This window comes from Mytilus galloprovincialis, chromosome 13 (assembly GCF_965363235.1).
Source record: "Mytilus galloprovincialis chromosome 13, xbMytGall1.hap1.1, whole genome shotgun sequence".
NCBI lineage: Eukaryota > Metazoa > Mollusca > Bivalvia > Mytilida > Mytilidae > Mytilus > Mytilus galloprovincialis.
In genome coordinates this window covers 55,175,211-55,293,689 of record NC_134850.1, presented here as the reverse complement: position 1 = coordinate 55,293,689, position 118,479 = coordinate 55,175,211, and the positions used below count along the sequence as shown (strand labels likewise).

General features: G+C 32.2%; 7 protein-coding genes and 1 long non-coding RNA gene across 12 annotated transcripts; 6 read left to right on the top strand and 2 right to left on the bottom strand.

Annotated features, from left to right (window-relative positions):
- Positions 1-12,314: 12,314 nt before the first annotated feature.
- Positions 12,315-13,352, bottom strand: LOC143056153 (integrase/recombinase xerD homolog). The gene has a single exon (XM_076229236.1). It carries the CDS (start codon positions 13,350-13,352, stop codon positions 12,315-12,317), a length of 1,038 nt encoding a protein of 345 aa, XP_076085351.1.
- A 174-nt stretch (positions 13,353-13,526) lies between these two features.
- LOC143056597 (uncharacterized) lies at positions 13,527-15,134 on the top strand. 2 transcript variants are annotated; one of them, XR_012972417.1, is made up of 3 exons: positions 13,527-13,861; positions 14,242-14,364; positions 15,019-15,134. It is a non-coding gene; the product is annotated as an uncharacterized LOC143056597 (long non-coding RNA). The 2 variants fall into 2 exon arrangements; XR_012972416.1 differs by having other exon boundaries at positions 13,527-14,364.
- Positions 15,135-19,887: 4,753 nt separating this feature from the next.
- Positions 19,888-23,355, top strand: LOC143056596 (uncharacterized). Its single transcript, XM_076229697.1, has 4 exons — positions 19,888-20,008; positions 21,009-21,216; positions 21,993-22,080; positions 22,573-23,355. The coding sequence occupies exons 1-4, from the start codon at positions 20,001-20,003 to the stop codon at positions 23,220-23,222; spliced, it is 954 nt and encodes a 317-aa protein (XP_076085812.1). The 5' UTR covers positions 19,888-20,000; the 3' UTR covers positions 23,223-23,355.
- Positions 23,356-29,763: 6,408 nt separating this feature from the next.
- Positions 29,764-33,348, top strand: LOC143056595 (uncharacterized). Its single transcript, XM_076229696.1, has 4 exons — positions 29,764-29,903; positions 30,735-30,942; positions 31,900-31,987; positions 32,539-33,348. Exons 1-4 carry the CDS (start codon positions 29,896-29,898, stop codon positions 33,204-33,206), a joined length of 972 nt encoding a protein of 323 aa, XP_076085811.1. The 5' UTR covers positions 29,764-29,895; the 3' UTR covers positions 33,207-33,348.
- Positions 33,349-35,017: 1,669 nt separating this feature from the next.
- LOC143056594 (uncharacterized) lies at positions 35,018-37,951 on the top strand. Its single transcript, XM_076229694.1, has 3 exons — positions 35,018-35,144; positions 35,857-36,152; positions 37,039-37,951. Exons 1-3 carry the CDS (start codon positions 35,131-35,133, stop codon positions 37,689-37,691), a joined length of 963 nt encoding a protein of 320 aa, XP_076085809.1. The 5' UTR covers positions 35,018-35,130; the 3' UTR covers positions 37,692-37,951.
- Positions 37,952-40,899: 2,948 nt separating this feature from the next.
- Positions 40,900-47,968, bottom strand: LOC143056591 (uncharacterized). Of its 4 annotated transcripts, none has more exons than XM_076229691.1 (4): positions 47,909-47,968; positions 43,518-43,569; positions 42,560-42,855; positions 40,900-42,162 (listed from the first exon to the last, which is right to left on the bottom strand). In XM_076229691.1, exons 2-4 carry the CDS (start codon positions 43,523-43,525, stop codon positions 41,486-41,488), a joined length of 981 nt encoding a protein of 326 aa, XP_076085806.1. In that variant the 5' UTR covers positions 43,526-43,569; positions 47,909-47,968; the 3' UTR covers positions 40,900-41,485. The 4 variants fall into 4 exon arrangements, with proteins under 4 accessions (XP_076085806.1, XP_076085804.1, XP_076085807.1 ...); XM_076229689.1 differs by having other exon boundaries at positions 43,518-43,596; positions 47,909-47,926; XM_076229692.1 differs by having other exon boundaries at positions 40,900-42,159; positions 43,518-43,596; positions 47,909-47,926.
- Positions 47,969-47,979: 11 nt separating this feature from the next.
- On the top strand, positions 47,980-83,881 carry LOC143056593 (uncharacterized). The gene is made up of 3 exons (XM_076229693.1): positions 47,980-48,168; positions 81,851-82,146; positions 83,170-83,881. Exons 1-3 carry the CDS (start codon positions 48,134-48,136, stop codon positions 83,817-83,819), a joined length of 981 nt encoding a protein of 326 aa, XP_076085808.1. The 5' UTR covers positions 47,980-48,133; the 3' UTR covers positions 83,820-83,881.
- A 19,921-nt stretch (positions 83,882-103,802) lies between these two features.
- Positions 103,803-109,827, top strand: LOC143056002 (uncharacterized). Its single transcript, XM_076229070.1, has 4 exons — positions 103,803-103,912; positions 106,127-106,334; positions 108,327-108,414; positions 109,124-109,827. Exons 1-4 carry the CDS (start codon positions 103,905-103,907, stop codon positions 109,771-109,773), a joined length of 954 nt encoding a protein of 317 aa, XP_076085185.1. The 5' UTR covers positions 103,803-103,904; the 3' UTR covers positions 109,774-109,827.
- The last annotated feature ends 8,652 nt before the right edge of the window (positions 109,828-118,479 follow it).

The following is a 118,479-nucleotide window of genomic DNA, read 5'->3' as shown; positions in this document are numbered from 1 at the left end:
AAGATGTTATTTCTTTATACACTTGAGTAATTAATGTAGCAGTTATATTCTTTTTTTTATCATGTTTATGTCTAAGAAAAAATAGCATACTATCTATATATCGCTTGATTATCTTTAAGTCAAATAAAAAACAAACCTAGAAGATATATCCTGATAGAGGTTTAAATTGTCAATAAAAAGGTTTTGAATGTCTCCCCTCGACTTAGTGCTACATCCTAACTTGATATATTATATAGTTATTCAACCAAACAAACAAAGTGTGTGAAAGTTAACAACAATTTAAGTGGTATCCTTGGTAGGAAACCACAAGGTTCCATAATTGGATCCATTCCATAATAAGATATACAATTGAGAATGGAAATGGGGAATGTGCCAAAGAGACAACAACCCGACCATAGAAAAAAAAAACAACAGCAGAAGGTCACAAATAAAATTTGAATGAAAAACAAATGTTTATTTTTTTCAATGTAGCGAGAAATTCCCGCACCCGGAGGCGTCCTTCAGCTGGCCCCTAAACAAATATATACTAGTTCAGTGATAATGAACGCATGTTTATATATAATAACTTACAAGATGTAGTTTCTGTTGCATGAGAATGACAACATTTATCTAATGCAGTGGTTTTCTTCAACTTAAGGAGGCTCGAGGGTATAAAACGGCATTTCAGAAAAAAAATAAACATTTGTTTTTCATTCAAATTTTATTTGTTACCTTTTGTAGTTGTTACTTATTATATGGTACAAAAATAATTCAAAACAAACAATTCGTTTTGGCCCCAGATGACTTTTAAAATGTATACATCATTGAAAAAGCTAAAAATTATCTCCCTTTGGTGGAAAAATGCCATTTTTTGGCTTTAAAATTGAAATATCTTTTTTAACTCATCGGTGACCTATATTTTTTAATATAATTTCCATATAAGCTATACTTAAACTAAATTATTGTAAAATTTGAGCGATTTCTGTAATAAATTTCTTTCCTTTTTTTTTTCGATATTATTACCTTTATTTCTCCTATTACTTCAACAGAAAAAAAACACCTTTACAAAAATGTATGCTTCTTTCGAAGTCAGATTGTGAGCGCAAATGAAGTTGAACGGTGACCCCACTTTTTTATTTTATTTTTCTATTAACTATAAGATAAAGTTCATTTATAGAAACATATAGAGAAATTCTATATAAATGATTTAGACCAGCGAACCCCCTTAAGGTGCAGTCCAACCAAGAGAAGTGTCAAGCTATTTCTCTTGGCAAAAAAACCCCGCATACTAACTAAAAAGATTGTGTTTGATGTAGATTTTATATCATTTAAAACTACTTGGAGTTATCATGACAATTGACTTTAAATTAAAATACATTTTAAATATATGTAAAAGTCGGCAAGGCAGTTGAATGTTTTTGGGAAAAAATAGGGAAACACTTATAAACATATTGCATGAGTAAACTTTACAATTAATCATTACTCATTTGTTATGTAGTACTTTAGTTACTGTCCTTGTACTCGACATTTATTTGGGGAATGTTCAACATACAAAAAAAAAAAAAAACAACAATCAAACACGATCGCCTCGCTTTATTTATGAAGGAACAAGAAAACAAAATACCAAACTCCGAGGATAATTAAAACAGGCAAACTCGAAAGACCACCAGAACTCTTAAGAAACACTCCTGTGGATTTCAAACCTTCCATAACTCAAAACTAGTAGAATGCGCTCAATTGACTTCGAGACCTTTAAAATAATTAATAAAAATCACCTCAAGATACAAACGTTGCGCACGGTGTTCCTACAACACGACCCGGCGAAGTTGTTTTAAAAGAACACTCATATGATTTCAGGTATGTGAACACTGCTGAAGTACCCATAAGGCACCTCAAGTTATGGTAAAACATCTTTTGAATTTGAAGGCAGTACAAGCAGAGAATCAGTCCCTAAATTCATAATAGACCAGAACTATTTTTGTTACCAATGTTGGAATCTTAGAAGGGGGGAGGGGGAATGCAATTACTTTTCGTGCCGTTTCCATCCAGTGCTTCCTCATAGCTAAAACTTCCCACCCTTTGCTCTCCCTTTTTATGCATTTTTATAGATAGCTGCTATTAATGCCAGTGCTTGATTAATTTATTTATTCATTACTTTTTAGTTTGTTAGTATTTTATAATTTCTCAGTGACTTCTGGTTCCCCTATTCAATGCAGAGAGGCCTTCGCGGTGTTAGCCACATAAGCATTGACCCGGAGGACTATTAGTCAAAATGAATTTGCCTTCAATTAATATGAACAAAACACGCCGTTTCTTCTACAGAATATTCATCACTATCGAGAATAACAAAAGTTAAAGGGCATTAAGGATCCAAAATGTTTAAAGGTTTTGCCAAAGACAATTAACTAAAGTTATCTATTTATTTGGTAAAACAGTCCTTACTATTATGAAAACAAATTGTAAACAGTTAACTCATACATGTAATCATGAGCATATTGCTGATATTGCATGTCAACACAGAAGTTGTGATACTCTCGGGATGGAAACCTGACCTAGCAGTGACATTAACCCAGCGTAAAAAAAAGTGCGATTCTTCAATGAACCAAGGAAAAACAAAGTTCTATTCTATTTCCTTATATAAACCCATTAACATAGCTCGTTGTATGGAGTGCAAAATATCAAAAAGAATTAATTGTTCTGAACAGATTCAACAGCTTTAAAAGAAGGATGCAAAAAATTGAGAAACAAGAAGCCCTGGAAAAAACATTCCTGTTGGTGTAAGACCACCAATTACTCCCTCAGATTTAGTAAAAGAAGCCCTACTCTGACACAAAATAGTGCGTTTGATGTCCTTGTTTACTTAAACTAACCATCATTAAGAATGAACACAAATGCGACCACCTTCATTTTAAACGGAAATCGCCGGTATAAAATTTAAATAAAACCTTAAAATTGTGAAGATTTCAGTAGTTTAGCCTTACTTAATGATGCTAGTACCCGATATGTGCATTGTATTTTAAAAAAACAGCTCATATTTCAACAATTTTGTAAAACTGCTATATTTTGGTGCCTAAAACGGATCTTACTGGACCTACTCCTTTCAAGAAATGAAACTTTTGGTAAGAGAAATATAATTACATTTTGAGTCAAAATTTACTTGTCTATGAGTTTTCATTAAACTTTTAAGATTAATGCGCTCCACAGGACACTAATTTAAGATTTCTAGAAAACCAGTGGTTATTTTTGGAGTAACTCTTTTTGAAAGTCAGTTTTTTTCTTAGAAGGCTTAAAATGTATGTTGAAAATTGGCATGCAGAAAGCTGATACATGTACAATTCAGGATGTACCTGTTTTCTATGAGTTAAACTTAAATAAGGTAAAATATTAAGAAAGCTGTGAAAATTGCAAAATTTGGTTGAACAGATAGGGATATCTAATTCGTGGTTTGACACCTTTTGACTGTTAGATGATATTTTATCAAAATACAATAGAAACACATAAATAAGGCAAAATATTGTATTGGGCTTACGTATAGACTTTCATAGATATACGTTATAAAACAAAACAGGTAAATAGATAAAATATTTCCTGAACATGAATTGTCCATTTGCGGTTTCAATTGGTCTTATTGGCTGAGAATTTGAATCAAACAGGGGGATACCACAAACCTCACATGTAATGTCAAAGTGCTAGCACCTACACTTTGATTACAAGATCTACATACTTGTTAATATAAGTTGTATGTTTATTTGGAAAACCGAATAACTCTGACATATTTACGATTGAGGTTCTGGTAAAATTAAAAATAAAAAAAACGGCTAGTCTAGTTCAATTTTCCAAACAATGTCGGACAAAAAATACGACAGTATAGTTATATGCAAAAAATATCATCGATAATTCGTTATATAGAAATAAAAGTAAATGGTGTGATTCCAAATGAGACATCTCTACACCAAATTCCAAATTATGTACTACTAGACGTTAACCACTGCCATAGGTCACCGTAAGGCCTTCTATCGTGTGCAAACCAATAGCCCATATCAAGCTAAAATAGGCCCGAAATGGAAATGTAGAACAATTAACACACGAAAACTATATAAATGAAAACGTAAAGTCAGAATTATATTTACAGTTTAACTTCGCAAGTATGCAATTTATTCTGTTTAATTGTTAAAATGTTAAAAATGACTTACATTTGCATGATCAATAGAACTTAACTTAGTTTTGCACCAATTAACAAGTGACTTTATTGATATAGTACTTCCTGCAATAGAATAGTATTACCTTTAACTCATCGATCTGTATAAACAATCAAGTCACACATGACTCTCTAGGCTGTTTAGTCATGTTAGTGGTAGTAAATGCACATGGGACTGAAACATATAAACATATAAGTCCAATAGTATGCTGACCTATTACACTGCTATTAAGCAGCAAGATAACTTGAACGTACACTAAATATTATGTATTGCAAACTCTTTATTAGTTAAAGCACTTTAAAACCTCTATAGGTTTACCTAAAATTCACCATAATTTGCATTTAAACACATTTATACAAAATTATATCATTGTTCGATTTATTGACACTTCAGTTCAAACGGTATAAATGCATCTAGAGAATTACTATCTACATTTTTGCTTTTGTTCCAAGATAAAGATCGTTCGTGGCTTTTTCATGTGTTTACCATTTCAAGTTTAATTTTGATAGTTTTAATGACGGACATAAACTAAACGTTAAATTACTATAATAACATTGGATAGTTATATTGTTTATCTATTATTTTTTCAAGATACGAGCTGACTTTTTTGTGCCTATTATTTTCTTTCAGTCGTCTTCTACCGCATGAAAAAAGCGAAGTAACATATCAGAAATGAAAACATAATACAAATTTGTCACCAAATCTATATGAAAGGTATTTTTATATGGACATTTATATTTGTATAACCTGACGAAGAACAATGATTTTTCAGTTTATACATCATGTCTTTTTTTCTATAAAATACTGTGCAAGAACGATGTTTCCGTCTTTGAGTTTAAAAGACTCGTCAACATAGCCACTGCTTCCCTTAGAAATGCTTGCAATAAATGAAATGTAAAAATTTAAACGAAGTGAAATTGTCAACATTTATATATCAAGGGTTTCCATGTTGATGTCACTAGCAAGTGTTTCATTTTTTCTAATTTTATATTATCTCATCCCGTTGTTGAATGTTATTAAATAATAATACCATCAAACAGGAAATTGTCATCCATCTAGGTGTAAGATTATTAAGGAAGTAATTCATTTGAGTTAAAGATTTCCGTCATTACAAAATTTTCCATTTTTTACAAAATTTTTGTTTTTTTAAACCACTGGCTTTCTTATGTTTATGTCTGATCATTCCCGATGCAGGTTGATCCCAAAAATGAGATTCGAATGCAAGAAATTTATGATGCTCGATATTTGATCGTTTTTGCTTAAGTTTTTTTAACCAGCTTTAATTTGTAAATGAGACTCTCCTTGTCCATTGCTATTATGGACCCCAAGTTACCCTTTGTGTCTTTATGCCTTTTTTTGTGTTATGCGAGTGTATATAGTGACACTGTGTCTTGGGTGGTAAATACACTCATCATAGATACCCGGTTTGAACTTTTATGTTTGCACTATACGCGCGTTTCGTCTACAAAAGACTCATCAATGACGCTCAAATAAAAAAAAGTTCAAAAAGCCAAAGAAAGTACGAAGTTGTATATGATAGGATCAAAACATTCTTAAAAAGTTTTGGCAACCCATAGTATTTCGTCTCGATAGTAAAATAAAGTTTGAATGTTTTTTAAATGTAAGTATATAATTTAAAGTCTTACTTTTATCACCACACTGTCTGTTATAACGGTACTTACCAAACGCAATTAACATAATTATTAAAGAGGGAAAAACATATCTCAGTTGATATATTGAAAAGCTTTGTACTGGAATCACTTACCAAGATAAAACAATATACTTATGTTCTAATTCATAACTTCAAGCGAACATAAATTATTTACAAAATAAACTCAACACCTTTGTATGGGATCAGCTCGCCTGACAGTGTGCAGCAAAGCTTTAATTTTATTAAAGACAAATGCAACGTAAAAAATGTTCATCAGTTATTCTGTTAAACCTTTCCTCAATTTGTGTATTTCCTTCGATTATATTCTTAATCTGTTTATGTGTTCCAGTCTAGGAGGATTATTCATCTTTAACCTTATAAGAACATTAAAACATCGTATCATCGCTACCTTTCCCCTTCTCACACGTATCTCAAACTGAACATTGCAAGGTCATACCAGTTCTGGAGAACTTTTCAAAGGACAAACGTCATCTAGGACACAATTCGTGGCTAACCACAGAGTGAGTTAACTTTACAACATTGTTTTTGAAGCCTTCAAATTACTCTATACAGATTTGAACATTCTATCTGTGAAACACTGGAAATTTAACTGCTCTTGAAAGTACAACATTTTCTCGGATTCAACGGACTGTGCTATCTATTACTTTTGACATTTCGTTTTAATAACATTAATTGAACACATTGTAAAATTGTATTTTATTTGTTTTTCAGCTTTTTACCATTTATAGATTGGTTTAAGAATAAATTGTCAGCACCTGATATTCAGAGATTCAGCCCCAAGAAGGAGATGTCCTTGAACTATTAGAAAATCGTCTAATACATCACAGTCAGATGAAACTCCCGAGGCTAGGTGACCTCACGGAAAAAGGACAAGGAGCTTTCACTAAAAAACGTGACAAGTTCTGTCAGGAACTAGAGGTTCTCTGGGCAGACATTGAGTCCCAGTTATTGGAAGTAACAACGCCTCCTAACGATATCCAGCAACTCCTAACAGTCCAGGACAAACTTGTTAAAGCCTGTAATAATTATCGTAGGCTCACAGATGAATACCTAGACTTTCTGAAAAGGACCCGAACATTGGAGAGTCAAAAAGAAATTGATGCATGTAAACTCTCTTTGGATTTACGTCTGTCCAAAGTGGAGCTAGTTATGGAAAAACTACACGAGCATCGCCTCGCTCTAACAAAGGCCAAATCCGCTAAAACAAAGACCTCAAGGGGTAAGAAAACCTCGCACAGCGGTAGCTCTAACGTGTCAGACATGTCAAGCCTGGCACGGAGAAAGCGAGCCAAGGCAGAGGCTGCAAAGTCTAAGATAGCATTTGTCGAAAAACATGACCTTATCCTAAAACAGGATGCAATGTTAGAAGAACAAGCCCTGTTCAGACAAATGAAATGGAACAGGAAGCAGCACACAAAAAGGCTGAAATGGAACAGGAAGCCAGTCGTAAACAGGCAGAAATGGAGCAAGAAGTCGCTCAACGTAAACATGAGGCCGCACAGAGAACAGTTCAGTTAGAACAAGAGGCCGCTCACAGAAAAACGCAATAAGAACAAGAGGCTATGCACAGGAAGGCTCAAATGCAACAAGAAGCCGCACGAGTAAGCCGGGAAAAGGCCGAGCTTAAAGCCAAATTTAACCTTCTTGAAGCACAGAGAGAAGCTGCAGCCGCAGAAGCCGAGGCTCGTATCCTGGAATACGATGATAGCCAAGCGTATAGCGATCTCCCTGACGAAAAGGAAGACCCGCTCCAGCGTGTGCAAGATTTCGTTAATAAACTTCCTGTATCAACTGTTGTTAATGAAGAAACAGGACCTCAAAAGAAAAAACAAATTCCTGTTAAGATCGAGCTGAGTCACGAAGCACCAACGTTCGTGCCATCCGTGGCATCGAACTTGCTGTCACAGACATCTGCCGTCTTGCCTTCCGATAATAAGTCACCGGAAGTTACCTTTATCCCAGATCTGGGATTAGTAACCGGCATACAAAAACTAGGTCTTTCAGATGAGAGCCCTACTGAACACCAAAAACAGGGTGTTAAAGAAGCGATCCCTGTCTTACGCACAAAACAAGACGTTATAGAAGAGAACCCTGTTGCATACCAGCAACAAATCAATCCTACGTCGGAAATAACCAGATTTCTCCTACGTAAGGACCTGCTTTTCTCCCGGTTAACAAGCTTTAACGATCGGGCTGAATCCTTCCATACATGGAAATCCAGCTTTAAAAACGTCATAGACGAATTACAAGTTTCTGACTCGGAACAAATAGACCTACTGATTAAGTGGCTAGGGCCAGAGTCTGGTAAACATGCCATGAGTATTAGGGCATCAAATGCCAACAACCCTACTAGAGGCCTGCAGAGGTTATGGCAAAGACTGGATGAGCGATATGGTGCCCCAGTAAGCCTCTATCACGAGTAAACTCGTCAATTTTCCTACCTTGACGAACAAAGATAACGGACGTCTTTATGACTTGTCTGATATTCTATCAGAAATCGAATATCACAAGGAAAATCCCAAGCTGGGATGTTTGCTTGCTTATTTCGATTCTTCGTCCGGTATAAATCCTATTGTGGAAAAACTACCATACGGACTCCAAGAAAAGTGGATAACAAGGGCTTCAAGATACAAGTCCAAATATGAAGTTGCCTTTCCGCCATTCACAGAATTCTCTGCCTTCATCAGGGAAATGAGCAAAATAAAGAACGATCCAGGGTTCATCTTTGGATCAAAAGTAACACCAAATACAAAAGACTCTACGCCAAGGTTCACACCTCAGACGTACTCTAAAGTCAACGTCCATAAGACGGCTGTTGAACAGCAAACTGAAGACAGCAGTCAACAACAAAATCTGTGTATCCTACACAAGACAAAGCATACCTTGAATGAATGCCGAGCATTCCGAGCCAAACCAATCGAGGAACGCAAGGAACTATTAAGACAAAACAATGTGTGCTACAAGTTTTGTGAGTCAACCACACACAGAAGTTGGGACTGCAACGCAAGTATCAGTTGTAATGAGTGTGGAAGTGAACGACATACCACAGCACTTCACATCACTAGACCACAACAATCTGAAAGTTCCCAGTTTAGCTCACCCAGACAAGCCTACGGCGGGGAGCTAACACAAGTCTACGGCGGGGAGCAGACAGAGTCAGCTGAAACAAAGTTAACCTCTGTACGTTCGATCTGCACAGAGATCTACAAAGATCATAAGAGCGAGAAATCTTATGCCAAGATATTACCTGTGGACGTGTACCACAAGGACAAGACAGACAAAATGATCAGGATGTACGCCATTATTGACGACCAAAGCAACCGGTCTCTTGTCTCGCCTGAATTCTTCAGTCTGTTCAACGTTCGGGAAAAACCAGAAAACTACTCTCTTACAACATGCTCCGGCAGATTATCTACTTCCGGGAAAAAGAGGAAAATATTTTGTCATAAAATCTGTACATAGTGACGTACAATTTGATCTGCCTACATTAATTGAATGTGTAATAATATTCCCAATAATTGAGACGAAATTCCTACTCCTGAAGCCGCAATGCATCATCCTCATCTGAAAGAACTCAGAGGAAGCATTCCACCAATAGAAGAACGTTGTCAAATTCTACTCCTAATTGGAAGGGACCTTATAGAGGCACACCACGTCATTGAACAACGCCTAGGACCATCCCGAACTCCATTTGCCCAAAAGTTGAGACTTGGTTGGGTCATAATTGGAAATACATACATTGGCAAGCAAACTGTTCCTATTGAAGTCAACACAAAGATAACTAACGTTTCAATCACAGAATCAGAACAACGTCTTGCCTCAAGACCGGAAATAGCCGTCAAGGACAAGAATCCAATTGTTGTTCAGTCTAACGACAAAAACTTTAATTCGAATGCCAAGGTCGCAAAATCGCATTCAATACGATCCCTTGAATGTACAGGACCTAGTACTAAGCCTCGTAAACACACGAATTCCTCTAAAGGGACATCACTCGCATCACTTAAAGCAAAATCTTTGACTTCTATAGAAAAATCTATAGATAAAGAAAATTTCATTCCGAAATTAACAGGACCTGAAGATCGTGGTGAGGAAATCAGTAGCATTCACAAACCTATTCCGATAGAAAGACCTATTGCCTATATCAATCTGCCTTTGAGCAAGCAACCTCTACTCCGAGGAGGAAACGGTATTGCCAAATCTGGCTTGAATTTTAGCGAAAAGGAACCAGTAGTCTTATCTGCACATTACTACAACAATATCAAACATAGAGGACCCCACTTCACAGATAGAACAACTGGATCAGCAGGATGGAACGTTAGGACGAAACGCTTATTTTCGTCTGATACTCAACAGAATGTGTTAATTCGCCAAAACGGACAAGTACCAACTACTTACACTTGTCATGATTATTGGAGGACCATCTTCGATCGTCATCGCCGTCTAACAACGTTGGAGAAAACAGTTCATATTATTGATACTGCAGAAGTGGAACATTCTACAGAACACAACAATGTCGTCCGAGACACCCTTTATCTAAAGGACAAGAAACTGTGCCAACCCAGTTTCCCGTGGAATGTATACATTCAGGAATCTTTATAGTGAAAAGTCGTTCAGACCTGATATTTCTCACACGACAAATAGTGGACAATTCACCTGTATATATTTAATTTATATTTGGATTTAATCATTTATCTAGATCTTATGTTCATATGCGATTAATTTATGGAATAGTGATATCAGATAGACATCAGACGGGGAGTATTCTGTTACACCTTACCTCAATTTGTGTATTTCCTTCGATCATATTCTTAATCTGTTTATGTGTTCCAGTCTAGGAGGATTATTCATCTTTAACCTTATAAGAACATTAAAACATCGTATCATCGCTACCTTTCCCCTTCTCACACGTATCCCAAACTGAACATTGCAAGGTCATACCAGTTCTGGAGAACTTTTCAAGAGACAAAAGTCATCTAGGACACAATTCGTGGCTAACCACAGAGTGAGTTAACTTTACAACATTGTTTTTGAAGCCTTCAAATTACTCTATACAGATTTGAACATTCCCTCTGTGAAACACTGGAAATTTAACTGCTCTTGAAAGTACAACATTTTCTCGGATTCAACTGACTGTGCTATCTATTACTTTTGACATTTCGTTTTAATAACATTAATTAAACACATTGTAAAATTGTATTTTATTTGTTTTTCAGCTTTTTACCATTTATAGATTGGTTTAAGAATAAATTGTCAGCACCTGATATTCTTATTGCTTGAGTTCAATCGTGGTTATACTTAATGGTCAGGCCATTACATCAGTGTTACCATGGTTACTGTCTGCCTAGGCCGCTGCAGGTAACAATCACAAAAACCAATCTACAAAAATAAAAACAATTTTCATTATGTACGAAAATACAATTATGAATCAAATAAAGATTCTGTTCTTACACACATTATTTTTCACATTAATAAAAAATAACACAAATAAAATACATTAAGTCGTGTGAGAGGGTGGGAAACTTTACTGCACCAAAAGCGAACCTCAAATGACAATATCTTTAATTTACAAAACCGCCAAAAGTATAGCACGAAATATTTGAAATGACCTTATTCAAATATTATGGTCAGTTCTACCTCGACCAATGAAAAACATTTAACCTATTAAATGTAACGGGATATTTTCTAGGCAAATACAACATTAACGATGTTCTAGTGTTCTTTTCTTTATTACACAATATTTAGACCCTACAACATATAATAACAGATAATAAATATTCACATGACAAGACAGTACATGTTACATATGGGCAAAGGAGAATAACTACAATTCATACTTATTCCTAAATATCTATATACTACAATAAGTCCTTTAAGCACACAAATCTAACTCTTTAGTTTAAATAACTTTCCAATACAATATAATTAATATGTATCTCATAATAATACATCTCAAATCTCTTAATGAGTTGTCCATTTTATAAATAGATTTGTATACAAAGTATACAAATTCTGACCAACATAAATATATCACATAAACTACACTTCACATAAACAGATAATTACTCAAATAATTCCCTCCAAAATGATATGACAGAAAAGAGGTTCACCAAAGGGACAAGAGAATGATACTAGAACAATAGTGCTAGAAATAGAAACAATGAGTAACTAAACTATCAAACACTGCAATAAAATTAATAATCAACAATTATATCATATTTTAATATATCAATCAAATATGACTCTGCCACATATATACTTTCAAACACGTTTAATTTCATAAACAAATACACGTGGTAATGTTTACATACCGGTGTACATAACTTTAATAAATATATTTATGTTCTAATTCATAACTTCAAGCGAACATAAATTATTTACAAAATAAACTCAACACCTTTGTTTGGGATCAGCAAAGCTTCGAAAAATAAAGAAAGGGTAAAGAAAAAATAAAAGAAAAAACATAATTAAATCCCAATATTATTTGTTACAGAAAGTCTATCCTTCAAAGACTCTTTAACATAACCGTCTTTTGCCGTGTCACTTTTCCACCGACCATGCTTTTTGAACAATCTGTCCTCTACACCAGCCGCTGCAGCAGCCGATGCCCCTCCTGAACGGAGACTATGCAGTCTAAATTTTTTACTATCTAAGCCTATACTCTGTAAACTTGAAAGTAGTATTTCCCGAGCTCTCGTGTATGACAACGGACCTGTACTTCTAAGTTTATAAGAATTATCAGACTTACAAAAATTAACGGATCTAAAAGTAAATTCATCAGAATTTGATGAAATACTAGCTAATTTGAGATATCGTTCTAGCATACAGACAGGACAAGTTACAAGATTAGTTCTAGAAATAACCACATCCCTCCCTTCTCTGTAAATATCAGTTTTACTCTTCGCCAAATATAAATTTGCATGTGTAGAATAAATCTTTATATCGATACCTCTAAAATTAACTAGTTCTGAAAACATTAAAAAACCTGCATAGCTTAATAAACACATACAAACAGTTCTTAAGTCTTTAAGATTACTATTAAGATGACCATAAGTATGAACAATCTTTTGCAAAATGTCTGGTGTAATAGGATCTTTCTTAGTGATAAAATGTCCCAATTTTCTCTGTGCTCCTTCGTTTACAAACGTTACTAATTCAGATGTACAAGGATTATTAAATCCAGCCAGTTTATGTGCCCAGCTAATGGCGTATATTACTTCATTTATCTTGCTTGCCGATTTTGCATTCTGTGAAATGTGAATCAAATATAGAGAAACTGTATAATCAGATGAAGGTAATGGAGTAATATTATGTATTTTAGTCCACTTACAGAAAGCATTAAAGGCATACTGGTACTTTTTACGAGTGTTCAGAGAACGTGAGCTCAAGCAGTACTCTGGTAGTCTAGCTTTCAATGTAGAAAGTTCATCCGAAATATCTGAATTCACTTTCCATCTACCAACTCGAAAAATATCTGAAAAAATGTGCAATCGTGAAACAAACATTATAAAATGTCAAAGTATTAAAAACTTATATACAAGTGAACCATGCCACTGTAAACATAACAGGACCTTGTCCAATATTTATTTGACCATTACCAGCTACAATGCTATATACATTAGTGCCGTGTTGAATACAACCATGCTTTCTAGAATGTATATACACACTAGTGTGGTAGAGTGGATTTTCTGCCATTCACCCTGGATGCATTGATTATATTATATGTACTAATTCTAAATATCTCTTGCAGATGATTTATTGAAGTAGGTGATTCGTTTGCAATCTACTTGTGATTAGGTCTTATTTTATTGGTCATTGGTGGTCTTGTGATATATTATATAGAGGGAATTCAAATTAAATGGCTGGTCAATTTTGGTCTTTGTTTACAAAAGTTTAAATAGTTTAATTATTTAGTATCCAGACTTTGTAGTTACTTTTCATAGAAGGATTGAATCATTCAGTGATATTGGATACATTTATATTCAGTCAGGAACCACAAATATAGCATAATTTGGTAAGTTACATTTATTTACATTGAGAGCCTTTGTTCTGACAGATGGATGAAGTATGAATCCTGATTATGATATTTCATTAACATGCAAGGTAAAAGTAAGTTTCCCCAATGTCCAAGTGAGTGTGAGATTTTAGTTTGAGAGATGATTATGTGATTTGCTTGTTTTGAGAGCTTTTGTGTATTCGCTGTACGGGTGAGTTTGATTTATTTTAACAGTGACCTTGACCTATGTTATGGTATGGTATTGTCAATAATGACGTAGACATTTAAATGTAAACAAGTCAGATGATATTATGTTTGTTTATAATTGAAAGTACCTTTTTGTAAAGATTTATTTGTTTAATAGAATCTTGTACTTATAATTATATTATTGATTTCAGATAATGATATTATGTATTGACCATAGATCCATGATATATTGATCTGTATAAGGACACTAGGATAGAAGTTAAATAGTGTAGCTGTTGATGTTTAATATTGTACAAACTCAGTTCCACAAATTGGTGAGTTTACTTAACTGTGTAAATCGATAGCATTTGTATTTTATTGTTTACCTGTATAATTTGACTATGACAGATATTTCATTGTCACTTTGGAAATATTACACTGGGATTATCTTCCCTGATTATGAACATTCAAGCTAGATTCACATGAAGTTAAATATGTACATGTGTATTGATGATAAATGATTATTCATTTATATTATATTATAAAGACATTATATACGAAGCTCAAATTATCTGTAATGATAATTTGCATGAAGTTGTTGTTTATTGTTTGTAAATTTACATTTTGATATTTTCAAACCGTATACCGTTTGTATAGAATATATGATGTTTGTATGTATTCAGTCGGATCGTTTTGAGTAACGGTTTCCGACCGTGCAAGGGCTGTATAGCCAGTCAAGGTCGTTAAAAACTTCCATTTGTTCGAGTAACGGTTCCGACCGTGCAAGGGCTGTATAGCCAGTCAAGGTCGTTAAAAACTTCCATTTGTTGAGTAACGGTTAAAAGTTCAAAGGTTAAAATATAGGATGTTTTAACTATATAAGAACATGTGAACTGAAATGATAATAAAAGTGTAATCGACTAGTATTTAAAGCTATTGAATTGTATCGGTTATTATATTATTTTACCATTGTTTATTTGTTATTCCAGGGTTAGTGTATGTAATTGTAAGATGAATGCATGTGATGTACAATTGATGAATAAAGAACCCTATGACTCAGATGACTTAGTTATATTTGATGAAGCAGAAAATTAGACTTTTACACTAGGGCCTTATCAACAACAACCGTGCCTGCTACAATACACATTCATGTACTAGGGCCTCGTTACTTTAACCTCGCCAGCTACAATACACATCCGTGTACTAGGACCTCGTCACTTTAACCTCGCCAGCTACAATACACATTCGTGTACTAGGGCCTCGGAACTTTAACCTCGCCAGCTACAATACACATTAGTGCACTAGGGCCTTGTTATCCTTGTCGCATCTAAACTTCACTGCCAATACTGGAGCAATAAAAGGCTCAGTGCCAAAAATGGATTTTCTATTAGAACTACTGACAAAAATACCACTTGTATTTTTAAATTCAATAACATCAGATATGTAATCTTTGTCATTCATATTTTTATCAAAAATGAAAGGCCAATAGGTCGCAGATATCCATTTTGGTACAATTAAAGTACCTCTAGCTTTACAAGCAATTACATGTTTTATAGCTCTCAATACTAGTCAGTAAATAGGTGGTACAATCCAATTGTTTTCACCAGACCAATTCTGAGTAAAATAGTCTACAGCTTCTGTATTTACATTCCAGAATAAAGAGTTAAATCTTTCTAATTTTGTGTTACGTGAACTAGCAAAACGATCGACTGTATAAGGACCCCAAAGGTCGTTAATAAAAGTATAGAAAAATTTTGAAACTCCCAAGTCTTCATAATCAATGATTTTACTGATATAATCAGCTTTCGAATTTTCACCTCTCGGAATCCATTGTATGTTAATGGATATTCCCTTTTGTAATCAAATAGAAAAAATGGAAATTGCTATATCTTGTAGTTTTTCTTTCATGCTTCCTGCTTGAACAATTCTGACACAATTTTGATTATCAGTTAGCCATTTTAAGGATTTTCCAGCAAATGCATGTTGATAAGACTTCAACGCCAATTCTATGGCCTTTAGTTCCTTCCACGTGGAACTCTATAACATTTCAGTGGATTTCCACATAGTGTGAAAATTTTTACTTTCCTACTCTACTGTACATGCTCCGGCAGCTATGCTGCTAGCATCAGAATATACCATTACATGTGACTGACTATATTGATTTAATGTTTTAAAATTTACATTTGCAATGTTATCAAGCCAGAACTTTAATTCTGATATCACAAAACTTTTACTTTCTAAAACTAGATAACTATCCCATGACATTCTACTTTCAATAGACATATAGCAATATCTAGTCATTATTCTAGTAATATTTCCGATCACAGGAGACATACTTATAATTTTACCCGTTACCTGGGCTAAATTTCTGGCAGAAATATATGGAATTTCTCTGAAAACATTATGAATAGATTGTAATAATTCGTCAATTCTCCTTTGAGGAATGCATAAAGTGAAATTACATGAATCCCAAATGATTCCCAACCACTCTAACTTCTGTACAGGAGTAAAAACTGATTTTTCTTCGTTCAGAAGAAAACCCGCACTCAAAAGTGATTGTTTCACAAATTCAGCATCTTTGATGCATTCATTATTTTCGTTATTCATACCAAATCCATCATCAAGATATAAAACTATTTTTATACCATTTTTTCTCCAATACCTGACCAATGGTCTGCTGCTGTGGACATATATCCAAATGAAAATAACCAGATTTTAAATCAAATTTATACAGATAATCATTTTTCTAAAAATATTGCACAGCTATTTTCCAATCTTCAAATTTAATCTTTTCCTTTTTCACCGATAAATTCAAAGTGCTCAAATCTAAAATTAGACGCCTTTTCCCAGACTTTTGAGTAGCTACACTGAGCGGATTGACAATGTAAGGTTGAAATGGGACCTCAATGACGCAACCTGAAAGAACAAGTTCCTTTACAGATTTGCTAACAAAATTATCATTCTTAAGAGCAGATTTGTTATTTTTCATGTACATGCTCGAAGGAGTATCAATAAATGGAATAAGATAATCATTTGTCAATGTGTCTAAAATAAATGAATTAGCACCAATATGCTCCCAGTACTGAATACTTTTAGCTAACCTTCCCTTTACACCAGAGAAAATACCCGTGTTAGATTTGATATTTTCAAAAAATCTTACTTGTCTAAGCAAAATCTCAATATCATGATTTAAACAATAATCACTATCAAATTCAGAAAATAAATATAAATACTTATCATTAACTAACTGTTCATTGTTAATTGTTCTGTTGTGTATTGTTGAAGTTGAACTGGTTGTGTTTGACAAGTGGACAGTTCTTCCTCCAGTGGCCAAATTGTTTACAGGCATGGCACATATCGTGCTGGGACGGCTCACGCCGCCCGCTGCCAGCTCGAAAGTGCGGCGGGTTCTTACGCTGATACTGATTAGAATAATAAGGATTAGGAGCAGTTTCAACGGGAGCCGGTCTAGAAGTTGTCTTGTATGGATTTGGGCGTCGGGATTTGTCTTTAGTCGAACGCATGGCTCTGGACTCCGCCTGGCGGATTTTCTTTTCATCTTCAGAGTCTGAAGCGATAACATTTGCTTCATACTCTCTGACAGTAGCCCAACCACCGGCTGAAGTATCTTCTATGCGTATCAGTTTGTTTCTGCCCTTAACCTTATCTATGAGGTCTATGATTATACGTGACACCTTGGTTTCTGAACGGGGAACAAAGCTATAAACCTTGTTTAACTCGGTAATAGTTTCCTCGTTAAATTTTTATTGTATTTTGTTGCCCAGGTGCTTGAATTTAAGGGAAACCGCTTCTTTTGACTTTTTGGAAATTACGTCCTGTTCACGGACCAAATCTGATTTAAGATCTACTAGCTTATTGTCAAAATACACTTTAAAAAGTTCAAAAGTATCAGCTAAATCACGGCACTCTTCTACTACCGGTTGAAATGTGTGAATGCTTAGTCTCACCTTCGGACATTGGACTTCCTTCTCTATTCTCAGACATACTCAGGTTAAGCACAAGCTTACAACTTTACTGCACCAAAAGCGAACCTCGAATGACAATATCTTTAATTTACAAAACCGCCAAAAGTATAGCACGAAATATTTGAAATGACCTTATTATATACTTTCAAACACGTGAAATTTCATAAACAAATACACGTGGTAATGTTTACAAACCGGTGTACATAACTTTAATAAATATATTTATTGAATGGTTAACAAAGTAACTTTGGAGAGAACTATTATGCATAATTATATACATCTAAAAACGGTTTGTTCTTCTAACTATCCATATTTTCGTCGTTTTATGAAAAGTTGAGCGACGAGAAGAAAGACAAAAATTACCCTTGTATTCCTTATGAACAATATAACGAATCAAGATCTTGTTGGATTTTTTGTTGTTGTGTAACCATTGTAACTATCGAAAGAAACTATTCGTATATACCAGTATTGAAATTTTGTGTTTGCGTCGGACGCGCGTTTCGTCTACAAAAGACACACCAGTGCCGCTCGAATAAAGTTATTAAGCCTAAATAAAGTACAAAGTTGTAGAGCATTGAGGGCCAAATTTCCTGAAAGTTTTACCAATTACAGCATTTTGTACAGCTAAAGTAATCTAGCTATTCCTGAGTATTATAAAAATTCAAAGTTTTGTAAATTTATCTTCTTCATACCCTATATGGAATACTTTTATATATATGTTCCAGACCATATGAGTATTTGAACCGTACGCGTACGGTCCGGACCGTATACGTATACTCGTACGGTCCGACCATACGCGTACGGTCGGACCGTGTGAGTATACGCGTACGGTCCAGTACGAACTGACCATACATGTTATTTGATCATATGGGTTAAATTAAAACAAGCGTTTATCACAATCTTATTTATTTTAGTTTTACAAATTGTTATTGATCATTTATTATAATTAGATAGATAAAATGAACAAACGAACAATTGAAATAAGTATTTGTTTAATTGTATATCTGAATCCTATTATGGTACTCTCGCCCAAGGTGACACAATTCAAGTAACGTACTATTTTTCACATTTTCATGTATGCAGTTATGCATGTTCCTTTGCATGTGCATGTTTTGGTAAAGTTGCTAAATATTCTAAAACAAATGTCCTCCAACAGTATGTTTACTTTCGATATCTTCAATTTCAGTGATCATAGTTCAATTAATGTACTACTGATCGACATGCTTAATACAAGAGATTAACAGATTTAATTAACGTGAAGTTTAAAAAAAAAGTTAAAATATAAAGTTTTTGTTTCAATTACAATTGAACTTTTTTATATTAATTTGTTAGTTAAGTTATGTTGATCTACTATATGCATTTGTTTCTAATAAACTTGACCAACTTTTTAATATTAGTCAGACCGTACGCGTATGGTCCGACCGTATGAGTATTTTGAAAAAGTACGCATACGGTCCAGACCGTACGCGTACGGTCCAAATACTCATACGGTCTGAAACATATACAATGTATTTAAGATATATATCTTATAAACGTAATAAGAGATCTTACAAGCTAAATAAGATATCTTATACATGTTATAAAGTAATTGATATATGTTATAAATTATAAAGTAAGATATGTAAAAAGTTTATAACATATATTTTATTCGTTATGAATTATTTCAATTAACCTGTAAACCGTATGTGTCAATATAGCCGGTGTGGAGAGTCGAACGTTTTTATATGGTAGATGCATACAATAACACTGCAACTCTTTTTTACCAACGCAAGCTAATTCGAGTTATCTGCCTATTTTTCAATAGGTGGCAGTATTGATTTTAAAATGGATATTGGACTTACCTGTTGTGTACTTATACTAGATATAGATATTATTACTACATACTTAAAATTACCAATTGTTGTGCAATTTACATCCCGTAAATAAAAACAAATAACATGAACAATAAGGATTGATTTTACAACGTTAAAACATATGATTTCAAAATGAACAGGTAAAGTTGTGTGAATTTTTATAAAAGCAAAGTTAACCTATTTCAACAGTATATTCAATAATTTTAAAAACGATTATTTTCCTTGTAAAAATTATGTACATTGCTTGATTATTTGTTAAACATTATAATGCTTCACAAAGTTCGCCATTAAGTTTAACTAGATTTCATTTGAGGTATCTTGGAATTACAAAATAGTGATTGAAGTTGAGAATTTGAAAAGTTCTGTACTAAGATTCAGACACTTGATATTATATTTTTGAAAAGAATTGCGGTGCGGACAGTTTTTTAAACTTAAATGTATGTAGAAACAGAGCTGTTTTGTTTTTATTTTCGTCGTTTAGAAAATATGTATACAACGTGAACATGGTGAAGAAAGACCAAAAGGAGCCTTTATATTTATATAAAATAATATTTACAAAAAACTACTATATTCATAATGAATGATACAAGAAATTACTAAATTTAGAATAGATATTACAAGAAATTACTAAATTTAGAATAAATATTACAAGAAATTACTATATTTGTAATGAATAATACAAGCAATTACTATATTTATAATAATTAATACAAGTATAATAACTATGTTTATAATGAACAATGCAAGACATTCCGATATCTATTAAAAAATGCTATATCTATAATGAATAATACAAAAAATTACTATATTTATAATGAATAATGCAAGAAATTAATATATTTGTTATAAATAATACATTTCTGAGATTATGACATGTTTTGTTATATTTCGTTTTATTCCTTTGGATGATCGTCTGTCTCCTCTCCTTGACCTTTTCCATCATATTACCTCAGCTGTATTTTGCAAAACTTTAAGGAATTTTGGTCCTCAATGCTCTTCAACTTCGTACTTTATTTTGGCCTTTTTAACTTTTTTGAATTCGAGCGTCACTGATGAGTCTTTTGTAGACGAAACGCGCGTCTGGCGTAAATATTAAATTTAATTCTGGTATCTATGATGAGTTTATTTACATCTATACAGAGACGAAATTCTAGAGAAGTTAAAGACTAATGGCTATGTGGTAATTCCAAATGTTTTGTCAGAGGAGGAATGTAATGAGCATGCTGGAAGTTATAAACGATGGTATTCCATTTTAAAGGATAATACAGCGAAAATGAAACAGCGAAGGTCCGTCATACAATCATACAGAGTCGGTCATTTCAACACAACATGGAAAATAAGAGTCCAGGTAAATGAATTTTTTAAATAATAATATAAAGTATTCTCTACTTGGAGTACAGTAAAAAAAAAATGAAATTAAAATACATATTAGCGACCCTTAATTGCCACTTATACTGTTTATCAGACAAGAGGAACTAAAGGGATGACTAAATAAAGCCAACTGTAGTATACCGCTGTTCAAAAGTCATACATCGATCAATATAAAAAAAAAGATTTCCAAACTGAAACCAAGATAAACAAATTAATTTTTATAATAAGAGGAAAACAACCGAGAAAAGAAACAATGAACTGCATCAAAAACAAACATAAAAAATACATAGTAACAAACTTTTTGATAACAACTGCTATATGCCCAAATTCGAACAGCAAATTTTAGTATTTGAACACTGCGATTAGTTATAAATTTCATGTGTTCGAATACTTTTTTTGTATTTACCTTCATCAGGAACGCTCAAAATCGAATATTTGAAAGCCAAGAATGTGTAGTATCCTAAACAGTTGAAGAGCTATATCACCGACATAGACATAAAAACCATCCATCTCAGGTCAACTTTGCCTCAAAGTTTTAGAAAAAAATGTTATAATCATGTCAGTACTGACTACTGAGATGAGGATTGAAATCAATGCATGACTTTTCACATATCTTTATTTTGTACTGCACATTTGGCTACATCTTGAAGGACTTTGTATCGTTGACTTATGTTGCAAGTCTTATGTGTTTTTACCTATTTTAATCTATGATATTCTTTGTCTTAATATGTATTGAAATTTTCTTTAATTTAGATCAAACCTGTGTTTGAAATGGTATGGGGGACACATAAACTTCTAACAAGCGTAGACGGAATTGCAATTTCTATGCCTTCAGAAACAGGTAATTCAGAGTCGACAGACTTTATAATTATACTAACTTCAACAAATTCGTTCCTTCCTGTAGAGCTACGCTAGTAAAATAAACCAATTTTATTACACGATTCTTAAAAGAAATTTTTCAGGATATTTGCCTTGTTAATGATAAAAACCCACTTACTAATTAGTTTTGCACAATAAACTATAAACTCACAGAAATTTTAGCACTTTTTGTGTGCATGAACTTACTTTTGCTATAAACATTCTATAGGTTCGTCAACACCAACATTTTTCAACAAGAATTCGTAATGGGATTACATCCAAAAAGTCAAAGACATAGATTTCAGTCTGAAGTTAAATTCAAAATAGTAATTTGTAACCTTAGTTTTAGTAATGTGGAGATCTTTATTACAGTCTATTAGGCAATAATTCTATTGATCACATTGGTTTGTTTCATCAGAAATGTTACAAACGTGCTCATACCAAAACTGAAATGACTAAATTTATAATTTGAAAGGTGAAGCCGATTTCCGCTCAAATGGTGATTGTTGGATGCATTTGGACCAAGGTGTGAAACGTAGGGGTCTCCATGCATACCAAGGAGCTGTCTATCTGGAGGAATCAACCGATAAAGACTATTGTTTCCGAGTAATGGATGGATCCCATGAATTCCATTCGGAATTTTTCAAGGCTTTTCCTTATGCCGGTGAAAAATCAAAGCGTTGTGAATTTTTTAAGTTCAACGAGGAAGAGAGAACATGGTATGAAAACAATGGTTGTCAGTTGGTATCTGTTCCAGTTCCAAAAGGTGGAATAGTTTTATGGGATTCTAGGACTGCTCATGATAATATAGCTCCACTAAGTGGACGTCCAGATACTGATAGATGGCGCTGTGTCTGTTTTGTTAGCATGACACCTGCAATATGGGCAGGAAAAGACGATATTGAATTTAAGAACAAGGCTTATGCTGATCTTGCCATGACAACTCACTGGTCATCTCAAGGTCAGCAGCGTCACAAATCAGAAGAAAAATGTGATGATGTGCTATCAATAAAAAAACTTCCTGCAGCCTCAAGAACGAAGGAAGCCAAATTGATAATGGGCGTCGATAGATACGATTTTAATGATGGCGAACCAAATGGTCCACCAGCTCCTTACTGGATGTAACCTTTAACTTTTTTGATTGATTGTAAAAACTATAATACTCGTTTTAAACGTGACTTACTATGACCTTGAGGATCAATTAGCTGATAGTGACAGGTTCGATGCAGATAAGAATAAAACAGATCGCCTACATTTAGGATTGTTTTGTTCTTTTGTTTGTGACGGTGTACGTTATTTCCAGATTTTTATGCCCACGCCGTGGCGGAGGGGGCATTAAGTTTTACCCTTGTCCGTCTAGATGTACGTACGTGTACGTCTCATACTTTTTTCCGTTCTCAAACTTCAGTTTTCCTCAACCAAATGTTATAAAACGTATATACAATGCTAATTACCACAAAACACAGATCAAGTTTCAATTTTGGTATCGTTATTTTAACTGTTCTCGAGTTATGCCCATTTACAAATGTAATAATTGCTTAATGTTTTGTTTCTGTTCTATCACTGAAGTTTGACTCAACCAAATTTTATTAAACTTATACATCATATGTATTACTACAAAACTCAGATCAAGTACAAATTTGGGTAGCGTTTCTTTAACTGTTCTTCAGTTATGTGCCTTACTAATTTTATATGATATGCAAGCGGGGTCATCATATGTGGGCACATTCCGCATTGTATGTTTTGTTACTGTGTTGGATGCGTGTATACCATCTTTTCAATTCAGTTCTAGAAGATGTAATGATTACTTTAAGGATACATTTCTGTAGTTGTAATGAGTCATATAAAAGCTTAAGTTACTCAAAAAGACAGACTGGAATTGAAAGTAAAATGCACAAAAATCAGCTTTCAAAACGTCGTTGATCAATTTTGTCTGTTGAAGTTTACAAACACAAGGCGATCGTAGTGCGCATGCTTTAAACCGATTTGTTTAATCACTGATACTAGGATATTCATAAAACACCTGATTTCGACTACAGATTTCACAAAAATTTTTAGACAATTGAGTGCTTATAAAAAATCATTGGCTGAATTCAATAATAAAGAAATGAATAATCATTATGTAAATTTCGTGCGTCGAAAATGACCATCCCCGCTAAAACCTGAACATTTGAATACCAGCTATGTATATACTCTTCAACATAAGGAGTTTTAATGTACATGACAATAAGAATTAACAGAACCACCAATTTGTCTAAGGTCAAATTTGCCAGAAGGAGTTAATGAACCTTACTTTCTTAATAATTTATAAATTTATGGAATAAAACAGGGAATATTAAATAAGAAAATGTTATAAATAACGTTTATAACGAAACATTTCTACATTTGAAAAGGCTTTTTCTAAGTCAGGGATAAGACAGTTGTCCATTCGTTTAATTTGATATGTTTTATTCTTTGATTTTGCCATTTGATTAGGGACTTTCCGTTTTGAATTTTCCTCGGAGTTCAGTAATTTTGTGATTTTAATTTTTACTACATAGAATGGACAGGTCATCAACTTCCTCCTTCAATTGGCCTTATCACTTCTTTGATGTCAGCTTTACTGACGAGTCTTTTGTAGTCGAAACGCGGTGTCTAACTTTAAAAAATCCTATAAGCTTGTATTTTGAATGTGATTTTTTATTTGGTTTGCTCTATTTTGAAGTTGCGTAAAAATCATAATTACTTAAAATAATCTTCACGTATGATTAAAAAATACAAAATTCCTTCGGGTGGGTTGCATTTGATTCATAATGCTTTTTCAAGCAGTTAACCCATTCGCCATTTGTGATATACAAGATTTCTCATGTGTACTGCAAGGTCATTTTATTCCTATAATCGACGTTTAAAAAAGGAAATTGTAATGTCTAGATCAACCAAGTTATCTATTAATATATTGGAAAGAATACTTTTAAATACATTCTTGACATTCATATGATTAAACATCGACTTGAGGATTTTAAATATCGTCAGCAACAATGTTTTTATATAAAACTAATTTCCATTTCACGGATTTTGCAAAATAACTTTAACATCTAGAGATTTTAGAATTATCTGAAAATGTCAGAGATTTAAAAAAAAATCCCTGATTTAAAACAAACTAGAACAGCACAGTCAAACTGTGGGTAAACAAACGCATAGATAGGGCATGCAATTCAATGTCATATACATGGATCTACGATCAAACTGCCACGTCTAAGAAAAACACGCTGATATGCAGAGATGATGTATAAGAAAGGTGGATATAAGACCAAAAAAATTAACAAAAGTTCTTAACTGAAAGTAAAATTCAAAACAGAAGGTCATTTATCTAATGGCAAACTACAAACACATCAAACGAAAAGTAAACAACAGTCAAATTCTTGACTTTGTACAGACATTTCCTTACAAACATGGCGGATTAGACTTAGTCTAGGTTTTAAGTAAAAAAAATCAATTAAAGACAACAATGTGTGAGCAAAACAAATAGATATAATAGAAACAAATAACTATTTCAAATAACAAAGAAACACACAGAAAAACAAAATGGCATATGGTACCTATGGACAAAGTACTACATAGCAAAAATAAAAACAATAACAATAGCACACTAAAAAAAATGCGGGATGTATAAATACGTATACATAGCCACGCTAAAAGTATATTTCCATAAAGGGACTAAACAGTAAAGATTGAAAATATAAAAAAGACAAATAAAAATAACACTTTAACACGTAATGAACGCCAGTACCTAGAATCTATACTTCAGGACCATTGTGCATTATTTGTGAACTTGATACGGAATATTCATCAACTAGCTCTTGTTTTCTTCCGATGATTTTCTTTTAGAAAAATATTTTTGGCAACTATATTATTATAAATATTTTTATCCGCTGTTCAACTTCGAGGTAATAAATTGATTGAGAGAAACAAAAAAATCCGGGTTACAAACTAAAAGCGAGGGGAACACATCAAACATAAGAGGAAAACAACGAAACAACAATAACACTGAAGTGCAACAAAAAAACAAACGACCATGCAACTTACATAGAAACAAACTTTTAGATGACAATTAGTCAAGTAGTCAGCACTATGGTGATGACATACATAACAATTATATGGTCATTTTTATAAATTTCCTGTTACAAAACTTTTTTGAAAAACTAAGATTTTTATTATCCTAGAAATAGATTACCTCAGCCGTATTTAGTACAATTTTTTGGAATTTAGGGTCCTCAATGCTCTTCAACTTTGTACTTGTTTGACTTTATAACTTCTTTTTGTCAAATAGCTTCTATATACTTGGTCTGAGCGTCACTGATGAGTCTTATGTAGACTAAACGCGCGTTTCAAAGTATAATACTGGTACCTTTGATAACTATTGTTACAGGGCATTTTTAGAAAAAAATAATTGATTGAACCTCGCGTTTATGGACGCTGGTGACGTTTTATAACGTTTTTTCTGCTTTTGTTACATCTACATGTGGGTTTTTCTAACCTTCAAGATAACATCAAATCAAATTTAAGTACTATGTATGCAGGTTTAACTCCGCCTTTTTATATAATGAATTAATGTTTGCAGATGTTAATTTTTATTACAATGCTTGAGCAAACATCATACCAACAAAGCAAGCAAGCCAACCCAAGTATTCTTATCCAAGCATTTGGAAATTAGCTTTAAATGTTAAAACTATATTCCCCTTGTGTCCAATATATTGGATTGAAAGTTAGAGTACCTATATCTAGTTTATCTAAGCTTGTTTCAATTTGTTCTTTAGATCTAAATTTGTAATTTTTAACAGCGCAACTGTCTATTGATAAATTAAAAGTGCAAATGTTTATTAAAAAAACGCAAAAAAAAAAGGTCCAGGAAGGGCTAATTTCGGACTAAAATTTGAGGTACATCTGATGAAAGATTTTTGACATTTTTTTTAAACACTTAAGTATCTAATTCATTCGATTCAATAGTTATTGTAAAGGATTGTGACTGGCATGGTCATTAAAAACGCTCAAATTCAAGCTTATATATAAAAAAAATATATCAAATATGCCATTTAACGTACATTTTCAGATGATTTCTATCAAAAATAAGTGGTCGCATTCGTGTTCGCGCTCAACATTTATATGAAATGTTTTATCATTGAATACAGCTTATAATTAAATATTAAGAATGAACACTTTCATTTTAGACAGAAATCGTCTAACAAATGGCAAAAATGTTTAAATTGTGAAGATATCAGTGTTTTGCATGAAATAATGATGCTAGTATCTGATGTATGTTCATTGTATTATAAAAAACAGACCATATTTATATAACAAAAGCATGTTACTTTTTTTAATAAATAACTAAGAGTTAACATTTTAACAATTTTGTGAAAACGCAATACTTTGGGGCTAAAGGGGATATTACCGGACCTACTCCCTTCATATCAAAGAGTGCATACTTTTGGCGGGGACTGAAAGCTAATATTGTTTCTAATCACTTTAAAATGTAAAACGCTTCTGACTAACGTTTTTAGTCTAATAGCGTATTCGAATTATCGACACTTTTTTCAATAGGTGGCTACTACGGGGCGCCGAATGGGACTCTTGTGGTTTTGTAAAAAAATCAATTCTGTCATAACAAAATCATTTTTGTCTTACAAAACTATGTGCTACAGACTTGTTTTGTGAGAACTTCAATTTTGTGATGACAAAATTCATTTGTGTAGACAAAATTCATTTTTGTCATGACAAAATTCATTTTTGTAGACAAAATTCATATTTGTCATGACAAAAGTCAATTTTGTCTTAAAGGTATGCAAATATAAACATATTTGCATACAAAATTGACTTTTGTTACCTGATATGGAAATTAAATCACAAAAGTCAATTGTGTACGGTAAGATTCAATTTTGTGAGACAAAATTGACTTTTGTGAAACAAAATTAACTTTTGTGAGACAAAATTGACTTTTGTGAGACAAAATTGACTTTTGTGAGACAAAATTGACTTTTGTGAGACAAAATTCAATTTTGTCATTTTTGTTGAGACAAAAGTCAATTTTGTTAATTTTGTTGAGACAAAAGTCAATTTTGTAAATTTTGTTGAGACAAAAGTCAATTTTGTTAATTTTGTTGAGACAAAAGTCAATTTTGTCAATTTTGTTGAGACAAAAGTCAATTTTGTGACGACAAAATTCATTTTTGTGATGACAAAATTCAATTTTGTAACAACAAAATTGACTTTTATGAGACAAAATTGACTTTCGTGAGACAAAATTGACTTTCGTGAGACAAAAATCAATTTTGTTGAGACAAAATTCAATTTTGTTAATTTTGTTGAGACAAAATTCAATTTTGTTAATTTTGTTGAGAAAAAATTAAATTTTGTCAATTTTGTTGAGACAAAATTCAATTTTGTTAATTTTGTTGAGACAAAATTCAATTTTGTCAATTTTGTTGAGACAAAATTCAATTTTGTCAATTTTGTTGAGACAAAAGTCAATTTTGTCTCACAAAAGTCAATTTTGGGGTCAATGAGGGTCGGTTGAAGACAAAACTTTACGACAAAAGAGATGATTTCAGCTTTCCAATTGTGAACTTTCCATTTCTAAGTAGCAACATTCCAGCAGCACCTGCATACGGGGTATATATCTCTCAATTGATACGATATTCCCGTGCTTGCATTTCCTATCATGATTTTCTTGATAGAGGGTTACTGCTCACAAGGAAGCTATTAAATCAAGAGTTCCAAATGGTGAAGTTGAAATCATCCCTTCGTAAATTTTACGGACGCCATCACGAGTTGGTTGACCGTTATGGAATAACCATTTCACAAATGATATCGGATATGTTCCTCACGTCGTAACTACAATCCCCTTCCCTTTCATGAATTTGACCTACCGAATTAGACTATTTACCGGATTTGTAATCACATAAGCAACCCGACGGGTGCCGCATGTGGAGCAGGATCTGCTTACCCTTCCGGAGCACCTGAGATCACCCCTAGTTTTTGGTGGGGTTCGTGTTGTTTATTCTTTAGTTTTCTATGTTGTGTCATGTGTACTATTGTTTTTCTGTTTGTCTTTTTCATTTTTAGCCATGGCGTTGTCAGTTTGTTTTAGATTTATGAGTTTGACTGTCCCTTTGGTATCTTTCGTCCCTCTTTTGTGTAACAAAAGTCAATTTTGTGTAACAAAAGTCGATTTTGTATGCAAATTAGTTCACAGAAACCAAACTAAACTAATTTAAATACAAAATTGACTTTTGTCGCTCAATTTTCAAATTAGGTAACAAAAGTCAAGTCTGTGTAACAAAAATGAATTTTTGTCATGACAAAAGTGACTTTTGTCCGCTGATAGATAATTTTGTATGACAAAATTTCAAATTTGTAGTATGATACAAATTTTGTTAAACTGAACTCATTTTTGTTGAACAAAAGTCACTTTTTGTCCGTACAAAATTGAATTTTGAGTACAAAACCACAAGAGTCCCATTCGGCGCCCCGTAGCTACATATTAAAATAAATATTGGACTTACCTGTTAGTAGTGTATTTCAACACGTTAAACTAAAAATAGATATCATTATATTGCATACTTTAAATAACTACTTGTTGTGAAACTAAATTATTAGTGTAATTATACACAATATAGATTAGATATCATTACTTTGACTTACCAATTGTTGTGAAATGTATCCTCTTTAAATAAAAACAAATAACATGGACAGTTAGGATTGATTTTAAAACATATATTGAACCGATACAGAGGGGATTGATTTTAAAATATTTTGTTTCAAAATGAATAGGTAACGTTTATATGTATTCAGTTATGTGATTTTGTGATTTGTGATTCTTTTAACGATCTTGATTTACAGGACAAATTAATTTTTTAATGTCAAATGATGCTATTCAACCATTTTTAGCTAAAACTTTGTATCAAATGTTTTATCGAAGAAGATATTGTGTACAGTAATATTTTAGTACATTATTTTTAATTGTTTTATAATATGTGTAATATTTTTAAAGTGTCTCATAAGGCAGTAATTTGGCTGGGTACCAATATTTTAATTGTAATATTTAATTTTTAATTGCATATTATGTAATTATGTACTCATTGTGTTTATATTGGTATGTGACACTTGTTTACTGTCATTATTGTAATTGTATATTATGTTATTTTGCTATAGCATTCTGTTTGCTTCTGCAATAAAATATATTCATTCATTCATATAATAAATTATTCTGATTCTGATTCTGTGAAAACTTTAACTAAACAATGTATACATAACTGAATTTGATTCGCATTAACTAGTTCAAATGAGTTTGCTTTACTGTCTTAACGTCGTTTACTTTTTAATAGCATCATCAGTTAATTAATTATTATTTATTTCGAATTACAATTAAGTGGGTATCCACATTACAGTATAATTCGAATGTAAAACGAATAAAACAAATTTGCATAAACAAAAACGTATTTAGAATGCGAATTGAATGATAAGGGGGAGGGGTGTAAGTATTTCTTTGATTTATACTACAAACTGTACCTTCGTTGATATATTTTGTTGTAATACCTTGGATACTGTCTTGTTGGTCTGTTTTGCTCTTATCTCATTTATTCATATTCCATCTTTTCACAGAGACGAAATTCTAGAGAAGTTAAAGACTAATGGTTATGTAGTAATTCCAAATGTTTTATCAGAGGAAGAATGTGACGAACATGCTGGAAGTTATAAAAGATGGTATTCAAAATTAAAGGATACTGGAGCAAGAATGATGCAGCAAAGGTCCGTCATACAATCATACAAAGTTGGTCATTTTGATACAACATGGAAAATTAGACTAAAGGTATATGTTTTTTTTTAAACAATAATGTGAATAACAAAGTAGTTAAAATACCCACAAGTGACTTATCACTCATGTCTTATCATAGAACTTAGGACATCGGTTCCTAAAGGGGTTACTAATCTTATGGGTACATGCAAATAACAGGCTTCCGTCTGTTCGTCCGTAATTGTTAGTGATTTCATGTGTACTCTTCTAGCCAAATTTTAATGAATCTTATATCATAGGTTTTTGTCGGGAATCATGTTTTGGACAAGTTCGAAAATCAGTGCTGATCAATTATCTTTAAAAGTAATGTTCCCTGAAAACATTAATTATATGGAAAATCACATCGTTAGAAGTGCACTCATATGATCATTTCTTGCCAGATTTTTATGAAACTTATATCATAGCTTTGTATTAGCTATGTCTTGGACATGTTGGACGAGTAGAACAATTAGTGCTGATCAATCATTTTTGAAAGAATTATGCGGGTGTATTGTAAACGCTTTCAAGTTTACAAATCTTGCCAGAATTTTTATGAAACGTAAAGCAAAGGTTTGAATATAAATGTTTTTGGCACTTTTGACAATAAGTTCTAATCATAAATATTTTTAACGAGTTATGCCCCTTGTAAATATTAATCATAATGGAATTCACATTGCATTTGCTCTGAAGCCATATTTTTTCTGAAATAATGACAAAACGTTTTTAAGAACAAAAACGAGTTTTTAGTTATTGCCCTTGTACCTTGGAAAGATAAAATATGTGCAACGCCAGGGACATTGGAACTATGTTCTTTTATTTTAATATGATTAATTGCATGCATATTGAGTTTTCAAGTATTGTCCTTACATTTCTACTAAGCATTTGGCTACCTAGTATAGGACTTTGAATCAATTTCGTGCTGTACAATGAATTATAAAGTATTTATTATATTCTAGAATATTTTCCATATCAATAGATTTTTTTCATTTATAGGTGAAACCGGTTTTCGAAATGGTATGGGGGACAAAGAAACTTCTGACAAGCGTAGATGGCATTGCTATTGCTATGCCTTCAGAAACAGGTAATTGACTAATTAAATCATGATATAATCGTACTTCAGTCATCATGTATCCTTATTTTTACCTGGTTAGCTTTGCATGTAAACCGTCGCTTTATAAGAATATTCGCCTGTTTAATACCGGGTATAAATAGATGTCAGCTACTAACGTGTTATAAATTCTGGAAAAAAAATTAAGAAACATACAGAGATATAAGCATAAGCTTTATAATAAAATACATATGATACCGATTTTCGTTTAAACGAAATATTTTTTAGATATACACTTTCGATCAAAGAACTCACACATGAACGATTCATTATAAGCAAGATTGCATTCAGAATGGGTTCTAAATACTAAGTAATGCTTCCAAAAAGTCATATTCAAATAAGTGCGTTGCAACCTTCGTGTTAGTACTAATACGATCTTTTTGCAGTGCATTCAGTAAAAGTTTTATTTGTCCCCTTTGTTGTAACATTTAAAATAGAAAAAAATAGAAAAGGTAATGTAACAAAAGTGATCATATAAAAAATCAGTGTGTTGAAAATATAATACGCAACATATTTTTTTAAAGGTGAAGCTGATTTCCGCTCAAATGGTGATTGTTGGATGCATTTGGACCAAGGTGTAAAACGTACGGGTCTCCATGCATACCAAGGAGCTGTTTACATGGAAGAAGCAACCGATAAAGACTATTGCTTTCGGGTAATGGTCGGATCTCATCAATTCCATTCGGAATTTTTCAGGGCTTTTCCTAATGCCGGTGAAAAATCTAAGCGCTGTGAATTTTACAAGTTCAACGAGGAAGAGAGAACATGGTATGAAAACAATGGTTGTCAGTTGATATCTGTTCCTGTTCCAAAAGGTGGAATAGTTTTATGGGATTCGAGGACTGCGCATGATACTATAGCTACACTCAGTGGAAGACCAGATACTGACAGGTGGCGCTGTGTCTGTTTTGTAAGCATGACACCTGCAATATGGGCAGGAAAAGACGATATCGAATTTAAAAACCAGGCTTACGAGGATATTGCCATGACAACTCATTGGTCATCTCAAGGACAAAAGCGTCACAGAACACGCAAATCAGAAAAGTCAAAAGACAAATGTGATGATGTTCTCTCAATAAAGAAACTTCCTGCAATTTCACAAACAAATGAGGCCAAATTATTAATGGGCGTCGATAGTTACGATTTTGAAGATGGCGAGGCTAATGGTCCACCCGCCCCTAATTGGATGTAATTCATATCAGCTAAATATAACATTTCAAATTGGACACTAGATGTCACGTTTTGGAACGTAACATATAAAGAAATTTTGAACTAATTCACTGACGAAATTAAATAGAATAAGCCAACAAATCTAATAAAACAGTTTACCGATATTTTGTATTGCTTTTATATTTCATTAGTTTTTAGTAGGTCTCGGTGTAGTCGGTCATTTTCCAACATTTGAATATTTCGTTAATATAAATAAACAACAGCTGTATAGAGAATGGCGAAGGAGCATCTGAGACAATTGAACAATTGAACAAAGGGAATGTTAAAAAATGTGTGAAACGCCAAACACTTTTATTCAGTCCCATCTATTGAATGAAACGATGATAAGAACATACGCCTTTATTATTGTTGAGCTTTTTAAAGGCAACAGTAGTATACCGGTGTTCAAAAGTCATAGAAAAACCAAATCCGGGTTATAAACTTAAACCGAGGGAAACACATTACCTATCAGAGAGAACCATAGGATCATCAGGAACACTTTAAAAACGTACGGTGACCTTTTGTTGTTAATTTCTGTGGCATTTTGGTCTCTCTTGGAGAGTTGTCTCATTGGCAATCATACCACATATATTTTTTTATATAGAAACAGAAAAAGCTTCGAATTTAAATAATAGAACAAAATGAAATCACAGACAGAATGAACAGAAACCATCTTTCAAAATTCCGTTGATCCTTTTTGTTCTTTGAGGTTTAGAACACCATAACGGTTTTAAAAATCAGACACTTATTTAAAAAAATGTGCAATATACGCGGATAATTACTGAATTTTTTAGATAATAAAACAAATCTGGGATTTTAACTTTCGATTTACAAATTTAATGAATTTATTTTAAAGTACTTTCTTACAGATAAATTGGTTTATTCTCAGAATGTAGAAAATGATATAACACTTAATAAAAGTTGAGCGTTCTATCTATTTATTATAATCTCCTTATTATCGTTTTCTCTCGAACATCTTAATGTATCAAGCTTTTGATTTAACAGAGAATGGAAAATATGTCAAATAGATCACAACCCGACCAAGGAGCAAACAATAGCCCGGTCAAGAGTCCACCAATGGTACTTCAACGCTGCGAGAAAATCCTCCATTCGAATGCGGGCCTTTACATATCTGTTCAGCGAAATGAAAACAACCAATGTTACCAGAAATACAATCTTTAACTTTATTCATTATTTAAATATGATATACAAAACATGATATTATATGAAATAGTTATCACTAGCTATTCTAGATGTGGCTGTTTTTCATGTACATTCTAAATGCTAAACGAATGCTTTCGTGAAAGTATTAATTCCTGGTTCTCTAACGTGTTAAGACCCCAGATTCTTCATTATCCCTTTGTACCACGTGTATCGCATGTATCGTTAACGAACAGATTTCAGTGGAGGAAATTTGGCCAATTACTTTATCCTGTGGTTTTATAGTGGGATATGAACTCTAACGATCGCTTAGGGTATAGAAATAGCATCAGGCCAGTAGCTAGGAATTCCCAGGGGGGGGGGGGGTTCGTCCGAACCCCCTCTGGCTACGGGTATGAATTCATGGTGTCAACAAGATCCTTGCTTAACTGGGTTGCCTGTTTGTCGGTATAAATACATCGCCATGCCCAGAGGTAAAGCAAGGACACTAACTCCGATGCTTCATAAAACCATAGCATCAATAGAAAACTTAAGGATCCCAAAGAGATTTTAATTGAAATTATGATACACGGTACTCGTGGACAATAACAAACCTTTTTTGGTGTTTGCACTATGTGATCTCGTGTTTTTCCTAGTATATATAGTATATAATTTCTATTTTTAGCATGATGATAAATATAGGTAGTGTGTTTACCTTGTTGTGAAATTATTATTTGTATTACGTACAGCAGGTGAAAGGAAGCCCAATGCAGTTCAACAGGTATGCTATTGTTTTTTAATTTATATTTTTAAATATTCAAATGAACACAAATAAAGACTAATAACTTCCAGGAATATCCATAAACGAGATAATACGGATATTAATTTCACTTTAAAATAATGTTTTTGACAGGATGTACTTCTCCCTGGACAAAACGATACCCAAAAGTCAAAAGGGGTTAATCTTTTGACAGAACTATTTGTAAGAGTCACCGATCTTCTCAATTTATAGGACAGACACTGTTTGATATCTGTTGGTATATACCAATGTGTAGATTTATAAACAAGGAAATGTAACTCTTGAACAAATTATCGTATTTTTAGCACAGTAAATAACTTCAGTAAACATGGTAAAATATCATATGAATCATAACTATAAGATTAAACTGTTTTGATATTATCTATTATTATAATATGCTAAAAGTTCCAGTACTTCGATGTTTAATTCAATTGAAACCCAATCCGTAACACACGAGTTATTAACAAAGAAAAGCATGGAGAAGTCAGAACCTACTCTTTAGTACAAGAAATTTCAGTTATGTGCTTTCTTGTCACTGACAATGTACCTATATATTGTATGAACGTAAAAATTATAGTATGTTATGTCATATAAATATTTTTAATTCTTAACTTGAACGATTCTAACATTAACTAACCATGCTAACATGGTTAAACCAAACTAACAGTTTTTGATACGTATTGTTTTTATTTAGAGACGCCGTTATTAAGAGTTTAGAGGATAATGGTTATGCCGTGATACCAAATGTATTAAGTTTACAAGAATGTGACACGTATATAAAAGAATATAAAGATTGGGCTAAGCAGGTAGAGGATACTGGTATTCCATTCACAAGCTTTGAATCACTCATTCAAGGATATCGTATTGGGCACTTTAATGCTAGCTGGAGGGTGCGGCTTAAGGCGAAGGAAGTGTTTTCTCAGATATGGAACACAGATAAGTTGTTGTCAAGTATAGATGCTGTGGCTCTGTCATATCCCCCCGAAGAAGGTATGTGACAAAAGTATAAGTTATGGTACGATTTTATTTTTCACCAGACTCGCACTTCGACAATGCATGTCTCTTCAGTTATGCTTCACATAATATCATATCGTTTGGATACAATTTTTCATTATAGTTGCTATCTAAAGTTGTCAATGTCTACGTTATTTGGTCCCTGGTTAAGGGTTGACTGTTTTTGTAAACATTCCAAATCTTCTTATTTTTATGTATGAAAATACCAAGCTACTGGTACACAAATTGAGCATATTGAATCATATTTAACCAAATATTGAAACTACAACTGCCTGTAAAGCATTGATCAATATACAGGTTACATAAAGTTATATTTTTTTTTATCAAAGGTTACTATGATAATAACTTGTTTTTTCCTCGGAGTCAAGTATTAATGTGATTTCACTCTTCAAATGATAAAAAAAAGTAAAAATGTAGTTAAACTGAAAATTGGTTATGTAAAGATATAATTGCAGCTGCCGAAAGTGGAATCAAATTTCATTTGAAGAAGGTTTGATTGATGAATGGAATGTTTGCGTTTCTGTGTTTGGTTTGTTGTTGTAAAGATGCCAAGTGACTTTTATTGTCACTTCATATAGAATATTTAGTGAGTGATCTGGTGTCTATTGTTTATCTTTTTCTTTATGGAAGTTTGATTAGGTACAGGGGAGCGGAAATATAAACAGTATGCACTTGTCCAAGGATTACAAGAAATGTTCTTGACTTATTTTTTGTTTTTGTCCTTATTATGACTGTGACTTTCCAGGACAAGAAGTTGGAACATAATTGACCTGCACGAGAAATGTGTGGACAAGTCGGTCGTGTTAATACTACATCCTATAGGTATTACAAAACTTAATATAAACCGACATTTATTTTTTAGGTAATAAGTTATATGCAAAACCAAATCAAGAATGGCTTCACATTGACCAAGGCGGGCACAGAATAGGTCTACACGCTTTTCAAGGAGCGGTTTATCTAGAAGAAGCTTGCGAAACTGATCACTGCTTTCGTGTATTAGCTAAATCACATAAAGAACATGAAATTTTTATGAAAAAGTTTCCTCATGTAGGTCCTGAAACTAAGGAAATCGAGTTTTACAAATTAGACGAAAAAGAAATAAAATGGTACATTGAGGAACGAGGATGTACATTAACAAAGTTTCCCGCGCCAAAAGGGGGAATGATCTTGTGGGATTCTCGGACAGTCCATGATAATTCCAAGCCAGAGTTTGGACGTCCGAACAATGACCGGTGGCGACATATCGTGTTTGTTTGTATGACCCCAGCTACATGGGCAACACCAGGAGATATAGCTAAGAAGCATGAATCTTATAAAAAATTATTAATGACATCACATTGGCCATCCGTTGGTGTAGGACTGTTCCCCGAATCACCATCACAGACGACTCCTACAATAACAGAGCTACCAGAAATAGCAAAAACAAAGGAGGCAAAATTGTTAATGGGAATGGAGTCATATGATTTTGAAGACGGCACCACAAATGGTCCACCAAATCCTGAAATGAAACTGTAAATTGATGTTATAAGGTTTTTTTTAAAGGAATATCGTAATGTGTTAATTCGGCTAGAATAACGGGGATGGAAAATCTATAGAGATTTAACGATATAATATTATAGAGATAGATAATTTGATTTCGTTGAAACGGCAAACATTACTCTGTGTTGAATGTTGAAGTCCCGTGTGCAGTTAATACACATATTGCTCATACAGTGTACAGGTTATTATTCTTCACAAACATTTGAAGTTCTTATCTCATAAAGTATTGAAACGTGTTTTGTGTACTGTTGTTCGTCTTTTGGTTGTTATTCGTTTATAATGCCTCTTCAGTACAGGAGGGAGCATTAAGTTTTAGCCATGTCCGTCCATACGTCCGTTCGTTTGTCCGTCCGTCAAAAAATTGGTTTTCTTTCTCTAACTTAAGTTTGCCTCAATATTATAAAAGTTTTATACAATGCTTATTACCCCAAAATACAGATCAAGTTAAAATTTTGGTGTCGTCACTATTACCATTCTAGAGTTATGTCCTTAAGAAATGGAAAAAATGCTGAATGTTTTGTTTACGTTTTCTAACTTAATAAGTTTGCCTCAACCAAATGTTATGACACTTATACACCATGCTTATTACCACAAAACACAGATCAAGTGTAAATTTTGATGCTGTCACTTTTACCATTCTAGAATTATGCCCTTTACAAATATAAACGATGCTGATATTTTGTTTCCGTTCTCTAACTTTAGTTTGCCTAAACTCAACGCATAGCATCTTTTACACTAATAATCTATCATGCGTTTTACTACAATTCACAAATCAAGTTTGAATTGTGGAAAACATAACTTTTACGGTTCTAGGCTCTTTTACATATAAAAAACTAGAGGCTCTGAAGAGCATGTGTCGCTCACCTTGGTCTATGTGCACATTAAACAAAGGACACAGATGGATTTATGAAAAAATGTGTTTTGGTGTTGGTGATTTGTTTGAAGATCTTAATTTACCGAACAATCTTGCTACTTACAATTATCTTTTATCTATAATGAACTTGGCCCAGAGGTGACAGTGGAAAAATATATGTAAAATTTTACAAAAATTTACAAAATTTATGAAAATTGTTAAAATTTAACTATAAAGGGCAATAACTCCTTAAGGGCTCCATTGACCACTTTGTTCATGTTGACTTATTTGTAGCTCTTTCTTTGCTGTATATCATTGCGGTTTACAGTTTATCTCTATCTATAATATTCAAGATAATAACCAAAAGCTGCAATTCTTTTTTAAAATTACAATTCAGCAACCCAACAAAAAGTTGCCCGATTAGTCTGAAAATTTCAGGGCAGATAGATCTTGACCTAATGAACAAATTTATCCACTGCAGATTTGCTCTAAATAGAATTTGGTTTCAAAGATATAAGCCAAAAACTGCATTTTACCCTATATACTATTTTAGCCATGTCGACGTTTACGGTTCATGGGAGGGGTCATCGGACACATTTTTTTTTTAGACTAGATACCCTAATGATAATTGTGGACAAGATTGGTTAAATTTTTCTTAGTAGTTTCAGAAGAAGATTTTAGTAAATTTAAAGATTACAAAAATTTACAAAAAATTGACTATAAAGGGCAATTACTCCTTTAGGAGTCAGTTGACCATTTTGGTCATGCTGATTTATTTGTAGATCTTACTTTGCTGAACCTTGCTGTTTACAGTTTATCTCTATCAATAATAATATTCAAGAAAATAACCAAAAACGGCAAAATTTCCTTAAAATTACTAATTTAGGGGGAGCAACCCAACAACGGTTACTCCGATTCATCTGAAAATATTAGGGCAGATAGATCTTAACCTGATAAACTATTTCACTCCTGTCAGATTTACTCTAAATGCTTTGGTTACAGAGATATAAGCCAAAATCTACATTTTACCCCTATGTTCTATTTTTAGCCATGGCGGCCATCTTGGTTGGTTGGCCAGGTCACCGGACACACTTTTTTTTAACTAGTAATGAGTGTGGCCAAGTTTGGTTTAATTTGGCCCAGTAGTTTCAGAGGAGAAGATTTTTGTAAAAGTTAACGACAACGGATGATGACGACGACGGACGACGGACGCCAAGTGATGAGAAAAGCTCACTTGGCCCTTCAGTCCAGGTGAGCTAAAAAGTGGCTGAATGTTTCGTTCCCGCTCTCTAACTTACCTTTTTTGTCAATCAAATGTTATGAAACTTATACATAATGCTTAATTATACCCCCGCTTTAAAAAAGGGGGGGTATACTGTTTTACCTCTGTCTGTCAGTCCGTCCGTCCATCAGTCCGTCAGTCAGTCCGTCAGTCAGTCCGTCCCATGAAACTTTCGTCACATTTTTCTCAGGAACTACACATCCACCCTTTCTGTAATTTGGTATCAACATTTATATATGTCAACCACACCGTGTGATGCGTTTTCAGATTCATCACTTGACAACTTCCTGTTTACCGAACACTTGTCTGATTTTACACATGATAGCCAAGTTGAAAATTTTCGTCACATTTTTCTCAGGAACTACAATACAAGGATTTCTGAAATTTGGTTTCAGGATTTATATAAGTCAGCTATACCGTGTGATGCGTTTTCAGATTCATCACTCGACAACTTCCTGTTTACCGAACACTTGTATGATTTTACACATGATAGCCAAGTTGAAAATTTTCGTCACATTTTTCTCAGGAACTACAATACAAGGATTTCTGAAATTTGGTTTCAGGATTTATATAAGTCAGCTATACCGTGTGATGCGTTTTCAGATTCATCACTCGACAACTTCCTGTTTACCGAACACTTGTATGATTCTACACATGATAACCAAGTTAAAAATTTTCGTCACATTTTTCTCAGGAACTACAATACAAGGATTTCTGAAATTTGGTTTCAGGATTTATATAAGTCAGCTATACCGTGTGATGCGTTTTCAGATTCATCACTCGACAACTTCCTGTTTACCGAACACTTGCATATTTTTACACTATTAATATTATCCACTTGCGGCGGGGGTATCATCAGTGAGCAGTAGCTCGCAGTTTCACTTGTTATTACCACAAAACTAAGTACGAATATGGGTAGAGTCATCTTTACCGTTCTTGAGTTATGTCCCTTTATAACGTTGTTTGTTAGCGGAAGCATCAATTGTGACCGAAACACACATTCCCATTTATTTATTGTTCTTATGTTAAAGATACAAACACAACGCAGATAAAGGAATACATTGTATTAATCTCAAACTCAATGCATACATTAAAAAGTACCAAGATAATGATTGTCAGCATAATATTCACAATTATATATATATATGTATCAATAATTTAATTTTTACATATCATTTTTAATAGATTTAAATTAATAAATGTATGTGCGGTGCATTAGAAATGAGCTTAAACGATTGCGCAATGTTTTTTTACAATAGTAAAATTAGGGCGGGGGCCTATATAAATTGTGTATGAATAAACTTTATTTTTGTTTCCTCTTGAAGGACTTTGATGCAGATGAAAAAACGTGATTTTAATAATGAATTGTGAGGTTGTAACATTAAAATACAGTACTCAAACAAGTTGTGTTTCATTGCATTTAGGTAGATAAGTATAACAATGAAGAGTTCATAAATGTGAACACATGGCTACAAAATAAGTGTATCATTTTAGCATATAAATATTTTATGCTTGTTTTAAACAAAATTCTTTAAACATGACATATTAATTTTATAAACAATATTCAGCTGTATATGACACAAAAAAATAGTATATGGTAGCCAAGCTGAAATGGCACAACATATAGTCCGTAGTCTATGGTATCCAAGTTGGAGCAGGTGGTCCATTTGGTTTACCGTCACCAAAATCATACTTTTCAACGCCCATCAATAATTTTACTTGCTTTGTTTTGGCTACCGGAGGGAGCTCTTCGATTGACTGTTCGTCAATAAAAGCACCATCACTTTTGCGTTTCTTTGGTTTATAATCCATAAAAGCTTTCTGTCCCTGAGATGACCAATGGGTGGTAAGTTGCATTTTTTTATAAACGCCTTGCTTGAATTCATGACAAGATTCGTCAGCCCAAAAGGCAGGCGTCATACTGACAAACACGACACATCTCCATTTATCTGCGTTTGGGCGTCCGACTTCCGGTGGATCTGTGTCATGTATTGTACGAGAATCCCAAAGAACCATGCCTCCTTTCGGAACAGGAACATACGTCAACGGACATCCTTGGTCTTCGTACCATTTGCGCTGAGTTTTGTTCAGTTTGAAAAATTCATAATCTCTTGTTTTGTCAGCAACTTTTGGGAACTTCTTGAAGAATTCCGAATGGTAAGCATGCGAGTTTTTCAAGACACGGAAACAGTAGTCTTTCTTCGTTGTCTCCTCTACATACACAGCTCCTTGGTAAGCATGGTTTCCCAGTCTTTTTACGCCCTGATCAAGATGTAACCAACACCCACCAGGTTCTCTGAACTGTCCATCTCCTATTGTTTAAAAAAATAAAAATACTTTTTTTTATCTTGTTATGTTAATATGAGCATGCATATTAAGTCAGTTTAACAGTTGCATACTTTTTGAGTGAAAAAAAGTTTACATTTTTTATTTGTATGTTCGTTAAAAATACAACAGAAGAGGGGTTAAATTCATTTGGTATGACAACATAGTTTTGCTTTAGAGGTTGTCATTAATGGTACCTTTTTACTTGTATCAAATATGAACTACCTTTCTGTAGAGTATGCTTACAAAATGTAAGTGCAATATCTAAGCTACTCAGTAGTTTCTCGGTTTCCCATACCAATTGACTGCCCCTATTACTATGTGTCTTGATACGGTCATAGGGGTGCGATTAATTGATTTTGATTTTTATCAAATCTTAATTACCTTTCTCAGCAGGTGGTGTGAGTGCAACGGCATCTACACTGGTCAGTAGTTTCTCCGTTCCCCATATCTTTTCAAATACAGGTTTGCTATGCAGGCGACATTTCCATGCTGCTTCAAAGTGCCCAATCCTATGTGTCTTTATAATAGACTTCCAAGTACGCATGCGTTGTCCATCATCTTTGACACTTGCATACCATTTTTGGAAGGTTTCCAAATATTCGTCACACTTGGCCTCCGGTACCACTTCTGTAACTACACAGAATCCATTTTCTTTTAGCTCCTTTTGAATAGCTTTGCTAAAACGTAAAAAATAGGATTTTAAAAATGGAATTGCCGGAAATATTTGTAGATTTGACTTTATTCTTGAGACTTTCTTGATTGTGTTTTTGCTGCATTGTCATTCGGCGTTTTCGGTTCGATATGTATTGAATTTGTTTGTATGTTGTTCGCTTAAGAACATACATTATTGTTATGACATAAAATGAAATTAAATGAGAGAAGAAAATTTAGTTCTAGGGAACAGGACTAATGGCCGATTGTATTTTTTTTTTCTTTTCAAAACTATATTAATACTGAATTTTGACAGTCAGTAGCTTTATATTGTGGTGCGCACCTCCCCTTTTTTGAAAATCGTGGATCCAACAATGTTAAATAATAAGTAATCGCAACATTAACCGAATTGTATTTAGAAAATGCTGGAATTACTGACCGTTGATATCAAAATCAACACTAAAAATATACTACTAAAGTTAAATAAAACCTACATGTCACTGTGTGACTGATAAATTAAATATTGCTGACAAATCAGATTCTTATTCTACATATATTTGGTTAAATAAAACCATCAAATACTTCATATATGTATTTGTCTGTCTCATTATAAAATAATATATAGAAGTAAAGAATGTTTAATTTACTTTTATTAATGGAACAGATACACTTTTTTAAATAATTTTACCTGTCCATTTTGGTACAGGCTAGAGAGGTCTGTTCTGTTCTATGCTTCCTCTCTGAATACAGTGGGATTTCCAGTGACACTAGAACAATAGAAAAGTCACTCTTCTTATGAAAGAGATAGAAAAGGTCTAAGAACAGGAGAGACAATTTACGCATAAAACCCGATATGCATAGGGATGAATATCTCTTAAAACACAAAACCATTATATAACTTTTATACAACCACTATAAATAAAGTATATGTTAAAGCTAAATGTGTTAATATATGATTTTTTAATTGCCAAACATGCTGTTAATTGAACAACCTATTGTTCAACATAGGGTGTGTAAAAAAACTGCCAGATTTGACTGCATATTTTTCTTTTTTTTTGAAAAAAAATATATATCAAACCTTAATAATGTAGCTTTCTGGGTATCCAATTTTTAACGTGTTCCGAAATGTAGTTTCGTCACAAGAATTTTTCAAAGTTGTGTCATTTTGTCTATAATTATGAATGTCGGTACATTCGTATGATCGAGCACACCGACAAGTATATCGTTGGGACAACTCGATATAATGTAATCAATATACGTGAAAGATTACCTAATGTGAAGTTTATCAAAATCATCATAACATAATTGATCAACACATTATGTTTGAACAACATGAGTCCTACAATATAAGATTTAAAGGTGCATATCATTTACATTCAACGTTTTTATTGGATTTTTTTTTACTACAATGTAACCTCGAGGTTCAACGTTGATAGTAAAAAAAAATCCCAGAAATTTTTTGAATGATATTGTAAATGATATGAACCTTCGAATTCTTATAACATCGGAATAGAAAATATGTGATCCGAATTAACCATGCACGTGTGCTACAGAAGATTATGAACTTTTATGAGGTTTTTCTTAAACAATATTATGATCCCAAATTTGATGAATTTTGTTGGCAATACTTTAATATACACACTACATATAGCAAAGTATATATTAAATCTCAATGTATTATAATTAGGAAAAATGTTTGACTCAGTAAAAAAAAATCTTCCCCCTCCCCCGTATTGCATGTAATGGTTTAAACCTAAAGGATTCGCACTAACTGCCTAAAAGGGGTCCGCTCCAGTCTTGAATCAGTGATTTTGTTTATCATAAACAAAATATTGTCTCACACTGAAAGGGTCAGTCGGGCAACATGCACAGCCCGGATTGTCAAAACAACTAAGATTTACAAAAACGATAACAAACAAAAACCATCAGTTGGACAATCTTACTGGAATCTGATTATCTCTACTGATAAATAATGCAACACTAATGACACATTTAAGTTTTGGAATGATTTTATTCACAAAGAATGTTTCTCGTTGGTATACATTTCTATGCTCTTGTCTTTTCAGAGTTTATATTGGAAATTAAAAATTGCTGTATGAAAGACACTACATGTAGCTCCACATTCCTATGCATATGATTTTATATGTACGAGAATCATTCCATAAAATATCCGTTTGATATCCTTTCAATGCATGACACTGTCTAGTGGTTTTTCTGCCACAATTACAAGGAAAACCTGGCTAAACTTGTGCTAAATCAAACACTTGAATCTTACATCGCTATTGATGTTAAGCAATTATTTAAAGGGCCATCCGGAACTGTTGGGTTTTATGACAGTCTTCCTTCCATACACACCATCGCTGCAAAATAATTTGAACATTCAATTAGATGATTATATAATATTATTTGGCAATCCAAAGAGAACCTGAAAACATCAGACCACAATAAACAGAGACCCCAAAAAAAGCCAATTTTACTTTACAATGAAATTGAAAAAGTAGTTAGTTACATGTCAAATCATCTTTTGGCTGTCGACAAAAAATAAATAAAATCTAAATTTCGTACGTAGCATTTTACCCCCCCCCCCCTTTTTTTAACTGAATTTGTTCAAGGTATGGTGGTTTTACCCCTTTTCAGATTTCAGTATGTCATGTTGTATATCTTTTATAAATTAGATGAATTTCTAGCAAGTTTCTACGATATTCTTTATCATTTGACAAAATACTATGCATCTGAATTAAATTGTTTACTATTTGAAAAAGCGCGCCTTCTTTTACTTTAATTTACTTCCCTTTATTTCACATAGCAACAAATATTAAAAACTGCCACATTTGACTGCATATCAATTTTTTTCCCCAAAAAAAATATATGTCAAGCAGCATAATTAACTTTACAAATTGGGAGAAAATCAAGATGTTCCGACTATAGGTTAGTATTAAAAAAAAATAATGAAAGGTTGGCATGATTCCATGTTTGAACCCTGACGACACTTAAAATCGAAAATTCACTTATTTACCTATCATATGAAGATACGATGATGTGATAAACTTATAGTGCCTAACAAGATTTTGTGAGGTAGACGAAATTGACTTTAAAACGATCGTATTGACTATTAATGTGCAGAAATAGGCAGATCGGACATATTTTGACTTTAGTTACTTACTTCTTAAGTTTGGGATTAATTGTAATTAACATATTCCAATGAGACTGAAAAATGCTTTTTTTTATTATGATAAATAATAATTTTACCTGCCGTAGTCGTGCGTAAAATATATTTCGGTATTTCTCTTACGAAAATGACTTGTTTAATGGAACAAAACGTATTATTTGTAAACTTTCTCTTTACTCTTCACAATAGGCTTTTAAAAAATAACCTTTCAACTGAATATTCCGAAAATTTTGTGAAAATCGAATAAGTGGCAATTCTTACCTTTCATACCTTAACTTTCATTGATAAAACATAATATTGACTCGTCCAGTGTCCAGTTTGAAGGTCATTTTAGTTACCGTACACATTCATGCACGTTCTAATTAATCAATAGTCATGTATGAAAAGCATAAACAAGTTTGAAGGTAAACTAATAACAACTTAATCCAATCAAATTGCCTACGATTCAATAACACTGACCAGTCCACATCATAAAAATGTATAGGGGTAACTTGGGTAGGGAGAAAATGTCAGATATATTAAGTTCATTATTTTGCAATAACGAGTAAAAATTTGTTAACCAATAGATTTGTTATAATTTCATAAACATGTCGTTATGTATTGGTATAGTTTTTGGATCTTTCATTAGCGTATTTAAGGCTGTAGAAAGTTTGGCCTTCAAAAGTCAACATAATCATTGACTTTATAAAGAAAATTCGCATTTTTAAAACATTGAATGTTTCACAAATAATACGCGACAACAAAGCAAAATCATTTCTTAAAACACTGCAAAAAAAATAATTCTGATTGATGCAGTGGTATTGTCATAAATTGCACTGGAGTGAACAGTGGTACATCAAACGTCGAATTCCCTCACACAATGTTATCACACACTATAACAATTAATAATTTACCTGGTGCATTATCATATTCACATTACGTTGACACGTCTCAGTTCGTCTGTGTTAGCTCATTTCAAGCTCGTAAACAATGTACACCATTTTCCGCTGTTCTTTACCGATTACCTCTAGTCAGAAGAGCCCACTGTTTACAGGGGCGATAATATTTTGTCACCGGTTCACGCACTGATTGAATATATACGAATTTGTTGTGAAACGTCTATAAATAGGTACGATATTATTACCTACGTAGATCAACGATTTTGGTATTGCACAACTATTTATTTCATGCTTATTTTAAAGTTTTCCTGCAATCTCTTTGAAAATATACAATGTATGCTTTTGACAATGTTTGAAAGATTGAATTAATAAGAGTATTCATATTTATATTGACTGAATACTCTTGGTAACGATTAGATGCAAAATAAACAATAGGATACCCAATATTAATATTCTACCCGTGTCACGTGACATTTAATGACGTGTGTTACAAATCTTCGATATTAAAAAAAAAGGATTGAAGCTTCATCATAAAATATTAGTTCTAAACGATTAAGTCATAAATAAAAATGACGATAAATCCAATATTTTTATCATTAAAATGAAATATTGTAATAGTACTTATCAGGAGAAATTGGTACTACTATCAGAGAAATATAATCTCTGCTTCTATTCAATTAACATATGTTTGAAAATGTGAAAAATATATGCTGTCATCTGCACTTTCCCTTATTTGAGACTTCTTGTGAAATGATACATGTATGGTACTAGTGTGCCTGTTGAAAGCCTCCTCAATGAGAGTTAAATTATGATTTTTTTTCTAAATAGTTCCGCTGTACACCCAACGATTTGTATAGACTACAGCAATACAAATCATCGTTACACTGTAGTCGAAAACGTAGTCTCGCAAATAAACTCAGAGTTAAGTGTGACAAATTAATGGTGTTTACAAATATTACACAAGATTGAAATGTCAGCCATAACGTTTATAAATAGAGCAATATTTTGAAAAGAAATATAGCCATACTTTACCGTATATATATGATCAGTGAGGTTTAATAGTCCTTATTTGGCATTTAAATTGTGTACATATGATTGATCCCATGATTACTATTTTTAGAAAAACTTGTTATATTTATGGATTATTGTATGTATTATGCATTGAATCAGGATATTAATGTCACAGGTACTATACCTTTTTTTTTTAAATAAAAGGTAATACTAAAAAGTATTCTAGTATTACAATCTTTGACTAAAATGGCGACCAGTGGAACATCGATACAGTTTGACAGGTAAAAATATTTCTTTGCGTTTTTCGTAATTAATTTGCCATATTTAACGATATAATTAGTTTTAAAATCATGTACACAAGAACATACACTAAATAGTCATACTTCATTTGATCTACTTTGGTCCGAGACCACAATTGTCGTCCCTTGATTTCTTTGTATCAGACCATACTGTCTGTAAGAAAAGTTAATTGCAAGAGTCTTTCTGTGCTCAGATTTGTTGTATCATGTCACATGAGTATAGAAATGATAAAAAAGACACAATTTTTTATTTCTTATAGCCTCAATATGCATTTTTTAATGTAAATATGTGGCACGGCCTAAATTGACCCTTATTTTTTTCCAGTCTTACTTGGCTTAAGACCCTTTTAAACTAATATGATGTGTTATTTGTGACTTTTCTTTCCATTTAAAGTACATTCAATACATATGTAAGGATTATTTATAACCAAAAAGCTTCACAAATTTAAAATTGCTGGAAAAAATTACATCTTCATGTAAGGCCCCCTTTCATTGAAAAACCTCAATTTTTAGGCCCAGGCTGATATAAATTTGACTTTTGAATAATTATGCTAAGTCTGATAAATCAAATGAGTACTCTATTGCTTTAAGTACATAATAAATGATATATTAGAGCATTTAAAAAGTATTTTTTGGCAATATTTTAATTTTCAAAGCCCAAAATGTTGATAGTTGAAATTATTCAATTTTAACGTCAAAATTTAACACGCAAAGATGAGTATAGAATTTAACATATTGTCTATAATATATATCCTATTGTTATGAAACTTTGCAAGCAGTGTTATAATTTATTAAGCTTTGGTCATACCAAGTTTTTTTAAGATTTGTCAACTCTTTCTATCCTATTAGGTCCGAGACCACAATTGTCGTCCCTTGATTTTCGTTGTTCACGAATATAGTCCCTATTGTTAACAGTGGGTTACTTGCCAATAATTTTTAAACCCCTTCCAAATTTATTTCTCCATGTTTAATGCCTCAAATTGTAAGTAGTGGGGTGAAATTACACTGTAAAAAAATTTGGGTCCAGAATTTTACAGGAAAGTAGTGATTTGGTCCAGCTGAAAAAGGTTAAAAATTAGCACTTCGGAAGCTGTCAAAAGATTTCAAGACACCCTAAACACAAAATTGTCCATATTTTGAGTTAGAGGCGATGAAGTTTTCTATAATTTTGATATAACTTGTCCCAAAAGTAGTACAACACACTGTAAAAATTTCATTGAGAAAGCGCAGGTGGGATTTTTTTAATTTTCATTTATGTTCTAAAAGAAATGCACTACGAATTAATTGTGTTCTCGGACCTAAGAGGTGAAGTCTGTAAATATAGAATCTGTACTTTGGCAACTTCCCTAAATGATTTGGTGGTGTCAATTTGTCAAATAGCATGAAACTAAAGGATTTAAACTTTTATTTTATAGAATTTCTTCAAAAATGACAAATTTTAGCATTTTATGGTCAAAATAGGCATTTTAAGGCTTTTTCAATATTGATGCAAACATGGCATCCTGACTTTCTATCTGAAAGGTTTTCATGTGTCAATACTTGTGTTTCTATGCCTTTATCTAGTTCTTTTACTTGTTTATGAACTCAGAATCTACAGAAAAGAAGATTATCTCAGACAATATGTACAAAATGTGTTGTATAAATGACCCTTGTCTAACGCCCTGTTTGGATGAAGTCAAAAGTGGGGTTCTTGGTACATAAAATTTGAAGTCCACAATCAAGAGCTCACTAAATTTGTATCAAAAGCACTTTACAATGTCTATTGTACCTGTTCCATCTCACATAATATCTTTCTTTTCTTCTGTAGGATAGCAAGTGGTTTAAATATAAGCCTGTTGAGACTAAAATTGCATTCAAGTTTTTCATTAAAAAGGCAAAATTCTTTGTATCAGACCATACTGTCTGTAAGAAAAGTTAATTGCAAGAGTCTTTCTGTGCTCAGATTTGTTGTATCATGTCACATGAGTATAGAAATGATAAAAAAGACACAATTTTTTATTTCTTATAGCCTCAATATGCATTTTTTAATGTAAATATGTGGCACGGCCTAAATTGACCCTTATTTTTTTCCAGTCTTACTTGGCTTAAGACCCTTTTAAACTAATATGATGTGTTATTTGTGACTTTTCTTTCCATTTAAAGTACATTCAATACATATGTAAGGATTATTTATAACCAAAAAGCTTCACAAATTTAAAATTGCTGGAAAAAATTACATCTTCATGTAAGGCCCCCTTTCATTGAAAAACCTCAATTTTTAGGCCCAGGCTGATATAAATTTGACTTTTGAATAATTATGCTAAGTCTGATAAATCAAATGAGTACTCTATTGCTTTAAGTACATAATAAATGATATATTAGAGCATTTAAAAAGTATTTTTTGGCAATATTTTAATTTTCAAAGCCCAAAATGTTGATAGTTGAAATTATTCAATTTTAACGTCAAAATTTAACACGCAAAGATGAGTATAGAATTTAACATATTGTCTATAATATATATCCTATTGTTATGAAACTTTGCAAGCAGTGTTATAATTTATTAAGCTTTGGTCATACCAAGTTTTTTTAAGATTTGTCAACTCTTTCTATCCTATTAGGTCCGAGACCACAATTGTCGTCCCTTGATTTTCGTTGTTCACGAATATAGTCCCTATTGTTAACAGTGGGTTACTTGCCAATAATTTTTAAACCCCTTCCAAATTTATTTCTCCATGTTTAATGCCTCAAATTGTAAGTAGTGGGGTGAAATTACACTGTAAAAAAATTTGGGTCCAGAATTTTACAGGAAAGTAGTGATTTGGTCCAGCTGAAAAAGGTTAAAAATTAGCACTTCGGAAGCTGTCAAAAGATTTCAAGACACCCTAAACACAAAATTGTCCATATTTTGAGTTAGAGGCGATGAAGTTTTCTATAATTTTGATATAACTTGTCCCAAAAGTAGTACAACACACTGTAAAAATTTCATTGAGAAAGCGCAGGTGGGATTTTTTTAATTTTCATTTATGTTCTAAAAGAAATGCACTACGAATTAATTGTGTTCTCGGACCTAAGAGGTGAAGTCTGTAAATATAGAATCTGTACTTTGGCAACTTCCCTAAATGATTTGGTGGTGTCAATTTGTCAAATAGCATGAAACTAAAGGATTTAAACTTTTATTTTATAGAATTTCTTCAAAAATGACAAATTTTAGCATTTTATGGTCAAAATAGGCATTTTAAGGCTTTTTCAATATTGATGCAAACATGGCATCCTGACTTTCTATCTGAAAGGTTTTCATGTGTCAATACTTGTGTTTCTATGCCTTTATCTAGTTCTTTTACTTGTTTATGAACTCAGAATCTACAGAAAAGAAGATTATCTCAGACAATATGTACAAAATGTGTTGTATAAATGACCCTTGTCTAACGCCCTGTTTGGATGAAGTCAAAAGTGGGGTTCTTGGTACATAAAATTTGAAGTCCACAATCAAGAGCTCACTAAATTTGTATCAAAAGCACTTTACAATGTCTATTGTACCTGTTCCATCTCACATAATATCTTTCTTTTCTTCTGTAGGATAGCAAGTGGTTTAAATATAAGCCTGTTGAGACTAAAATTGCATTCAAGTTTTTCATTAAAAAGGCAAAATTCTTTGTATCAGACCATACTGTCTGTAAGAAAAGTTAATTGCAAGAGTCTTTCTGTGCTCAGATTTGTTGTATCATGTCACATGAGTATAGAAATGATAAAAAAGACACAATTTTTTATTTCTTATAGCCTCAATATGCATTTTTTAATGTAAATATGTGGCACGGCCTAAATTGACCCTTATTTTTTTCCAGTCTTACTTGGCTTAAGACCCTTTTAAACTAATATGATGTGTTATTTGTGACTTTTCTTTCCATTTAAAGTACATTCAATACATATGTAAGGATTATTTATAACCAAAAAGCTTCACAAATTTAAAATTGCTGGAAAAAATTACATCTTCATGTAAGGCCCCCTTTCATTGAAAAACCTCAATTTTTAGGCCCAGGCTGATATAAATTTGACTTTTGAATAATTATGCTAAGTCTGATAAATCAAATGAGTACTCTATTGCTTTAAGTACATAATAAATGATATATTAGAGCATTTAAAAAGTATTTTTTGGCAATATTTTAATTTTCAAAGCCCAAAATGTTGATAGTTGAAATTATTCAATTTTAACGTCAAAATTTAACACGCAAAGATGAGTATAGAATTTAACATATTGTCTATAATATATATCCTATTGTTATGAAACTTTGCAAGCAGTGTTATAATTTATTAAGCTTTGGTCATACCAAGTTTTTTTAAGATTTGTCAACTGTTTCTATCCTATTAGGTCCGAGACCACAATTGTCGTCCCTTGATTTTCGTTGTTCACGAATATAGTCCCTATTGTTAACAGTGGGTTACTTGCCAATAATTTTTAAACCCCTTCCAAATTTATTTCTCCATGTTTAATGCCTCAAATTGTAAGTAGTGGGGTGAAATTACACTGTAAAAAAATTTGGGTCCAGAATTTTACAGGAAAGTAGTGATTTGGTCCAGCTGAAAAAGGTTAAAAATTAGCACTTCGGAAGCTGTCAAAAGATTTCAAGACACCCTAAACACAAAATTGTCCATATTTTGAGTTAGAGGCGATGAAGTTTTCTATAATTTTGATATAACTTGTCCCAAAAGTAGTACAACACACTGTAAAAATTTCATTGAGAAAGCGCAGGTGGGATTTTTTTAATTTTCATTTATGTTCTAAAAGAAATGCACTACGAATTAATTGTGTTCTCGGACCTAAGAGGTGAAGTCTGTAAATATAGAATCTGTACTTTGGCAACTTCCCTAAATGATTTGGTGGTGTCAATTTGTCAAATAGCATGAAACTAAAGGATTTAAACTTTTATTTTATAGAATTTCTTCAAAAATGACAAATTTTAGCATTTTATGGTCAAAATAGGCATTTTAAGGCTTTTTCAATATTGATGCAAACATGGCATCCTGACTTTCTATCTGAAAGGTTTTCATGTGTCAATACTTGTGTTTCTATGCCTTTATCTAGTTCTTTTACTTGTTTATGAACTCAGAATCTACAGAAAAGAAGATTATCTCAGACAATATGTACAAAATGTGTTGTATAAATGACCCTTGTCTAACGCCCTGTTTGGATGAAGTCAAAAGTGGGGTTCTTGGTACATAAAATTTGAAGTCCACAATCAAGAGCTCACTAAATTTGTATCAAAAGCACTTTACAATGTCTATTGTACCTGTTCCATCTCACATAATATCTTTCTTTTCTTCTGTAGGATAGCAAGTGGTTTAAATATAAGCCTGTTGAGACTAAAATTGCATTCAAGTTTTTCATTAAAAAGGCAAAATTCTTTGTATCAGACCATACTGTCTGTAAGAAAAGTTAATTGCAAGAGTCTTTCTGTGCTCAGATTTGTTGTATCATGTCACATGAGTATAGAAATGATAAAAAAGACACAATTTTTTATTTCTTATAGCCTCAATATGCATTTTTTAATGTAAATATGTGGCACGGCCTAAATTGACCCTTATTTTTTTCCAGTCTTACTTGGCTTAAGACCCTTTTAAACTAATATGATGTGTTATTTGTGACTTTTCTTTCCATTTAAAGTACATTCAATACATATGTAAGGATTATTTATAACCAAAAAGCTTCACAAATTTAAAATTGCTGGAAAAAATTACATCTTCATGTAAGGCCCCCTTTCATTGAAAAACCTCAATTTTTAGGCCCAGGCTGATATAAATTTGACTTTTGAATAATTATGCTAAGTCTGATAAATCAAATGAGTACTCTATTGCTTTAAGTACATAATAAATGATATATTAGAGCATTTAAAAAGTATTTTTTGGCAATATTTTAATTTTCAAAGCCCAAAATGTTGATAGTTGAAATTATTCAATTTTAACGTCAAAATTTAACACGCAAAGATGAGTATAGAATTTAACATATTGTCTATAATATATATCCTATTGTTATGAAACTTTGCAAGCAGTGTTATAATTTATTAAGCTTTGGTCATACCAAGTTTTTTTAAGATTTGTCAACTCTTTCTATCCTATTAGGTCCGAGACCACAATTGTCGTCCCTTGATTTTCGTTGTTCACGAATATAGTCCCTATTGTTAACAGTGGGTTACTTGCCAATAATTTTTAAACCCCTTCCAAATTTATTTCTCCATGTTTAATGCCTCAAATTGTAAGTAGTGGGGTGAAATTACACTGTAAAAAAATTTGGGTCCAGAATTTTACAGGAAAGTAGTGATTTGGTCCAGCTGAAAAAGGTTAAAAATTAGCACTTCGGAAGCTGTCAAAAGATTTCAAGACACCCTAAACACAAAATTGTCCATATTTTGAGTTAGAGGCGATGAAGTTTTCTATAATTTTGATATAACTTGTCCCAAAAGTAGTACAACACACTGTAAAAATTTCATTGAGAAAGCGCAGGTGGGATTTTTTTAATTTTCATTTATGTTCTAAAAGAAATGCACTACGAATTAATTGTGTTCTCGGACCTAAGAGGTGAAGTCTGTAAATATAGAATCTGTACTTTGGCAACTTCCCTAAATGATTTGGTGGTGTCAATTTGTCAAATAGCATGAAACTAAAGGATTTAAACTTTTATTTTATAGAATTTCTTCAAAAATGACAAATTTTAGCATTTTATGGTCAAAATAGGCATTTTAAGGCTTTTTCAATATTGATGCAAACATGGCATCCTGACTTTCTATCTGAAAGGTTTTCATGTGTCAATACTTGTGTTTCTATGCCTTTATCTAGTTCTTTTACTTGTTTATGAACTCAGAATCTACAGAAAAGAAGATTATCTCAGACAATATGTACAAAATGTGTTGTATAAATGACCCTTGTCTAACGCCCTGTTTGGATGAAGTCAAAAGTGGGGTTCTTGGTACATAAAATTTGAAGTCCACAATCAAGAGCTCACTAAATTTGTATCAAAAGCACTTTACAATGTCTATTGTACCTGTTCCATCTCACATAATATCTTTCTTTTCTTCTGTAGGATAGCAAGTGGTTTAAATATAAGCCTGTTGAGACTAAAATTGCATTCAAGTTTTTCATTAAAAAGGCAAAATTCTTTGTATCAGACCATACTGTCTGTAAGAAAAGTTAATTGCAAGAGTCTTTCTGTGCTCAGATTTGTTGTATCATGTCACATGAGTATAGAAATGATAAAAAAGACACAATTTTTTATTTCTTATAGCCTCAATATGCATTTTTTAATGTAAATATGTGGCACGGCCTAAATTGACCCTTATTTTTTTCCAGTCTTACTTGGCTTAAGACCCTTTTAAACTAATATGATGTGTTATTTGTGACTTTTCTTTCCATTTAAAGTACATTCAATACATATGTAAGGATTATTTATAACCAAAAAGCTTCACAAATTTAAAATTGCTGGAAAAAATTACATCTTCATGTAAGGCCCCCTTTCATTGAAAAACCTCAATTTTTAGGCCCAGGCTGATATAAATTTGACTTTTGAATAATTATGCTAAGTCTGATAAATCAAATGAGTACTCTATTGCTTTAAGTACATAATAAATGATATATTAGAGCATTTAAAAAGTATTTTTTGGCAATATTTTAATTTTCAAAGCCCAAAATGTTGATAGTTGAAATTATTCAATTTTAACGTCAAAATTTAACACGCAAAGATGAGTATAGAATTTAACATATTGTCTATAATATATATCCTATTGTTATGAAACTTTGCAAGCAGTGTTATAATTTATTAAGCTTTGGTCATACCAAGTTTTTTTAAGATTTGTCAACTGTTTCTATCCTATTAGGTCCGAGACCACAATTGTCGTCCCTTGATTTTCGTTGTTCACGAATATAGTCCCTATTGTTAACAGTGGGTTACTTGCCAATAATTTTTAAACCCCTTCCAAATTTATTTCTCCATGTTTAATGCCTCAAATTGTAAGTAGTGGGGTGAAATTACACTGTAAAAAAATTTGGGTCCAGAATTTTACAGGAAAGTAGTGATTTGGTCCAGCTGAAAAAGGTTAAAAATTAGCACTTCGGAAGCTGTCAAAAGATTTCAAGACACCCTAAACACAAAATTGTCCATATTTTGAGTTAGAGGCGATGAAGTTTTCTATAATTTTGATATAACTTGTCCCAAAAGTAGTACAACACACTGTAAAAATTTCATTGAGAAAGCGCAGGTGGGATTTTTTTAATTTTCATTTATGTTCTAAAAGAAATGCACTACGAATTAATTGTGTTCTCGGACCTAAGAGGTGAAGTCTGTAAATATAGAATCTGTACTTTGGCAACTTCCCTAAATGATTTGGTGGTGTCAATTTGTCAAATAGCATGAAACTAAAGGATTTAAACTTTTATTTTATAGAATTTCTTCAAAAATGACAAATTTTAGCATTTTATGGTCAAAATAGGCATTTTAAGGCTTTTTCAATATTGATGCAAACATGGCATCCTGACTTTCTATCTGAAAGGTTTTCATGTGTCAATACTTGTGTTTCTATGCCTTTATCTAGTTCTTTTACTTGTTTATGAACTCAGAATCTACAGAAAAGAAGATTATCTCAGACAATATGTACAAAATGTGTTGTATAAATGACCCTTGTCTAACGCCCTGTTTGGATGAAGTCAAAAGTGGGGTTCTTGGTACATAAAATTTGAAGTCCACAATCAAGAGCTCACTAAATTTGTATCAAAAGCACTTTACAATGTCTATTGTACCTGTTCCATCTCACATAATATCTTTCTTTTCTTCTGTAGGATAGCAAGTGGTTTAAATATAAGCCTGTTGAGACTAAAATTGCATTCAAGTTTTTCATTAAAAAGGCAAAATTCTTTGTATCAGACCATACTGTCTGTAAGAAAAGTTAATTGCAAGAGTCTTTCTGTGCTCAGATTTGTTGTATCATGTCACATGAGTATAGAAATGATAAAAAAGACACAATTTTTTATTTCTTATAGCCTCAATATGCATTTTTTAATGTAAATATGTGGCACGGCCTAAATTGACCCTTATTTTTTTCCAGTCTTACTTGGCTTAAGACCCTTTTAAACTAATATGATGTGTTATTTGTGACTTTTCTTTCCATTTAAAGTACATTCAATACATATGTAAGGATTATTTATAACCAAAAAGCTTCACAAATTTAAAATTGCTGGAAAAAATTACATCTTCATGTAAGGCCCCCTTTCATTGAAAAACCTCAATTTTTAGGCCCAGGCTGATATAAATTTGACTTTTGAATAATTATGCTAAGTCTGATAAATCAAATGAGTACTCTATTGCTTTAAGTACATAATAAATGATATATTAGAGCATTTAAAAAGTATTTTTTGGCAATATTTTAATTTTCAAAGCCCAAAATGTTGATAGTTGAAATTATTCAATTTTAACGTCAAAATTTAACACGCAAAGATGAGTATAGAATTTAACATATTGTCTATAATATATATCCTATTGTTATGAAACTTTGCAAGCAGTGTTATAATTTATTAAGCTTTGGTCATACCAAGTTTTTTTAAGATTTGTCAACTCTTTCTATCCTATTAGGTCCGAGACCACAATTGTCGTCCCTTGATTTTCGTTGTTCACGAATATAGTCCCTATTGTTAACAGTGGGTTACTTGCCAATAATTTTTAAACCCCTTCCAAATTTATTTCTCCATGTTTAATGCCTCAAATTGTAAGTAGTGGGGTGAAATTACACTGTAAAAAAATTTGGGTCCAGAATTTTACAGGAAAGTAGTGATTTGGTCCAGCTGAAAAAGGTTAAAAATTAGCACTTCGGAAGCTGTCAAAAGATTTCAAGACACCCTAAACACAAAATTGTCCATATTTTGAGTTAGAGGCGATGAAGTTTTCTATAATTTTGATATAACTTGTCCCAAAAGTAGTACAACACACTGTAAAAATTTCATTGAGAAAGCGCAGGTGGGATTTTTTTAATTTTCATTTATGTTCTAAAAGAAATGCACTACGAATTAATTGTGTTCTCGGACCTAAGAGGTGAAGTCTGTAAATATAGAATCTGTACTTTGGCAACTTCCCTAAATGATTTGGTGGTGTCAATTTGTCAAATAGCATGAAACTAAAGGATTTAAACTTTTATTTTATAGAATTTCTTCAAAAATGACAAATTTTAGCATTTTATGGTCAAAATAGGCATTTTAAGGCTTTTTCAATATTGATGCAAACATGGCATCCTGACTTTCTATCTGAAAGGTTTTCATGTGTCAATACTTGTGTTTCTATGCCTTTATCTAGTTCTTTTACTTGTTTATGAACTCAGAATCTACAGAAAAGAAGATTATCTCAGACAATATGTACAAAATGTGTTGTATAAATGACCCTTGTCTAACGCCCTGTTTGGATGAAGTCAAAAGTGGGGTTCTTGGTACATAAAATTTGAAGTCCACAATCAAGAGCTCACTAAATTTGTATCAAAAGCACTTTACAATGTCTATTGTACCTGTTCCATCTCACATAATATCTTTCTTTTCTTCTGTAGGATAGCAAGTGGTTTAAATATAAGCCTGTTGAGACTAAAATTGCATTCAAGTTTTTCATTAAAAAGGCAAAATTCTTTGTATCAGACCATACTGTCTGTAAGAAAAGTTAATTGCAAGAGTCTTTCTGTGCTCAGATTTGTTGTATCATGTCACATGAGTATAGAAATGATAAAAAAGACACAATTTTTTATTTCTTATAGCCTCAATATGCATTTTTTAATGTAAATATGTGGCACGGCCTAAATTGACCCTTATTTTTTTCCAGTCTTACTTGGCTTAAGACCCTTTTAAACTAATATGATGTGTTATTTGTGACTTTTCTTTCCATTTAAAGTACATTCAATACATATGTAAGGATTATTTATAACCAAAAAGCTTCACAAATTTAAAATTGCTGGAAAAAATTACATCTTCATGTAAGGCCCCCTTTCATTGAAAAACCTCAATTTTTAGGCCCAGGCTGATATAAATTTGACTTTTGAATAATTATGCTAAGTCTGATAAATCAAATGAGTACTCTATTGCTTTAAGTACATAATAAATGATATATTAGAGCATTTAAAAAGTATTTTTTGGCAATATTTTAATTTTCAAAGCCCAAAATGTTGATAGTTGAAATTATTCAATTTTAACGTCAAAATTTAACACGCAAAGATGAGTATAGAATTTAACATATTGTCTATAATATATATCCTATTGTTATGAAACTTTGCAAGCAGTGTTATAATTTATTAAGCTTTGGTCATACCAAGTTTTTTTAAGATTTGTCAACTCTTTCTATCCTATTAGGTCCGAGACCACAATTGTCGTCCCTTGATTTTCGTTGTTCACGAATATAGTCCCTATTGTTAACAGTGGGTTACTTGCCAATAATTTTTAAACCCCTTCCAAATTTATTTCTCCATGTTTAATGCCTCAAATTGTAAGTAGTGGGGTGAAATTACACTGTAAAAAAATTTGGGTCCAGAATTTTACAGGAAAGTAGTGATTTGGTCCAGCTGAAAAAGGTTAAAAATTAGCACTTCGGAAGCTGTCAAAAGATTTCAAGACACCCTAAACACAAAATTGTCCATATTTTGAGTTAGAGGCGATGAAGTTTTCTATAATTTTGATATAACTTGTCCCAAAAGTAGTACAACACACTGTAAAAATTTCATTGAGAAAGCGCAGGTGGGATTTTTTTAATTTTCATTTATGTTCTAAAAGAAATGCACTACGAATTAATTGTGTTCTCGGACCTAAGAGGTGAAGTCTGTAAATATAGAATCTGTACTTTGGCAACTTCCCTAAATGATTTGGTGGTGTCAATTTGTCAAATAGCATGAAACTAAAGGATTTAAACTTTTATTTTATAGAATTTCTTCAAAAATGACAAATTTTAGCATTTTATGGTCAAAATAGGCATTTTAAGGCTTTTTCAATATTGATGCAAACATGGCATCCTGACTTTCTATCTGAAAGGTTTTCATGTGTCAATACTTGTGTTTCTATGCCTTTATCTAGTTCTTTTACTTGTTTATGAACTCAGAATCTACAGAAAAGAAGATTATCTCAGACAATATGTACAAAATGTGTTGTATAAATGACCCTTGTCTAACGCCCTGTTTGGATGAAGTCAAAAGTGGGGTTCTTGGTACATAAAATTTGAAGTCCACAATCAAGAGCTCACTAAATTTGTATCAAAAGCACTTTACAATGTCTATTGTACCTGTTCCATCTCACATAATATCTTTCTTTTCTTCTGTAGGATAGCAAGTGGTTTAAATATAAGCCTGTTGAGACTAAAATTGCATTCAAGTTTTTCATTAAAAAGGCAAAATTCTTTGTATCAGACCATACTGTCTGTAAGAAAAGTTAATTGCAAGAGTCTTTCTGTGCTCAGATTTGTTGTATCATGTCACATGAGTATAGAAATGATAAAAAAGACACAATTTTTTATTTCTTATAGCCTCAATATGCATTTTTTAATGTAAATATGTGGCACGGCCTAAATTGACCCTTATTTTTTTCCAGTCTTACTTGGCTTAAGACCCTTTTAAACTAATATGATGTGTTATTTGTGACTTTTCTTTCCATTTAAAGTACATTCAATACATATGTAAGGATTATTTATAACCAAAAAGCTTCACAAATTTAAAATTGCTGGAAAAAATTACATCTTCATGTAAGGCCCCCTTTCATTGAAAAACCTCAATTTTTAGGCCCAGGCTGATATAAATTTGACTTTTGAATAATTATGCTAAGTCTGATAAATCAAATGAGTACTCTATTGCTTTAAGTACATAATAAATGATATATTAGAGCATTTAAAAAGTATTTTTTGGCAATATTTTAATTTTCAAAGCCCAAAATGTTGATAGTTGAAATTATTCAATTTTAACGTCAAAATTTAACACGCAAAGATGAGTATAGAATTTAACATATTGTCTATAATATATATCCTATTGTTATGAAACTTTGCAAGCAGTGTTATAATTTATTAAGCTTTGGTCATACCAAGTTTTTTTAAGATTTGTCAACTCTTTCTATCCTATTAGGTCCGAGACCACAATTGTCGTCCCTTGATTTTCGTTGTTCACGAATATAGTCCCTATTGTTAACAGTGGGTTACTTGCCAATAATTTTTAAACCCCTTCCAAATTTATTTCTCCATGTTTAATGCCTCAAATTGTAAGTAGTGGGGTGAAATTACACTGTAAAAAAATTTGGGTCCAGAATTTTACAGGAAAGTAGTGATTTGGTCCAGCTGAAAAAGGTTAAAAATTAGCACTTCGGAAGCTGTCAAAAGATTTCAAGACACCCTAAACACAAAATTGTCCATATTTTGAGTTAGAGGCGATGAAGTTTTCTATAATTTTGATATAACTTGTCCCAAAAGTAGTACAACACACTGTAAAAATTTCATTGAGAAAGCGCAGGTGGGATTTTTTTAATTTTCATTTATGTTCTAAAAGAAATGCACTACGAATTAATTGTGTTCTCGGACCTAAGAGGTGAAGTCTGTAAATATAGAATCTGTACTTTGGCAACTTCCCTAAATGATTTGGTGGTGTCAATTTGTCAAATAGCATGAAACTAAAGGATTTAAACTTTTATTTTATAGAATTTCTTCAAAAATGACAAATTTTAGCATTTTATGGTCAAAATAGGCATTTTAAGGCTTTTTCAATATTGATGCAAACATGGCATCCTGACTTTCTATCTGAAAGGTTTTCATGTGTCAATACTTGTGTTTCTATGCCTTTATCTAGTTCTTTTACTTGTTTATGAACTCAGAATCTACAGAAAAGAAGATTATCTCAGACAATATGTACAAAATGTGTTGTATAAATGACCCTTGTCTAACGCCCTGTTTGGATGAAGTCAAAAGTGGGGTTCTTGGTACATAAAATTTGAAGTCCACAATCAAGAGCTCACTAAATTTGTATCAAAAGCACTTTACAATGTCTATTGTACCTGTTCCATCTCACATAATATCTTTCTTTTCTTCTGTAGGATAGCAAGTGGTTTAAATATAAGCCTGTTGAGACTAAAATTGCATTCAAGTTTTTCATTAAAAAGGCAAAATTCTTTGTATCAGACCATACTGTCTGTAAGAAAAGTTAATTGCAAGAGTCTTTCTGTGCTCAGATTTGTTGTATCATGTCACATGAGTATAGAAATGATAAAAAAGACACAATTTTTTATTTCTTATAGCCTCAATATGCATTTTTTAATGTAAATATGTGGCACGGCCTAAATTGACCCTTATTTTTTTCCAGTCTTACTTGGCTTAAGACCCTTTTAAACTAATATGATGTGTTATTTGTGACTTTTCTTTCCATTTAAAGTACATTCAATACATATGTAAGGATTATTTATAACCAAAAAGCTTCACAAATTTAAAATTGCTGGAAAAAATTACATCTTCATGTAAGGCCCCCTTTCATTGAAAAACCTCAATTTTTAGGCCCAGGCTGATATAAATTTGACTTTTGAATAATTATGCTAAGTCTGATAAATCAAATGAGTACTCTATTGCTTTAAGTACATAATAAATGATATATTAGAGCATTTAAAAAGTATTTTTTGGCAATATTTTAATTTTCAAAGCCCAAAATGTTGATAGTTGAAATTATTCAATTTTAACGTCAAAATTTAACACGCAAAGATGAGTATAGAATTTAACATATTGTCTATAATATATATCCTATTGTTATGAAACTTTGCAAGCAGTGTTATAATTTATTAAGCTTTGGTCATACCAAGTTTTTTTAAGATTTGTCAACTCTTTCTATCCTATTAGGTCCGAGACCACAATTGTCGTCCCTTGATTTTCGTTGTTCACGAATATAGTCCCTATTGTTAACAGTGGGTTACTTGCCAATAATTTTTAAACCCCTTCCAAATTTATTTCTCCATGTTTAATGCCTCAAATTGTAAGTAGTGGGGTGAAATTACACTGTAAAAAAATTTGGGTCCAGAATTTTACAGGAAAGTAGTGATTTGGTCCAGCTGAAAAAGGTTAAAAATTAGCACTTCGGAAGCTGTCAAAAGATTTCAAGACACCCTAAACACAAAATTGTCCATATTTTGAGTTAGAGGCGATGAAGTTTTCTATAATTTTGATATAACTTGTCCCAAAAGTAGTACAACACACTGTAAAAATTTCATTGAGAAAGCGCAGGTGGGATTTTTTTAATTTTCATTTATGTTCTAAAAGAAATGCACTACGAATTAATTGTGTTCTCGGACCTAAGAGGTGAAGTCTGTAAATATAGAATCTGTACTTTGGCAACTTCCCTAAATGATTTGGTGGTGTCAATTTGTCAAATAGCATGAAACTAAAGGATTTAAACTTTTATTTTATAGAATTTCTTCAAAAATGACAAATTTTAGCATTTTATGGTCAAAATAGGCATTTTAAGGCTTTTTCAATATTGATGCAAACATGGCATCCTGACTTTCTATCTGAAAGGTTTTCATGTGTCAATACTTGTGTTTCTATGCCTTTATCTAGTTCTTTTACTTGTTTATGAACTCAGAATCTACAGAAAAGAAGATTATCTCAGACAATATGTACAAAATGTGTTGTATAAATGACCCTTGTCTAACGCCCTGTTTGGATGAAGTCAAAAGTGGGGTTCTTGGTACATAAAATTTGAAGTCCACAATCAAGAGCTCACTAAATTTGTATCAAAAGCACTTTACAATGTCTATTGTACCTGTTCCATCTCACATAATATCTTTCTTTTCTTCTGTAGGATAGCAAGTGGTTTAAATATAAGCCTGTTGAGACTAAAATTGCATTCAAGTTTTTCATTAAAAAGGCAAAATTCTTTGTATCAGACCATACTGTCTGTAAGAAAAGTTAATTGCAAGAGTCTTTCTGTGCTCAGATTTGTTGTATCATGTCACATGAGTATAGAAATGATAAAAAAGACACAATTTTTTATTTCTTATAGCCTCAATATGCATTTTTTAATGTAAATATGTGGCACGGCCTAAATTGACCCTTATTTTTTTCCAGTCTTACTTGGCTTAAGACCCTTTTAAACTAATATGATGTGTTATTTGTGACTTTTCTTTCCATTTAAAGTACATTCAATACATATGTAAGGATTATTTATAACCAAAAAGCTTCACAAATTTAAAATTGCTGGAAAAAATTACATCTTCATGTAAGGCCCCCTTTCATTGAAAAACCTCAATTTTTAGGCCCAGGCTGATATAAATTTGACTTTTGAATAATTATGCTAAGTCTGATAAATCAAATGAGTACTCTATTGCTTTAAGTACATAATAAATGATATATTAGAGCATTTAAAAAGTATTTTTTGGCAATATTTTAATTTTCAAAGCCCAAAATGTTGATAGTTGAAATTATTCAATTTTAACGTCAAAATTTAACACGCAAAGATGAGTATAGAATTTAACATATTGTCTATAATATATATCCTATTGTTATGAAACTTTGCAAGCAGTGTTATAATTTATTAAGCTTTGGTCATACCAAGTTTTTTTAAGATTTGTCAACTCTTTCTATCCTATTAGGTCCGAGACCACAATTGTCGTCCCTTGATTTTCGTTGTTCACGAATATAGTCCCTATTGTTAACAGTGGGTTACTTGCCAATAATTTTTAAACCCCTTCCAAATTTATTTCTCCATGTTTAATGCCTCAAATTGTAAGTAGTGGGGTGAAATTACACTGTAAAAAAATTTGGGTCCAGAATTTTACAGGAAAGTAGTGATTTGGTCCAGCTGAAAAAGGTTAAAAATTAGCACTTCGGAAGCTGTCAAAAGATTTCAAGACACCCTAAACACAAAATTGTCCATATTTTGAGTTAGAGGCGATGAAGTTTTCTATAATTTTGATATAACTTGTCCCAAAAGTAGTACAACACACTGTAAAAATTTCATTGAGAAAGCGCAGGTGGGATTTTTTTAATTTTCATTTATGTTCTAAAAGAAATGCACTACGAATTAATTGTGTTCTCGGACCTAAGAGGTGAAGTCTGTAAATATAGAATCTGTACTTTGGCAACTTCCCTAAATGATTTGGTGGTGTCAATTTGTCAAATAGCATGAAACTAAAGGATTTAAACTTTTATTTTATAGAATTTCTTCAAAAATGACAAATTTTAGCATTTTATGGTCAAAATAGGCATTTTAAGGCTTTTTCAATATTGATGCAAACATGGCATCCTGACTTTCTATCTGAAAGGTTTTCATGTGTCAATACTTGTGTTTCTATGCCTTTATCTAGTTCTTTTACTTGTTTATGAACTCAGAATCTACAGAAAAGAAGATTATCTCAGACAATATGTACAAAATGTGTTGTATAAATGACCCTTGTCTAACGCCCTGTTTGGATGAAGTCAAAAGTGGGGTTCTTGGTACATAAAATTTGAAGTCCACAATCAAGAGCTCACTAAATTTGTATCAAAAGCACTTTACAATGTCTATTGTACCTGTTCCATCTCACATAATATCTTTCTTTTCTTCTGTAGGATAGCAAGTGGTTTAAATATAAGCCTGTTGAGACTAAAATTGCATTCAAGTTTTTCATTAAAAAGGCAAAATTCTTTGTATCAGACCATACTGTCTGTAAGAAAAGTTAATTGCAAGAGTCTTTCTGTGCTCAGATTTGTTGTATCATGTCACATGAGTATAGAAATGATAAAAAAGACACAATTTTTTATTTCTTATAGCCTCAATATGCATTTTTTAATGTAAATATGTGGCACGGCCTAAATTGACCCTTATTTTTTTCCAGTCTTACTTGGCTTAAGACCCTTTTAAACTAATATGATGTGTTATTTGTGACTTTTCTTTCCATTTAAAGTACATTCAATACATATGTAAGGATTATTTATAACCAAAAAGCTTCACAAATTTAAAATTGCTGGAAAAAATTACATCTTCATGTAAGGCCCCCTTTCATTGAAAAACCTCAATTTTTAGGCCCAGGCTGATATAAATTTGACTTTTGAATAATTATGCTAAGTCTGATAAATCAAATGAGTACTCTATTGCTTTAAGTACATAATAAATGATATATTAGAGCATTTAAAAAGTATTTTTTGGCAATATTTTAATTTTCAAAGCCCAAAATGTTGATAGTTGAAATTATTCAATTTTAACGTCAAAATTTAACACGCAAAGATGAGTATAGAATTTAACATATTGTCTATAATATATATCCTATTGTTATGAAACTTTGCAAGCAGTGTTATAATTTATTAAGCTTTGGTCATACCAAGTTTTTTTAAGATTTGTCAACTCTTTCTATCCTATTAGGTCCGAGACCACAATTGTCGTCCCTTGATTTTCGTTGTTCACGAATATAGTCCCTATTGTTAACAGTGGGTTACTTGCCAATAATTTTTAAACCCCTTCCAAATTTATTTCTCCATGTTTAATGCCTCAAATTGTAAGTAGTGGGGTGAAATTACACTGTAAAAAAATTTGGGTCCAGAATTTTACAGGAAAGTAGTGATTTGGTCCAGCTGAAAAAGGTTAAAAATTAGCACTTCGGAAGCTGTCAAAAGATTTCAAGACACCCTAAACACAAAATTGTCCATATTTTGAGTTAGAGGCGATGAAGTTTTCTATAATTTTGATATAACTTGTCCCAAAAGTAGTACAACACACTGTAAAAATTTCATTGAGAAAGCGCAGGTGGGATTTTTTTAATTTTCATTTATGTTCTAAAAGAAATGCACTACGAATTAATTGTGTTCTCGGACCTAAGAGGTGAAGTCTGTAAATATAGAATCTGTACTTTGGCAACTTCCCTAAATGATTTGGTGGTGTCAATTTGTCAAATAGCATGAAACTAAAGGATTTAAACTTTTATTTTATAGAATTTCTTCAAAAATGACAAATTTTAGCATTTTATGGTCAAAATAGGCATTTTAAGGCTTTTTCAATATTGATGCAAACATGGCATCCTGACTTTCTATCTGAAAGGTTTTCATGTGTCAATACTTGTGTTTCTATGCCTTTATCTAGTTCTTTTACTTGTTTATGAACTCAGAATCTACAGAAAAGAAGATTATCTCAGACAATATGTACAAAATGTGTTGTATAAATGACCCTTGTCTAACGCCCTGTTTGGATGAAGTCAAAAGTGGGGTTCTTGGTACATAAAATTTGAAGTCCACAATCAAGAGCTCACTAAATTTGTATCAAAAGCACTTTACAATGTCTATTGTACCTGTTCCATCTCACATAATATCTTTCTTTTCTTCTGTAGGATAGCAAGTGGTTTAAATATAAGCCTGTTGAGACTAAAATTGCATTCAAGTTTTTCATTAAAAAGGCAAAATTCTTTGTATCAGACCATACTGTCTGTAAGAAAAGTTAATTGCAAGAGTCTTTCTGTGCTCAGATTTGTTGTATCATGTCACATGAGTATAGAAATGATAAAAAAGACACAATTTTTTATTTCTTATAGCCTCAATATGCATTTTTTAATGTAAATATGTGGCACGGCCTAAATTGACCCTTATTTTTTTCCAGTCTTACTTGGCTTAAGACCCTTTTAAACTAATATGATGTGTTATTTGTGACTTTTCTTTCCATTTAAAGTACATTCAATACATATGTAAGGATTATTTATAACCAAAAAGCTTCACAAATTTAAAATTGCTGGAAAAAATTACATCTTCATGTAAGGCCCCCTTTCATTGAAAAACCTCAATTTTTAGGCCCAGGCTGATATAAATTTGACTTTTGAATAATTATGCTAAGTCTGATAAATCAAATGAGTACTCTATTGCTTTAAGTACATAATAAATGATATATTAGAGCATTTAAAAAGTATTTTTTGGCAATATTTTAATTTTCAAAGCCCAAAATGTTGATAGTTGAAATTATTCAATTTTAACGTCAAAATTTAACACGCAAAGATGAGTATAGAATTTAACATATTGTCTATAATATATATCCTATTGTTATGAAACTTTGCAAGCAGTGTTATAATTTATTAAGCTTTGGTCATACCAAGTTTTTTTAAGATTTGTCAACTCTTTCTATCCTATTAGGTCCGAGACCACAATTGTCGTCCCTTGATTTTCGTTGTTCACGAATATAGTCCCTATTGTTAACAGTGGGTTACTTGCCAATAATTTTTAAACCCCTTCCAAATTTATTTCTCCATGTTTAATGCCTCAAATTGTAAGTAGTGGGGTGAAATTACACTGTAAAAAAATTTGGGTCCAGAATTTTACAGGAAAGTAGTGATTTGGTCCAGCTGAAAAAGGTTAAAAATTAGCACTTCGGAAGCTGTCAAAAGATTTCAAGACACCCTAAACACAAAATTGTCCATATTTTGAGTTAGAGGCGATGAAGTTTTCTATAATTTTGATATAACTTGTCCCAAAAGTAGTACAACACACTGTAAAAATTTCATTGAGAAAGCGCAGGTGGGATTTTTTTAATTTTCATTTATGTTCTAAAAGAAATGCACTACGAATTAATTGTGTTCTCGGACCTAAGAGGTGAAGTCTGTAAATATAGAATCTGTACTTTGGCAACTTCCCTAAATGATTTGGTGGTGTCAATTTGTCAAATAGCATGAAACTAAAGGATTTAAACTTTTATTTTATAGAATTTCTTCAAAAATGACAAATTTTAGCATTTTATGGTCAAAATAGGCATTTTAAGGCTTTTTCAATATTGATGCAAACATGGCATCCTGACTTTCTATCTGAAAGGTTTTCATGTGTCAATACTTGTGTTTCTATGCCTTTATCTAGTTCTTTTACTTGTTTATGAACTCAGAATCTACAGAAAAGAAGATTATCTCAGACAATATGTACAAAATGTGTTGTATAAATGACCCTTGTCTAACGCCCTGTTTGGATGAAGTCAAAAGTGGGGTTCTTGGTACATAAAATTTGAAGTCCACAATCAAGAGCTCACTAAATTTGTATCAAAAGCACTTTACAATGTCTATTGTACCTGTTCCATCTCACATAATATCTTTCTTTTCTTCTGTAGGATAGCAAGTGGTTTAAATATAAGCCTGTTGAGACTAAAATTGCATTCAAGTTTTTCATTAAAAAGGCAAAATTCTTTGTATCAGACCATACTGTCTGTAAGAAAAGTTAATTGCAAGAGTCTTTCTGTGCTCAGATTTGTTGTATCATGTCACATGAGTATAGAAATGATAAAAAAGACACAATTTTTTATTTCTTATAGCCTCAATATGCATTTTTTAATGTAAATATGTGGCACGGCCTAAATTGACCCTTATTTTTTTCCAGTCTTACTTGGCTTAAGACCCTTTTAAACTAATATGATGTGTTATTTGTGACTTTTCTTTCCATTCAAAGTACATTCAATACATATGTAAGGATTATTTATAACCAAAAAGCTTCACAAATTTAAAATTGCTGGAAAAAATTACATCTTCATGTAAGGCCCCCTTTCATTGAAAAACCTCAATTTTTAGGCCCAGGCTGATATAAATTTGACTTTTGAATAATTATGCTAAGTCTGATAAATCAAATGAGTACTCTATTGCTTTAAGTACATAATAAATGATATATTAGAGCATTTAAAAAGTATTTTTTGGCAATATTTTAATTTTCAAAGCCCAAAATGTTGATAGTTGAAATTATTCAATTTTAACGTCAAAATTTAACACGCAAAGATGAGTATAGAATTTAACATATTGTCTATAATATATATCCTATTGTTATGAAACTTTGCAAGCAGTGTTATAATTTATTAAGCTTTGGTCATACCAAGTTTTTTTAAGATTTGTCAACTCTTTCTATCCTATTAGGTGAAGTCTGTAAATATAGAATCTGTACTTTGGCAACTTCCCTAAATGATTTGGTGGTGTCAATTTGTCAAATAGCATGAAACTAAAGGATTTAAACTTTTATTTTATAGAATTTCTTCAAAAATGACAAATTTTAGCATTTTATGGTCAAAATAGGCATTTTAAGGCTTTTTCAATATTGATGCAAACATGGCATCCTGACTTTCTATCTGAAAGGTTTTCATGTGTCAATACTTGTGTTTCTATGCCTTTATCTAGTTCTTTTACTTGTTTATGAACTCAGAATCTACAGAAAAGAAGATTATCTCAGACAATATGTACAAAATGTGTTGTATAAATGACCCTTGTCTAACGCCCTGTTTGGATGAAGTCAAAAGTGGGGTTCTTGGTACATAAAATTTGAAGTCCACAATCAAGAGCTCACTAAATTTGTATCAAAAGCACTTTACAATGTCTATTGTACCTGTTCCATCTCACATAATATCTTTCTTTTCTTCTGTAGGATAGCAAGTGGTTTAAATATAAGCCTGTTGAGACTAAAATTGCATTCAAGTTTTTCATTAAAAAGGCAAAATTCTTTGTATCAGACCATACTGTCTGTAAGAAAAGTTAATTGCAAGAGTCTTTCTGTGCTCAGATTTGTTGTATCATGTCACATGAGTATAGAAATGATAAAAAAGACACAATTTTTTATTTCTTATAGCCTCAATATGCATTTTTTAATGTAAATATGTGGCACGGCCTAAATTGACCCTTATTTTTTTCCAGTCTTACTTGGCTTAAGACCCTTTTAAACTAATATGATGTGTTATTTGTGACTTTTCTTTCCATTTAAAGTACATTCAATACATATGTAAGGATTATTTATAACCAAAAAGCTTCACAAATTTAAAATTGCTGGAAAAAATTACATCTTCATGTAAGGCCCCCTTTCATTGAAAAACCTCAATTTTTAGGCCCAGGCTGATATAAATTTGACTTTTGAATAATTATGCTAAGTCTGATAAATCAAATGAGTACTCTATTGCTTTAAGTACATAATAAATGATATATTAGAGCATTTAAAAAGTATTTTTTGGCAATATTTTAATTTTCAAAGCCCAAAATGTTGATAGTTGAAATTATTCAATTTTAACGTCAAAATTTAACACGCAAAGATGAGTATAGAATTTAACATATTGTCTATAATATATATCCTATTGTTATGAAACTTTGCAAGCAGTGTTATAATTTATTAAGCTTTGGTCATACCAAGTTTTTTTAAGATTTGTCAACTCTTTCTATCCTATTAGGTCCGAGACCACAATTGTCGTCCCTTGATTTTCGTTGTTCACGAATATAGTCCCTATTGTTAACAGTGGGTTACTTGCCAATAATTTTTAAACCCCTTCCAAATTTATTTCTCCATGTTTAATGCCTCAAATTGTAAGTAGTGGGGTGAAATTACACTGTAAAAAAATTTGGGTCCAGAATTTTACAGGAAAGTAGTGATTTGGTCCAGCTGAAAAAGGTTAAAAATTAGCACTTCGGAAGCTGTCAAAAGATTTCAAGACACCCTAAACACAAAATTGTCCATATTTTGAGTTAGAGGCGATGAAGTTTTCTATAATTTTGATATAACTTGTCCCAAAAGTAGTACAACACACTGTAAAAATTTCATTGAGAAAGCGCAGGTGGGATTTTTTTAATTTTCATTTATGTTCTAAAAGAAATGCACTACGAATTAATTGTGTTCTCGGACCTAAGAGGTGAAGTCTGTAAATATAGAATCTGTACTTTGGCAACTTCCCTAAATGATTTGGTGGTGTCAATTTGTCAAATAGCATGAAACTAAAGGATTTAAACTTTTATTTTATAGAATTTCTTCAAAAATGACAAATTTTAGCATTTTATGGTCAAAATAGGCATTTTAAGGCTTTTTCAATATTGATGCAAACATGGCATCCTGACTTTCTATCTGAAAGGTTTTCATGTGTCAATACTTGTGTTTCTATGCCTTTATCTAGTTCTTTTACTTGTTTATGAACTCAGAATCTACAGAAAAGAAGATTATCTCAGACAATATGTACAAAATGTGTTGTATAAATGACCCTTGTCTAACGCCCTGTTTGGATGAAGTCAAAAGTGGGGTTCTTGGTACATAAAATTTGAAGTCCACAATCAAGAGCTCACTAAATTTGTATCAAAAGCACTTTACAATGTCTATTGTACCTGTTCCATCTCACATAATATCTTTCTTTTCTTCTGTAGGATAGCAAGTGGTTTAAATATAAGCCTGTTGAGACTAAAATTGCATTCAAGTTTTTCATTAAAAAGGCAAAATTCTTTGTATCAGACCATACTGTCTGTAAGAAAAGTTAATTGCAAGAGTCTTTCTGTGCTCAGATTTGTTGTATCATGTCACATGAGTATAGAAATGATAAAAAAGACACAATTTTTTATTTCTTATAGCCTCAATATGCATTTTTTAATGTAAATATGTGGCACGGCCTAAATTGACCCTTATTTTTTTCCAGTCTTACTTGGCTTAAGACCCTTTTAAACTAATATGATGTGTTATTTGTGACTTTTCTTTCCATTTAAAGTACATTCAATACATATGTAAGGATTATTTATAACCAAAAAGCTTCACAAATTTAAAATTGCTGGAAAAAATTACATCTTCATGTAAGGCCCCCTTTCATTGAAAAACCTCAATTTTTAGGCCCAGGCTGATATAAATTTGACTTTTGAATAATTATGCTAAGTCTGATAAATCAAATGAGTACTCTATTGCTTTAAGTACATAATAAATGATATATTAGAGCATTTAAAAAGTATTTTTTGGCAATATTTTAATTTTCAAAGCCCAAAATGTTGATAGTTGAAATTATTCAATTTTAACGTCAAAATTTAACACGCAAAGATGAGTATAGAATTTAACATATTGTCTATAATATATATCCTATTGTTATGAAACTTTGCAAGCAGTGTTATAATTTATTAAGCTTTGGTCATACCAAGTTTTTTTAAGATTTGTCAACTCTTTCTATCCTATTAGGTCCGAGACCACAATTGTCGTCCCTTGATTTTCGTTGTTCACGAATATAGTCCCTATTGTTAACAGTGGGTTACTTGCCAATAATTTTTAAACCCCTTCCAAATTTATTTCTCCATGTTTAATGCCTCAAATTGTAAGTAGTGGGGTGAAATTACACTGTAAAAAAATTTGGGTCCAGAATTTTACAGGAAAGTAGTGATTTGGTCCAGCTGAAAAAGGTTAAAAATTAGCACTTCGGAAGCTGTCAAAAGATTTCAAGACACCCTAAACACAAAATTGTCCATATTTTGAGTTAGAGGCGATGAAGTTTTCTATAATTTTGATATAACTTGTCCCAAAAGTAGTACAACACACTGTAAAAATTTCATTGAGAAAGCGCAGGTGGGATTTTTTTAATTTTCATTTATGTTCTAAAAGAAATGCACTACGAATTAATTGTGTTCTCGGACCTAAGAGGTGAAGTCTGTAAATATAGAATCTGTACTTTGGCAACTTCCCTAAATGATTTGGTGGTGTCAATTTGTCAAATAGCATGAAACTAAAGGATTTAAACTTTTATTTTATAGAATTTCTTCAAAAATGACAAATTTTAGCATTTTATGGTCAAAATAGGCATTTTAAGGCTTTTTCAATATTGATGCAAACATGGCATCCTGACTTTCTATCTGAAAGGTTTTCATGTGTCAATACTTGTGTTTCTATGCCTTTATCTAGTTCTTTTACTTGTTTATGAACTCAGAATCTACAGAAAAGAAGATTATCTCAGACAATATGTACAAAATGTGTTGTATAAATGACCCTTGTCTAACGCCCTGTTTGGATGAAGTCAAAAGTGGGGTTCTTGGTACATAAAATTTGAAGTCCACAATCAAGAGCTCACTAAATTTGTATCAAAAGCACTTTACAATGTCTATTGTACCTGTTCCATCTCACATAATATCTTTCTTTTCTTCTGTAGGATAGCAAGTGGTTTAAATATAAGCCTGTTGAGACTAAAATTGCATTCAAGTTTTTCATTAAAAAGGCAAAATTCTTTGTATCAGACCATACTGTCTGTAAGAAAAGTTAATTGCAAGAGTCTTTCTGTGCTCAGATTTGTTGTATCATGTCACATGAGTATAGAAATGATAAAAAAGACACAATTTTTTATTTCTTATAGCCTCAATATGCATTTTTTAATGTAAATATGTGGCACGGCCTAAATTGACCCTTATTTTTTTCCAGTCTTACTTGGCTTAAGACCCTTTTAAACTAATATGATGTGTTATTTGTGACTTTTCTTTCCATTTAAAGTACATTCAATACATATGTAAGGATTATTTATAACCAAAAAGCTTCACAAATTTAAAATTGCTGGAAAAAATTACATCTTCATGTAAGGCCCCCTTTCATTGAAAAACCTCAATTTTTAGGCCCAGGCTGATATAAATTTGACTTTTGAATAATTATGCTAAGTCTGATAAATCAAATGAGTACTCTATTGCTTTAAGTACATAATAAATGATATATTAGAGCATTTAAAAAGTATTTTTTGGCAATATTTTAATTTTCAAAGCCCAAAATGTTGATAGTTGAAATTATTCAATTTTAACGTCAAAATTTAACACGCAAAGATGAGTATAGAATTTAACATATTGTCTATAATATATATCCTATTGTTATGAAACTTTGCAAGCAGTGTTATAATTTATTAAGCTTTGGTCATACCAAGTTTTTTTAAGATTTGTCAACTCTTTCTATCCTATTAGGTCTGAGACCACAATTGTCGTCCCTTGATTTTCGTTGTTCACGAATATAGTCCCTATTGTTAACAGTGGGTTACTTGCCAATAATTTTTAAACCCCTTCCAAATTTATTTCTCCATGTTTAATGCCTCAAATTGTAAGTAGTGGGGTGAAATTACACTGTAAAAAAATTTGGGTCCAGAATTTTACAGGAAAGTAGTGATTTGGTCCAGCTGAAAAAGGTTAAAAATTAGCACTTCGGAAGCTGTCAAAAGATTTCAAGACACCCTAAACACAAAATTGTCCATATTTTGAGTTAGAGGCGATGAAGTTTTCTATAATTTTGATATAACTTGTCCCAAAAGTAGTACAACACACTGTAAAAATTTCATTGAGAAAGCGCAGGTGGGATTTTTTTAATTTTCATTTATGTTCTAAAAGAAATGCACTACGAATTAATTGTGTTCTCGGACCTAAGAGGTGAAGTCTGTAAATATAGAATCTGTACTTTGGCAACTTCCCTAAATGATTTGGTGGTGTCAATTTGTCAAATAGCATGAAACTAAAGGATTTAAACTTTTATTTTATAGAATTTCTTCAAAAATGACAAATTTTAGCATTTTATGGTCAAAATAGGCATTTTAAGGCTTTTTCAATATTGATGCAAACATGGCATCCTGACTTTCTATCTGAAAGGTTTTCATGTGTCAATACTTGTGTTTCTATGCCTTTATCTAGTTCTTTTACTTGTTTATGAACTCAGAATCTACAGAAAAGAAGATTATCTCAGACAATATGTACAAAATGTGTTGTATAAATGACCCTTGTCTAACGCCCTGTTTGGATGAAGTCAAAAGTGGGGTTCTTGGTACATAAAATTTGAAGTCCACAATCAAGAGCTCACTAAATTTGTATCAAAAGCACTTTACAATGTCTATTGTACCTGTTCCATCTCACATAATATCTTTCTTTTCTTCTGTAGGATAGCAAGTGGTTTAAATATAAGCCTGTTGAGACTAAAATTGCATTCAAGTTTTTCATTAAAAAGGCAAAATTCTTTGTATCAGACCATACTGTCTGTAAGAAAAGTTAATTGCAAGAGTCTTTCTGTGCTCAGATTTGTTGTATCATGTCACATGAGTATAGAAATGATAAAAAAGACACAATTTTTTATTTCTTATAGCCTCAATATGCATTTTTTAATGTAAATATGTGGCACGGCCTAAATTGACCCTTATTTTTTTCCAGTCTTACTTGGCTTAAGACCCTTTTAAACTAATATGATGTGTTATTTGTGACTTTTCTTTCCATTTAAAGTACATTCAATACATATGTAAGGATTATTTATAACCAAAAAGCTTCACAAATTTAAAATTGCTGGAAAAAATTACATCTTCATGTAAGGCCCCCTTTCATTGAAAAACCTCAATTTTTAGGCCCAGGCTGATATAAATTTGACTTTTGAATAATTATGCTAAGTCTGATAAATCAAATGAGTACTCTATTGCTTTAAGTACATAATAAATGATATATTAGAGCATTTAAAAAGTATTTTTTGGCAATATTTTAATTTTCAAAGCCCAAAATGTTGATAGTTGAAATTATTCAATTTTAACGTCAAAATTTAACACGCAAAGATGAGTATAGAATTTAACATATTGTCTATAATATATATCCTATTGTTATGAAACTTTGCAAGCAGTGTTATAATTTATTAAGCTTTGGTCATACCAAGTTTTTTTAAGATTTGTCAACTCTTTCTATCCTAAGAGGTGAAGTCTGTAAATATAGAATCTGTACTTTGGCAACTTCCCTAAATGATTTGGTGGTGTCAATTTGTCAAATAGCATGAAACTAAAGGATTTAAACTTTTATTTTATAGAATTTCTTCAAAAATGACAAATTTTAGCATTTTATGGTCAAAATAGGCATTTTAAGGCTTTTTCAATATTGATGCAAACATGGCATCCTGACTTTCTATCTGAAAGGTTTTCATGTGTCAATACTTGTGTTTCTATGCCTTTATCTAGTTCTTTTACTTGTTTATGAACTCAGAATCTACAGAAAAGAAGATTATCTCAGACAATATGTACAAAATGTGTTGTATAAATGACCCTTGTCTAACGCCCTGTTTGGATGAAGTCAAAAGTGGGGTTCTTGGTACATAAAATTTGAAGTCCACAATCAAGAGCTCACTAAATTTGTATCAAAAGCACTTTACAATGTCTATTGTACCTGTTCCATCTCACATAATATCTTTCTTTTCTTCTGTAGGATAGCAAGTGGTTTAAATATAAGCCTGTTGAGACTAAAATTGCATTCAAGTTTTTCATTAAAAAGGCAAAATTCTTTGTATCAGACCATACTGTCTGTAAGAAAAGTTAATTGCAAGAGTCTTTCTGTGCTCAGATTTGTTGTATCATGTCACATGAGTATAGAAATGATAAAAAAGACACAATTTTTTATTTCTTATAGCCTCAATATGCATTTTTTAATGTAAATATGTGGCACGGCCTAAATTGACCCTTATTTTTTTCCAGTCTTACTTGGCTTAAGACCCTTTTAAACTAATATGATGTGTTATTTGTGACTTTTCTTTCCATTTAAAGTACATTCAATACATATGTAAGGATTATTTATAACCAAAAAGCTTCACAAATTTAAAATTGCTGGAAAAAATTACATCTTCATGTAAGGCCCCCTTTCATTGAAAAACCTCAATTTTTAGGCCCAGGCTGATATAAATTTGACTTTTGAATAATTATGCTAAGTCTGATAAATCAAATGAGTACTCTATTGCTTTAAGTACATAATAAATGATATATTAGAGCATTTAAAAAGTATTTTTTGGCAATATTTTAATTTTCAAAGCCCAAAATGTTGATAGTTGAAATTATTCAATTTTAACGTCAAAATTTAACACGCAAAGATGAGTATAGAATTTAACATATTGTCTATAATATATATCCTATTGTTATGAAACTTTGCAAGCAGTGTTATAATTTATTAAGCTTTGGTCATACCAAGTTTTTTTAAGATTTGTCAACTCTTTCTATCCTATTAGGTCCGAGACCACAATTGTCGTCCCTTGATTTTCGTTGTTCACGAATATAGTCCCTATTGTTAACAGTGGGTTACTTGCCAATAATTTTTAAACCCCTTCCAAATTTATTTCTCCATGTTTAATGCCTCAAATTGTAAGTAGTGGGGTGAAATTACACTGTAAAAAAATTTGGGTCCAGAATTTTACAGGAAAGTAGTGATTTGGTCCAGCTGAAAAAGGTTAAAAATTAGCACTTCGGAAGCTGTCAAAAGATTTCAAGACACCCTAAACACAAAATTGTCCATATTTTGAGTTAGAGGCGATGAAGTTTTCTATAATTTTGATATAACTTGTCCCAAAAGTAGTACAACACACTGTAAAAATTTCATTGAGAAAGCGCAGGTGGGATTTTTTTAATTTTCATTTATGTTCTAAAAGAAATGCACTACGAATTAATTGTGTTCTCGGACCTAAGAGGTGAAGTCTGTAAATATAGAATCTGTACTTTGGCAACTTCCCTAAATGATTTGGTGGTGTCAATTTGTCAAATAGCATGAAACTAAAGGATTTAAACTTTTATTTTATAGAATTTCTTCAAAAATGACAAATTTTAGCATTTTATGGTCAAAATAGGCATTTTAAGGCTTTTTCAATATTGATGCAAACATGGCATCCTGACTTTCTATCTGAAAGGTTTTCATGTGTCAATACTTGTGTTTCTATGCCTTTATCTAGTTCTTTTACTTGTTTATGAACTCAGAATCTACAGAAAAGAAGATTATCTCAGACAATATGTACAAAATGTGTTGTATAAATGACCCTTGTCTAACGCCCTGTTTGGATGAAGTCAAAAGTGGGGTTCTTGGTACATAAAATTTGAAGTCCACAATCAAGAGCTCACTAAATTTGTATCAAAAGCACTTTACAATGTCTATTGTACCTGTTCCATCTCACATAATATCTTTCTTTTCTTCTGTAGGATAGCAAGTGGTTTAAATATAAGCCTGTTGAGACTAAAATTGCATTCAAGTTTTTCATTAAAAAGGCAAAATTCTTTGTATCAGACCATACTGTCTGTAAGAAAAGTTAATTGCAAGAGTCTTTCTGTGCTCAGATTTGTTGTATCATGTCACATGAGTATAGAAATGATAAAAAAGACACAATTTTTTATTTCTTATAGCCTCAATATGCATTTTTTAATGTAAATATGTGGCACGGCCTAAATTGACCCTTATTTTTTTCCAGTCTTACTTGGCTTAAGACCCTTTTAAACTAATATGATGTGTTATTTGTGACTTTTCTTTCCATTTAAAGTACATTCAATACATATGTAAGGATTATTTATAACCAAAAAGCTTCACAAATTTAAAATTGCTGGAAAAAATTACATCTTCATGTAAGGCCCCCTTTCATTGAAAAACCTCAATTTTTAGGCCCAGGCTGATATAAATTTGACTTTTGAATAATTATGCTAAGTCTGATAAATCAAATGAGTACTCTATTGCTTTAAGTACATAATAAATGATATATTAGAGCATTTAAAAAGTATTTTTTGGCAATATTTTAATTTTCAAAGCCCAAAATGTTGATAGTTGAAATTATTCAATTTTAACGTCAAAATTTAACACGCAAAGATGAGTATAGAATTTAACATATTGTCTATAATATATATCCTATTGTTATGAAACTTTGCAAGCAGTGTTATAATTTATTAAGCTTTGGTCATACCAAGTTTTTTTAAGATTTGTCAACTCTTTCTATCCTAAGAGGTGAAGTCTGTAAATATAGAATCTGTACTTTGGCAACTTCCCTAAATGATTTGGTGGTGTCAATTTGTCAAATAGCATGAAACTAAAGGATTTAAACTTTTATTTTATAGAATTTCTTCAAAAATGACAAATTTTAGCATTTTATGGTCAAAATAGGCATTTTAAGGCTTTTTCAATATTGATGCAAACATGGCATCCTGACTTTCTATCTGAAAGGTTTTCATGTGTCAATACTTGTGTTTCTATGCCTTTATCTAGTTCTTTTACTTGTTTATGAACTCAGAATCTACAGAAAAGAAGATTATCTCAGACAATATGTACAAAATGTGTTGTATAAATGACCCTTGTCTAACGCCCTGTTTGGATGAAGTCAAAAGTGGGGTTCTTGGTACATAAAATTTGAAGTCCACAATCAAGAGCTCACTAAATTTGTATCAAAAGCACTTTACAATGTCTATTGTACCTGTTCCATCTCACATAATATCTTTCTTTTCTTCTGTAGGATAGCAAGTGGTTTAAATATAAGCCTGTTGAGACTAAAATTGCATTCAAGTTTTTCATTAAAAAGGCAAAATTCTTTGTATCAGACCATACTGTCTGTAAGAAAAGTTAATTGCAAGAGTCTTTCTGTGCTCAGATTTGTTGTATCATGTCACATGAGTATAGAAATGATAAAAAAGACACAATTTTTTATTTCTTATAGCCTCAATATGCATTTTTTAATGTAAATATGTGGCACGGCCTAAATTGACCCTTATTTTTTTCCAGTCTTACTTGGCTTAAGACCCTTTTAAACTAATATGATGTGTTATTTGTGACTTTTCTTTCCATTTAAAGTACATTCAATACATATGTAAGGATTATTTATAACCAAAAAGCTTCACAAATTTAAAATTGCTGGAAAAAATTACATCTTCATGTAAGGCCCCCTTTCATTGAAAAACCTCAATTTTTAGGCCCAGGCTGATATAAATTTGACTTTTGAATAATTATGCTAAGTCTGATAAATCAAATGAGTACTCTATTGCTTTAAGTACATAATAAATGATATATTAGAGCATTTAAAAAGTATTTTTTGGCAATATTTTAATTTTCAAAGCCCAAAATGTTGATAGTTGAAATTATTCAATTTTAACGTCAAAATTTAACACGCAAAGATGAGTATAGAATTTAACATATTGTCTATAATATATATCCTATTGTTATGAAACTTTGCAAGCAGTGTTATAATTTATTAAGCTTTGGTCATACCAAGTTTTTTTAAGATTTGTCAACTGTTTCTATCCTATTAGGTCCGAGACCACAATTGTCGTCCCTTGATTTTCGTTGTTCACGAATATAGTCCCTATTGTTAACAGTGGGTTACTTGCCAATAATTTTTAAACCCCTTCCAAATTTATTTCTCCATGTTTAATGCCTCAAATTGTAAGTAGTGGGGTGAAATTACACTGTAAAAAAATTTGGGTCCAGAATTTTACAGGAAAGTAGTGATTTGGTCCAGCTGAAAAAGGTTAAAAATTAGCACTTCGGAAGCTGTCAAAAGATTTCAAGACACCCTAAACACAAAATTGTCCATATTTTGAGTTAGAGGCGATGAAGTTTTCTATAATTTTGATATAACTTGTCCCAAAAGTAGTACAACACACTGTAAAAATTTCATTGAGAAAGCGCAGGTGGGATTTTTTTAATTTTCATTTATGTTCTAAAAGAAATGCACTACGAATTAATTGTGTTCTCGGACCCTTTGGTTTACAAAAAGTGCTGCATTTTGGTCTTGCTGTACGTTTACTTTATTAGTAATAGCAACATATATTGGTGTGAAGACAGACTCAAGTTGCAAGGACGTCACGAAAGCGTAAGATTCCAAATCGATGGCAGATTCTGTTCGTTTTTCATCGTTCTCTAATCGAGGTACGTACAAGTTCTTGACATGGATGAAGATACAGAATAGACGGTACTAGGTTGGCAATAAAAATGGGACCTACTTTTACCAACTTTGTTCTGGGTTCTCATGAGCTCGATTTTTCTGCAATGTAGTCGTGTCAAAAAAGGCATTTAATCACTTGAACATTGATGTATCAATTTTTATAGAATGACGTTAAGTATCAAAATGATATACAAAAAAACCTTGTAAATCTTTTGCAGTTTCGTTCCATATTTCATCATCAATAAAACTGAGGTGGGAATAGATGTTATTGATATTTTTGTTAGCCATTTCCAGTTTTTTTGTATTTGATATTGTACTAGAGCATTTATTTTTAAGAGATGGAACCATCAAGGAACTTGAGGAAAATGGTTATGTAGTAATACCAAATGTTTTAAGTACGGAAGAATGTGATCTCTACAGTAAAGAGTATAGAGACTGGGCAAAACAACTCGACAATGATGGTCTACCATTCACCAGTTTTGAATCCCTCATTCAAGGGCACAGTATTGGTCATTTTAATGCAAGCTGGCAAGTACGACTCAAAGCGAAAGAAATATTTGCTCAGATCTGGAAAACGGACAAATTGTTGTCGAGTATAGATGCGGTGGCTTTGTCTTGTCCTCCAGAAGAAGGTAAGTTTATATCTCAATTGTAATGTGTTCTTGTCTCATATCTTAGTCCAATAATCTTTAGATTTTTAAATAAGTTTATAATTGTGGATATCATATTTTCGAGTCATTCGAAATACTTTGAAAAAATCTGTTTTACACTTAAAGCAAATAAGACCTTGGTAGATAGTTACATGTCTTTCGTTAAAGACAATATGTCAGCAACTACGTATATACGTATAAGTTTTTTTGTGTTGTTGGTTTATTGTGTCAATATCATACAACATATGTAAAAAAATCGTGTTCATTGTCTCAACTGTAGTTTCTGTAGTACGATTATTCTTGTCGGCAAATAGTTAAAATCACAACCGCTGTTCCTACTCGTATTGACCTAACAGATATTATTCGAAATTAAAATGTAGCTTTTGTTGGATAAAAGATTTGATATGAGTATCAATGAAACAACTCTCCATGCTAGTCACAACTTGTAAAAGTAAACCATTCTAGGTCAAAGTACAGACTTAAACACGGAGCCATGGCTCACACCGAATAGGACGCTACTAGCATATAAAGGGCCCCAAATAACAGATTTAAAACAATTCAAACAGGAAACCAACAGTATAATCTATATAAAAAACGAGAAATGAAAAACATTCAATTATTCAAAAATATATATTGTATAGTAATACTGTACTGATACCAGTGGCGGATCCAGAACTTTTCCTAAAAGGGGGGGGGGGCTGACTGACCTAAGGGGGCCCGCTCCAGTCATGCTTCAATGATTCCCTATATAATCAACCAATTTTTTCCCACAAAGGGGGGGGGCAGGCCCCCCCTGGATCCGCCTATGGACACTATTAATGAATTTAAATACGAACATTTAAGCCTTTTATATATATGATGTCCGACCAACGGTGTCTTAAAAACCTTTATCATTAGAGCCACTATTTGCAGTTTATAAGTAACAAATATTGAAGTTCAACTATTTTCTGGATTTATTCATCTTTTTAGAAGTTCAATTATAATTCTGTACATTTAAATTATCAGGAAGCGATTTGTTTGCAAAACCAGACCAGAACTGGCTTCACTTAGACCAAGGAGGACAGAGAGTAGGACTTCATGCTTACCAAGGAGCAGTTTATCTAGAGGAAACACTTACAACTGATCACTGTTTTCGTGTATTGGCTAAATCACACAAAGAGCATGACAATTTTATGAAAACCTTTCCGTATGTAATTAATAGAACTAAAAAGACCGAATTTTTCAAATTGAGCGAAAAAGAGAGAAAATGGTATATTGAAGAAAAAGGATGCAGACTTACGAAAGTTCCCTGTCCTAAAGGTGGAATAATTTTATGGGATTCAAGGACAATTCACGATAATTCTCGCCCGGAGTTTCGACGACCTAATAAAGACAGGTGGCGCCATGTTGTATTTGTTTGTATGACTCCTGCAGCTTGGACTACCCCAGCTGATTTAGCTAAGAAGCGCAATGCTTATGAACATTTAGAAAATACAACACACTGGCCGTCGAAAGGTGTATGTATTTTCAAATCATCTCGATCATCAAACTCTCATACACTATCAGAGTTACCAGAAATAGCCAAAACAAAGGAAGCAAAAATGTTAATGGGAATTAAATCATATGATTTTGATGACGGAGAACCAAACGGCCCCGAACAACCAGTTGAAATTTAATTAACTGAATATCTCTTGTGAATTTTGTAATACGCAGACGATCATAAAATATTTTAAGAAGATATATTTTAACATTGCTCTCGTTTTTACGTACATACCTCTCTTTGTATGCATATATTTCCTGAAAGTTTGTGTGTACATCAGAGGTCTGTATATATATATAATTTAAACAGGTTTAACCCCGCATCATTTTGTACCATGTGTAAATTGTCCGTCGCTGTTAGTCTCTGTTTCTTGATCTATGTTTGGGATGAGTCTGTTGGTGGTGGTAGGTGTGGTATGTTTGTATTGTTCCATACAGTTGCTGATTCCTATCATATCAATTTTATGTACCGCCATGATTTTTAAAAACCTAATCAGGTGCTATGGAAACATCAATTTGTCTTCCCAAATGCAGCCGGAGAATTCATAAGAAGTAATGGATTCGGACAGGATAAACCAAAAACGACTTCTTTTAGACTTCAGACATACATTCTTACTTTAATGAATGGATATGGTACTCATGGTACTTCTTCACTCATATGCTGATGCATCACCGGATTAGTTCCAACTTCAAAAACCGTTATCGATCCGTGTCTTATAAGCTTTCCATGCTCAGTCGACGTACTGCCCGCGAAATTTAACTTGAAAATTCTTTGTTTCAACACTTGCCCAATTGTACCTCGATTTCGCGGGCATCTTCTAGTGTTATCTTATCTTATAAATGTAGTGTTTTGTACTTCTTAAATTTGTTTTTGAAACAACCTTTCTCAATTTTATTTTTTCCGCAGAAAACACTAATTCTTGAGAAAATATCGAAATTCGGAGACCGTTTATCTTATTTTATTTTAACAATGAACGGATTTGAAATGTTAACTTATATTACTTGTGGTTAACGGGAGACAATACAATCTGGTTAAGAGACACTTATTCGTCAATGTGAAAGAAAATTTTGTGGTGTAGCGTTTTGAAAGTATAAATAAGTTTCGTGTGTATTATTCGAAGTTCAGTATGGCGTCCATTATCACTGAACTAGTACACATATTTGTTTAGGGGCCAGCTGAGGAACGCCTCCGGGTGCGGGAGTTTCTCGCTGCGTTGAAGACACATTGGTGGCCTTCGGCTGTTGACGGTCTACTCTATGGTCGGGTTGTTGTCTCTTTGACACATTCCCCATTTCCATTCTCAATTTAATTTCTTTTTTTTTTTGTCAGGAGAGTCGAGACGATCGCTCGGGTAGCATATAAGATTGTAATTATACGTCAAGAAATGTTTAGACCCTTATCGCATGATAATGATAAGCAGATGAAAATTTCAGGGACTGAATTTTCGGCTCTCCCTTGGCACCATTTGCGAGTATGGTCTTGAGGAAACGATGATAGTCTGTCGGAAGGGGACGATAAATGGCTGACCCGTGTTAAGAGAGAGCCATATCTCTTGCAAGTTACAGACACCCTTGTAGATTTCGAAAAAGAGCAGGCTAATGCCACTACAAGGCAGCACTCGCACTCGCAAAGTGGAAAGGGATTAATATAAGTTGCAAAACTTGTTTCCCAATCCACTATAAATAAATATGTTTAAACTAAACTAAACTAATGATAAGCAGAAGAATACATGTTGATGCTGTTTCCCGGTATCGGCGAAACACAATGTTTAGTTTTTGATCAGGTTACCGTGACAGACAAGTCTGAAGATATATCTCTGATTTTCACAAATTCTTACATATAAACATGATGTAGATACAAGTTTTATTCGTAGACCTCATACATTCCTCATAATTTCAATGGAATAACAAATAATACCGTTGCGAAAGTAAGTATCATATATAAAAAAAAAAATGTCAGCTGATACATAAAGCTAGCTCAACCCTTGAATTTTCATATGCGTCTTACGTTGTACTATTGGCAGCTGTACGTTCGGCAGCTGTACTTCGTTACTTTGAAATGATCAAATTTTAAATTAGTAATCCTTCAATCGATCCACAAAGAAGAAACATTATGTTTCATTATGACTATAAATCATCTACTGTCATGTTTAGCATCTTCCTTCTCCCTCCTTCCCCTCCAAAACCAACATAATGTCACACAAACCAACAAGCAAACAATAACATAAAAATTGATATAACAAACAACAGCTAACATTTAAAAAAAAAGCAACACACCAGAGGTAATGATTAAGAGCAACACATCAGAGGTAATGATTAAGAGCAACACATCAGAGGTTATTTGCTCATCAGAGGTAATGATTAAGAGCAACACATCAGAGGTAATGATTAAGATCAACATATCAGAGGTAATGATAAAGAGCAACACATATCAGAGGTAATGATTAAGAGCAACACGTCAGAGTTAATGATTAAGATCAACACATCAGAGGTAATGATCAAGATCAACACATCAGAGGTAATGATTAAGAGCAACACATCAGAGGTAATGATTAAGATCAACAAACTTTTGCGAAAAGCCTTTAGAGCCAAAATGACATATTCAAATTAAAATCATATTCTTTTTGTTTGCTTGATAAACATTTTTCATTTTAAACAGTGGGTATCAAATACAATCTGCATATGCATTTCGCAAAAGAAAGCTATCACGATTTGTTTTAGAACTATTTCCATAGGCTTAATCACAATTTTCGATCCTTAACGTTTGTTAAATAGATAAAAGAATAAATCTATTTATAGTAGAATATTTACTGGATGCAGATAAAAAATGAAATTTATAAGATTTCTTAGGAAGCCTTTTCAAAGTGATAACCGTATGTCCAGTAGCATCGTTCACTTTAATTATTGTTGAGACGTTTTCCTCTGTATCTTTTTAGAAGAAGCAAAGTGGTGTCATCATATAAGTTGTGATTAACGAGGTTTACTCCTCTGTTTCTAAACAACAATTTTTTTTTTTAAAGAATGTTATAAATAGATATTCCTGTTTGAATGGTTTTACACTAGTTATTTTTGGGATCCTTTATAGCTTGCTGTTCGGTGTGAGCCAAGGCTCCGTGTTGAAGGCCGAACCTTGACCTATAATGGTTTAGTTTTAAATTGTTACTTGGATGGAGAGTTGTCTCATTGGCGTTCATACCACATCTAACCCTTGATACTTTCAAAAACTGGGAAAAAAAATTGACAAGTTATTCAAAATGGCTTTTTTTTTAATTACGAAATGTATTATGATAATGGATCATAATGAAATAAAAGAAGAAGTAAGGGGAGTAAGCTTTATTATTGGCACAACATGGAAAAAACCGAAGGATTCCGAATAGTATTTTATTTGTTTTTCATTTTAAACATGTTGTTTTAGAAGAACGAGTTTGCATTAATTTACTTTAAGAAAGCGGCAAACAACACTGTAAGCATTACAAGGCACTCTGAAGATGAACATTCAACTTTACGGAAGCCATAACGGATTATCCATTTCACAGATGATAGCTTATACGATTCGTATGTCATTACTACAATCCTGTTCTCTTTTAAATCTTGTTGTGCTAATTCGGCGTAAAGCAACCAACAATCAATCAATCAATCAATCTTTTAACGAATGTAACCTTCCAAATTAAACTTCTTACAGGTTTGTACTAACATGAGTATATGGAGTAGGATCTGCTTACCTTGCCGGAGCACTTAAGATCCCCCCTAGTTTTTGCTAGCCTGTAACAGATAGAAAACTCAGGGTAAGAATTTATAGAACAGATATTGGGCAAATATTTCATGTATATTATGAATTACCCTGGCACCCTTTGCCAAAACAAATTATTTTTCATCCATGTGCCTTCGGACTTTATTTTTTGAATTGTAGTTTCACTTTCCATATTCGGTATTCATTCTAATGTAAGCACCACGTGGGAAAAGGGGGGGGGTCTTCCACAGGATTTTTTTTAATCTTATGAACTCTACGTTCGAAAGGCTTTGTGTTTTGGATTAAATTAAAAGAGGGAAAAACAAATGTAAGGCAAATTGTGAATTGTCTTTCTTTCTTTCTCCCGTGAGGGAATCTCGCATATATCTGGTTTACCGTCAAATCGAGCACATGTCTTTTGGTTGTTTCCGTCACTGGGTGGCTGTATCATAATGACATTGACGTTTATCCCATATTTTCATATTGAACCACAATGCACACGTAAATATTGTTCAAGAAGATGAATTTAAAGTTTCATGTCAGGCATAATAAAGTAAAGTAAAGCGAAAAAGCGACTCAAAAACTAAACAGAAAAAGACGAAATGATCTGATTTTTTTGTACCTCAAATTTTTTAACTGAAAAAAAAATGTCTTCTCTGGGAACTCTCGAGCTGAAACCTACACTCTTAAGATTAGCAGGTACAATATTCTGTTTTTAATTTTGTAATTTTTCCGCATGGGATCGTTAAAGACCCTGTCAGTGGCTCAAAGTATTGCTTGTCAAAGACATGTCTACTAACTTAACGAATGCTGCATTCGAATAGGGACAGCTCTATTCATTCTCAGAAATTTTTGCAATCTTTTGACGTAGAAAACACCCTTTTCTATTTAGAATATATATTCTACATGATAAGGTGTCTACATTAAGTTAGTATGGGGACGAAGTCCCCAATTATGTAGAAAAATCAATAAAAAAAAAAAAAAAAAAAAAAAAAAAAAAATCGGGAAAATTTCCCGAATATTTTATTCTACTAATGAACTCAAAATCGTTAACTTTTTTTCAGATCTACTTCCTGTTTCGGTTTTCCCCGCATTTGCGCAGATATCTACTTTCTTTTCCGGTCTTGTTTGCATGAGACTTTGAATAAAATATATATTTATCAGTCTAGTAAAATATAAGATTGGAACTCAAAACAAATTCATTTTTAATAATTGTTTGATATGAAAAAAAACGTTACCTGTTGAAAGCGTTTCTTTTGTTTACATTGAATATGACGTCATAACTTAAAGAACGTCACAGCTAAATCCCTAACAACAGAACCAAAATCGGGAACGTAACTGTGTTTCCGTTTCTGTTATTAACATGTTTGAATTTAAAAAAAATATATACAGACTTCGTCCCCATTCACAGGTTATGCCTGCCTCATATTAATGGAACTTGAATACCATAGAAAAGTTTAATTTGATATCAGACTTAAACAAAAGGTTTCGAATGTGTAATATGGGGACGTAGTCCCCTATTACAGTAGAAAATTCAATAAAAAAAAAAATTAAAAAAAAAAAAATCGGGAAAATTTCCCGAATTTTTCATTGTACTAATGAACTCAAAATCGTTCAATTTTTTTTTGTCGCGTTTTTTAATTTCCGGATCTGCGCAGAACACATAACTCTACTTCCTTCTTCCGGTCTTGTTGTCGTGAGACTTTGATTAGTCTATTAAAATATAGGAACTCAAGGAACACAATACCAATATTTCATTTTTAATCATTCTTTGTCTTTGGTAAGACTAAACGTTACCTAATTGCGTTTATTTGTTTACATTGAACATGACGTCATAACTTAAATAACGTAACAAGTAAAATCCCTAACAACAGAACCAAAATCGGAAACGTTACTTTTTTAAAAAAATATTTAAGTTACAAAAAAATTAATTTAAACAAACTTCGTCCCCATTTTCCTGAAATTTTCATTGTACTAAATGAACTCAAAATCGTTCAATTTTTATACGACCGCAAAAATTTTAATTTTTCGTCGTATATTGCTATCACGTTGGCGTCGTCGTCGTCCTGCGTCGTCGTCTTGCGTCGTCCGAATATTTTTAGTTTTTGCACTCTAACTTTAGTAAAAGTGACTAGAAATCAATGAAATTTCAACACAAGGTTTATGACCACAAAAGGAAGGTTGGGATTGATTTCGGGAGTTTTGGTCCCAACATTTTAGGAATAAGGGGCCAAAAAGGGCCTAAATAAGCATTTTCTTGGTTTTCGCACTATAACTTAAGTTGAAATTTTGACACAAGGTTTATGACCACAAAAGGAAGGTTGGGATTGATTTTGGGAGTTTTGGTTCCTACAGTTTAGGAATTAGGGGCCAAAAAAGGGCCTAAATAAGCATTATTCTTGGTTTTCGCACTATAACTTTAGTATAAGTAAATAGAAATCTATGAAATTTAAACACAAGGTTTATGACCATAAAAGGAAGATTGGATTTGATTTTAGGAGTTTTGGTCCCAACAGTTTAGGAATAAGGGGCCCAAAGGGTCCAAAATTGAACTTTGTTTGATTTCATCAAAAAATGAATAATTGGGGTTCTTTGATATGCCGAATCTAACTGTGTATGTAGATTCTTAATTTTTGGTGCCGTTTTCAAATTGGTCTACATTAAGGTCCAAAGGGTCCAAAATTAAACTTAGTTTGATTTTAACAAAAAATGAATCCTTAGGGTTCTTTGATATGCTGAATCTAAAAATGTACTCAGATTTTTTATTATTGGCCCAGTTTTCAAGTTGGTCCAAATCGGGGTCCAAAATTAAACTTAGTTTGATTTTAACAAAAAATGAATCCTTAGGGTTCTTTGATATGCTGAATCTAAAAATGTACTCAGATTTTTTATTATTGGCCCAGTTTTCAAGTTGGTCCAAATCGGGGTCCAAAATAAAACTTTGTTTGATTTCATCAAAAATTGAATAATTGGGGTTCTTTGATATGCCAAATCTAACTGTGTATGTAGATTCTTAATTTTTGATCCCGTTATCAAATTGGTCTACATTAAAGTCCAAAAGGTCCAAAATTAAACTAAGTTTGATTTTAACAAAAAATGAATCCTTAGGGTTCTTTGATATGCTGAATCTAAAAATGTACTCAGATTTTTTATTATTGGCCCAGTTTTCAAGTTGGTCCAAATCGGGGTCCAAAATAAAACTTTGTTTGATTTCATCAAAAATTGAATAATTGGGGTTCTTTGATATGCCAAATCTAACTGTGTATGTAGATTCTTAATTTTTGATCCCGTTATCAAATTGGTCTACATTAAAGTCCAAAGGGTCCAAAATTAAACTAAGTTTGATTTTAACAAAAATTGAATTCTTGGGCTTTTTTGATATGCTGAATCTAAACATGTACTTAGATTTTTGATTATGGGCCCAGTTTTCAAGTTGGTTCAAATCAGGATCCAAAATTATTATATTAAGTATTGTGCTATAGCAAGAAATTTTCAATTGCACAATATTCAGCAATAGCAAGAAATCTTCAATTGCACAGTATTGTGCAATAGCAAGAAATTTTCAATTGCACAGTATTGCGCAATAGCAAGAAACCTTCAATTGCACAGTATTGTGCAATAGCAAATATTTTCAATTACTCAGTATTGCGCAATAGCAAGAAATATCTAATTGCAATTTCAATTGGAGTTATTTTTCTTTGTCCAGAATAGTAGTTGAATCAACTTAAATCTTTGTTTTATACAATATATATAATTAATATTTCAATTGGAGTTATCTTTCTTTGTCCAGAATAGTAGTTGAATCATTGTTTTATACAATATACAATGTATATTCACTTTTTCTACCAACTGACAAATTAAAACAATCTTTACCATTCAGTGATAACAAGCACTTTATTTTACATTTTAATATTTTATGATGTATTTAAATGAGTAGTTATTGTTGCAAACTCCATTAGAAATTTGAATTGAGATCAGTTTTGGAAAAAGGGAAAGGGGGATGTGAAAACAAATGGTGTTGGGGGGTTAAATTTTTCTCATTTCAGATTTCATAAATAAAAAGAAAATTTCTTCAAACATTTTTTTGAGAGGATTAATATTCAACAGCATAGTGAATTGCTCAAAGGCAAAAAAAATATTTTAAGTTCATTAGACCACATTCATTCTGTGTCAGAAACCTATGCTGTGTCAACTATTTTTAAATCACAATCCAAATTTAGAGCTGAATCCAGCTTGAATGTTGTGTCCATACTTGCCCCAACCGTTCAGGGTTCAACCTCTGCGGTCGTATAAAGCTGCGCCCTGCGGAGCATCTGGTTTTTTTATGTCATGTTTTGAATTTCCGCATCTGCGCAGAAATCTACAATGTACTTCCTTTTTCCGGTCTCGTTTGCATGAAATTTTTTTGAATGTTTTGAAATTTTGAGTAAAATATATAATTATCAGTCTAGTATAAAATAGGAAGGAACACAATATCAATTTCATTTTTAATAATTCCTTGATATGAAAAAAAACGTTACCTAATTATAGCATTTCTTTGTTTACATTGCATATGACGTCATAACTTAAATAACGTCACAACTAAAATCCCTAAAAACAGAACCAAATCGGAAACGTTAGGGTATTTCCGTTTCTTTTTTTTAACAAATATTTATATTATTAAGTTACAAAAAAATAATTCATACAGCCTTCGTCCCCATTTACAGGTTATGCCTGCCTCATATTATGATGGACACACCGACCTTCAAAGATAGTCCCCTTGTATGCTGCCTTATCCTTGGAAATCTTAAATATCTTCTCAATATTTAATGCTTTCCCCTAAAATATAAATTTCAAATAGTTCTGCTTTAAAATTCATCTATTCTTCTTATTCTTCAAAATTATTAAAGGTTAAGCTTTTTCATGTCCAGCGGCACGTATTACAGTGCTATCCAGATTCATCATTAGTCGATGCGGGAAAAATAGCTATTGTCAAATTCAATTTGAAATAAATAGATTCGTGTTTAACAAAACTATGATCTGATACGTACAATGATTAATGTATGCATTGTTGGTCTTTAATGCCATTTTTATCATTATTTGCTATTTTCTGGCGACCGGCTTTTTTTTGCGTAGAAAACTGGGACGCCAGGAGAGAACCACCGAGCTTCGGCAAGGAAACTGTCAATCCTAGTCAATAAAGATTGGAGTCGAACCAAGCTACCACATGTAGGGTTCGAACTATGAAATAAGCAGTGAAGCAGTAATTGTTATTAATGAAAGAAACTTGTTTCTCACTTTATCCAGTTTTCGTTTGATATGTAGTTTTATTGGGCAGTTAAGCTGCCTTATGCGAGCACCCTAGATTTGTGTTCTACCCAATAAATGCTGAAATATGTGCCATTATTATTATCTAGCTGGATGTTATGTTATTTATAACTAATTGGACAGTTTTTTCATACTTTTAATTCTTGATTACAAAAAATATGACCAGAAAAACCTTAAATGATCGTCGATTTATACAAAAATTTTGAAGTTGCACATAGGAAGTAGGGCACATTAGGAATCTTTATGTAGTTTATTATCCCCTGAGATTTTGGCTAAGCTGTAAAAGAACAAATGATGAAATGTTTAATTGCCGAAAATCTCTAAAGACAAGTAGTTTAGATTTTCCAAATGGCAAAAGTCGTAGGAATATTGTTTGTCGTCAATACGTAGTCAACTACGTCAGTAGTCTTAAAATAAGTTCAACTGTTCATGCTGTTGGCGGCAATTTTAAATTTTAAGACGAAATTTTTGTATCTTTTCAATTTTGAGGCAGGGGTTCAAATTAGCGGTTGTCCGAGGTCTGCGACCTTCCACTTTTGCAGTCGGACTTTCGACTTGGTAACTAGCTACGCTCGACATGCCCGACTTGAGAGGAAATAAAAAAATAACTTTGCAAACCTTTTTACCAAAGTCTCCTAATAAACGCTCTCAAAACTTGTTTTTAGCATTATTATTCATGACAGCGATGTTCATTTTTTTCAACCGCTAGCTTTATACAGAAAATCGCCGACAAATAATGTGTAAATTCGAGTAAAATCGTAACTGACAAAAACAACATTGAAAACAAAATGGCTGACATGAGAAGAAAATTACAATATCGGATCCGAATCCGGAAGCGGATATAGGTAACTCCGGTTTTTGGCGATCAACTTTTTAAAAAATCAGACAGATGACAAAATACATCTTTGCATGGTAAATAAATATAAACACTAGAATTGAAAACCAAAAGATTATGTAAAAGAATGAAAAAAAAAACAGAAAATATTTTGAACTGAAATTACTTTTTGACAAATTTTAATGTCAAAATCCAATACATTGTGAGTCTCTTGTTTTAGAATTTGGAAACAGTCGAGATCCCCACCCCTAAACCATATATATTCATGTATGGGACAATATAATAAATCAAATGAAATATAGGGGGAGTCCCTGTGGATCATCCCACCCCTCCTGTTTGAGAACTTGGAAACGGTCGAGATCCCCACCCCTAAACCATATATATTCATGTATGGGACAATATAACAAATCATATGAAATATAGGTGGAGTTCGTGGGGCCACTCTACCCCTTCCTGTTTGAGAATTTGAAAACGGTTGAGATCCCCACCCATAAACCATATATATTCATGTATTGGACAATATAACAAATCAAATTAATTATAGGGGGAGTCCCTAGGGTGATCCAACCCCTGCTGTTTGAGAACTTGGAAACGGTCGAGATCCCCACCCCTAAACCATATATATATATTATATCCAATATAACAAATCATATGAAATATAGGTGGAGTTCGTGGGGCCACTCTACCCCTTCCTGTTTGAGAATCTGAAAACGGTTGAGATCCCCACCAATAAACCATATATATTCATGTATTGGACAATATAACAAATCAAATGAATTATAGGGCGAGTCCCTGCGGTCACCCCACCCCTCCTGTTGTTTGAGAACTTGGAAACAGTCGAGATCCCCACCTTTAAATTTAATCATATATTTTCATGTATGGGACAAAAGAACAAATCAAATGAATTATAGGGAGAGTCCTAAGGGTCACCCTACCCCTCCTGTTGTTTGAGAACTTGGAAACAGTCGAGATCCCCACCTTTAAATTTAATCATATATTTTCATGTATGGGACAAAAGAACTAATCAAATGAAATATAGGGAGAGTCCTAAGGGTCACCCTACCCAATCCTGTTTGATAACTTGGAAACAGATGATATCCCCACCCCTCAACCATATATATTCATATATTGGACAATATAACAAATAAAAGATAGCAAATGAAGTATAGGGGAAGTCACTGGGGTCCCCCAACCCTCCTGTTTGAAAACTTGATAATGGTCGAGATCCCCACCCCTAAACCATATATATTCATGTATGGGACAATATAAAAAATCAAATGAAAAATAGGGGTAGTCCCTAGGGGTACCCCACACCCTCTTGTGTGTGTTTTGAGAACTTGTAAAAGATTGAGATACCAACTCCTAAACCATATTCATTCCTGTTTGTCATTTCAAAAAGATTGAATGACATACAAGGTCAATCTCATAGGCGTCACATATGCATATCACTTTGCTAGACCTAACACCTGTCATTTTATTCCAAACTTAGACATCATAGACTTGGGGTGAAGGTGGGAGTCATTTACATTTACTATGGACAGGTCAGTCAGACCTCACTATTGATCCCTGTAGTAGTAAACATTTGTCTGATTTGTGTCTCATAACTTTTGTACTGTAGAAAACAAACTCAGTTTTCTTTCCAGGGAAGCAAGTCCATTCATACTTTTACAAGCTCGTACTAAAGTCAACTAATACGAACAATTATGATCAACTAGAAGAACTGCAATCATTGCGAATTTGTACCACTGCTGACTCAAGACTCATGACCACGAAAAAAAAATATACTTGATATATACGTTGCTATTGAAAACCTTGATAAAATATGAATTATTTGCCTTAATGATTAATTCATTAAATGAACATAAATGTACAATTATATGTGAATGTTTAATGTTTGTTCTTTTAAATCTTTAAAAGAAAATTGAAGCAACATTGCCACAGTTTTCATAATTATGTTTGCCTTGGTTTTTGGTTAACTGCCTACAGTGCTAACAGCGCTTTGATTTTCTATTATTCAAATTGAAGAAACCAAGACGTTTTAAAAACGAATTGAAAAAACAAGGTAGCCGATTGCATAGGTCTTTCAAACATATTCTTTTATCGCTGTGATGCTGTCTCGTCATGCCAAGAAATTGCCTCCGTTGAAATTTTGCAAACATCCCATAGAGCAAATTACATGGATGATTAATATTGACCGTTTGGTATATGGCCGTGTTCTAAGCGACACGTATATGCAGGTCATAAATTAATTTGTTGACTGAAATCAAATTTTTAACTACTAATAGGTGCCGTAGGAGGTCAGCCGGAATTTTTAGCGAGGATTTCTTGGCATATAACAGATATAAAACTCAGGGTAAGAATTTATAGAACAGACATGGGGTAGTGGCAAATATTTCATGTATATTATGAACACGGGGAAGATTACCCCGGCACCCTTTGCCAAAAAAATCTTTCTTTTTCTTCCATGTGCCTTCGGACTTTAAGTTTTGAATTGTAGTTTCACTTTCCATATTCGGTATTCATTCTAATGTAAGCTCCACGTGGCAAAAATCACGTGATGCAGGAATATTGTATCTTGGAGTTATGCTATTTCTTTCTTTTCGGGCGAGGACTCCAAGCAGACAACATGCATGTTTTATAACGCAGCGGTATATTTTCTTATTAAATGAAGAAAGTTGCCGGTCCGGTACATCATGTACATGGATAGATCGGTTAGAAAGCAAGGTTTTAATTTTAATTAGATTGGAAAGCTTAATTTGAGGGTTGAAATGGGAGAGCCGCACGAAAAAAAAGGGGTGGGGGGTTCTTCACAGGGAATATTTTTATCTTATGAACTCTTCATTAGAAAAGTTTTTTTTTTTATTTATTTAAAAAAGGAAAAAAACAAATTTAAGGCAAATTGTAAATGGTCTTTCTTTCTTTCTTCATTGAGGGAATCTCGCATATATCTGGTTTACCGTCAAACCGAGCACATGTCTTTTGGTTGTTTCCGTCACTGGGTGGCTGTATCATAATGACATTGACGTTTATCCCATATTTTCATATTGAAGCACAATGCACACGTAAATATTGTTTTAGAACATGAAGTTAAAGATTCATGTCATGCGTAATAAAGTAAAGAAAAGCAACAACAAAAAAAGACTCAAAGAACTAAATAGTAAAAGACGAAATGATCTGATTTTCTGTACCTCAAATTTTTTAACTGCAAAAAAATGTCTACATGGAACTCTCGAGCTGAAACCTACACTCTTCAGTTTAGCAGGGCAATACTCTGTTTTTGATTTTGTCATTTTTGCGCATGAGATCGTTAAAGACCCTGTCATTGGTTCAAAGTATTGCTTGTCAAAAACATGTCTACTAACTTAAGGAATGCTGCATTCGAATAGGGACAGCTCTGTTCATTTTCAGAAAGTTTGCAATCTTTTGACGTAGAAAATACCCTGTTATATTTAAAATAGATATTCTACATCATAAGATGTCGACTTTAAGTTAGGAATGGAACTTAAATAACTTTGAAACGTTTAATTTGTTATAAAACTTAAATTAAAGGTTGCCACATATGTAATATGATGGACACTCCAACCTTTAAAGATAGTCCCCTTCTTTCTTTGCTGCCTTAACCTTGGAATTCTTAAATATTTTCAGGGTGTTGATGGGGGTTTACAGAATAAATAGAGAATAATGACAGAATAGAGAATAATGGGCAAACATATAAAGATTAGAGAAAAATAGTCCCCCCCCCCAAAAAAAAAAATAAAAAAAAGAATATAGAAATGGGAGAACCCTTCAGGACCATCATTTATATATATATTATGAAAAGATACAATAGCGAGTCTGTTAAAAAGACACTGTGTCCACCTCTTTTGTACATCTGTAGAGAATAGTCAAGACTGAAAGTTTTTTTTCCGTGAATATTCAACTCCGTTTCTGTGAATAAAAATCATTAAACGTTTTATTTTTAGTTTAGTCTGCATGTACCGCTGAGGTTGCTGTTCAAAGTGTTCTCGCTTTTGTTATACGAAGTAAAATTACACGAGCTACATATTATAAGTGATTATTTGTTATAATAATAATTTTCTACTCTCAAAGATTATATTTAAATTGTTATATAATTAACATAGATTTCGTGATTTTAGTCGAGACTAGTATATTGCATATTGGTACAATGAAGATGTTTAGGTGAATGTTCAGGTGTGCGTGTCAGCAGAATATACAGACCATGGTTGTCATCTCTATATATAAATATATATATATATATATGAACAGGTGTGAAATAATCGCTTCTGTTTCCTATGTTTATTATCCTCTCACGATTGTAAACGGAAAGTCTTGTAGGTTGGGCGTATTGCATTTCCGCTAATTTTTCAAAGTCCCAATGCTACGTTTCCGCAATTTGTATTTATTACTTTTCCGGATATTTACCTGGTAAATTATAAATATTTAAATATATATTGACTTGAAAAATGTTACTATGTCCTTATACAGAGACAGGCGAAAGCAGTTTCCAAAATTACCTAAATGTAGATTAGAAATTCACGAGACATTAAGACAAACAGATTTGAACACTAACAAAACTGAAACTTATTTTCACTTTTAATTAGTCAATGATTTTTATTCGGGAATCGTTATACTTTCATGTTTCACCAACTTGGTATGTCTATGTAATGAAATGACTGATATTTTCATAGATGGCACATTTAAATCCTGTCCGAAATTCTTCTACCAACTCAGTTTATTCGAGACATGGATGTAAAAATGGTAACTACATTCGTCTTGTATTTGCGTTACTTCCACTTAAATCCGAGGAATGTTACACGAAACTGTTGGATCGGCTTATTGATGTGTGCACTACCCGAAGAATAACTCTCCAGCCCGAGGTAGTTCATAATGACTTTGAATGTGTAATGCATACTGCTGTTACGAAAACACGAATAGTGCCGAGTCTTTTCATGCCTTCTTGAACGAACAGTTTTACGCTAGCCATCCTAACATTTTTGTTGTTATCGATGTGTTATTGAAACTGCAAACAACATCTTACATAAAGATGAGAACTCTAACTGTAAAAGCACCCGTTTGGAAATGTGAAAAGGAGAAGATGGACTTCCTTCTTGCACAAAATACAAAACTTGTAAACGGTGAATGTACTACTGTGGACTTTGTGCGGCGTGTTGGCTACAAATATTCTGCCAGAACTGACTTATTTCTGATTAGTGCTGACTTTTGAACATACGTTTTCATAGATTTAAATGATGAATTTTACTTGCATGTTATGATGACCTTTGACTTACATAATATTTATTTTATATTATGGCTTTGCTTTCGATCAACAGGTATTCCTCAATTATTTGCGGAAAAGCAATAATTTATTTTTCCAGGAATAGTTCCTTTTTTCCGGAAAAGTAAGATATTTATTTGCGGAAACGTAAACTTTTTTTTCCGAAAACGTGATCTTTTTTTTTCCGGAAACGTAAAACGCCGTGTAGGTTTTACAGTTCCAGGATAAATATCCATTTTGTACTTTAATTTTCAATTTCTTAAAGAGGTGTAATATCATTAACTGTAATCGTCTATATGTCAATCGAAAATGGACAGTTGATCATTTTGAAATGCCTTAACATGTGATATGTTAGGTCAGTGTATCCAGGATACGATGCAATCTGCGTTAACGCACGTTTACTACAAACAGCAAACGTGCGTTTACTTTTTACAATTTTTTTAGTCTACTGACATTGATGAGTTAACGTAGAGTTAACGAGTCGTTTACATGAAGTGCACGCGAGTAAACGCCGCGTTTACTTTTTCCGCCCGTCTACATGTAATGCTTGGTCTGCACCCAACTGTATATAAAGGGGAGAAATACCATATTGACCTTTCTTTTTGACTTGGAAAAGTTTTCGGTTTGTTAAATTACACAATCTAGGGATTTAGGCAAAACATGAAGTGGATAAAAAATTTCTAAACAGGGAATTAGCCGTTTGTGTTTTCGATGGTTTTATTGGCGATTCATTTGAATTGAGTATAGAACTACCGCAAACCTCAGTGCTAGCACATTCACTTTATAACATCTACATCATTGTGAAAAGACGTTACATATTTTTCTGGACAGACTGCAATACCCACAAAAAAAAATTCTGAAATTATATTGAAATGTTCACTACTTACGAGTATTTTTTTTTGTAAGATTAGTTGTTGAAAAGAGTCGCTGGTACAAACAAACCAATGACCAATTGCAATCTACTTCAATTCTTTATATCTATTTTCAGATATATGTTATATAAGTCAGAATTGAAATTGCAGTTGAATTTAAAATGTACAGAATATTGAGTGTAATTGTTAAAATGTTAAAAAGCACTTGCATTAGCATGATCAATAAAACTTAATTTTGCACTAATTAACAGGTGACTTTATTGATATACAATACTTTCTGTTATATTATTAATAGTATTACCATTAACTCAACGACGCGTATAACTTTCTGCAATAAGCTGCCCAGAAGTAGTATACCTTGGACCAATATATATATAAACATATTAGTCTCTGACCATACTGAACTATTAAACAGCTATTAAACTACGAAATGATTTGCATTTTAGTACATTTAAACAAAATTTAATCGGACTTCGATTTATTGACATTTCAGTTCAAACGGTATAATGCATAGAAAATGTTGTTATCTACATGTTTATTGCATTTGTCCAAAAATGAATTTTGTTCGTGACTTTTCGTGAAATTTCTTCATGTATTTACGACTTTTTACTTTTATTTATTAGATAGTTAAAATGACGAACAGAAGCCAATCGAATAACTATAATAATATTGGTTGATTAAATTGTTTATCTATTAATTTTTAAAGATACGAGCTTGACTATTATGTGCCTATTCTTTTTTCTTTTCGGCCATCTTCTGAGATGGAAGTGAATTAAATAAATCAGAAAAAAATCTTATTCAAGTTTGTAACCATATCTATGAAAGGTCTTTTAATATGGACATTTATATTTGTATAATCTGACACTCGTAACCTGAGCGGAAATTAAACTGAAATTCCTTTTTCTACATCATGTCTTTTTCTATAAAATGTTGTGTAAGAACGACTTTTGATGTTGTATTTGTCCTTTAGATTAAAAGAGCCGTCAATAGTTATCAAAGGTACCAGGATTATAATTTAGTACGCCAGACGCGCGTTTCGTCAACATAAAGACTCATCAGTGACGCTCAAATCAAAATATTTATAAAGCTTGAACAAGTACAAAGTTGAAGAGCATTGAGGATCCAAAATTCCAAAAGTGTGTGAAATACGGCTAAGGTAATCTATGTCAACATAGCCATTGCATAGATTACACTAGCTCACTTGTAATGCAATAAATGAAATATCAAAATTTAAGTGAAAAGTGAATAATGAACGTACTTCAGCCCGGTAAAATTTAAACGGAATAATATTGTCACTGGGACTTTGATCTTTTACGTTAACATGATGAATACGGCAACTAACTAGTGTGTTTCGTTTTTTTTTTATATATATAGAAGAAGAAGAAGAAGAAGAAGAAGAAGAAGAAGAAGAAGAAGAAGAAGATGCTTTATTTCCATAAAATGGGCTCACAAGGAGCATAATATAATATCATTGTAATATAAAATTCTTTTACAAATATAATAAACAACACATGGTTACAAACACAAATAAGAAACAACAGTTATCACATATTAGTATATATATATATAAAACCTTTGTCTCAGGCACACCTCTGGAAAGTAACAAAAAAGAATACTGTGAGTAGGCTAAATATATCTAGCTGAACTGCAAGAGGCACCTAGGGACGGTGCTATATGGCATGGTGGGTGTATATTAAAATGTGTTTCGGGACATTAATGATATGGTAAGATATTGTAAGAAGTTGCACATAAATGGTATGTCATCCTCGTGCCTGATGCAGAGGAGTCAGTACTATTTAAAGTGACACAACTGCAAGAGGTACCAAGGGACAATGCTAATCGACATGCCAAAGTGCACAAATTACAAAAAAGATAAAATATTACCAGTTTAATAAAAAAAATAATAATATCGCAAACAAGAAGGTAATAGAACTTGGACGATGTGTCCTGTACCCCACCATGCCAACCTTGTGCCTAGTGCAGAAAGCCTGATTAACTATTTATCTTTAAAGTTATATTTTATCTTCATCAATTAACTCACAGACAGATATCAAAATATCTAGATTCTCTACATTAAGAAGCCATATCAGTTTTTGGCTAGGAATCAAATGCTTAAAGTTTGGGCATAGTAAGTCAATAGTGGAATTCAAATAATTTCTCTTATCTTGTGATGATGTACATGAGAATAAAAAATGTTTTTCATCATCAACTTCATTTGAGGTGCACCTGAGACATATTCTGTCTTGTCGGAGAGTACCCTGATAGCGACCTTGTTCAATTCTTAGTCTGTGAGAAGAAATACGCAATCGAGTGAAATTTCTCCTCTGCTCAGGTGATTGTGATATAGTAAGGTATCTTTCAAGACCAACATGAATCTTAAAAGTGCTATAGCTACAAAGCTTCCCATCAGCACAATTGTGCATTTGGTTTCTCCACTGTATTTCATAGTGCTCATACAAAAACTTTTTAATTAAAATTTTGAATCTAAAGTTGCTTGCAAAGGTTAGACTGTCAACCCCATTAATTTTTTTTTGCAAATAGTTTAAAGATCCATACCAAGAGGGAATTTTTGATTCAAATAATAGCTTTGACTCTAAATATGCATCTTTTAGTAAGGGAAAGGATGAACCCAAATTTTCAAGCCGGTGCTAGTATCTGATCATAGATTTGGTGATATCAAAATGTAAAGGAAATCTCCCAAGTTCTGAAAGAGTGGCAAGGTTTGTTGCTCTTTTCCCCACACCTAGTAATAATTTACAAAATTTCATGTGTAATCTATCTGAAAAAAGTTTAGGATAGGCTTGATCAACTGTAGAAGTCTGAGAATTTTTTTTTTTTTTGAAAGGATTAAAAAAGCCCCAAATTTCCGAACTATACAAAAGAATGGGTTTAATTGTATGATCAAATACATGGAGGCTGTTTTTGATATTGGGATTCAGTGATAAAAAGTCCTTTCGTAGCTTGTAGTATGCTTTCAATGCCTTATTGTACAATTCCTTCTGAGCAAAGGAAAAAGATCCTGATGCACTAAATGTTATACCTAAATATTTACAATGTTGAACACAATCTATCAACATGTCATTAAAATAAAAATTATGTTTTATATGCCTGCCTGCTTTGTTAAATACCATCACCTTAGTTTTTTTTAGATTAATTTTCATACACCAATCTTTACAATAATTATTTAATTGATCAAGTTTACACTGAAGCCCCTTTTCCGAGGAAGAAAAAATGACAATATCGTCAGCATATAATAAACAATGAACTGGCTTTGAGTTAACCAAGACTGGATCAGGTGACTTTTCTAGATAATCAGGGAGATCATTTATAAATATTTTAAACAAATTAGGACTCAAATTATCTCCCTGTTTCACTCCCACCTTAGTTGGAAAAAGGTCTGTAACTCTATTCTTTAATCGAATACAGGATTTACTCTGAGCATACATACTCTTAATTATATTATAAAAATTTGTACCCAGCCCAATGTTTAATAACTTGAGTTTTATACCTGGATGAATGACCGTGTCAAAGGCCTTCTGGAAATCAACAAAACAGGCAAACACTCTACCTTCTTTAGTATGACAGTACTTATCAATAATGGTCTTAAGTATGAACATATGGTCTATATATTTGATGTATTTCACGATTACAACGAAAAATATTAAAGTTGAGAATTTGAAAAGCTCTGTACTTGAATCACTGAATCATTGTGTATACTTCACTTAAGGTTCATTAAAAGGAATATAAAAATATGTTAGTTATAATATATTATGTCATCCTGTCGTTGTTTTAAGGTTATTACATAACAATACCATCAACACGGAAATTCTAATCCCGAACTAAGATTATAATGGAAGTAATTCTATATCTTGACTTTCAGATACACATTAGTTCATTTTGCTTAAGTTTCATCCCATGCAAAAGTTAACATTCTTAAAATTTGTATGTATTTTTACTTCACCGGCTATAAAATGTTAAGGTTAATCAGAAAACTAATGATGTACGCAAATCCGAGTTATCAGCACCTTTTCAATAGGTGGCAACATTTATTTTGAAATGGATATTGGACTTACCTGTTGTGTACTTATACTAAATATAGATATTATCACTACATGCTTTTAATTACAAATTGTTGTGAAATTTACCTTCTGTAGGTAAAAACAAATAACAGTAGGGATTGATTTTAAAACATATAATTTCGAAATGAACAGGTAAAGTTTAGAGAACTTTTACAAAAGTAAACATAACAGTACATCTAATAGCATAATTATAGTTTGTTTCTTCTAATAATTATATTAATGACGATTTATTAATAAGGGAATTATTACAATGCTACGTCAAGTGCTTCATTAAGTTTGTCTGATCTAGAACACATTTGATGTATTTTACGATTACAACGAAAAATATTAAAGTTAAGAATTTGAAAAGCTCTGTACTTGAATCACTGTATCATTGTGTATACTTCACTTAAGGTTCATTAAAAGGAATATAAAAATATGGCCGTTTTTACACAACAAAATCTACTATGAGTACAGACCATCTGATGCATCTAGGGAAGTTTTAAGTCATGGCAGGACCTAGACATCTAAAAGTTAAATGTAGTCTATGTTTCAGAAAATTAAAAACTTATCTGGATTTTGATGTGCATTTTTCCCAGTCTGCAGAATATAGCAAAATAAACTAGCACATGATACACAATTTAAATCACATAGTGTTTGCAGATGTCTTTGTCCATCTATAATTGTTCATTTAAATAATACTACTAAAAAAAAATCTTATATGAGGGGAGCTTCTCAAACCTCTCTCCCAACTTAATTTATTTTGGCACCTTCTGCACAAATAAAAAAAAAAAAACTGAATAGCAAAATCCAGAAAAATTTATAATTTTCTGAAACATAAAATGCATTTAAAATTTGACTATCTAGTTCCTGCCATGCCTTAAAACTTTTTCAGGTGCACAGGTTTGTCTGTGCTCAGAGTAAAATTTGTGGTGTTTATACGACCATATTAGCCAAAAGGTTATGATGAACCTTGAAGGGCATTAGCTGTCAAATTTATATTCACCGATTTGACTCAAATTCTCATATTTGATTTATAACCTACTAAAACATATATCCAACTTACAAAAAATCTAAAATGAACAATTAACAATGCATGGACTAAATGATGTGTATCAGGTTTTCATTTGTATTTTAGTCTAGACGCCATCTAATTAATCATCGACATAATCAAGGTGACCTCCGAAGACTGCCGTCGGTCATATAACCCGATATAAACATAAATATAGATATACATAGATACCGACCCCGGGCAATTAGATTTATGTTGGTCTGTTTGATTTCATATTCATAGGTTAAACAGATATGTTAATTATCGATTTTACCTGTATAAGAATGGTTTTTATGGATTTAAACAGTCCACCAAATGGTTTACCCTTGTTTCACTTTCAATGTTGACATTCTTTTCCTTTTAATAGTTGAACATGCCTAGTTCATACGTTACCCATCTCTAGCTATGGAGTGACATGGAAGGTCATATGAATACGGATTCAATGAGGTCAAATGTATTCACTTGCAAGTGAATAATTCATCAGCGATAATTACTTAGCTTACTTATTTTGACATAATTGAATCAAACTGGCTGCTAAAAGCGATTTATTTATCACTTTTTCATTTTTATTAATGATAGAACACACAAATAAAATCATATTTTAATTATTTTTGTATGTCGTTGCTAATGCCCCTTTAATTAATCGCTACTCTTGTTTTTGATATTTTGTCTAATATTCGGAATCCTCTAGTTTTATCCATGTAATGCCAATAAAAATGTTGCCCGCTAACCCCTACTTTTCTTTTCACAATTAATAACATATTAGTTTAAAAAGACCTTTTTTCAAAATCTTATTTTTTCATAGTTTTTAAAGAAAAAAGGTGTCGATGTCAAATGCCGGAAAAATCTAACAAGAATGATTTCCCGCCAAATTTTCAAAACGGCACGGACGGGTCGTTTATTCTCCTTTTTTAAGTTCTGTTATTTAAATACTATCAATGTATATCAGTCTTTAAAAAAAGATTGTCATTTTTAAACAGAGGAGCGAACATCCTTAACAGTATCCTTATCTAATGTAAATCGAGTGTTGTTTTATCCTTTTTCAACTTTAAAAATGTGTATACGACGAAAAGAGAGACCAAAAATGCTTTTATATTTCTGATGAACAATACCAACTTCCAAGCAAGGACTCGGCAATTAAACGCAGGACTTCGGGAATGTCCGGAGAGCCGACAACCTTGCTTCGGAAGTTGGAACAATACAAGAACTTACTTAGATCATGATCTTTTTGGTTGTATCTCGTTTTGTCCTCTTTGTTTGTCGTCTCATTGATCTATTTTTCTTTTTCCATTTTTTCATATTACATAATTTTTCAGAGACGAAATTCTAGAGAATTTAAAGACTAATGGCTATATGGTAATTCCAAATGTTTTAACAGTAGAGGAATGTGATGAGCATGCTGGAAGTTATAAACGATGGTATTCCATTTTAAAGAATTCAACAGCAAAAATGAAACAGCGAAGGTCCGTCATACAGTCATACAGAGTCGGTCATTTTAAAACAACATGGAAAATAAGACTCCAGGTAAACGAATTTTCAAAACAATAATATAATGAAATTCCTACATGGAGTAAAGTATAAATAATACAAGTTATTATAACTATTAGTGCTCTTGCCACTGTTATCATTAGATGCGGATCCAGGATTTTGAAAAGAGGTGCGAACCCTCAAACTAGACAAAGTTTGAGTGGAACCGGTAAAAAGTCTGGATTTACCATATACATGTATGTAGCTCCATAAAGGGGGGGGGGGCCGCCCCTCCCCCTAAATCTGCCTCTAATAATTGTACTTAAGACAAGTCGAACGTAAGTGATGACTTAACTTATTTATATACGACCGCAAAAATTGAAAAAATTTTGGTCGTATATTGGTATCACGTTGGCGTCGTCGTCGTTTGTAGTCGTCGTCGTCGGCGTCCGAAGACTTTTGGTTTTCGTACTTTAACTTTAGTAGAAGTGAATAGAAATCTATGAAATTTAAACACAAGGTTTATTACCATAAAAGGAAGGTTGGGATTGATTTTAGAATATTTGGTCCCAACAGTTTGGGAATTAGGGGCCAAAAAGGGCCCAAATAAGCATTTTCTTGGTTTTCGCACTATAACTTTAGTTTAAGTATATAGAAATCTATGAAATTTTGACACAAGGTGTATTACCACTAAAGAAAGGTTGGGATTGATTTTAGGAGTTTTGGTTCCAACAGTTTAGGAATTAGGGGCAAACAAATGGCCCAAATAAGCATTATTCTTGGTTTTCGGATAATAACTTTAGTATAAGTGAATAGAAATCAATGAAATTTAAACACAAGGTTTATGAAAACAAAAGGAAGGTTGAAATTGATTTTGGGAGTTGAGGTCCCAACAGTTTAGGAATTAGGGACCAACAAGGGGTCCAAATAAGCATTTTTCTTGGTTTTCGCACCATAACTTAAGTATAAGTAAATAGAAATCTATGAAATTTAAACACAAAGATTATGACCTTAAAAGGAAGGTTGGGATTGATTTTAGGAGTTTTGGTCCCAACAGTTTAGGAATAAGGGGCCCAAATTCATCAAAAATTGAATAATTGGGGTTCTTTGATATGCCGAATCTAACTGTGTATGTACATTCTTAATTTTTGGTCCAATTTTCAAATTGGTCTACATTAAGGTCCAAAAGGTCCAAAATTAAAGTTTTTTTCTAAACATGTACTTAGATTTTTTATTATGGGCCCAGTTTTCAAGTTGGTCCAAATCGTGGTCCAAAATTAAACTTTGTTTGATTTCAACAAAAATTGAATCCTTGGGGTTCTTTGATATGCTGAATCTAAGCATGTATTTAGATTTTTGATTATAGGCCCAGTTTTCAAGTTGGTCCAAATTGCGGTCCAAAATTAAACTTTGTTTGATTTCAACAAAAATTGTATATATGGGGTTCTTTGATATATGCATTATCTAACCATGTATTTAGATTTTTGATGTTTGGGCCCGGTTATCAGATTGGTCCACATTGAGGTCTAAAGGGTCCAAAATTGAACTTTATTTGATTTAATCAAAAATTGAATTCTTGGGGTTCTTTGATATGCTGAATCTAACCATACATTTAGATTTTGGATATTGGACCATAATAGGTAATGTCCAATTTAAAATTTAAAGTTTTTAAGTTTAAGTTCTTAGACCACATTCATTATGTGTCAGAAACCTGTGTTGTGTCAACTATTTAATCATAATCCGAATTCAGAGCTGTATCAAGCTTGCATGTTGTGTCCATACTTGCCCCAATGTTCAGGGTTCGAACTCTGCGGACGTATAAAGCTACGCCCTGCGGAGCATCTGGTTCAGAATTTGAACATATATCGGTTTAGCTTGAAATCATTACATTCCTTTGTATTTTCACATATCTTTCTTTTGTATTGCACATTTGCCTACATATGGAAGGACTTTGTATTTTTGACTTATGTTTTAATATTCAAGTTTTTATCTCTATTCTATTCTATTATATTTTTGTCTCAATTAATATTGAACATTTCTTTAATTAAGGTCAAACCTGTTTTTGAAATGGTATGGAGGACAAAGAAACTTCTAACAAGCGTAAATGGAATTGCGATTTCTATGCCTTCAGAAACAGGTAATTGAGGGCTGACCGACTTAAACATTATACAAACTTCACCATATTATGGCAAGCCGTTTTACTATTTATTCTAACTTCAAGATATCTAATTAAGTTTATAAGATAAAAACTAGATTATATAAGATATCTTATAATTTTATATACTATGAGATATCTTATATATTATATGAGATATATTGAATTTGGAATAAATAGTAAAACGGACTGCCATACCGTATTGTGTCCTTCCTGTAGAGCTACAATCATGGTAAAATATCATTTTTGGTACACTATTTTTGAAAGAAGTCCTTCAGAATATTCGCCTTGTTATAAGTTAATAGATTACAGTTACTAACGAGTTATGCAAAACAAACCTAAAAACTCACCGAAATTTCTATTAATTTTTTTTATTTTAGCGATTTTCGTTTGCACGAAATTGTTTTTGAGATAAAAATTCGATAGGAACGTCAAAACTAAACGTTTTGTGGAAAGCAGTAAGACGTTTTGTAAATTATAAACCAAAAGGTCATAAACATTGATTTCAGACTGAAGCCAAAATTGAATAAGTGCGCTGTAACCTTAGTTTAAGTACTGTGAAGATCTTTTTCAGTCTATTTTGCAATATTTCTATTGATCCCATTGGTTGTTACATTCATAATGAATTTTTTAAAATGTTACAAAAATGATCATACCAAAAAATAAAATAACTAAATATATAATTTTAAAGGTGAAGCTGATTTCCGTTTACATGGTGATTGTTGGATGCATTTGGACCAAGGTGTAAAACGTAGAGGTCTCCATGCATACCAAGGAGCTGTTTATCTGGAGGAATCAACCGACAAAGACTATTGCTTCCGGGTAATGGACGGGTCACATGATTTCCATTCTGAATTCTTTAGAGCTTTCCCTTATGCCAGCGAAAAATCAAAGCGTCGTGAATTTTACAAGTTCAACGAGGAAGAAAGAACATGGTATGAAAACAATGGTTGTCAGTTGATATGTGTTCCTGTTCCAAAAGGTGGAATCGTTTTATGGGATGCTAGGACTGCGCATGATACTATAGCTCCACTAAGTGGACGACCAGATACGGACAGATGGCGTTGTGTCTGTTTTGTAAGCATGACACCGGCAATATGGGCAGGAAAAGACGATATCGAATTTAAAAACAAGGCATACGCTGAAATTGCCATGACAACTCATTGGTCATCTCAAGGCCAAAAGCGTCGCAAATCAGAAGAAAAATGCGATGATGTACTATCAATAAAAAAACTTCCTGTTATTGCACGAACGAAGGAGGCCAAATTACTTATGGGCGTCAATAGTTACGATTTTAATGATGGTGAACCAAATGGTTCACCAGCCCCTTACTGGATGTGACTTTTCTTTGCTTAAAATGATGTTTGTTATTGAATAAACCACTAGAATACTCGTTTTAATACGTTACATAAATTGACCTTTTTGGCTATTTCCGGTTTACTCAAGGTCACTTCCGGTTGATATTTTTCAAGGTCATAATTATGTCAACCAAAAGTTTGCAAAAGACCCTATGGATTTATCATGTACCAAGTTGGAGTAATAATCAATTAACCTTAAATTGATTCATTTTAGGGACAATAATGTCTATGGATTGTTTCAGACCAAATGTATTATATATATCTTAATCACAATTAGGCAAACGTTTTGCACTATTTCTTTTATATATATCTTTAAAAGTGACCGAGGAGATGAAATAACAAGGAAAAGTCAAAATTTAGAATATGACCTTGACCTTTGATCTTGGCCTCAATTTCATCTAAACGAACCAAGGACCTCAAATCAAAACCTTAGGTCTCTATCACTTCTAATTCATGCTATAAATTTATATATCCCTTATGTCTAAATACAAAAGGGGAAATATCTCTCATATGGAGTTTTCGTATCGCTTCGGTTAAAATTGGACAAAACATCCTGAGGATATAACGAGTAATTTGGTAAAATAAATTTGTCGCTTTCTTTTACGGTTACGGAGGAGATGCACTCACAAGGAAAACAGTGTTCGGGGAGATAATTCCTACAATTTCAAAAGCGCATAAACTGTTCGATATCATATACCAAATATCTAAGCGACATCTTACGAAACAAAATTCATATGCAAGAAATAAAAGTGGTGGAAGAAGAAAAAACAAATAATCAGAAGAAAATCAATAAGTCTTCCCACAGAAAAGTGGAAAGACCTAACTATACACAAACATAGTAACAAGATAGGAAAAAATGAAATAGATCCAAGACTTCAGTGGGACTCCTTCAAAATGGAAAGGATTACAGTATTAAGTATAGTAAAAGTAAAAGTAAAGCAAAGAATATAAAAAATGTAACACGTAATTTAGAAGCACAACTAAAAATATAATATCAGAAATCAAATAATGATGAAAATGATTTTATAAAAGAAAAAATATCCACATTAGAAAAAGAGCTAGAAAACCAATATGAATACAAAGCTAAAGGAGCTCAAATGAGATCAAAACAAGAGTGGGTAGAAAAAGGAGAAAAAAATAAGGATGATTTCCTAGGTCTTGAAAAATATAAACAAACGAAAAAGACAATACTTAAACTTAGAAACAATAATGGGTTAATAGTAACAGATCAAGATGAAATATTAAAGCTTGAAAGGGATTTTTATGCTAATTTATACGACACTAAACAAAAACCGGAAATAGATGTTCAAAAGTACATTACTGAAACAAAACGTAATTATAAATTGTCAGAAGAAAGTAAATCTTGTGACGGAAACGTAACGCTAGAAGATATAACTATTGCAGTCAATAATCTAAAATTAAACAAAAGTCTAAGAATGGACGGGATAAGCATTAACTTTTATAAAAAAATGTGGGGACTACTTGGATCTCTACTTGTAATTTTTTTTTAATTTTAGCGTGAGAATAATCAACTGCCATTTACGCAAAGACTAGGTTTACTGAATCTAATTTATAAGAAAAATGATCCGATGGAACTTGCAAACTATAGACCAATATCATTATTAAATAGTGATTATAAAATACTCTCATGCACTTCAGCTTTTAGCATAAAAAAATCCTAAATATAAATCATTAATGCTGATCAAACAGGATACATAAAGAACAGGGGCCAGTTTCACAAAGCTGTCTTAGGACTAAGACATGTCTTAGGATTGTCTTACGACATATCTTAGTCCTAACTTAATAGGACATCTCTTTAAATTGGTCATAAAGTTAGGACTACACGAGAGGTGTCTTATGATGGTCTTAGGATAGTCATAAGTTTATTTAATCAAAGAATCAAGTTTCAGGCAAAAACATAACAAACAACTAATTAAAGTGGACATAACGGCCACAGTTCACTTTGAATAACGAGGTCTGACAAGATAACAGAATGCCGACATGATTGATTTAACTGATAAATCTGTGCACCATTGGTAGCAATGGATGCTCAAGTTCCTCAAGGTTAAATCCTAAAAAGAACGAGGGTTATGATCCCCAAATACGTCGGGTCTTATTCGCATCACCCCCTGGTTTCAGGGGAGTAAAGATTAACAATTTCTATATCATAAAACTCTATATGCACGCTGATTACATAGTCCATACTATGTATCATAAAACAGTCAAGCTCGAACTGGCACCAATTCAGACCCAGCCACTCAGGGTGGACATGAGATGGTCTCAACAGAACTTCCTGCGGTGCCGCAGGAAAGTAACAACCTAATATGATCCGACGTACAATTAAGGGAAACGATCATAACCCCTTAATCTTGCCACTTGAGTGTGTCTATACACACTCATCAGAATCCCCCCCTTTTTCCACAATCTAAAAGTCCATTTAAGTGAACTAGCTAAGAAGGCATTACTCTTTGTTAATACGTTTGAATCTTGGACAATCATATTTTTCCTTTTGTAATAGCTTTGTTGTAATGGGTCTCTTATCCTTCCATGAAATAGTCTAATCAATAAAATTGAACATCTGTCTACAAATTCGGAGATTTGGGTAACAACTAGACTGATTGTTTACTGCAAAAGTACAATCCAAGATGGTGGTATACCATGAATCTACCCAATTTCTATGTTAAACTACAATATGCACTATTAGTTTTGCAAATCTATCTTCCTCTTCAAAGTTAACTATAAATGCATTACCTTTATATATGATTTATGCTATTCTAGGCACCCCTTCAAAGTCGTGTACACGTACAATTTAAAAATTAATTCATTCGTATCAATCAACATGATCAATATATAAAAAGTACCACACTTCCTGTACTAAATCGGCAACCACATGCATTCCTACTAGTACTAAAAATTCGGATACAGCTAAGCAGTTCGTGCAGCTTTTTGGAAAGTTCAACTTGAATAAGTTTACGTCGAATATATTTTGTGACCTAAAATAACTAGGTGCTAGAGTGAAATTCCATGTATTACTTTAAGTAATGGGTGTATAGTGATGCATAGTTCCGACTAGAATTAAAAAGAATGAGTATCTATCTGTATATAGATAGGAATGCTAAATGTTCCTTTTAATAGAAGGAAATAGATCAAGAGTATTTGAAATAAATTTGCTCCCATTTGGATAATATACATGTTTGTCTGTAAAAGTACCAAATATTTGTTTTGTTTCTAAAAATAGTTGTGGGAAAGCCCATAGTTCGTGCTGACATGTAAAATAAATGTGATAGTAAAATACAAAGGTATCCTCAATGTTCACATATCCGTGTTATATGATGATGAGAATCAAAAATATTATAAACAATACATGTATATATACAATAACATTATCGCACTTATATTGTGTACCATACTCTGTCTGCTGCTTCGTGAGTTTAAAAAGTAATTTAATAAAAGTGACAAAAGTGCATTTGCTGCAAGTTGTTGATAAATTACAAGTCCGAGTCCAGTTGTCTAATAACTACTGGTTTGAAGAAGACGTAGTTTATCTTCATGAACTGATTGAAATGTGAATTTGGGCAAGGTATATAGAGTCGTCCGACTCGTATTCTGGCAATGTTGGTGAAGTAATTTATATGTGATGTCGTAGATAAATAATTTCTTTAGTGATTGTTTTGTCATTTTATGAATAATGGTTGATGTTCTGATCGTATTAAATTCATTCGTAGCATGTTATGCTGTGCTGTTTTTCTGGAAGTCCCGTGTCTGTTGTGTATTTATATATACCATAAATAACAACGGTAAATGAGTTTTAGTGAGCTATCTAAATAACCTATACCAATAGTAATAACATATCATATGTTGAGGTCTTCTTTTTATTTTTTAAATATCAACTCAGCTTTGCTTGTATAACTATATATTTGCTTGTATAATAATAATAATAATAATAATAATAATAAATTCTTTATTTAAAGAGGGTAAACACAGTTAGTTACAATTACTAATCTTCCCTGAGGCCCTCATATACATGTATGCAATACAAGTAAAAACAAAATGATAATAATAAGAGAAAAAAGCAAACATACAACATATAAACACAATTGTTTAGACATAATAGTTCTATGTACATGTACCATGATTAAAAGATATAAAACAGTTACAGATTGCATGTAGTAAATAGACATAGTATATACAAATCATTAAAATCATACAAGAGTAATAGTTGCAATCATTTCAGACTGAATATTGGGACTGTCTCAAGTATTGTTTTATAATTTGTTTAAAAGAATAAGTGTTTTGCACTTTACGCATTTCATAAGGTAGTCCGTTCCATAAAACTGATCCAGAATAAGCAAAAGATTTTTTAAACAGTTCAGTTTTTGGCTTTGGAACTATCAAATTACCTTGAGTAACACCCCTTAAAGTATAAGGATTATTTAAAGATATAAGTTGAAACTTTTGAATTAGGTACTGTGGTGCTTCTTTCCGCATACATTTAAATAGCAATAAATATTTGTGGTATTTGATTCTGTTTTCTACTGTCATCCATCCAAGTTCTTTAAATAAGGGGGCTGATGAGGATAATGGGTCTGCATCAAGAATTAATCTTGCTGGTCTTTTTTGAAGTTTTAATATTCTTACTATCCCTTCATTTTTACATTCTCCCCAAATAATACAGCAGTAATCGATGAGAGGCAGAATATACCCATTATAATATGCTTTCCTGGCATTAATATCTAAAAATTTCTTTAATTTAGAAAGAAGGTATATTCTTGATGAAATGCTAGCACAAATTTGATCAATTTGGTTTTTCCAGCTAAGTGTGCTGTCAATTTTAACACCTAATAATTTCTCACATGATGAATTTTGTAGTGTTTCTGAATTTATGACTAAATTTGGTTGAAAAGATTGGGTTGATAACTTCTGACTTGTTCCAGTAACCAAACATTTAGTTTTTTTGGTATTGATGAACATATTATTCATTTTGCACCATTCTTCAACTTTGCATAAATCTTCTTGAACATCATCATGTAAATTTTCTATACTTTTCCCGGATTTATGAAGAGTAGTATCATCAGCATACAAGTCTGTTTTACAATTTTTAATGCACAGGGGAAGGTCATTTATAAATAAGACAAATAATAGAGGACCTAGTATAGATCCTTGGGGGACACCAAATTTCACATCTTTTTTATCAGAATTAACATTGCAAATGTTTACTTGCTGTGTTCTATTACTTAGGTATGACCTGAAAAAACCTACTGCGGACTCACTGAATCCGTAAATAGCAAGCTTTAAGCAAAGAATGTCATGATCTACAAGATCGAATGCCTTTTTAAAGTCTAACAGTATTGCTAAGTTTAGATTACCATCATTCATTTCTTGCAGCCATTTGTCAATGATATCAATAAGTGCAGTTTGACAAGAATGATGTGGCCTAAAACCTGATTGTGTAGGATGTAAAAGTTTAAATTTAGACAAGTACTTATACATGTTATTTGAGACATGCCTTTCTAATACTTTTGATAGAGATGGAAGTACAGAAATTGGTCTGTAATTTGTTGCTAAAACCTTATCACCATCTTTGTAAACTGGTGTTACCTTAGCATTTTTCAGTAATGAGGGATAGATACCAGTATCTATCATTCTGTTGAATATATATGTGAGAGGAGAGGCAATACATGGGGCACTTATTTTAAGGATTTGGGGTCCAATATTATCAGTTCCTGATGATTTGTTTACATCAAGTTTAATTAACTCATCAAATAGCTCATTTATCTTTATTGGTGGTATGGTAAATTTCTCATGTTTTTGTCGTTTTAATTGATTCTTAATAAATTTGCTTAGATTATTGAAATCTGCCTTGTCAACAGATGTAATGTCCCTTTGCTCTCTTAGTTCTTCAGCATAGGAAGTAAAAAAGTTATTAAAAGTATCTGCTATAGATTTTTTATCATTTGTTGTTGTATTGTTCTCATCTGTAGCTAACTCATGTGGGGATTTTTTAAACTTTGGATTCAAGCTATGAAGGCATTTCCATAAAGATTTTGAGTCATTAGAGTCTTTTACCATGTTTATATAATAGTTCTTTTTTGAATTCTCTATTATTTGTTTAGTTTTATTTCTCCAAAATCTATATTCACTCCACAATCCAAGTGCATTATATTTATCCCTCATGTTCCTAGCATATATAATTTCACTATTATACCAATCAGGTTGCCTATCCTTTTTAACTCTCTGTTCAACAACAGGAGCATGTTTATCTAAAACTTTGTTCAACATATCATAAAATAATTGGAGACAAACAGAAGGATTGTCTTCAAATTCAATTTTATAAAAAGGTGTACTTTGTAGGTCTAAAAGAAATTCATTTTGATCAAATTTTTTGAAATTGCTGTATGTGATTGTACTGTGTGAATTCTTTTTGTCTTTATTAACTTCTTTCCTTGTTAAACAAATAGGATAATGGTCACTAATTGCAAAATTACAGACATGTGATTCCTGTACCTTATCTAGATTACTGACATAGATATGATCAATCAATGTACTGGTATCCTTTGTGACTCTTGTAGCATCTACAATCAATTGATGAAGATTGAATGATTCTAAAACTATGTTACCTCTATTTGCGTAAGTAAGAAATGTTATTTGGGGCCGGGCATGATATGTATGTTTCAACAAGGAAACATGAGCTCTGTAGATCTCTCAACTGACTTGCTATTTAATGATAAAATCAAATATCAAATTATAAGCATATTATACAACAAGAACACATGCATAATGTAATAGCTAGGCAAACATGCATACATAAAAGCAAGCAAGCTAACAAGAAAAGAATTGGTATGATTGCCAGTGAGACAACTCTTCAGAGTAGACCAAATGGCAAAGAAATCAATAACAATAAGTAATTGTACTGCATTCAACAATTAGCTGGGCCCATACCGCATTAATAACAATAAGTCATTTTACTGACTTCAACAATGAGCAGAGCCTATGTCGCATTAGTGAGTAATTAAAAAAACAACCATAAGAATAATCACGGGTGTCATTCGGTTTAACGAGAGAATGATCGTGAAAGAATATCTAACGGTGGTCAAGTATTGCGAGACGATAGTGAAAGCTCTGGTACCGGATCGTGAAAGACATTTAATCGAGAAGACATATGAAAGGTCACTAGATAATCCAATTTAATTAATTACACAGACAAATTTACAACAAAATAAAACTGTCTGTCAAAATGGTTCAACATTATGATCAGTATGTGAGAAAATCCAGTTTTAAAAGTACATAGTTTTTATAAAACAACAAAAGGCAGATTGCTTCGACAAAAAATGTAAACAAACATGATTTTTTCACAAATTCGAATAAAATATACTACTTTTCTCCGAATAAGGGCATTCTATTTGAATGATTCAAATGTTTATCATAGTTATTTTGTATAAACATAATCTGAAACTTGATAAAAAAGGAAATATATACACAAAATTGATTTTTCGGATCGTGAAAGATCACGTACCGCTTTTTGAAGATCGTGAAAAGGATCGTGAAAGATCTGATGCTACGAAGACGTTCAAATTATTCTTCAACTATATGATAATTAATATTTCATGGATGAAGGTTCAGTTTTGTGGTCAAGTCCGTATCGCGGATTCGTTAAACTATAGGATAACTGTCTGTTGTTATGATTGTAAGGTGTACATTTTCTACTTCTGCAAGGTTTCAAATAACATTGACCTCATTATCATGCATCATTTGGTAATGTTCGTTTTATGTTGTTTGGCCTTTCACTTATATACCAGTATGCTATAGCGCCACGGTATTTGGTGTATGTTGTACATGTCTGTCTGCATGTTTCATATATGACGTCATTTGAATTTGATATATTGAATGATAGTAAGATGTCCATGTTTGGCTGACGGTCAGGGTTCATATACTTTCGAACTTATGTTCCGTATTACTTGACCAAACATAACTTTTACATTTGTAAGTTTCTAAGGTACTGTATGGATCGGAACACCTATATTTGGTGTACGGTATGTTTGTAGAGATCTATATGGCATTGTTCATCTGACCTTGACCTCTTTTTATGAACCATTGACAATCTGAAGGGTATTTGACAATTCTAGTAAAACCTTTAATATTACAGACGTTCAAAAAATATACTAACATAAGTAAAGCAGACGAGATATTTCAGCATTTGCGCTCTGGTATTCTTTAGTCTGTAGTATATAGTTACCTCATTGGAAATCAACCCACATCTGCTACGTTGTATATATTGGTTGTTTCTGTCACTAGGTGGCTGTATCATTGACGTTTATCTCATATTTTCATATTGAAATACAATGCACACGTAAATATTGTTTTAGAACTGGAAGTTAAAGTTTCATGGCATGCATACTAAAGTAAAGAAAAGCAAAAAAGAGACTCAAAGAACTAAATAGAAATGAAGACGAAATGATCTGATTTTCTGTACCTCAAATTTTTTAACTTAAACAAAAATGTCTTCATTGGGAACTTTCGAGTTGAAACCTTCACTCTTTAGGTTAGCAGGGACAATACTCAGTTTTTAATTTTGTCATTTTTGTGCATGGGATCGTTAAAGACCCTGTCATTGGTTCAAGGCATTGCTTGTCAAAGACATGTCTACTAAGTTAACAAATGCTGCATTCGAATAGGAACTGCTCTATTCATT

Bases quoted from the DNA above. Each gene is read 5' to 3' on its own strand.
- LOC143056153 (XM_076229236.1), bottom strand. From the start codon at position 13,352: ATGTTTGTTTCACGATTGCACATTTTTTCAGATATTTTTCGAGTTGGT.
- LOC143056596 (XM_076229697.1), top strand. The intron at 21,217-21,992 runs GTAAATGAATTT...TCTTTAATTTAG, and splicing joins CATGGAAAATAAGAGTCCAG to ATCAAACCTGTGTTTGAAAT. The intron at 22,081-22,572 runs GTAATTCAGAGT...ATAATTTGAAAG, and splicing joins TTCTATGCCTTCAGAAACAG to GTGAAGCCGATTTCCGCTCA.
- LOC143056595 (XM_076229696.1), top strand. The intron at 30,943-31,899 runs GTATATGTTTTT...TTTCATTTATAG, and splicing joins CATGGAAAATTAGACTAAAG to GTGAAACCGGTTTTCGAAAT. The intron at 31,988-32,538 runs GTAATTGACTAA...ATTTTTTTAAAG, and splicing joins TGCTATGCCTTCAGAAACAG to GTGAAGCTGATTTCCGCTCA.
- LOC143056594 (XM_076229694.1), top strand. The intron at 36,153-37,038 runs GTATGTGACAAA...TTTATTTTTTAG, and splicing joins GTCATATCCCCCCGAAGAAG to GTAATAAGTTATATGCAAAA.
- LOC143056591 (XM_076229691.1), bottom strand. The intron at 42,163-42,559 runs GTAATTAAGATT...TTTAAACAATAG, and splicing joins CACACCACCTGCTGAGAAAG to GAGATGGACAGTTCAGAGAA.
- LOC143056593 (XM_076229693.1), top strand. From the start codon at position 48,134: ATGGCGACCAGTGGAACATCGATACAGTTTGACAG. The intron at 48,169-81,850 runs GTAAAAATATTT...TTTATTTTTAAG, and splicing joins ACATCGATACAGTTTGACAG to AGATGGAACCATCAAGGAAC. The intron at 82,147-83,169 runs GTAAGTTTATAT...TTAAATTATCAG, and splicing joins GTCTTGTCCTCCAGAAGAAG to GAAGCGATTTGTTTGCAAAA.
- LOC143056002 (XM_076229070.1), top strand. The intron at 106,335-108,326 runs GTAAACGAATTT...TCTTTAATTAAG, and splicing joins CATGGAAAATAAGACTCCAG to GTCAAACCTGTTTTTGAAAT. The intron at 108,415-109,123 runs GTAATTGAGGGC...ATAATTTTAAAG, and splicing joins TTCTATGCCTTCAGAAACAG to GTGAAGCTGATTTCCGTTTA.